General features: G+C 38.0%; 6 protein-coding genes and 3 long non-coding RNA genes across 20 annotated transcripts; 3 read left to right on the top strand and 6 right to left on the bottom strand.

The window, feature by feature from the left end:
• Positions 1 to 471: 471 nt before the first annotated feature.
• LOC116193707 lies at positions 472 to 4,748 on the bottom strand. Its single transcript, XM_031522455.1, has 3 exons — positions 2,150 to 4,748; positions 1,164 to 2,038; positions 472 to 558 (listed from the first exon to the last, which is right to left on the bottom strand). Exons 1-3 carry the CDS (start codon positions 4,746 to 4,748, stop codon positions 472 to 474), a joined length of 3,561 nt encoding a protein of 1,186 aa, XP_031378315.1.
• Positions 4,749 to 46,101: 41,353 nt separating this feature from the next.
• On the top strand, positions 46,102 to 48,434 carry LOC116193524 (protein ELF4-LIKE 3). 2 transcript variants are annotated; one of them, XM_031522254.1, is made up of 2 exons: positions 46,102 to 46,320; positions 47,712 to 48,434. In XM_031522254.1, exon 2 carries the CDS (start codon positions 47,809 to 47,811, stop codon positions 48,163 to 48,165), a length of 357 nt encoding a protein of 118 aa, XP_031378114.1. In that variant the 5' UTR covers positions 46,102 to 46,320; positions 47,712 to 47,808; the 3' UTR covers positions 48,166 to 48,434. The 2 variants fall into 2 exon arrangements, with proteins under 2 accessions (XP_031378114.1, XP_031378115.1); XM_031522255.1 differs by lacking the exon at positions 46,102 to 46,320 and adding an exon at positions 47,021 to 47,146.
• Positions 48,435 to 60,427: 11,993 nt separating this feature from the next.
• On the bottom strand, positions 60,428 to 62,774 carry LOC116194119. The gene is made up of 3 exons (XR_004154350.1): positions 62,470 to 62,774; positions 62,182 to 62,335; positions 60,428 to 60,874 (listed from the first exon to the last, which is right to left on the bottom strand). It is a non-coding gene; the product is annotated as an uncharacterized LOC116194119 (long non-coding RNA).
• An 11,614-nt stretch (positions 62,775 to 74,388) lies between these two features.
• LOC116197566 (40S ribosomal protein S3-3-like) lies at positions 74,389 to 77,031 on the top strand. The gene is made up of 5 exons (XM_031527741.1): positions 74,389 to 74,671; positions 75,169 to 75,340; positions 76,032 to 76,086; positions 76,198 to 76,329; positions 76,618 to 77,031. Exons 1-5 carry the CDS (start codon positions 74,488 to 74,490, stop codon positions 76,789 to 76,791), a joined length of 717 nt encoding a protein of 238 aa, XP_031383601.1. The 5' UTR covers positions 74,389 to 74,487; the 3' UTR covers positions 76,792 to 77,031.
• A 783-nt stretch (positions 77,032 to 77,814) lies between these two features.
• LOC116195069 lies at positions 77,815 to 85,687 on the top strand. Of its 4 annotated transcripts, XR_004154572.1 has the most exons (8): positions 77,815 to 78,495; positions 79,056 to 79,150; positions 79,232 to 79,345; positions 79,614 to 79,702; positions 79,788 to 79,924; positions 80,034 to 80,311; positions 85,233 to 85,369; positions 85,462 to 85,687. It is a non-coding gene; the product is annotated as an uncharacterized LOC116195069 (long non-coding RNA). The 4 variants fall into 4 exon arrangements; XR_004154573.1 differs by having other exon boundaries at positions 79,614 to 79,924; positions 80,253 to 80,311; XR_004154571.1 differs by having other exon boundaries at positions 79,614 to 79,924.
• Positions 85,688 to 97,848: 12,161 nt separating this feature from the next.
• On the bottom strand, positions 97,849 to 99,842 carry LOC116194341 (protein BIG GRAIN 1-like C). The gene has a single exon (XM_031523139.1). It carries the CDS (start codon positions 99,286 to 99,288, stop codon positions 98,101 to 98,103), a length of 1,188 nt encoding a protein of 395 aa, XP_031378999.1. The 5' UTR covers positions 99,289 to 99,842; the 3' UTR covers positions 97,849 to 98,100.
• A 908-nt stretch (positions 99,843 to 100,750) lies between these two features.
• On the bottom strand, positions 100,751 to 102,235 carry LOC116194170. The gene is made up of 2 exons (XR_004154372.1): positions 101,969 to 102,235; positions 100,751 to 101,863 (listed from the first exon to the last, which is right to left on the bottom strand). It is a non-coding gene; the product is annotated as an uncharacterized LOC116194170 (long non-coding RNA).
• A 6,008-nt stretch (positions 102,236 to 108,243) lies between these two features.
• On the bottom strand, positions 108,244 to 117,517 carry LOC116196394 (protein Brevis radix-like 4). 8 transcript variants are annotated; one of them, XR_004154811.1, is made up of 8 exons: positions 116,915 to 117,517; positions 116,507 to 116,795; positions 116,144 to 116,326; positions 115,648 to 116,027; positions 112,588 to 112,723; positions 111,571 to 111,974; positions 110,103 to 110,231; positions 108,244 to 108,496 (listed from the first exon to the last, which is right to left on the bottom strand). XR_004154811.1 is itself a non-coding variant. In XM_031526083.1 (7 exons), the coding sequence occupies exons 3-7, from the start codon at positions 116,267 to 116,269 to the stop codon at positions 110,153 to 110,155; spliced, it is 1,125 nt and encodes a 374-aa protein (XP_031381943.1). In that variant the 5' UTR covers positions 116,270 to 116,326; positions 116,512 to 116,795; positions 116,915 to 117,517; the 3' UTR covers positions 109,731 to 110,152. The 8 variants fall into 8 exon arrangements, 5 of the variants coding, with proteins under 5 accessions (XP_031381943.1, XP_031381939.1, XP_031381944.1 ...); XR_004154809.1 differs by lacking the exon at positions 108,244 to 108,496 and adding an exon at positions 108,772 to 109,361; XR_004154810.1 differs by lacking the exon at positions 108,244 to 108,496 and adding an exon at positions 108,772 to 109,320.
• Positions 117,518 to 126,513: 8,996 nt separating this feature from the next.
• LOC116196847 (NEDD8-activating enzyme E1 catalytic subunit) lies at positions 126,514 to 131,409 on the bottom strand. Its single transcript, XM_031526762.1, has 9 exons — positions 130,819 to 131,409; positions 130,494 to 130,657; positions 129,513 to 129,715; positions 128,595 to 128,827; positions 128,430 to 128,492; positions 128,278 to 128,334; positions 127,814 to 127,935; positions 127,555 to 127,672; positions 126,514 to 127,163 (listed from the first exon to the last, which is right to left on the bottom strand). Exons 1-9 carry the CDS (start codon positions 130,912 to 130,914, stop codon positions 126,873 to 126,875), a joined length of 1,347 nt encoding a protein of 448 aa, XP_031382622.1. The 5' UTR covers positions 130,915 to 131,409; the 3' UTR covers positions 126,514 to 126,872.
• Between the last annotated feature and the right edge of the window lie 12,770 nt (positions 131,410 to 144,179).

The following is a 144,179-nucleotide window of genomic DNA, read 5'->3' as shown; positions in this document are numbered from 1 at the left end:
TGTACTTCTTGAGACGTTCGAAGAGACGCCTCAGATTGACGAGGTGATCCTCTCCCTCCTTGGACTTTGCGATCATGTCGTCGACGTAGACCTCGATCTCCTTATGCATCATGTCGTGGAAGAGCGTAACCATTGCCCGTTGGTAGGTTGCCCCGGCATTTTTGAGCCCGAAGGGCATGACCTTGTAGCAAAACGTGCCCCACATCGTGATGAAAGTCGTTTTGATCTTGTCGTCTTCAGCCATCCGGATTTGGTTATACCCCGAAAAGCCATCCATGAAGGAGAACTGATTGTGGCGCGCGGTGTTGTCGACCAAAACGTCGATGTGAGGCAGAGGGAAGTTGTCTTTAGGACTTGCCTTGTTGAGGTCCCGATAGTCGACGCAAACCCTGACCCTTCCGTCCTTTTTCTCCACGGGCACGATGTTTGCCACCCATTCAGAGTAATTGCAGACTTCTAGGAATCCCGCATTTATCTGCTTGACGACCTCCTCCTTGATGCGGAAGAGAAGGCCGGCTCGCTGCCGCCGTAGGTGTTGCCGTTTGGGCGGGAAGTTCTCTGTATCGAGTGGGAGAGAGTGCTTGACTATCGACGGATCTAAGCCCGGCATGTCGGCGTAGGACCAGGCAAAGACCTCTTGGTACTCCTTCAAGAAATCGATCATCCGAGCTCGTTGTGTTGGATCGAGGCCCGTCCCGATCTTTATCGTGCGAGGTTCCTCTTCAGTGCCTATGTTGATTTCTTCTGTTGGCTCAACTGAGGTGAGTTGACGGTTCTCGAGGCGGTGCAAACTCTCCTCTATCTCAGGCACTCGACCGTCCTCGTCGAGCCCTTCCCCGAAGTATATGGGTTGGGGCTCTTCGAGGAGTTCTTCGGATGGGTTCGAATCGACGCGTCGAAGATTTGGATTCGAGTGGAGCTTGGAAATTTAAACGAGTCGTCTTAGAAATATTTAAAGTGCTGCGAATGAGTAAGAGAGAAGGAAACGAAGGAGACACGAGAATTCAAAAATGCATGTAGGGATTTCATTGAAGGTGGGAACATTGATGCCATAACAAAAACCCCTCTTCCGTCGTGTGGCTTATGACTTTGCCGACACGCGGGAAACATCGTCTACAAAGATAGCCTTACACATCGGCGATTACAGCCGAGTAGCGCGGGACTGAGGTCCAGTTGTTGAGCTCCTCATTCTCCTGCGCGAGGCGGATGTAGACCCCTGAAGGAGTCTCCTCGGTGACGGCGTATATGCCTGGCAGATCGACAAGCGCGTCGTCTAAATCCGAGGAGGGGCCGTCAAGAGTACCTCCGACGATGTGCTGTGATCCTGAAAAGAAGTGGGAGAGTGGCGGAACTGGGGTGCCCCTGTTGATCTTCCCGTAGTACGCTGCGAGACGGTGGAGGCGCTTGCCTCTACGGGCTTCAATAATCTCGTGGCAGGAAAGGCGAAAACCGAGTCCCCTCCTGTTCTTGTACTCTTCGATCTCGATTGGGCGGTTGATCCCTTGCCCACGTGCTCCGAGTCCGGAACCCGGAATGTAATTATGGCGCAGCAAGATCTTCCCCACCATGCGGTCGGCGCGGGACGGACCGGCCTTTCCGTAGCCTCGGATGACGGAGATGGTGTCGAACGAATGGAAGGGGAGGTTCTGATCGTCCCCAATACTGATATAGGGGACAACCGTCTCCTTATAAATCGCATAGTCCTCCTCACCTTTGACCGTGATGAGTCGCTCTTCCACGATGAACTTAAGCTTTTGGTGCAAGGTGGAGGGGACTGCGCCCGCAAAATGGATCCATGGCCTCCCGAGCAGCAAGCTGAAGGCATTGGGGATGTCGAGCACCTGAAAAGTGACATTGAATGAACATGGACCTACCTCGATCAGAAGGTCGATCTCTCCGTTCACCTCTCTCCGCGAGCCATCGAAGGCTCGAACCGCTGTCTTGCTTGGACGAATACGATTCAGATCCACATTCATCTGCTTCAGGGTGGAAACAGGGCATACATTGAGAGCCGAACCATTGTCGATCATGACCCGGCCTACCACGAAGTTATTGCACTTACAGACGATGTGCAACGCCCGCGAGTGTGCGTACCCTTCGGAGGGAAGCTCGTCATCCGAGAATGAAATATTGTTGGAGAATATCGAACCAACGGTTTCTTCAATGAGATCTGGAGCCGTCTCCTTGGGGACCTGTGCCGCCGTCAGGACCTTCAGGAGCGCTTCACGATGTGGCTCCGAACTTAAGAGAAGGGCGAGTAGTGAAATGTGGGCCGGAGACTTGCCCATTTGTTCAACAACCTTATACTCGCTTGCCTTGATGATCTTCATAAAAGCCTCGGCTTCCTCTTCGGTCACCTTCTTTTGTGGGATCGGCGTAGCTTCCGGGGCGATTCCTAATGTCGCAGCAGGCGCCTTTCCTTTGTTCGCGACCTCCGGGTTTTCATACACTCGTCCCGAGCGCGTCACGCCCATGACGCTGAATTGACGCTCGAGGTTCCCGACACTCCCTTCGTAGGTCCACGGAACCTTGCTATCTTGATATGGCTCTCGTGCGGGGACATCTATCACGAATGGGGCGGGCGTGGCATCAAACCCCGCGTACCCTATACCGGTTTCCGCAGGCACATATTCGATTACGAACGGGGCGGATGGCTCCTGCCCGGTCTCGTACTCCCCTATGGCGCAAACACTGATCATGTTAATGCTGGGTCCCGAGCTTGACCCGTGATCGGGGAGAGGATTAACTTGCACGTTCGGAGGTTTGACGGCGTTGAACGTGAGTTGTTTGCCATCAATCATAGCTTGGATCTTCTCCCGCAGCTTCCAACAATCGTCGGTGGTGTGACCGGGTGCGCCCTGATGGTACTCGCAGTGCCGACTCTGATCCTGAATGGTGGGGTCGAAATCGGGGTTAGGCGCTACTGATTTAATCCTATTGCCTGCGAGGAGTTGCCGGTATATGTGGGAGAGCGGGGCCGGAAGGGGTGTGAATTGTCTGCGCCGCGGCGCAGTGCTTTGTTGGTCCTGCGGGGCCGGAGCCCGTTGCACCGGCTGAGGAGTTCTCGAAGCCGGAGGCCTGCTTTGTTGGATCGGAGGGGGAATAGGGACGTAATTGTGCGGGGCCGGCAACGGAAAGGAGGCCGGCGGGGCGGAATAATATACTTGTTGCGCTGGGAGTTGCTGCTGATAATGCACCGGAGGTGGGGCATACGCCTGAGTGGTCGGTGGTGCGGGCGTGTAATTGATGGAATACTGTTGGGGGGCTTGGCGCCCTGAGTTAACAGCATTGACGGACGCGTCTTTTCCTCTCCTGTTTCCCGCGGAGGGTGTCCCAGTAGCAACCTTCTTCGAGGACTCTCCCTCTTTCTTCTCGGCCGGTCCTTCTATCTTGCCGAGCTTAACGCCGATATCAAGCCTCTTCCCGGCGTCGATAAGGTTGGAGAACGAAGACGTGTGAGCCAACAGGTGCAAGTAGTAGGCCCCTTTGAGGGTAGAGTGGAATAATTGGATCTGCTGCGCCTCACTGATCGGGGGGACATGTTTCGCCGCTCTAGCCCTCCACTTTACTGCGTAGGCCTCGAAGCCCTGATCCTCGGCCATCTCCATTGTACTGAGCTCCAACAGGGTCGGGGGCGTTTCTGCACAGTACTTGTACTGGTCGATGAATTTGCCCGAAAGGTCCGTCCATGTAGGGATATCCGCGGCTTTCAGTGACATGTACCAATCAAGAGCCGCTCCCGCCAAACTGTCCTGGAACGTGTGGATGACGAACTCTTCGTAGTCCCAGTACTGCAGCATCTTTCCCCTGTAGTGACGGAGATGGTGACGGGGGTCGGTAGTGCCATGGTACCTTTGGAATTCAGGCACCTTAATCTTCGGGGGTAGCCGCATACCCGGAAAAAGACTCCAATCGCAATCGCCGGCATCGAGGCGAGGACCACCTGATTGTAAGGCTTTGATGTTCTCTTCCATCTTCTTCAATCTCTGCTCCTGCTCAGTCCCCATTTCCGGGAGAAAGTTTGTCGGTGGAGCTATGGGGACAGCCTGGGTTGGCGTGCCCGGTTCAGGGATGGGAATGTTTAGGGGAGGTAGAGTTGGGTAAGAAAGGCTGATGTGGGGTTGTGGAGCTTGGAATGGGACAGGCTCGGCTGTGTGAGTAGGAGCGTGGGGGCTCAGTGCCGGGAAGACCATCGGCGGAGGAGCCGCGTAAACCGGTGCCGGAATCGGTATGGACATCGGCGGCGGTACTAGAGTAGTCGGGTTCGACGGTGGAAGAGGAATGGCTGCCGGGAGAGTCACCGATGACGGAGGGACGTTGGCTGGGAGACCCGCCGGTGCGTGTATCGCAGGCGCTTCAATACCTTCCGGAGCATGGGTCGGCGGGACCCAAGGGTTTGGGTCGACTGTTGGCCCGTACCCCGGAGGCGGAGTAGAGTTCGAGGAGGTGCGGTTTGGAGCTCTGAGTAGGGCCATGAGCTCGGCCATGTCGGCAGCCATCTGATTGACCGTGCCCCTTAATGTGGAGATATCGCCTTCCAGTGCGACGATGCGGGCCGCATCCTCTGTAGAGGTGGACGGTGCTTGGGCTTCCGATGTTGGGACTGGTGGCGGGATTTCTCCCGAGTGTACCGGGGGTGCGCCTGCAGGAGTTAGTGGTGGCAGTGCTTGAGTCATGGACGGTTGATAATAAACCGGCGTCGGTGGAGTGTTCTCCTCGGAGCTAGCAAGCTGATTGTTTTGTGCCATCTTCGATTGCAGACGAGTGAGATAACGGTGTGGCGCCAGTTATGGTTACCTGTATTAACAAGTGTGTAAATATCTACGCAAACGAGTTACGTTCTAAAAATAAAAACGTGTGACATAATAAATAAGGGGATGACGTGCATGAGATGCATGGATTTGAAAACTAATGTTGTCACTCGCATTGATTCAAAAGGTTTCTAAGATACAATGCAATTAAAAACAAGCCCTAAATCGTTCTTCCACCGCGCTCAGGGTGCGAGTGACTGTTGCCGTGGAGAGCACCGATTCAGGTGAGGGCCTGGTGGAGGCGTCTATCCTAAGGGGTGCGTGGACCTCCACGGGCTCTCTTCCTGAACCTCTCCAAGGCGACATTCGCTCGTGCCAGCTCCTGTTCGCGCCTCTGCAGCTCGGCGCGGGCCTGGGCGAGCTCTCTCTGTAATTGTCGTTGATCCACAAGCTGCTCGTCTTTCTCTGTGACTTCCCGACGAAGGTGATCTCTCTCGGCCCTGAGGTTAGCAAGCTCTGCTTGAATGGCCACGTTCGGGGTGAAAGACGCTCCCGTTGGTCCGTTATCTTCAGCTCGTGGAGAGTCGGCGAGATCCTCGTGTGCTGTAGGACCCCACCGATAGAAACGGAGGACATATTCCTCGGTAGCCTGGAAATCCTGTTCTTCAAGGGTTGGATGCTCGGGGAAATACGGACGCTCGATGACCACGGTTCGCCACGCGTCCAAAACCCGTTCGATGTCTCTTTGGCGATCCACGGATGTCTGATCCTCCCGCCAAGTGTGTTCGAATTTAGCCCGTGCCGTGTCCTCGGGGACTGTCTGCAGGCTGCCAAACTGCCTCATCACTCGTGCCGGAAAATATGTGGTGGACCCCGCATGACTCACGAGTGGTACTCCGTTAAAATCAGGGCACCTAAGGGCTGCGGGTCCGGGTGGCATCCACGCGGCTCGCCACTTAAAGCCCCTAGGTGGTATTTCGCGAAAAATCTTGATCCACTCGGAAACCTTGCGTTCTTCCACACGTATCAGAGATAATAACTGCGAAATGATCGACCCCGAGCGACTGAAAAACAGGACTGGCCTCACGAGACCGAAGGGGTTTGCATGACTTTGAAGCCACATTTGTAAGAGGATTGGGGACCCTCTCAACCTACGATCAGCTGTTCGTGTGATGCGGTCGAGGGACCGGATAGTCTCGGCCACTAGGCCTACCTCATACTCGCGGCCTCCGACCACTTGGAGGACGACGCTAGCTAAGGTTGCGTCTATACGATCAGCTGCGCGAGGGAATAAAAGAGTCCCAAAAATCAAAAGTAAAACTGCACGACACAAATTCTTTTGGAAAAGATCCCCTTGGACCACGCGTGATTGTGAATCGATAAAACGGAGTAGTTTCGCAGTTATTATCTCTGTACCGCCGGAATATGCGAGTTCGGCCTGCAGCGAAGACCTTTGCACCCCGAGTAGGCGCGAAACTAGAACTGGTCGAGTAGTTTGGAAATTAGGCTCCATAATTCCGTGAGTGACTGTGGTCCGGCCGATGAGGGTCCTATACTCCTCAATAGTGGGCGCGAGCTCGGTGCCCTGGATGTTGAAGACGGCGTGTGCTGGATCCCAAAACGTTACAGCAGCTCCGAGAAAATTCCAGTCTACCCGACGAGCGGACAACAGAGGTACATCTCCGACGAAGGTGGTGATGTAGTCCTGATCAATTCGGCGCAGACTTATCCATATGCGGTTGATTTCGTCCAGTGGTGGTGTGATCCTGTCGAGGCGCGGAAAGGAGGCCGGGCGCGACATCCCTTACCAAGATGAAAGGAAAATCGACTTAGGACTCATCAATGCGAGTGACACCCTAATTTTGAAAATTATATGATGTATGCATGCGGAAATGTAAATGCCCACGGCTTAATTGAATTACAAGGCGTATGTACATGTCTCTCGAAATTGGAAAAGACTCAAATGGCGCGCAGGCCGACTCAATGGACTGTCGTTGAAGCCGAGTTGGAGGATGGCATGAAGCTCCTGCAGAATGCATGGTTTTAGTGCTACAGGGACCGTGCTACGTAAGGATGGGGGCTCTCGACTCAAGGGTGTTATTTCCTTGAAACCGAGCGGGATTCTTTTCAAGGCCTAAACGGCAGTCGAACTGCGCGCCGTACCCCTACTTCGAACCCCTATCTAACCTATGCTCCTATTACCGGTCGTGGGACGCGACCCCTAGGTACCTAGAAGCTAGTATGATATGCAATGCATGTGCGGGAAATAAAGTGCGTTAAGTGGATAAGCGGGAAATGCGGAAAGCGGTAAATAAACAAGCAAACAAAGCAAGCGGGAACGAGCCCGAACCCTCTAAGTGTCCCCAGTGGAGTCGCCAAGCTGTGCGCACCCGAATTTCATCTCGTCGGGGCATGCGTGCGCGCGCCTATGCAACGCGGCTTGGGAGTGTCCACCTTCCCGGGGACGCGCGACGGACGCACGTGAGAAGGAGTCGCCACTTGCCATTTTACGACTCGAAAGTTGAGGGCCGGCAAGTTACCCGGGTCTAGGGGTACGGGGTACACCTAATATTAAGGCATATGGTCTGCGAAACCTGAGGTTCCGAATTCGGGGGTTCTGTTACATGCGAGCCTATATCTCGCATGCCCTATCGGTACTCTAGCTTGTCTAGGCTTGCCATTTTAATTTAATTACCGCTTAATTAGGTTCCGCTCATCTTACGCGTTTTGACACCGTAAATTCGAAGGAACACTCCGACCGTCCACTCTCCGACCGGGATTCTTACATGAATAAATGTACAACATAAATCCTTACATTGTCCTCTCAAACAAATAAAATACAAATTACAGCAACTGAATCCCGGTCGAATCGCGTTCGGTTATTATTCCACTCGTGCTCACCGTGTGGTTTGAAAAGACCGGAATTGAAATTAAGATGCGCTCAGTGTTAGGGGGGGTAGACCCCGTGATCTACGGTGGGGCGTTGGATCCCCTATGGGTCGCATCCTAAAGGATCGGGCTCGATCCGCATAATAAACAAGTGCAAGAATGTTAACAAGCGGACATAAATAAACAATGGGATCTTGTTATTGCCGAATTTACGTGAATTAACCAATTATTAACCGGGGTATCTTGGCATACAAATCCTACCCTAAAACAAACAAAGTAGGTACAAGGTGTGAATCGATCAAGGAACGCCTCGGGAAGGTATTTCGCATTTGGCATTATTTTATGAGGACCTGACGTACGTGACATCTGTTGTCAAGCCTTGTGTTTGTGGGTTATTTTTAGGGTTGTTCTATGTTGTGACACTACGGTTGTTACAGGTTATTACCAAACATTGATTCCGCCTGTACATCCTAAAACCTAGTGCCTATCCCACTATTACCCATTTTGTCTTAGCCGAGTATACAATTAATTCGGTATTTGTATTTTGAGCTAATCCACCCGAACTAACTACCCGAGACTATGCTAAAATAACAAAAACTCATCGGTCGGATAGGGCGGGCTATGCAGATGAACCTGCGCCTAGATAGGTAGCCCATCCCTACCCTGATACCGCATGTTTCTCTTATTCTAACCCTAGGGGGGTGTCGCTAGGTTGCAAATAGACGATTTTGCCCTCGAGATAAAAATTGTTTTCGGGAAAGAGAGATTACGCGGTGCGGGCCACCTCGGCCTGTGACCGGCGCTAACCGATCCCCTGGACCTTCCAGGGTTGTCAAGAACCCTAAAAGAGCCAAAAGATCGGTTAATCTATCCGAAAGTGATCTAAGAAGAACTTCCACGTCCAGACCTGAGTTTCCTGAAATCAGGTGAGGCCTCGAGTCAAGACGCGCAAGTCCTTCCTAGACATCCATGTCACATCGAACTACGTGTCTCGAGTTTTATAAAATTTGCAAGTTTTGAGAAGGGCACCAACGCATGTTTGCAACCTATCGACGCGTGTTACCGGTTTATTATCAATTCGTACAAAATTATTAGGGCCAAGTGAATTAATTAATCGTGCGAACGTCCAATTACCCCGTTAGTGAAATTATTGATTAAATTAATTAATGTTTTGCCAAATGCTCTAAATATTCGGGTTTCGGACCGTCGAGCCGATCATTGATGGACCGTCCGATGCGAATCCTAGTTCCCGATCGCCTTAGGATTTAAAAATTAATTTTAAGTCGAGTTTGCATAATTAACCCGATTCATGAGAGGTTTCGATTTAAACGATAAAGCATTTTAAGCACAGATCAAGAGCATATCACCACATCAAGCACGGCGAACATACAAATTTATATAACCGGTGCCGCCATGATCATGATAAACACATACAAACATACACGCAAACACGATATCAACGAAATCGATAAAACGGCACCGATTCATGGAAAGCGGAAAATCATGCAAAGCACACACGTTGTCATGCCGTATACATATAATTACAAGAATAAAATATTTAAACATGGCGCACGCGCTGTCGGTCGGTGATCCAAGTAGGAAAGGGCCGGATGTCTTTGGAAAATGTTCAGGACTGATTTGAAAATTCCGAAAAGTTAAGGGACTGATTTGCAAATTCCGAAAAGCTCAGGGACTTATGTGAAAATTCGAAAAGTTCAGGGACTAATGTGAAAATTCCGAAAAATTCAGGGACTGATTTGAAAATTGCAAAAAGTTTAGGGACTGATTTAAAAATTCCGAAAGGTTCAGGACTGATCTGGAGGTTCCGAAAAGTTCAGGGACTGATTTAAAAATTCCGAAAAGTTCAGGGACTGATTCGAAGATATTAAAATGACCGGGACTTGAACCGAAATAATTCAAAATTCAGGGCTGATCTGAAAAAGGCGAAAATGACCCCGGGACTAAATAGAAACAACCTGAAAAGTTCCTTGGAGTGCTTGAAAAATTCGTAAAATTCCAGGACCTAATGGGAAATGGTACAAATGACTGGGACTTGGCTGAAAGGAATTTTAAAATTTGGGACAGATCTAGAAAAATAAAAATGTGTCCTCTGGACTGAAATGAGACAAAATGAAAAGTTCGTAAAATCGAGTTCGCAATAAATCCGATCACTCGCACAGCCCAATAACATTCATTTCGCATCATATTCATCCAAGCAAACATAGATATTCAGAAAATGAGCCCTAAACATGCCACTAAGTAAAGGATTTACCTAGTTCGGGAAGTTGAGGGGTGATTCTGTAAATCAGAAAAGGAAAAGAAAAAAAGTAAAAAATTTAAAATGTTGGACGAGTTGGGCCGGGCTGACTGGGCCGAGCTTCAGTGGGAGTGGACCGGGCCGAGTGGGCGGACGCGAGCTGGACTGGACCGACGCGAGCTGGGCTGGGCCGACGCGAGCTGGGCTGGGCCGTCCGCAGCTGGAGTGGATCGGCGCTGCTGGACCCGGTCTGTGCTGCGGGGCTGGGCGATCTGTTCAACCCGAAAAAAATGTAACGACCCGATTAGCTACACACTGAACACAGAGGAAGAAGAGGGGTAGTTCGGGTGGTTGAGCGTCGGGAGAGCGAGCTGAGGTATGGCGCGAGAGGCGAGGGCGAAGTCGATGAGGGATCCGAAGGTCGCCCGTGAGCTGGGGGTGAGGCGCGGGTCGAGCTGAGGGTTTCGGTCCGGGTTCGAGCTCCGGGTTTCCGAGGGCGTGTGAGTTGAGAGAAATTCCGGAAATCGAACTCTCGAAGAATCCGTGTGATAGCTGGAGTTTTTCGGGAGTTTCAGCTGTGTGGGAAATCCGGGTAAGCTAAGGGAGAACGTGAGCTGTGGGAAAATATTTTTTTTGGGAGAATCGATGAGCTCCGGATTTTTTTCGTTCGAGCTGAGGAGTCGATGTCCGAACGAGCTGAGGGCGAGAATCCGTGAGCTCCAGAGAGTTTTTTTTTCAGCTGCCGGTTTCCTCCCCTTTTTTTCGACCGTGAGCTTCGGTTTTCTTGTCCCGAGAGAGAGAGAGAGAGAGAGAGAGAGATCGCGTGTCAAAAATCGTTGGCGTGTTCGAGAAGTCGCGTGCGCAGAAGAGTTGGCGTGTGCAGAGGAGTCGGCAGGCTCGGGTTCCATCGGCTCGGTTCCGTCCTGGCAGGGAAGGAGAAGAAGAGGAAAAAGAAAAAAGAAATGAAGAAAAGAGGAAGAAGAAGAACATGAAAGGAAATGATGGGAGGGGAGCAGCGGTCAGAAGTCACCGTTGCTTTTTTTTTTTTTTTTTTTTTTTCGAATTTCAAAATCGACGCGCGTACAAAATTTAAAATCTCGTCTTCTTGGTCGGACGTCGGAACAATAATTCGAGACCGCCATTACGCTCCGAAAAATTTGATGATCGATATTATGCAATAAAATTATTTTCAATCTCGAATTTTGTCCCGAATTTCGAAAATTGATGTCGATGTACGCGAAATTCGAAAATGTCCCAAATGGTATTATTATTCTGAAAAATCACAAATTTGGTGCTAGATTAGGAAAATGCGCTATCTCCGAAAAGTCGTGGCTACTAGGGTAATTAATCGGAAATACTTCCTTCACGGGCGGCAAAAACGACAATTTTGCCCCTCTGAAGCCGGTGGACCAAAATTGGGTGCTGACAGTACCAAAGATATTAGCAGATATATGAGAGATAATTGTGGAGAGAATATATCAACAAGATAATATTACCGATTTGGGATATCAATGTGAATCTAGGACAGTTTCGCTCCCGTCAGCTCGAACTCGACAGGTCACAAGAGTAAATCAGCGTAGTCGTTAATGTCATATCATAGGTAATAACTTTTTCGTGTTTTGGCCAAAGTGGTGCCAAGTTTGTCACGCTCTTTGATATGAGGAATCTCATCACTATAGAAAGCGAAGGACCTTCGCGATAGAAGGCAAATGCTAGTATTCCATCTTTGTAGAAAGCGATGGTCATGGTCCTTGACGTAGAGATAAGGAGATCTATCGGTGTAGAAAGCGATAGACCCTTCGTTGTAGAAAGCGAATGCCAAGATCCACCGTTACAGAAAATGATGATCATGGTCCCTAGCATAGATGTGAGGAATCGCTATACTGTAGAAAGTAAGGGGCCTTTTGTTGTAGAAAGTAAAGCCCATCGTATCATCTGTGTAGAAAGCCAGGAATATGGTCCCCAACGAGATATGAAAAAGTGAAGGCCTCTCTTTGCGACGACCCCCTCGCTGTAGAAAGTGAAGGCCTATCGAGATCTTTCGGTGTAGAAAGCGAATGCCCCTTAATCCACCAGTGTAGAAACTAGAGGCCTAGGTCCTCAAAGAGTTGGACGGTTGTAGACACCTAATTTCGGCTCAGGCTCAAGCTCAAACTGAAAAAGTAGTCCCCGAACATATTATCAATCGAAGGACGGAATTAAGAAGGAGAAACTGCAAACGAATAAGCCTTAAAGAACGATTTTGAAGACAGATCATATAAGTTCTTGAGTGCTTTCCTTGCACATTTCATACATTAGGTGTTATTTTTAAAAATATTACAGTCGTCAGTAGCATTTTTTCAGGGCTCATGCACAAGAAATTTTTCTTTTCCAAAAATAGCGTGCAATCCCTGGATATTTTATTTTGAAACCCGATTATCTGTAATTTTCCTCAAAACATTGCACCTCAATTGCTTTTCAATTGATAAAAGCTAAAAATGCCTTTGATTCTCACATCGTATATAATAGAGGAAAGGGCTCGCGACCGAGGAAATGACATCTTCGTGTAACGAAAAATACACATCACGGTCGTGTGAGGGCACAAAATCACCTATATTCATCTCGATGCCTACCACGCTCCGTGCAGGGCTCTTTTCGGCGGACGAACCCCATATTGATTTTCTGGTTTCGAACCCGTAATGTGCAGGACTTTCCTAGGCTTTGATACTATTTCGCCACGAAAAACTAATTGTCCGTGTGAGGGCACAGAATCACCTATACTCACCCCGAGGAAAAATTTGTTTTCTCAAATTTTACGGAAGGAGGCGTAAAAGGGCGATTAATTTTTCGGGTCCAAAATATTTTCTATCAAAATTTCAATCAAATAGTATTTTCCTGCATTTTGCAAAAAATTTTAGATCAAATTATACTGGAAAATATCCAAAATGGCCCGAAACGAAAATTTTAATTTTTCAATCAATAAAGTATTTTCCGTAGTTTTGTAAAAGTTTTAGACTAAATTACATTGGAAAATACACCTGAAACGGATTTTTTTATTTTCCAGGTAAAAAGTATTTTCTGGGATTTTATGAAATTTTCAAATCAAATTACATCGAAAAACACACTCGAAACAAGATTCTTTTTATCTTTTAGTCGTGATCCCATAAAAACACGATTAATTTTTCTGGACCCAAAATATTTTAGATCTGAATTCCAGTGAATGAATATTTTTCGGGATTTTATAAAAAAAAAAATTTGGGCCAAATTATGCCGGAAAATGGATTGAAATTGATTTTTTTAGGCGTCAGTGTCAATTGTGTAATTCTTTGAATAGTGTCGCCGGAGGGGACCGGGGGGTCTATCCGGAAAAGTTGCTGACGTCAGCGTGATGTCCATGTGCTGACATCAGCCACTCGCCCTACTTTCTCATTATTGTTCTGGTGCCCCTAGATTTTATGTTTCTTGCGTTTCGGTCCTTCTCCCTCCCCATAATTTTACTACGTCATGTTTTGGCCCCAAAACTCCTCCCGTGTCTTTATCAACGCCCCTCCATCCGAGACTGCTTTCCAGTTTGTACCTTTCCGCCCCAGAACTCTTTTAAATGTTGCAAAACGCCCCTTCAGCCCTCCACCTCTATAAATAGAGAGCCTCTTGCACTTCAAGTCACCTTTTGGTATTTTCATGAGTTGAAGCTCTTGCCAAAAGAGAGCCCACATTCCCGATTAAGCCCGCAGGATGCTGAGATAGTATGGCGATAATCCAAGGTGTCCTGATTCTTGCCCCGATGCCTGTGCTTCCCGAAACCAAAGAAATCAAAGGTAAAACTCCTCTTGGAGTGGGCTGCCCGGTTCGGGTTCGCGCTCTCTGGCTCAGGTTCAAACTCATTTCCTCTTCCTTTCTTCATTTTCCGCACTTATATACATATATATACTTAAATATCGCATTTTCCATTCCCACGCTTTATATTATTGCATTTACTTTCCCACACTTTCTTTTTTATGTTTCTTCTTGATTCCCCACTCCCATTGAGACCCTCGGTACCAAGACTCGGTAAAGAAAAGAGGTCAGAGTGTCCCGGGATTTTTATTTAGTCAATTACACACTATTTAAATTCATGCTTATATGTATGTATATGATATGTGTATAATGAAATATATACACTCCTCCGCATCCCTGCACGGACCTCTCGATGTCGGAATCCCGACAACTGAACGGAGGGCGGGATGTTTTTAAAATATTCATATACTTATATATAGAGGTTAAGGATACTAGGGATACAAAAGAAATTTTTTTTTGTTAAGATTTGGTATAAAACGTTTGAATAGATAACAATCAGGTGCACTCCGTCATGTCATAGTTAATAGAGAGGTACAAATAGTCTCACTGAGTATCGAGTCTATAATCTATTGATTACTAAATGAGGGCGTGCGCCACTGCGCTATATCCTTTTTGATCAATGTTAGTATTTTTAGGTATGTATAAAGTTCTAAATGTTTAAAAAGTACTAAAATATGGAAATTATTTTAAATGTAATGAACAATGTTTAACTTCATATGTAACACTTTCTTACATTGAATCATTATATTTCATCGTCATAATTTTTCTTAGAAATTTAAATTCCAATTAAGCTTAAATTAGATTAATTACATTGCAGATAAGTAAATATATTTGCTCCTGATGAGTGGACTTTGCCTTACAATGTAAAGGATGTACTAACCCGCTTTAAGAAGCTCTTAGTTGGTATTGACCTCTGAGTAGAAATTATTTCATTATTAAGTTGAGAACATCCCATACCCTTAAAAACGTAAAAAAAAAAAACAGTTAAATTTATGTATATATTGCTATGACTGGCTTGGTACAGATAAATACAGTAAGAACAATCAAGTCAGGTCCAAACCCACGTCACTTGTAATCCAATTGCATCTCGTCCTTCTTCTTTTTTTTCTGGTTTTTTCACTCGCACCTATCAAGTTAACTGGATGCAATGGTAATAATTAAGCAAATGTTGTGTTTAAGAGGAAGAATTTTCCTTTGAAACCAAAAGAAAGTATAAGAATTCCTAATAAATGTCACTCAAGTCCCATCTCGTTCTTATGCAGGAAACCGGGCCTACAAAAGCCCACGAAATTAAACTACTGGGCCTAATTGGACTAGATGGAAGATAAATTCTCTTGACAAACCCGTGGACGCTCGTCTATCGATCCAACCAGCGTTCGGAAAATCTCGCTAGAGCTACAGCCCTGATACAGATATACCAAGTATCCCAAAGGATTACCGAACATCATAAAAGATATCAAGGACTAATGTATGAGACCTGCAGCGGATTGACCAAACCTTGGTGCATCAATTGTGCCAAAAAAGAAAACAAAAAAGCTCGGGGAATGAGACAGTCAATTTTTACACAGTTGAGGGCCAAAAATGTAGTCTTAGGATGCACCAACATATCTATAAAAATATAAAAATTAATTTATATATGTATCATCTTTTTTTAATAGTTAATGCTAACACTGCTGTATTGTGGATGCTAATCTGGTGACCGTGCGTCAAGTACATCGGGGGTATACCTCCAACCGTTCAATTAATTAATTAAATTAGATTGGATGAACCATAAAGTAATCATTGTCATTATGATTATGAAAGCGAAATCATTGCTTGTATTACTTTTATTGTAATTTCTTATTATATTATATATTATAAAACATGGGCAAGAAAAATACATTAGATTCATTTATAGTTGACTAGGACAGACACCGATGAGAAAAGCATTATTCATCGACTTCGCTGTCTTTCTCAAATTGATTAATTTTCCTTATCAATATTTCTCCCATTGTGCCGTATCGAGATCCATTTAGATGAGCGACTTAATTAGCCATTGGGGACCACAGAGCCTGTAATTAATGATTTCCCCCCCCATCTTCCGCGTGCCGGATTGTTATTGGACATATTTGCTTAAAGATGTTAAGACGTCATATCTTTATCTTCGAAAAGCACATGGGAATAATCGATGGATTATCACAATGTTCTATATTTGAAATTCCTTCTTTTTTTTTTTTTGGAAATTTTGGGAGAGCAACCGATGCCTCAATTGCTAGGAGAGCTATCGCCTGAGGGGGAAACAATTGTTGGGAAAGCTGCATCGACTCTATTGCCTCGATCAAGTCCAAAGAGTTTTGCTAGCTGCTGGGAATTCTGGAGACAAGGTTAGTCTAGTCACTGTGAACCTGTTGGACATGATGGAAACCGGACAAGCGTCAGATGAGGCCAAAGTTTAGAAATGAGCCATGATGAGCTCGACCTGAGAGATGAATAAATGGTAACTAGGGTAGAACGAATGAGTGGCAAGGCAGACAACAAATGAGGCACGTTGATCTTGAAGGATTCAATTGCTCTCATGAAATTTTAAAATGTCAATTAAATTTAAAGTAAGACTTTAACTTAAAATGGGTAAATATAATTAATCCTCAGAAATCTTATGAAGATAATTACTCAACCTTTAACGTATTAGGTCGTTTACTCAATTTAATTATTTTATTTTGTGCTATTTTTTCCTGAATTTCATATTATTTTTCCTAGATTATTTTTCTTATTTTTATGAATATTTTTACCTTTTTTTTTAGTTTCTGAATTTTTTTAGTTTTTTCTAAAATTTTCTATTTTTTATTTCCTGAATTTTTCATTTCTGATTTTCAAATTTTATTATTTTATAATTTGTTTGATTTTTTGAACATTTCTAAATTTTTCTGATTTTTTAATATTTTTAAATTTTTTAAAATTTCCCCTAATTTGTAATTTTTAGAATATTTCTTTTAATTTTATATTTGATCAGAATTTTTTAACATTTTATTATGAGATTTTCAGATTTTTCTTTAAATTTTAAGAATTTTTAGATTATTTTGGGAATTCTTTTATGCATTGCATATTACTTTTTAATTTTTAAAGTCATGTCATAACTAAAAATTTAGTTCTCCACATCAGCAAAACAAAAAAAAGAAGGAAAAACTGACAAATGCTATATTTAGGAAGACAATGAAAGTTGATGTATTTTTGTGAGGAAAAAAATAGTTCGTACTAAATTTTGAAAAACAAACGAAATTCGTGATTTTTAACATAATTTAAAATATATTCAATTTATTTACATTTTTTTTATAGTTTTTGGGTTTATATCATATTATTCGAAAGTCCAATAAGTTTCAATAATCCAGTTTGAGTTGGATTGGCCCACTAAGTAATAAAACTTATCCAATAGTAGACTCGAATTTGCCTCAATTTTTTGGTATTTTCACCATTAAAATAATAATATTTATTTATTTACATTTTCTTTTTCTTTTTTTGGGTTTGTATCTTAGTATTTGAAAATCCAATGAATTCCGACTAATTTAGATCGAGTCAGTGTGACCATAAGTGTGTAAACTCTCTAAATTTTGGTACAGGTCTTTTTCATTTTTTGTAATTTTCAAGGCTTTCCAGTAAAGGATTGTGAAAGGACTCTCTTTTAATTGGTCATCAAGTTTCGTTTTGGCAAATCCTGTTATTAAGGAGTGAAAGTGCATTTTTTATAACAATAACCTAGGAGATAAATTAATCAAAAGTAGGAAATCAATTCTACCAAATTTTTGAGTGTCAATATGATTTTCAGAAAATCAGTTGAAATATTGACAGACAAATTCAAAAATAAAATTATAAAAATTTTTGGGATTATAATATGATTGTCACGAAAATTTTATCTTATAATATCGTGCGGCCCGCACCACTGGTGTGTATATATATATAAATATATATATATATATATTTATTTATTTATATATAGGATGTGTTGAGACGAAAAAAAATGTACTACTAGGGGATACAAATCTCTTTCATTGGATTTTTCAATTTTTAATTATGATAGTCTATAATTTATATATTTTGCTCCTTATACAATGGTCCTTCCCATTTTTGTTTTTTGTCTTTTACCTAGTAAATTATCGAAACGTTTCCAATTCGTCCTACACGTGGACTAATCACCTTGTCACACATGTGCCAGGTATAACTAATCTAATTAACAAGGTAATTATCATAATCAAATAACCTGCCCCTGATTTAAGAGTCGGATAAAAAAATAATAGGGTTAAGTGGCTCGAAACAACAATCCGGTTTAGAAGAACGGTTTGATCAATTAAATCGATTCATCTTTCTCCATAATCAACCAACAATGACTTCCGGCAACAATCTTCTCTCAACGATGATATTCAACTCTGGCGATGTATATAGGTGTCATTGTTAATCGTTTTCTAAGCACAAGCTCACGTATGGTCACACCACGCCACGCCATGCCATTTCCTTGTTTTTTATTCCGGTTACAACTTCTATGGAAAGCATAATGTTTTCATCCATATATTCTCCATGACGATGACTACACCTTCAACCAACCACCGTCGACGGCCGTGAGGAATGGAGGTTGCCGAAGGTGTTCTTTTTCTTCATAGTTACAACTCCGATATATTGTTTCCTGAAAATTTGCTTACCTAATTTTTCTCTTGACGAATATAGATATTTTCCATTGAAATATGCATGATCTAAAAGAAAATTATTTTGCAAGTATGTCTTAGTTGGTTCAGGCCGTTTCTTATTTTTACTCAAACCAACATTGTTTATCTCATGGAGTGTCGATCAACATGAAAGTTTTCAGAAACTATTCCTTATAATCAAGGCAATGTTGCAACAACTTCATCCCCACGTCTTGCAAGTACCTTATGCGGGTTACGATATGTGAGCAGGGCCAGAGGCAAATGAATAATAGACTACAAAAATGAAAAATCCTAAAAGAAAAAGAGTTTCTTTTAAGCGACAGATGAAAGTTTTGAATTCCAAGATTTCATATTAAATAGCCTGAACATTCTCCAATTAGCCATTACCATATAATTCGAGGAACATATTCAATCCCCTTAATGTTCACATGATTCTACAGATAAGTTACCTCAGGCATTATCCATTACTGTTGAGGATGTTAATCCCGCATTAGAAAAATGAATGAATATCCATGGGTTTATATGAGACTTGGGTACCGCCTTTTATTAGCTTGAACTTTTAAGTGGATGTGGGCCCAAGTCCGTATAAGTCCTATAGAAATTTAATATGATATCAGAGTCCGGGTTATGCGTATGTGCACCGACGCGCTTGTGCGCACCTACACCACGCCAAGCCCAATACATTCGAGTGCAGCCAAGAGTGTGCCTCGTATTAGTCCCTCTCGCCCGAGCACGGAAGTAGAGCCCTGCTCGATGTCAATTGTTGAGAGTGGATGTTCAAGGGTACGTGACAACGTGTAAGTAGAAATAAACCACATGTTGCACGTGAGGGCGGGTGTTGGAATTATAATCCCACATTGGATTAAGGTTTCAACTATTGATACTGTGTGATTTAAGTTATGTCATAAATTTATTACATTGTTGTAATGGGCAACATAGGACACAAGGTACTCTTTTGTTTGCGGTGCTTGCAACATACTTGCAATGGACAATGTCTCTCCCGTTTCTCAATTTTTGCATACGCTAAAGGCAATGGACAACACTTAGACGATAAAATATTATGATCATTATGCAAAACATATACAATGTTTGCTGGTAGTATGACCAAAACACCGCTTTGATTTGATAATGATAATTTCACTAATGTTACCTAAAGTCCAAGCGATCATCGGCAGTAGTTATTTCTAGTCTAGCTCTCGCAAATAATGATGTTTGCTTAGGTTTATGAAAATGACTTTCTTTTGGCGGGAGAACAATAATGTTAACCCTAGTTAGTTCTGTAATCCACATTGACTTTATTTCTCAAATATAGTGAAAAGATGTGTCCATACTTATACTTTTTATTTGCCCGGGCGATACCCGATCTTAGCTCTAGCCAATATGTATTTTATCATGCTGGTGCTCTTTAATATTCAATTTCTTCATTTTTTAGGTAAAAAAATATTTCCTTTATTGAATAAGTCGTGTTTACTCACTGTTGTATTTTTTTCTTAATTTTACTTATCTTATTCTTGTTCTTTAATTATAGGGATATTGATCCTAGTTAAAAACAAACATTCCTCAATTTTACGAAGTTTTGCTTGTGTTTGGTTTTTGAGTTGTGATTCAACTCAACTTAACTCTATTTTAAGGAATAAGAAAAGACAAAAATAATTATTGTAAGTGTTGACAAATATATGGATGAATGAAAATATATGTATGTATATATGTATATATAGATGTGAAAGTCAATAGAGAATTTATTATTAAAAATTAATTATAAAAATGGTTTTGAAAATGTATGAGTGACTCTAGTGTTAAATTTAGGAAGCTGTTTTCTAAAAAAATGAAAATCAGGATTTTTCCTCGAAAACGACTAAAAAAGAGCCTTCTCCGGCAACCTCCTTCAACGGAGATGGTCGCCATAACCGTGTATCCAATTGAAACCTATAAAATAATTCATGATAAAGACAACTGCCAATGGCTGTCCTTACACTCTTCGCCGTCAATAGACCGCCACAGTCGTCGTGACAACGTTGGATCACATGGATATCATTGATCGTCGTTACCACATTTCACATGGATTTCATTGATCACCGCTACCACATTCACATGGATGTCGAAGTTCCAATAATATTTATTGATGTTTTAAACCAATTAACCATGGAGAATAATTAACTAGAATGATTGTTTTAAACCGATTGAGTTGTAATCATACCAAGTATTAAACCAGGCGTTTTTTAAGAACCTACTTCGAGTTGTAAACCCGCTTAATTGTCGAACGGGTCGGGCTATAATTGTTGGTTGGATCAGTTTACTATGACACGTGGCACCTTCTCCAAGCGACACATCATCAAACCTTAAATTTTCATTAACTATGAATGTGATATGATGAAATGGTAACGTAATTAAAATATCTGGCGTTTAAAAAGCAACTTTTAATATCTTAAAGGGTATATCAGCAAAGCGTTCCATGGGGGGACATTATTTTAAGTCCAACGGTAGAAAAGTCCTCATATATAAAATACTTATACATGAAAACCCTGAGTGGTGTAACTTTCAACTTCTAAAAATAACATTAGCATAATATTTACAATTAATTATTGCAACCTTCAAATTGAGGACATCATGGTAATTTTGCCAAAACAATATCTCGATTTTTTCGGTGTGAATTTTAGTATCCAAAAGACTAATGGTCCTAGGCTAATCCTGTCGATTTGGAACGGCCTTCTAAGAAGTAAAATTCTCCTAATATGAATTTTCTCCATTCACACGACTCGAACTCGAAAATTTATTTAAGCGAAATAAGTATTGAATCACTTGAAATAAACAACATTGGTAAATATCACTGCTTTCTCTTCACCTCTCTCCTCTCTCCTAATTTCCCCGGCACACTCCCTGTTATTCTTTTTCTTTTTCCTTTTTAAACTTGATGGTTTTTCAAACAATATATCTAATTTATTTTTATAAAATACTTCATATGTCTCTTATTGCCTTAGAAAAATGAAGGATTAATGGTTTTACTGCATGAACAATTGAAGGCCAACAATTTATTTCAATGAAAATTAATAGAATTCCTCTCTTTTCCGCTATAAAGAAAGTCCTTGGCAATTAATATATATATATAATATATATATATATTACTAATGAGAAAAAAAAGTTCTCAGTATTAAATCGAGAGTTATTATCCATGTCACTTCTCTAAATCCTATATGTCGAGATCAGTATTTCTTTTTTCTTACAAATTAGGCTCATGTGTCATGGAAGGAATAAGATTTAGAAAAGAGCTATAAAATGCATATGAGATATTCTATTACTTGGAGTTAAATTTAGAATTTCTTGATCTCACATAGAAAGCGCTCACATTACCAAACACCATTTTTCTTGAAGTCAATTTTTTTTATGTTTTATATTTCTTTATTATGCTTTTCTAAAGGAATCACATCCATATGTTTGAGAATTTTGGGAGTACACGAAGCCTTCCAACTTCGTGCAACAACTTATTGATCATTTATTACTAAATTGTCAAGCTGTCGGATATTATAAACTCCTCTGATTGTCCGATAAAGTCGACCCTGAAAATGGGTCCATGACCATGAGGGTGCAGTTTCATGAAATCGACAAGTACCCATTAATAGCTGATAATATCGAGGAGTTGTGATCGATTCTGGCTTGGGCTCCACCATTGCCGCACATGAAGCTGATTAGGCACATGTCTGATACTTATAGGGTACAGACAGTTGTACCAAATTTTTTTTAATATAATATATACATACATATTATATATACATATCTATTAGAACGTATACCTATGTACTAATATTTCCAACCTTACTATTCTCGGCCAAAACGAAGATCCGCTGGCGGAAACGCGGCAGATCAGAAACCGCCCTATAAGTTAACCAAAAAAGAAAGAAAGAAAAACCTATAAGCTTTAGCACTTATTCTTGCTTATTTTCTTGAGCTGAAATAGAATAAAAATCATGATGGGTGATTCAGGAGATCTGGAAAATATTTTTCTTAAATAAGAACTTAGGTTCGAGTTTTGTAAATAAAAAAATACACTATTAGAAGAGTTTTGCTTCTTAAAGAGCCAATCCAGCTCGTATGTGAATCAATCAAGATTTGACCAAACTTATCGATATCAAGTGGCGTATACACCTATAATCGGATAAAAAGAACAAAATCAACTCTTCTAGAAAAATAAAACAAACCGGTTGATATCCGCGCGCTGCGCGATAATACTTCATCCATATACTACGAATATATATATAAATAGAAAAATGCACGCGCCAAGTAGATATGTCAATATAAATAGTAAGTGAGATAAAAGTAAAGTAGATTATGACAAAAAGCAAATACCTACTATAGTGTTATAAACTTACAAATTGTAATACTATAGAGACAAACAGTCTATAAACTAGAGTATGAAAAAAATGGATAGAAAGATTATGCATGCGAATTAAAATGTCATCTATTTATAGGATATTTAGTGTTGAACTTAAAAAAATATCTCGTATCTTGAGGAGTTTATGTAAATTATTGAAAATTTTTTGATTTTTCAATAAAACTCATAATTACATATAGATACATATATGGATAAATATAAAAATTCGTTGAATATAGTACAAATAAAATATAATAGCAATTCATTTAACTGAAAATGAAAGGTCAACTAACATAGAGTTGCGGATTTTTCAATGGAATTTACCCAGCTTTTATATATTATAATTGATTTAATCATATATATATATATATATATTTTAGGCGGATTATGTTACATTATATTACTATTTACCATATAATGCATAAATTTCACATTTCCGACTTACTTCTAGAAAAACCGTTGCTCCATGAGTCAAAATTCACTGAAGCCGTCGCCCATTGTATTACAGCCCATCACTGTAAATGAAAAGGGTAAATTACATAAGAATTTTTCATAGCGGACACTACACGTAGAATCACATTACATAGGGCTCATAGAATCATACAAGTGTCCATTCTTGACCTCAAATTAATATTTTTAAGTATTGATGATTCTCTTTATCTATTATCACTTATACTGAAAAAATAATGAGTGATGTAGGGTTCACTTTTCAAAATACCCTATTAAAATATTTTCTATTAATAATAACCACTAAAATAAGATTACAGTCATATATTTACTAAATTAACTTCTATATTTTCTCTCCACCTCTATTCTATTCTCTTCTCTCTCTCCCTCTCTCCCCGACACCGTGCATATATTTTTCCTTTTGGGTTTTTATATCAAATTTATTTATCAATTAATTTGCAAATCATTAGCATTGGTTGATAATTAACACTGGACGAATATAATATTTTATTTTACTCAAACTTACATGATTAATTTAAATTTATTTATCAGTAATTCAAAGACATGTAAATCCTAAGCGTAGTGCTAATATGGATCTAATCATTGTTTAATCTAATAAAATAATCATCCTTCTCATTGTGTGGCTTTTTTACATTTATTTTAATTATTGATTTCATGTGAAATATATTTTACAAATATTATAGAATGATGATTTGTTACTCACTGATTTTTTATTTTTATAATTTTAATTAATATTTCATCGGATTTACAAATATCTTAGAGTTATTATAGATGACAAAAGTATATATAATAGTAATGGATACTTATTATATATCATTGGTTGGTTGATGATGAAAAATTATGTACAATATGATATTTAAATTTAAGTATTTTTTAGTCATATATAAAACAATGTAAGGGATGAGGGTACATTAATTTCGAAATTGGAGCTCGAGAATAATATGAAGAAAAATAAAACAACATTATCAAAATCTAATTTCCTTAGTTGCATATTTTTAATGCATCTGTGTACACTAATGTTATTTTTCACTTCAACAGTTTGTCATATATTATAGTTTTTCATGAAATTTTCGGTTGAAGAATCTTTTTATTTATCAATATAACTATAAATTTTAACCGAATAATAAGATGAAAAAATCTCAAATATTAATTAATCATAATATTGCTCTGAAACTCTGCGTCGATTAAAATATATTTTATCAATATGTAAGGGGACATACTTTATAACCCAACTAAAAAGGTGCGCCTAGTATCATAACCAACAATAATATAACAAGTTATAGAGCAAATATATATATATATATATATATAAGAAGTTTGGCAGAAAAATAAATAATATGTAAAATAATCTAATAAAAATTGTATATTAGAGCTTTAAAGAGTCATTATATGCCGAGAATGCTCACCTGGGAGGCCCTCATTGCATGAAAATGATCTTCCTAGGAAGAGTTAATAGTAGTAGTAATAATAATAGTAGTAGTAGAATATTATTATTATTATTATTATTTGAAAAACTGGGGAAACAAGTGGTAATTTAATTGGGAACGGGGAAAGTAAGGGATGGTGCAAGTGATGCAAGGAGTGGGGAGGAGGCTTCTGCCGTACTATGTGCATGCATTTAATGAGGGAGTAATATTGGAAAATCTTTGGCGGGGAAAAACTATTTAGAAAATTCAAATTTATTAATCTAGGAGACTTAAAAGGATGACCCCAGAAATGAAAGATTACTCAAGAAGTTTACCTAAAAGCTTCTCGTTAAACGATTCAAGCCATCTCCTTTCAAGAGGTTGAATTAATATATATATTATTTATATACACGTTACAGGATTTTTTTTTCCAACTATAAGAAGGTGATTGGCCTAGTACAAGCCTAACGAAATAAAAATCCTAACAAAAAAATATGACTAATTCCATCACAAAAATTGAACCTGAAACCTCTATATTATTAAGTGAGAACACGTACTATTGCATTATACTCTTTTTTCTCATTAACCACTTTCATATTAATTGCACCGTCTAGCTTACCATTTATTATCACGTGCTTTGCACCAGTTGTGTTCATATATATCTATATCATTTTTATCGTAGTTATTCATATTTTTAAAAATGAATTATCTTAAACAAAATAATAATAATTTTTTCAACTTTTAATTTTAATATAAATAATAATTTTCAGTTGTTTTTCAATAAAAATTATAATAATAATAATTTCTTCAATTAATATGCATCACATTTTAAATTAACTGTTACTATAAATTTATCACATATATTAGTTTTGTAAATAGAATATAAATTTGTATTTTTAAAACATAACATCATAATCTTTATATTTTATATTATTTTTTATCAGTTAATAGCTTTATATTATAAATTTGTTCTTTTATAGGATCATGATATTTATAAAATTCTGTATATCATCAAATTTTTTTGCAGTGTTTATATCATTTGTTGTTTTGTATATATGTTCATTTTTAACACACACATATATATCCTTTCTTATAACAATTATTCCGATTTTTGAAACATGTATTTGCTCTTTAACACAATAAAATATGTTGAAAGTTAATTTGAAGTTTCATTTGATAATCAATTAATAAAACTAGACTAATTTTGAATGGTTCCATAAATATTTTTTAGCTAATGGTCTCAATGTATTATATATTTATGTAATCGATCAATGTATAATATGCATATTTTTATAGATATTCAAATAAAATTGGTTATGTACTTTTTAAATACAAAATTTGATGACATTCTTATTTCAAATATATAATCTTTTTTTTATATTACAATACGTTCACATATTACAATAATTTTACCCTTCTAATAAAATATGCTTGAAATTAATTTGAATTTTCATTAAAATTAGACCAATTTTCAATTGTTCTACAAATATTTTCCCACTAATGGTCTCAACACATTATATATTTATCTAATAATTGTATAATATACATATTTTTATAGATATCCACACAAAACTGGTTATGGCTTTTATAAATATAAAATTTGATAACGATATTTATTTATTTATTTATTTTTATATTACCATAATTTCATATATTACGATAATTTCGCCCTTTAATTATAATTAATTATTAGTATATTTAATTGTCGCTTAATTTTAAATTGGCCTTTCCTAATAAGTCAAGAATAAATTGAGTTTTCATAATGGGGATTGATTTGATTAAATCAATTCTCTTAATTTTTAATATATTATTTAAATAATTTTTCTATTAATGAGAGAGCATTTAGTGTAGTAGGATACAAATTTTTTTTTAGGTAGATCAGTAGGATACAATTTTACTTACGTATATGGATGTAACTTTTTTTTTTCCTTTCTTGGAAATAAGAGCTTTTGGTATTTCTTTTTCAATTGTAAGAAAGACTCATATGCTTAGTATTAGGAGGATCCGCTCCTTACCACTCATCGAAGGATAAGTCGGAACTATAATTAGTATTTTCGCATGCGCCCATCTCACTCCATTCTATTAGCTTGATGGATCGCCCCCATTTGTCTAAAAAAGGGGGAGAAACGAGTGCCTATGTTAGCTTGATGGATTGCCCCGTTTTCCATTTGTCTAAGGGGCCGTTTGAAAGTTGAGAGATTCCCAAAGAAAATCGGCACTTTCTCACTTAAATTGCATCGATTGGCGGGAAAGACAATTTCCTAAATGCCTTCATGGGTTCCCATTGAAATATTAGGGTGTGTTTGTTTTTTGAAAATTTTTTTAACTCAATTCAACTCCATTCCACTTATCTTCAATTCAATATCACAATCATTAATTTTTTTTCATTTTTAAAATTTTTTTAACCATTCAATTCAATTTTTAATATTAAATTATCCCAACTATTCATTACTTTTTTACAATTCAACAATACAATCATTATTTAATCATTACTTTCTCTCAATTATTTATTATTTTTTCACACTTTTTTTTCATAATTCAACAATACAATCATTACAAACAAATTAAAATCAAAATTCAACTAAACTCAACTCTAAATCCAAACGCACTCTTAGTTTGGCGGGTTGGTGGAATGACAATACCATTGTCCTCTTTGATATTTTGAGGTCCCTTTTCTGGGTCCCACAATGACAAAATACAAAAGTGATGCTATACCATCCTAATAATCACCCTAAAAGTTCTCATAATTCAAAATTTCATTCACAATGACATGAGTTTTAATTACATTATATTCAAGGAATATTCAATAGATATGGATGGGATTTGGAATTAGAAAAATATTTAGACACCAATTAGGAGGATTTAACATTTTTGAAATAAAAAAGAGAACCTCATCCATATATACCCTTCTTACATTATCAGCTCTGTTGTTTTCCTTTTCCATTGCACACTTGAAACCCTAAAAACCTATCCAATAATTTTTCCCACTTTCCAAGTCCATTGAGGAGCTTTCGAAACTACGCCCGATATACAAGTTAATGACCTAACATTCTTTCGCCTCAATCACCCGAAGCTAAAATGCCACAATAAAAAAAAGAGAATTTTAAAAGGCGAAAAAATGGGAGACAAATTGAGAAAGATTAAATGATTGTTTCGAATTCGCTCATTGGGAGTCTGGGATTGTGTTGAGAAACTAATATATTACAGAGCAAGATGGTAAGGGGAAAGAAGAAAATGCTGTAGGTGATATATCATAATGTAGAGATCTGGAGATAGAGACGAGAGGAAGAGAATCAGATTGTTTATATTTTGGTTTTGGCTTTGTAAGGTGAAAGGATGCCCAATTTGGGAATTTTATGTGCCTTCAAACAAAACGGGAGACTAGCTTAAGAGGCAGTAGATAAAAGATGAATGTATATCGGGGGAGCAGGTGACTGCGTAATTGTTCAGTCAATTGTATCTTAGGAGCAAGTAATTACACAATAAATCAGTAAACTATTTTCTCAAATATTGGCAATATATATATATATATATATATATATATATATTCTCTCTATTCATTCATTTCCTGTCAAGTTAAATAACATTCATTTCCTATCAAATTATTTTATATTCCAAACACTGGTAATGTTAAATTACCATCTATATTCCTAGTAATTCCATGCACTTATGAAACACAACAATTTCATATTCCATCCTACATTCCCTGCTAAATATTAAACGAGTTAATTTTCCATGCAATCCAAATTTCCCCTATAATCTGACAATCTGCGAACGAAACGCCCCCTAAATTACTGGTAAGCTTCCAAAGCTCCTTCATTCAGCTGGATGAACCTCTGCCTTGCTCAAACGAGTCAAATTACATTATATATATATATATATATAATATTCACATTGTATGGTATTATAGAAACTAATTGATCCCCATACATTGTGCGGTAACCTTTTGTCAATATTTGTATCACAAAAATGGATAATTAACACATATGGAAAAATATATGAATAAATATGGATAGACTAAAGACGTTAAAACTACGTATTCAAACGAATGTACATAATAAGCATATTGTAAATACGAGTCATAATTAGAAATTAGGTCGATGGCAAATAAATGGGTATAACATTCTTATTATGGAAATGATATAATCTATATAGTAAAAAATAATAAATCAATAATATATATAAGTAGGTACATACGAAGAGCGGTGATATCATGTAGAGGTTACAAAATAGAAAAAAATGCAATGATCACTAGAAAGGTGACGTATAAAATGAACTTTGGTGGCTTCTATTTATAGGATATTTAGCACATTGAATTTAAAATTATCACGTATCTAGAGAAATCTTTTCAAAGTATTATTTTATTTTATATTATATATATATACATACAAAGGTGGACAAATATTTGAAATACATTAAATATAACAGAAAAAAATGTATTTAACTAGAATTGAAAATCAATTAATGTGGAGCTGAAGGCTTGTGATTTGGCTTACCTGGCACAACCACACCCCCGCTTGCCAGTTTTTATGTGTCATAATTGATTGTTAGTCATAACATTTCAAGTACAATAGTTCTTAACATTCCATCAGTAATGATTTTCAATAGATTTTTAGCCTTTTCTATCGGAAAAAAGCTAACTAGATTCATCATTAACTGGCAATAAGATTGCAGTATTGACTCTTTGATAGTATCAGACACGCCATTTCTACACTTAGGATAGAAATCTCTGCTAGTGATATGCCCTAGAGTCGGTTTTATGTATTTGGATAATTCTTTTTATGGCAATGAAGTTTATTCTATTATTCATATATTGTCTATGTTTAATAGAATAAAGCCATTAAGATATTTTGAATACTTCATTCATAAATAGATAAGAATATGAGTGACGGAATAATTCGGTAAGAATATATTTACACTGTTCATGATCGGAGGAGGCTTAACAAGACATTATTTCTACGGATAGATCGTCACATCTGTCCGTATTCATGATTGGTCTATAGATACTAATAAAGATAGAGTAGTGAGTCTCATGCTCTCTGACAACAGTTGTCAGGAAAAACATGTGGATGCTTATAGGATAAGTAGTCGAACATGACGTTAAGATAATATTCATACGGTAATTACTAATGTCAATTAATATTATATAGATCGTATTAGTGTATATAGGCCTAAGACTTGAGATGGAACGCTATCTCATCTATAGGTAATTAGAATTTGCTACTGCTAATGTTTTTGTGCTTAGCATGAGTATTTGACAAATAGTTGTTCTAGTTAGATATACTTGGAGGTAGGTGTCCAATCAAGACGAGATTCACTAACTTGAGTAAACAGAAAAAAATGTCATATGGATGAGAGTTTTATTTTGGATCGATAAATTCTCGGCCGTGAAAAATAGACTAAAATAGAAAAGGGTTTTTGTTTAAGTTCTACAGATTTAAAAATGAAAATTAGAGAATCTATATAATCAGCTATATGATTTGGCATTTATAGTAACGTTGGTTAGATATGGAATCTTCTAATGAAAGAACTCAGTGTGTGGTATATACGATCACAAGTTCATCATAATGTTTTAATTAGATATTCGTCACCATTTGAATTGTTATGATATGCTGCTAGCGTTACTCTTGAACTTTGGGAGCCAAGGTCTTTTTGGCAATTATGTTTTTGGTTATGGAAAGAGTTTTTGGTAATGTCAAATGAGTTGATGTTATAATCCCATTGCCATTTGGTGATGAACATAGATAGTCACATATTGAGTGTGTCTAAACAGAGAAAAGAATTAATTCTAATTAAGAAAGTTAATTAAGAATTAATTATCGAACGAGACTTGCAATGTGGTTGCAAAGGCGTACATCCTGAAGCCGAATTTAACATCAATGATAAATCTAATTAAGGAAATACAAGAGTTTTCTTATTTGGAGAATTTCTATAAATAGACTGTCTATTAATGGAAACTTGTGTAGTCAAGGACTAAATTAATTTTTTTTCTTACTCAAAGGATAAGTCATTTTGTTTTTTGTTTTAGAGTTGAGTTTTAGTTTTAATTGTTTTGTAATGATTGTGTTATTGAATTATGAGAAAAAATGTGAAAAAGTAATGAATAGTTGAGATAAATTAATTATTGTGCTGTTGAATTGTGGAAAAAGTAATGAATAGTTGAAAGAAAGTAATGATTATGTTGTTGAATTGTGGAAAAGTAATAAATAGTTGAGATAATTTAGTATTAAAAATTGATTTGAATGGTTAAAAAATTCAAGAAAAAGATAAAAGTCATAATTATGTTATTGAATTGAAGATAAGTGGAGTGGACTGGACTGGAAATTAGTTTGTAAAACCAAACGAACGGTTAATGACTTAAAGTGCAAGGAATAATTTGTGATTTTTTAATTAATGTGAATTAATTAATAATTACAATTAGGTCCCTAGGGTAAATCGATGTATAGATATGATCTTGTGATTAACCCTAAGAGTGCTTTTATCATTAAAACTCAAAAATTAAGAGGAAAAGAGGATAGGGGAGTCAACCGAGAGGTATAGCTCAACCGCCGATTGCCCTAGGCTGATCAGAGGCTTCTCGGCTTCTATTCGATGTTGCAGTGTTCTCCTATACATCCTTGAAGCGGTCATTTCCTTCCGTGACGATTCTATTTGAGTTTGGCGACCTAGATTGGAGCGTACGAGTCGAGAGGAAGCTATACTCGGTGGTGACACGTTCGTGTAGACGAGCTAGAGACCGAATACTTGGACGGTTACTTTGATCGACCGAAACGACTCGAATCCAACAAGGTGAGTTTAAAGGTTGTAACTTTCTCTTGTGGATTCAATCTATAATGTTATCTATTCGTTAAAAGGTGAATTATCATGTCAAGACTTGATCTCGAGGTTCTTGATAGACGAGCATGCAATAAAATTTTGATTTTTACCAATTTTAAAGTTTTCACTACGCATGTGCTCGGTTTTCTAACAATGGTATCGGAGCCAACCTTCTATTTGATTAAATACATGTTTTGTGCCTAGTTTTGGTGGTTGGTTGCGATTTATCAAAGTGTTCGCGAATCGGTATCGAATCGAGCACGAGAAATCGTTTCTCATGGCCGGCCCACAATCACCATACCGGTGATTTCTCTCGGCTGCTGAGTAGCTGTGAGATTGCCTTCATGGATCAAGGATAGCTGCTGCTAGGTGGCTGTTTACTGCTCCCCAGGCTGTTGGAAAATCGATGACTGCTTTAGATAGTCTCGAATGGTTGCCGGTGGTCTCGATTGGTCTTGGCTGGCGATTGGAAGCCAGTTGTTACGGGTTATTGCCGGATGTTACAGGCTAATACGCCCAATTGTGTTGCTCCAGCGGGTGGCTGCTGATTCTCGGGCACAACTGGACTGAGACGGGTGACTCAATGGCTGCTGCACGGAACAAGGCTAGCTGCGGCTGACCGCTGAACTGGGCTGATCTCGACCGCTTCTGGTTGGGTAGTTGCTGCCCAGGGTAGTCTCAAGTGGCTGCTGCTCAACGGCTGAACTGATTGGCTCATCTCGTGCGGCTGTGCTTCTTGGTCGCAAAGTGGTTAAGGTGCACGGTTACCCCGAGTCGGCGATCGTCGCGTAATGGGCAATTTTCGATAATTTTGGAAATTAGATTTTCGAAACAATTGATTACCTAAATTATTTTCGTAAAATTTGATTTTATGGTAATCAGATATATGATATCCTATAATAATGGGATTAGAGATTTGATATTTGATATCAAAAGGATTTTTGGAAGATACACTAAATATATGATATCTTGTACGTTTTTCAAAATTGAAAATTTCATAATATGTGATATTTGGATATTTTGTAAAGAGTTATAAAATTGGCATGAAATTTATTTCATTTTATGTTATTAGATTCATTTTATAAATTTCAAGCATGGTGTGTGATTATGAACTTTAGGAAATTTTTGCTTAATTCCCGTGGCTCTAGGATTAGGCTAATAGTAAGTCCATGATCATGCTTTTATTGATTCCGAGTATATATTTATCCGTGTGATGTGTGAATGCGGATAATGTGCAAAGTGAAATCAAATAGTAATTAGGTAACCTAAAAGAAAATATTTCAAATTAAAATATTAAGTTGGAAATGGCACGAGTTTGTGAACCTCTGTCATGGCTCTCCACCAAAGCCTTCTCCATAGTGTTTTAATTTGTTTCGTTGTCGGTCATGGACACACGGGGGGCACGAGATAGACTAAGTGATCTTTTTGCATGAATGTTAAAACGCGTGATGTTTAGATTGTCAGTTGCTAATAGTAGTAGGTACCTAAGGTAGCTGACATCTAGGATTTGGTGGGTCAAACATAACTATGTACGGTGGACCAATAACGGCATGTACCTGAGGTCCAGGATACTAGGAGTCGAATTGATTGAGCTGTACATAGAGATACACTAAATAAGGAGTTGTTCTCTTGTAGAATGCTTGTTTCCAATAATGGAAAGTACTGAGGGAATTAGTATTTTATGATAATTCAATCACCCGCTGTGAATCTTTCTCAATTAGGATTCCCATTTCCTATTTTAGAAGTGTAAGATTCGAAAAGATAGTGGGATACCATTTTGATTAAAAATACATGATCATTATAATTGATATACATATATTCACTAATTTAATTTTGTTATTTCTACAGTCATTATAAGTATGAAATCAATTAATCTCTTTCTAGTATACCGAATGATAACATGCTCACTGGGCCTAAATTTTCGAACTAGCTCCGTAACCTGAACATTTTCCTAAACATGGAGACTCTAGGATACATCCTAGAGACTCAAGCAGTTGATCCTCCTGGTGAGGATGCTTCAAGTGATCAGCAGAACGCATATCAGTTGTGGTTGGCTGATGACATGAAGGTTCGTTGCTACATGCTTGCTTCTATGAGCAATGAGTTGGTGAAGCAGCATGAGAACATGAAGAACACTCAAGAGATTTTGAAGAATCTCAAGAAGATTTATGGGGAGAATAGTAGGACCGCACGATATGAGATATCAAAGAAATTGTTTTGTGCGGAATGCAAGAAGGGACTGATGTTGGAGCTCATGTGCAGAAAATGGTCAGGATGATTTAGCAGCTTGAGAAACACGAGTTTCATGTGGATTTAGTTCTTCAGTCTCCCTCGGATTCTTTCTCAGAGTTCATTGTGAACTTTCACATGACAAGCTTTCATATTCGCGGTTTGAGTTGCTGAATATGTTGATCACTACCCAGAATGCTATGGCTAACAAGTGGAAGGATAAAGAAGTCATTCTTGTGGCTAATGCCTCTTCTCATAAGATTGGTAAGAAGAAGAAGAAGTCCAATAAAGGTTCTATCCTTCCATCATCAGCAAGGGTCTCCAAGAATAAGGGCAAGGCGAAGGTTACTGCGGATAAGGGAACTTGTTTCCACTGCGGCAAGGATGGATATTGGAAGATGAATTGTCCTCAATAGCTCTCCTCACTAAAGGCGAACAAGGAAAAGAAACCTTCATAAGGTATTTCTATCTCTTGTTATGTTAGTTCAAATGATTAATATAGCTCATCTACTCTAGGTTCTTGATACTGGTGCGAGCTCACATGTTTGTACCTCTATGTAGAACCTAGCAAGCAGTAGGGTCCTCGAAAGGAATGAGGTCTACCTGAAGATCAGCAATAGAGCAAGTGTTGCGGCCAAAGCATCTAGATGGACATGTTTTATTTCTAGATCATGTTTTAGTTTTACCAAACGCCTATCGTAACATAATTTATGTTTCTAGTTTGACTAGGAGTGGATATTTGTTTGATTTCAAACATAATGTTTGCGATATTTATTATGGTAATAAAATTGTTAGCATCAATTATTTGCACGATGAACTTTATTATCTTAGAGCTAGAAATGAGATGCTTCCGAACACGATTAAGATTAGTATCATATTCGAATCTACTCCAAGTCTAAAGCAACTTTGGCACCTTAGACTATGACGTGTTGCAGATGATAAGATAAGTAAGTTGGAGAAGATTAGACTTATAGTTCCATTAGGTTCTGAACCTAATCCGACTTGTGAGTCTTGTATTCAAGGCAAGACATCACGACCCAAAATTTCAGCAGAACTTTCCCTAAATTTCCTCGACATCCATTATCACGTGACTATTCATATAAAACATGCTTTTCATAAACTCTCAAAAATATATGTAACCAATCAAACAAGCTCTAATATATATATACATCTCAAAAGAGTAATTTTTCTCAACCACATCACTAAACCAACTAAACAAAAGTTTCAGGTCGTAATATATTCAAATACGTTCTATATAAAAAGAATACTTATCAAATAACTAGGGTTCCTACCTACTCCTCCGAGCTAATCCCCGATTTCCAAAAAGTTCTCTTGTGCTATTAGTCTAGCTCCCAACTCATCTGAAGAATATATGCAGGGTGTGAGTTGCATTTCAACATTTCAGTGAGCAGAAACTTCCAAAGTGAAATGAACTATTATTAACTAATATATATATATATATATATTAAAATGAACATAGTTAATATTAGAATACCCCAATCCTTCAATTAATTCATTAATACCACATGGTATACATTATCCACAAATACTTACTAACTTAATTCTTAAACAATCAATCATATTTATAACCATATAATCATAGTAAAATTTGCCATTAACTCACCACCACTTGACATTCATACAATGACTATATCCAGTTCTAACAAACAACACGGCCTCTATAGAACAATTTCAGACAACCTCAACAATCAGCACATTTATAGCAATCAGATCAGACAAGCAATATACAGCACAATCAATTAATATAGCCATATGCATTTCCTCGCAACCGTTTTATAACTGATATATTGACCCTGCGCCTCGACTTAAATTTCCATTATTCACTTTACCACTTCTCATAATCAGAGGCCACCCATTATCAAACCTCAAACCTAACTTTCATTTTATATCCTGCCGGTTCAGCGATCTAGGCGTCCATTTTATATCACGCCGGATCAGCAATTTAGGCGTCCATTTTATATCCCGCCGGTTGAGCGGTCTAGGCGTCCATTTTATATCCCGTCGAATCAGCGATCAACCACACCCCCAATCCTATTTTGCTGGGTCTAACAGTCCCATGGCTATAACAATTAAACAATATCAATATACACAAGCACAATCCCAATCCTATTACAATTATCATATTATCATCACATATCTCATATACAATCTGTATACACAATCACATCACATATCTCAAGTCAAAATGAAACACTCTCAAATCCTTTCACACATCATAGTAGAACGATTTTTTAATCTTTAACTATCCCAGTATTTTTCTTAAATAATTTATATAACTATACTACATCATTTCACAAAGGAATAGAGTACTCACCGAACTTTCAATATAATATTTAAGAAAGACGAGCCTTCAGAATGCAAAGTTCCAGTCTTCTCAACTCCTATAAATCATAAGCATGACAAGAAAAACAATTTAGAAAACATACTAATTTTATCAATAGGTATCACATTGCCAAATCACACCCCTACCAAAAAATATCTTCTCCCATAAGAGCTTTGCACAAGATTATATCATAGATCATATCTACAGTCAAATTTTCATAAACCCAAGATATCACAAGCAAGATAATTACGCTTATTAATTTTACAAGAAATATAGTACATATATATTTTGAAACGTGATTAACCACCTTAGCAGACAAAATACATAGCTCATGGACTTCAATTGCTAAATTACTCGATGACAAGTAACCTCAACAATCAAATATGAACATAATTATACTATTACAAAAGGAGAAACATAAAACCTAAATTATTCACACGAGCCCTCAATCACTTAGAGAAACTCGGCTAGGATAATGAATGTATAGTTCACCAATTTAAAGCTCATTACACCTAACCAATGTTAACAAACCTTGCAATCTAAACGAGCCTCCAATTGCAGTATCTCTGTACACCTTCCAAGAAGCTCTCTGTCATGATCAATACTAAATGTGTAACTGTTTCATGAAATCATCTTGTTGCATTATTCCTTGGCATTAATCTTACTAAAATGAAGACTTTAGAACCTTACACACACACAAACTAGAGCATAATCACCTTGATGCGGTCAATAAACTCATGACCCATTGTAAACAATATACTGAAATCATGCTGGTTAATGAAAATCAAAACTAACTCAAGATAAGACCAACAAAAAGACAAACAAATTATCAACTCGAGAACAAATCTAAATATCTAGATGTTATATTCAAACCAAACAAATGGCAGTTTCATGTTCCTTGCAAGCAAAGACAGGGCAGTGGATGCACAACACATAAGAGGGGGAAAAATCCCCAGAATCAGTCCAATTTCCAGCATATCCATCCACCAGTCAAAATCAAGAAAACACAAAGTCAATCTAGAATGCATGCCGGAAACAAAAATTGCGAGGGAAACGATGCTGCGAGGTAGTGGAATAAGCGATTCCAAGAACTCAAATCAGCTCTTTAGGTGATACTAGAGCGAGCTCACCTTGGAGAAAGACGGATTCAAATAGAGAAAAGATAAGGGTCACCGAGAGAGATGGGGCAGAAGACAACGTAAGACCATTACTATCGCCATTACCATCATCGTCCCCACCGACCCAATTGATCAGCTGAACAATTATGGTGATTGGAACGAAACCGCAAAGTGAACTCTCTCCTCTTCAGCTCTCCCTCTCTGTTTAGCTCTCTCACCTCCAATCTCCTCTCTTCCCTAAACTCCATCTCGAGCTCTTTGTTCCTCTCTTTCTCTCGTGTGCTCTATTTCTCGATATTTCGCTCTCCCTCCGTTCTTCGTTTCTTTCCTAGCCAAACCAGAGAAAAAGAAAAAGAAAAAGAAAGAAACAATTGAAATGAATGGGTGGCGGTGGAAGGACTTTGGCCCACGTGGGGTCCATGCCACCACTTCTCTCTTTTTTTTATTTGCTTCAGCAACACACACACACACACACACACACATATATATATAACATATGTATATATATATATATATTTTTGGACAAACAAATTGTTCAGGAAGACCGCATGGGAAGGCAAATTGTACTTGATGAAGAGTCATTAGTACCACAGACCGATCAGGCTCCCATTCCGATTGACATTGATAAACTAATTGAGACACCTACTAAGATTGAGAATGCCGTAGAATCTTGAAGGTCTGATAGGGTAACTCATACTCCCGCGAGATAACTGAATATGTAAGAGTTGTTCGTTCATGGAGATAATGATCATAGGGATGATCCTACCACTTATGAGGAAGCTATATCAAATATAGATTCTTCTAAATGGCTAGAGGCCATGAAGTCCGAGATGGACACCATGAGCAAGAACTAAGTCTGGGATCTTGTAGACCCTCCTAAAGGTATAGCACCTATAGGAAATAAGTGGGTCTTCAAGAGGAAGATTGGTGTTGATGGAAAGGTAGAGACCTATAAAGCTACGGTAGTAGCGAAGGGTTATCGCCAAAGGCAGGGAGTCGACAATGAGGAGACTTTCTCTTCTATAGCTATGTTAAAGTCCATCAGAATATTACTAGTCACAGCTTCGCACTATGATTATGAGGTTTGACAGATGAATGTCAAGACCGCCTTCCGTAATGGATACACTGAAGAAGACATATTCATGGACCATCCCAAGGATTTTAAATCCCAGGATAAGTCCAAAGGTGTGCAAGGTTAGGAGATCCATTTATGGTCTTAAGTAGGTTTCGAGGAGCTAGAATCGACGTTTTGATGAGGTCGTAAAGTCCTTTGATTTCATCGAGAACAAAGATGAGCCATTTGTGTATAAGAAGGCTATGGGGAGCTTGATCGCTTTTCTTATATTATACGTGGATGACATTCTGCTAATAGATAATGATGTGAGTATGCTCACTTCTGTAAAGGTCTGGTTGTCTAAGACTTTCTCCATGAATGATTTGGGAGAAGCGGCCTATATTATAGGTATTCGGATCTATAGAGATAGACCGAAGAGATTGATAGGTCTATCCCAAGCCCTGTATCTAGATAAGGTGTTGAAGAGGTTCAACATGCAAGATTCTAGAAGATGATTGCTCCCTGTGAGACACGGTATTCATCTCTCTAAAGCGATGTCTTCCAAGACTCCTGAGGAGAGTGAAAAGATGGCATAGGTGCCTTATGCTTCGACTATAGGTAGCCTGATGTATGTTATGTTCTGTACAAGGACAGATATCGCGTATGCTATTAGTATGACTAGCAGTTATCAATCCAACCCAGGACCTGATCATTGGACTGTTGTCAAGAACATCCTTAAGTACTTGAGAAGGACTAAGGATATGATTCTAGTATATGAAGGATATGAGTTGAGACTAGATGGGTTTACAGATTCTGATTTTCAATCAGATGTGAATGATAGAAAGTCTATCTCCGGTTAAATATTCACCTGTAATAGTGGTGCAGTTGGCTAAAAGAGTTCTAAGCAAAAGACGACTGCATATTCCACTATAGAGGCTGAGTATATCGCTACAACTGATGCAACGAAGGAGGCAATTGGATTTGGAAGTTTGCGACAGAGCTCGATGTTGTTCCCTTCATATTGTCACCAGTAGAGCTTTACTGTGACAATATTAGAGCGATTGCTCAGGCAAAGGAACCGAGGTCACATCAGAAGTCCAAACATATTGAGAAGAGATATCACATTATCAGGGAGATTATCGAGAGAGGCGATGTAGTCATACATAAATTAGCTACAGCGGACAATGCTGCTGATCCACTCACGAAGGCCATGATAAAACAGCAGTTTGAGAAATATCTTGAAAAGATGAGTCTTAGATACTGTACTGAATGACTCTAATGCAAGTGGGAGATTGTTAATGATATGCCCTAGAGTCGGTTTTATGTATTTAGATAATTCCTTTTATGACAATGAAGTTTATTATATTATTCATATATTGTCTATGTTTATTAGAATAAAGTCCTTGAGATATTTTGAATGCTTTATTCTTAAAAAGTTAAGAATATCAGTGATTGACAAATTCGATAAGAATATTTTTAAACAGATGATTGTAAGATATTTAACAAGACATTATTTCTCTGGTTAGATAGTCACCTCTATCTGTATCCATGATTGGTATATAGATACTAATAAGGATGGAGTAGTGAGTTTTATGTTATCTGACAACTATTATCATGACAGATATATGGATGCTTATAGGATAAGTAGTCGAACGTGACGTTAAAATAATATTCATACGGTAATTTACCAATGTCAATGAATATTATCTAGATCGTATTAGTGCATATAGTCCTTAAACTTAAGATGGAATGCTATCTCATATATAGGTAATTGAAATTTGCGATTGTTAATGTATTTGTGCTTAGCATGAGCATTCGACAAATAGTAGTTATAGTTAGTTATATTTAGAGGTAGGTGTTCGATCAAGACGAGATTCTCTAACATGAGTAAAACAGTGAAAAGGTCCTATGGATGCGAGTTTTATTTTAGATCGAGAAATCCTCGGTCGAGTTAGATAGACTCAAATAGAAAAATGTTTCTATTTAAGTTCTACAAATCTAAGAATGAAATTAGAGAATTCATATGATCAACTATAGGGTTTGGTATTTACCATAGCTCTAGCTAGATCGTGATTAGTGAAGGGACTCAGTGCGTGGTATATACGATCACAAGTTCATCAGAATGTTTTAATTATACATTCGTCACCATTTGAATTGTCATAATATGCTGCTTGGCGTTACTCATGAATTTTGGAAGCCAATGGCATTTTGGGAATTATGCTTTTAGTTACTGAAAGAGTTTATGGTAATATCAAATGAGTTGATGTTATAATCCCATTGCCATTTAGTGATGAATCTAGTTAGTCACACACATTGAGCGTGTCTAAATCGAGAAAAAAATTAATTCTAATTAAGGAAGTTAATTAGGAATTAATTATCGAATGAGGCTTGCAATGTGGTTGCAAGGGCTCTAGTACATCCTAAAGCCGAATTCAACATTAAAGATAAATCTAATTAAGAAAATACGATAGTTTCCTTATTTGGAGAGTGTCTATAAATAGATTGTTTATTAATGGAAACTTGTGTTAAGGACTATATTGATCTTTCTTTCTTACTTGTGGGCAAGTCATTTGATGACTTAAAGTGTAAGGACTAATTTGTGATTTATGAAGTAATTTGGATTAATTAATAATTGCAATTAGGTAGGGTAAATCTATATATAGATATGATCTTGTGATTAACCCTAAGAGCGCTTTTATTGTTAAGACTCGAAAATTGAGAGGAAGAGAGGATAGAGGGGTCGACCGAAAGGTATAGCTCAGCCGCCTACTTCCCTAGGCTGATCAGAGGCTTCTCGGCTTCCATTCGGCGTTTCGGTGTTGTCTTAGACGTCCTTGAAGCGGTCCTTTCATTCTATGGTGATTCCATTCGAGTTTGGTGACCTAGATCTGAGTGTACAGGTCAAGAGGAGGCTATACTCGGTGGTGCCACATTCGCGTGGACGAGGTAGAGACTAGACACTAGGACGATTGCCTTGATCGACCAAAATTACTCGAATCTGACAAGGTAAGTCTAAAGGTTGTAACTTTCTCTTGTGGATTCAATTTATAATGTTATCCATTCATTAGAAGGTGAATTATCATGTCAAGATTTTACCTTAAGGTTTTTGGTAAAATGAGCATGCGATAAAAATTTCATATTTATCGGTTTTAAAGTTTCCGCTGCGCAAGTCCTTGGTTTTCTAACAATCTCAAGATACCGTTTATTTTTATAAGTCATGACCACCCCAAGTAGCGGTGACTATTGTAATATTGTACATATCATGAACTAGTGGTCATACATATCACACACTTAAATTTCTTCAGTTAAAATCCCCATCCAAGTAGGGTTACGGTTTATCTCAAATCTTATCGGCTTATATCACATGATCTTATCTTGGTTTATAAGATTTACACTAGAAATTCTTTTCAATTTAATCCCAAGTATTTTTACCAAGGATTTCATAATCAATAATATTTTTAGAACCATAAGATTCATCCTTATTTACTTAAGGTAATGAATTTCATTTTAAATGATCACCTACCTCCAAACATGACTAATTAGAGTCACTACATGTTGAATATAAAAGCTTACCAAAAGCATATAAGCAATTACAAACTCAAGTCATTCACGCTCAAGATAATCGTATCATTTTATGTCTAAAGATTATATGCAACAATATGAACTTGATGATAATTCTGGCATTAGTAAATTACCATAAGAACCACCAGCAATTTCAACAGAGACCACCATGGCTAATGGCCGCTCTTTCAAGTTTCGGATCTCGATTTTAGGACTGGTGGCGCTATTGTTAGCCTCCACCCAACTGCTCGAGGCCGCCGATGACCTCAAGGGGGTGCGTGGTGGCTGGAGACGACCGTCAACCCTTTTTCTATATCTGGTGACCATGAGGAGTTGGGCTGCGATACCATTCCTGTTTTCTCTTGATCGTTTTTCTTAATTTTTTTTATAATTTTTCTGTGAGGTCGTATTTTATAGAACCTTTTCCATTCTATAGCCAAAATGACAAATTTGATTTCTATGATATCGTTGGGAAACTGTAGGTCTTAGTCCTTAACCTTTACCTCTTTCATGAATTTCATCCAAAACCATTTTTTGGGTAGAATCTCACCCTCAACCTTTCTGTTTATTTCACTCTTGGTCCTTTGATCATTTTTTAATTAAAAATGCTAACGTGACATTCTAACTTGAACATAATTTCCAAAAAATTAAATTAAATTAAATTAAATGAGGAACTTTGACTTATAAGAGATTGGAGGAAGAAGAGACTGGCACTGGGGCCCCTCATAGGCAACCTCCACTACCCTAGCAAGGTCATCGGCAACCTTTGTGATTGTCAGGGACCTTGTAGGGGGAGAGTGGGTTGTCAACGGGCCCCCTTGTCCATTATTCGAAAGATTTCAGTTGGACTGAGATCTCTTAATTAGGGGAAGAGGACGAGGTCATCCTCTCCCCATTCGAGGTCATCGACGAACACAAAGGCCTACGAAGACCTTAGGAAGGGGAAAGAGGGCCGCTAGGCTCCCCTTTAATTTAGGGATCTCAATCCCTCTACCAAGGATCTTAGTTGAATTGAGATCCCTCAATTAAGGGGAGAGGGACGCCAACTAGCAGCCACCTCTCCCAGCATGTTGAGTCGGTGGTGGGCTCATACCCCTCCCCTCCCCTCTCTGCCACTTTCATCAGTTCAACTTCTACTATTTTTTCTTTTTTGTAATTTAATCATAATATTTCTTTTTTAAAAACATTATTTTTTATGAATAAAAAATTTCACAATAGCATTTTTTGGATTAAAAAAAGAATATAGGCAAAAGCAAATCATGTGGAAAAGATTGAAGACGAGGTTTAATTCAAAAAAAGTTATAGGGTAAAATGCATTTGCTTCCCTTGAAACTTGGAGAAATAACACATAATCATATTTGTTTAAAAAATATATACACTTAGTCCCGTTTGACTTTTTTGACCAACCATTAGTTTTTTAAGAAAAAATACATATTCGGGTCATAACTTTTGATTTTTTTCCCTTATGACCATACATTTAATATTTTACCTAATAAGGCCATCTTGTTACATAAATTTTTTGTTTAAGTCCTTTATTACTTTTACAATATGTTCTTTAATTTTAGAAATTAAAAAAATTGAAAAATCAAATAATATTGTAAAAAAGAAAAAGAAGGCGGATGAAGAGGGAGGAGAAATGCCTCCGGCAATGTTGCTTCGATTGGTGCTCACTTATGGCAGCCACCACTATCCAATAACAAGTTGATGCAATTACGCAGTTCGAAAGTAGTGCGTTTGTCTGTGGATAAGATCCTCATTTTACTATACCATTTCGATCCTTGATGGCTCACCTCTAGCCACCACTGTGCAAGACGAGATCTTCGGCATCCTCCTGTGACAACGCTTAGGACAGTAGTGGCCAATGACGCCTTAACTGCCCCATCTCCTCTTTACTTATCCTCTTTGTTCATAATTTTTAGCTTCTTTTTTTTCAAAATAAAAACAATATTTAAAATAAGAATTTTATGTGATGCGGGACTTATTCAGTAAAAAGAATAAATTTATGGTCCTAAAAAAAAGAAATCCAGAAGTTTTGACCTCAATTGGTATTTTTACCAAAAATAATGATTTGGTCAAATAAGTCAAATGGGTCTAAGTGCATATTTTCTCAACAAATGAGTTTTAGTGTCATTTCTCTAAACATCAAGGAAGGTGAGTGCATTTTACTCAAAAGTTTAATATGAAAATAGAAAAAATTATTCATTTAGTCATGTACCTTTATTCACTTTTTTATTTTTGTCATTTTTCTATTTTTTTTTCTATCTTCATCCTGTTAGTTATGTTATTTTTCTGTTTTCGTCTTTCCGTTAACTTTTTTGTCAACTTTGTTATGTTGGATCCTTGTGGATGCAATATAAATGACAAATCACCCATTTTTTGTTTCATCCAAAATTAAATAAGCCAAAAAATTTAAAAAGAAAGACAAAAAATAAAGAATAATTGAAGAATAAGAACTTGAACAACAACGCAATACTACGGCTTCTTCTTCTTCCACCCATAACTCTGCCAAAGAATGAATCCAATTTTAGTATATTTGCCTTCCAGCTCTCCTTTGTTTAATCTTCTAATCATGCCAAAAGGAAGCTCAATTTTTTATTTTCTGAGATCCAACACAAAATATTTGAAAATTTTATAAACTCCAAAGATGAAAGCCCGAATTGATAAAAAAAAAATAACAAAGGAGAAGATATCACTACAAGAGTGGATGAGATGATGAAGACTAGACATGGGCTAGGGCTTTTTATCTAACACAAAATGTTCGAAAAATTTTATAAACTCCAAAGAGAAAGCCCCGAATTTATGAAAAAATAACAAAGGAGAAGATATGACCATAGGTCTGAATGAGATGATGAAGACTGGACATGGGCTAGGGATTTTAGTTTACAATCGGGCAAATCGTCTTGGAACTAATTCATTTATGGGATGAATATGCTAGAAAAGTTTACATTAAAGCTTCAAAGAAATGGCACAAGGCACGAAAAGGAGAGTGGGGAAGCACAATTTGAGATTTGCTTGATTAAATTAGGATTTTTATTAGTTTGATTGATGATTTTATAGGCTGGTTTCAATTAGATTTTCAATAATTTGAATTTTACAAGAGGAAGAAGAGATGTAGCCAATGTTGTTGTTCATTTTCTTCTTTCTTTGTTCATCGTTTCTTTTATTTTGTCCTTTTTAAAATATTTTTGTCTTAACATAAAAATGAGAGATAAACTGTCAAAAGTTAACCGGCTATTTTAGAATCGGTTTCACTTTTAATATTACCAATTGCTTTTTTTTTTTATATGAAAACCATTTGCTCGATCTGGTTCAAGTGGAGCAAATGGAAAATAGCTGATGTGTCACTGATGGAGCATTCATAAGAAGTCAACTCACAAAGTTAATGGAGAAGTTTACGGAAGGACGAAAACAGAAAAGCAACGTAACGCATAGGACAAAAATTAAAAAAAAAAAGAAAATAGAAAAGTATGTTAAAATATAGGACTAAATGAATAGTTTTCCCGTGAAAATAAAAAGAAAATGTAAAGATTGAGTATTAAAAATAAGCTTTGTCCATAATACCGTCCCTAACATCCAAAAACAAACTATTTTTAGGAAAGTGACTTTATTGTAAATTGATTTTTACTAGGAAATCATATAACCAAGCAAATGGACTATAAGGTTTCGTAAAAGTATAGTGATAACCATATCCCCTTACTTTGACGAAGAGTTGCACTAGATCCTTAAATTCACTAGAGAATGAAACTTGTCTAAAATTGTCCGTGAAAACCCATTTCATCAAAAAAATTATACTAGTAATTCACTCAAAAAAAATTTATACTTGTAATTCAAAAAATAATAATAATTATACTAGTAAGCACATGCCACAGACAATCACTCAAGTTCCGCGGTGGAAATTCCTAGTACATCTGGATACCTAAAAGGACATTTCTAAGTTGCCAAGCATACATCTTTTTCCCCCCTAATATTTTACTAATATTGCATGTAAAATATCTCAACTTCGAATATGTTACAGCCGTGCTTCCATGGCTGGCATGTGCTCAACATGGCACAAATAGCGATAATATTAATCATAGTAATTAGTACTAATACTATAATAAAACCAATTAATAATATATATATATATATGTATTATTTGTTATTTCATGGGGAGGAGGTGCAAATAAATAAATAAACAAAACAAGAAGGGGTTGTTGACGTAATTTACTTACAAAAAATATTATGATTGGGCGGAAGTACAAATAAATGAATATAATAATAAAAGACAAATAATAATAATAATAATAATAATAATAATAATAGGTGCATAATTAGATCCGGATAGAGCTAAAATATTTAGACACAGGCGGGTCCGCGCATGACTGTCAAATCTACATTCTCTCTCTCTCTCTAAAACATCACTCTCTCTCTGCCCCCCTTCTCTCTCTCTCTCTCTACAATCTGCTCTGAATCCATAGAAGCTGAAGAAGGAGGAGGGGGAGAAAGGCTCCCTTGGCTCTGAGATTCGATTCGATCGCCGTCCCTCTTACCCAGAATCTCTTTGTCAGTTGGACAACAATGTTCCAGATTTTCAAGGTACGTTCTTTCACTCTGTAGAAATAACAAGAACATAAGGAAAGTAATTTTACTGTCTTCTTTTTGTACAAACACTGCCACACAGAAGACAAATCAAGAATTCATCAACAGTTTAAATTGTTCTGATTAAGCTTTTTGTATACTTATCTGACTGATGGCAATATCAAGATTGCTTTTTTTATTTATTTTTTCACGACAAGGATTTGGACCGATGAATTACATTTTGTTCGTCGAAAGGCGGTGGATTTCGCATCTGGGTCCGAGCTGATTTTTGATTCCTCTGCTTGTTGTGTAAATCCAGAAATTCAAAACATGAAATTTCCGATGATTAAAATGGTGGGTTGGGTTGTCTGTTTCTTTTGTTTAAGTTGGTGTCAGGGAACCCCTCTTTTTTTAGTATTGATTTTTGAATTTTTATTGCCATTTGCTGTTCTGTTTCTGCACCAGTGAAGATCAATAATTGTTTGTTGCCATCTGAAATTTTGACTTTTTTTGGGTTTAGCTGTTTGAGATTCTTCTTCTCTTCTCTGCTGAGAAGAGTTGGCTTTAGGTGGGTATTTTCTGAGTACAATAAAAAAGGTTCCTTTTTATGGAAATGGGATCTGCTTTTCCACATCTCATCATAAATAACCAATAATAATAATAATAATAATAATAATAAATAATAAATAATAATAATCAATGCCCATAATCTGATTATCTGACCTGACGCTGTGACTCCCTGTCCCAGAAAAACACCAACACCACCACCATCAGAACACAACCAACTCTGTTCTGAAGCTCATCTATCCAAGTTCCATGATCTCTTTTAACCCCATCAGAGCTGGTCTCCTGCCCTGTGCTCTTCCCCTCACTTTTTTTCTTTTTTTCCGGGTGATTTTGCAGTTTAATTTAAAAGAAGATCTCAGTATCATGATTATGGGCTGTTGTCCCAAAAAACCCCCATTAGACTTTTCTTGATATTAACTGATAGCAACAATTGCTTAATGATAGTCCTCTCTCATGATGGATTCCTGGGCTTTTACTTTTCGTATCTTTATTTAGTAACCTCTCATATCATAACAGATGCCCATTTTTATTCTACATTTCTCTTTACCTTTATCGCTCATGATGAATTTTTGGTGCTTTCAGATTATGAGGGGCTTGACTTTAAAATTTTCTGCAGTTTTTCATCCTACTTTTTACTCATGAAAACAGAATAATTTGTTTGTAAAAGGAAAAGTATGCGTGTATTGTTTATAGAAATCTTGTGGAGTACACTGGGTCTTCTTCATTTACCCTCATTTTGTTTATCTTTCAACTGGAAGAACCCGATTGAGCTGGATTTATTTTCTCCTTTTCTCTTTCCCGAAAATCGGAAAAATTGAAAAAACTTGGTATGCTTGTTGCAGGCAGGGCTTTGAACGGCGAGGACGAACTAGCTAAATCACCTCTGTCTCTGACCTTGTCTTCCAAACTGAGAGGCAGATCAACGAAAACGAAAAAGCAATGGAGGGAGACACATTCTCCAGTCTCGGGAATGGTGGGGCTGCCCAGATCGACGGGAAGATCTTGCAGACATTCCAGAAGAGCTTCACGCAAGTGCAGCACATCTTGGACCAGAACCGGGTCCTCATCAACGAGATCAATCAGAACCACGAGAGCCGGGTCCCAGACAGCCTCACGAGGAACGTGGGCCTCATCAGGGAGCTCAACAACAACATCAGGAAGGTCGTGGACCTCTACTCGGACCTCTCCAGCAACTTCACCAAGTCCATGGAAGCCTCCTCCTCCGAGGGCGACTCTAACAATAATAATAAGCCAGATAACAAAACGGGTGGACACAAGAGGATTAGACCGGCATAGAGTATCTTTTGGGAGCCAAGAGAGACGACATTAAGATGATGAGATGAAATGCAGAATTTCTTTAGCAATTCATCTGTATATCATCATTGGGTTTGGATATACCTCAGAAGGAGAGTAATTGTGTCTAGATAAATTTTCCTTTTTCCTCTCGTCGGTTTTTCGAATGTGTAGTGTAACTCTTCGTAGCTTATGTGGATCTAATTGAAATTAATGATCAGATGTGGATCTAATTGGAAATAATGATCAATCATAATATCTATGTATCCCGACCTATTCTGCTTTCTTTGTTGTTAATTGGCGACCCCTGGTATTTCCCAAATTATCCGGCAACTAATAAAACAAGTCCATGAAATAAAATCACGTATCCGTCCACCAAACTGTTATATTTCTGTCTAGCATGGGATGTGTAATATGTAACGAGAAAAGATCGTTTCAGGCAAAGGCAGAGGGGGAATCCGGGAAGCAGAGCCATTGGCTTTCTCAGACAAATGAAAAGGTTGATCCGAGCAGCAGATCTAAGAGCTGCTAGCAGGGCATCAGTGGGTTGGAGCACAAAGGGATTAAATGCAGCGGCATCGCTCTTGAGTTGGGATGATGAAATCTGAATCTAATTCTCACAAATGGAACTACTGCCCTTCCCCTATCGGTCGCTTTCAAGGTCTATGAGCCTGGTTTGTAATCAGAAAAATATGAAGAAAAAAAAAAAGAGAAGCAGCAGCAGTGAGTTGGAGGTGGAGGGTGCTGTTGAAAGTCTTATGGCAGTGAGACTTGAGATCATACCATACTTTCCTCAGAAAAAGAAGTCTGATATTCTTTTGTTTGTTGGTATAATGAGAAGGCCACTTTTTCTAAGGATTCTTTTATTTTTTTATTTTTTTATTTTTTTGTGTGTGGGGAAAACGAACAGAGCACCAAATGAGATGAAAGCAGAAGATGCTCCGAAAGTACTGCTGGGGGGGAAGAAAGCAGCTTTTTGATGATCTTTTCCGGCACCACTCCCCAAACCCCATCACATTCCACCACAAAGACCAGAATCTTAGACAGACTCGCTCCAACATGACACCAATTTTCCTTTTTAATACTTTTGTTGCTTCGAATTTTACTTTTAAAAATGTTATGGATAGTCGCGAGGAATAAATACGTGCGGTTTGTCAATTGTTCGTGCGATGACACACTTACTATAAGTGTAATGACAAAGATTGCAGTTGGTCGTGGTATAGCTTTCATAACGATCTATCAAGAGCTAGAAAATGAGTAAGTAATCGGCCGAGGAGGAAGCAAGCGGACAAGCAAGATAAAGCTAATAACATTAAAGGTAGGCTATCTGTGGCTTCGTTTGAGTGAAATAATTGACCACTAGTCCAATGGAAAAAGATCCCAAGATCATGCACTCCGTAATAATTTGCTATTGACATCAAGGTGGGGATAAGATCCTAAGCCTTATGGTTTAGGATTACTCCAACTGTAAAGACATGATTTTTGATAAATTTATGAGTAACAACTTTCAAGGTAACATATACGTGTATACTGATTCTATTTATAACTTGTTTAGATAAGGTTCCATCTATCTTATTAATTTATTTCAATTTGGTTTGCGGGGCCACTTATTCTTACACATAAAAGAGGATATGTGAGGTAGTGCCAAGCTGAACAGAGACTAGAGAGGACAGCCACAGATGCTCTTTGGATGATGTTGCAGAGGTAAAACATATAATTGGTTTTGTACAATCTGGAAGAGACAGAGAAAAAGATCCAAGAAATAGCGAAAGTTAAATAAAGGAGTACGCGACAGTTCATAATAAGAATCGAACTCGGGACCTTATGATTCCGAATTGGCTATTTATATTACTATACCAAGCTCCTTTCCTTCCTCCCAAGATATGTATGCATATGATATGAGGCAAATTCAAACATGGCTCCTTGTTGGGATGACACACTTAATACTTTAGTTTAATTTCTTAATAATCTAGTTTGAGATGTAGTATTTTTGTCATTTCTCATGGACTATACCGTATACTAAGCACTTGCACTAAAATGCTAAAAATCTCAACTGAAAATAAAACTAATGAAAACATGTACTACTCACGAGTAAAAAAAAAGCTATCTAATTATTTATTAAAAGTATCAAATGTATTATCTTCACAAGATGTCATGTTGGCAGATATTGAAGGTAAATGTGCTTATTAAGACACCTACAGTCTAACAAACGCCACCAGAAATTTCACTAAAAAATCTCCAAGTGCGCCAAGAAAGCAGCCATCTTCGGGAATTCCGCAGTGGGTGGTCATCCTCCAATAGAATCAGAGAACTCAATTTATCATGGGCCCACCAACATAATTCAAAGTACTCACAGCATGTCTCTTCTTAATTGGAATAAATCAAACAAGTGCCAAGTAGAAGAATCCCTAGTAGCCAATTCAGACCGATCGACTTCGTATGGGTTCCAACCATTAATTTGAGTTCCTTCGTGGGAATGTTTCTTGAAATATTGCATTTATATATTGCGAAAGAGAGAGAGTATACGTATAATTATCTATGGTGGCCTAAAGGGCGACTTCACCGATATTAAATATATTGACCATATAAAAATGACTAAATTAGTATGACCAACTTAGTTATATAAAAACTAATCTATATATTTATTATAGGTATTTAAAATAGGCTCCTCGAGCGTGTGCGATGAGGAGCTTCCGTTTGTGTGATGTGAGTCTGCTACGTAGGAGCAATTCCTCACTCGTGGTTGAACGTTTTTTTTATTCATTTTTAATTTAATAACCCATCGAAAGTAATTAATAAAAAAATAAAGGATATGAGAGACGAGCATAAGTTTATTGTATTGTAGTGGTACAAATATGATTAATTGTGTCAATTGTCTTGTGTTCGAAACTTTCCATAAAATTTTTTTTTTTAATTATGTTTTTATTCCATATTTCATTTTTGAAAAAAAAACATTTTTAATGTGAACTTAATACCATTAATTTTATCTACGTGGTAATTTATCAATGGTTGCAAATTAAAATAAATTAAAAAGTAAAAGAAAAATGAGAAATTAAAATAAAATAAATTAATTAAACCTTAAAAAAATAACGCCGAGAGGTTGGATGGTCGCCGAGAGGGTGACCGGATTAGGGGCTCCCCTTCTAGGCCCTTGAAAAGTGACATATATATCATATGTCCAATATGTTAATGGATATGGAACTTTAAAGATAAGAGTTGCAAATAAATAACTCCTATTGCTACAAAATGTATAAATTGACCTATTTTTATATGGATAAGCGAAATATGTATTATTCATATAACTATTCATATGGGAAGTTGTATTAAATTTAGCATTATACCCCGTATATTATTTCTGAATAAATTTCTACGAAAAATAAATAAAATCATCTATACAAATATATTACAAATAAATTTAAAAGTTTATATTAAAAAAGAGTAATATATAACAATAACAAATATATACTCTCTATCGATGTTACATCTACTAATATATAATACTACATATAAGCCATAAAAAATAATAAGTCATAGAAACAAAAAGATTTTATTTATTTATTTACGAAAAATTGACAAAAAAAATCACAGGCTGCACGGCCCTCGAGTCTAATAATATATAATACCTAGAGAAGTTAACCATATTACGACATGCGTCATTTTAGGTCTACTAGACTGCACCATCCGTCACTCACGTGTCGCCTATGCGTCCATATTTTCACATGTGTCATCCATGTGTTTCGCCAAGTGTCAGCTACCATGTGTTGTTAAGTGTCGATCAAAACTCCTTAATTACATAAAATAATTGCTCTTTTTAAATAATCCATATATATTTAAAGTAGACTCCCGCTAACGAGTGCCATCCATTCGTTCCACGGGAGCTTACGGTTGGCATTTCCCTCAGCTCGTTAACAGGAGTCTACTTTAAATATAAATAACGGATTATTTAAAAAGAGCAATTATTTTATGTAATTAAGGAGTTTCGATCGAGACTTGGCAGCACATGATAGTTGTACTTGTCGAAACACATGGATGACACATGTGGAAATATGGACAAATAGGTGACACGTGAGTGACACATAGTGCAGTCTAGTGAACCTAAAATAACACATGTCATAACCTGATTGACTTCTTCGGGCATTATATACATAGATATATTTTATGTATAGATTTCCATGTGAATAGTCAAACAACCCTAAATAAAGAATAGAAAACAAATGGAATAACGATTGGATCAATTAATCATACATGCTTTTTTTTCGAGGCATGATTGACCCCGGGCTATTTTCCTAGAATTTCGATCATGAGGAGATCGGGTGAGTCATATATGTTGCTTCTTGCTTAATTATTGATACGCTATTTTCAATCCGCCTTGAAATTTCTCGACTCTTATCTATTTAATGACATCCAGAGTTGATGTGCAATAGTTAGTGCAAAGTATGAATTTACAGAAAAACAAGTTACACGTTCCAATTCCAATAGATTTTCTAAAACCAAATTTACAAAATATTAATTGAAAAGTAAAAATGCAAGGCCGCATCCAATGCGCAGGCTAACGGACTAATTTGGTAGAATAGCAATAGAAAATCCAAGAATCCACTTGAATCTCTAAATTATAAACTGATATATTTTTTAAAAAAACCAACAGTTGTCGCCCTTTTAGATGGATGGTTATACAAAACCTAAAATTTAATTCAAGCATTTTTCATAAGAAGAATCTTGATCCTATGATTCAAAGTACTTGGGCACAGACTTTGTGATCTCACAATCAAATTAAATATACCGACTCCATACGACCGCAGCACAACTCAACCATGGCCCTAGCTGTCCAATGGATATTATCATTAGGTCCACTGCCACGTTTTCAACATTAATACATATTCCTTTCTATTTGTGGACTCCATTTATATGCACTGAATATAGTATTTTAATCCAATATTCATCTGTGTGTATAGATGTTAGGGATTTGTCAAAGTAGAGGCCAACAGAGGGAAGAGGTAAACGAGAGGATATACATAGAAGTTAATTGAGTTCCATCAGAAAAGAAAAGAACTTTTCGGGACCCATGTCGTCGTGTTGTTGGGTGTCACGGCTTCTACTCGTCTGTCGGTTTCTAATCATCTTTCAGTGCATCACCTAAACCAACGTCAAATATTAGATCTGCACCGTCTTGTAATACAACCTAATTAACTGCATGCATAGGTTTAAAAAACTTTTTCTTTTCTTTTTTTTTCATCCATATTATTTGATATTGAGATGCCCAATGACTCCCGCCTAATCTAAATTCAAGTATGACGGGTCCATTAAGTCAACCAGCTTGTCTGAATAGCGAGTTAATGATGATTATGGAGTGATAAATTATAGAGGATTATAATACACATTTGTATTATGATACTTCATAATCTATCCCTCCATAACCTTCTCTAACCCGCAATCCAAACTAGCGGTAAGGCGAACATGTCCACCTACCCGACCCAAAACTAGGTTGATAGGAAAATTGGTTAGGCTGATGATGGGGTGTCTCACTTCATACAACCACGTATAGGAGTTGGATAGGGAGTTTGATTTGATCCTCCAGCGTCACTTAAGATAAACTAAAAAAACATTAAAGTGAAAAGGCAACATTAAAGTATATATAAGTGGAAAAGTCAAAAGTTGTTGTGATATAACTTGGGATGTAAGACCCTTTTTTTTTTGTTTAATGTTTTGTTTTTTTATATAACTTAAGAGCCTTTTTTTAATTTTAAATCGCATCAAATGATTAAATAAGTTTATAAGTACATAGATGGTGAGAATAAATTTGTATAATTTTATTATTATTGCTCGTCAAATCACCATGAGCAGCGATCATTTAAGATCTTCACTCTTGATTCAGGGATGAGGCCAATATAAGTTCAATCATTGAACACCCCAAAATTAGTATTTCATCCCACAAGATTGAGTTAACTTTTCATTTCCACAAACAGATTGTATATTTACAAAGGGTAAAAAGTAGTTTACCCCTGACTTTTAGGGAAGACAATGTTTTACCACCTAATCTTAAATTTACACGTTGTCCCACGACCTCTGTATCCAATGTTACAACCGAAATCCGTCATGCCATGCATGTGACATTTATAAGGGGACAAAACTTTATTTTACAGACTAAAATAATAATAATAACAAATTAAATTTTTTTAACAAAGTATTGCACTTAGGTGTATTTAAATTTTAAGATGAGGGAAATTTTTTTTTTTTTGGTGAAAGGATAGATTTATTATTCAAGGAAGCATATTTACAGATAGGTAGTTGCCGATAGATTCGGCTATTACAGATGGAAGGGAGTCCATGTCCCAAAAGCCAATCACACCTGATCTAGCAGCCGCATTTACCGATTCTATTAGCTAAGATAACACCGGACCTTTGGACAATGAAAGCAGCGCGGCTGATTTATTGATGCCAACAGATGAAGACAGTCTGAACCGATTCCAAAAAGCGCAAATGGAGGTTTTCGATTGCCGGTATTAGCGAATCAGTGTATAGGGCTTGAACTGGTGCGCCCACATTCCGAATAAAAGAGTGAAGATCATCAATAATCATCCACTCTTTTATTCATTCACGGGGTGCCTCTTCCTTCTTGCTCATGATTTGCTTTGGAATCAAATCACATCACATCACATAGAAGCTCAATCCCAATCGATTCTCTGCAAAAAATTTCGTTTCTTTTCCATATTCATATGTCGAAGAGTCGATCTCTACTTTGCAGACCTCTATGTTTTCTTCGAATACTAATTGGCTTATGAGATAAAAATATGTTCTCAGTAAACGGACGATCTCTTTTATGTGCATCCAATTCCAAACCCCCAAGGAATTGGCTTGGATTGACGACCTTGTTTGTTTTCGGTGCAGAATGAACGAATTCATAGCCATAGGGGTGTGTGTATGTTATGTGATTAATTACTACCTGGCGTGTGTTTGTGTTTAGTAGGAGGAGGAGCAGGATGGCTGCTATGATGACGTAATTTTCGTTCAAATTAACAGAAAATTTGACGCATTGCTAAAATTGTTATCAAATCGAAAATTTGTAAAATTTTGGATTAAGGAAAAAATTCATGCTAAAATTATTAAAATGTGGAAAGTTTGTACTTTTTTTTATTAATCCTAATAAGTAATGAAAACTTATGTATCTCTTGTCCATCTCTTTGTCCCTGATGAATGATTAATGTTAGCTTGACCTTGCTCGAACTATCATAAACACATGGCCTGCAGAACCAGAAAGAAAAACAAGAGATGTGTGAGCAGATCGAGTACATCTACTTTGTACTTTCTATACCTTGAGTTTAAGTTCTTATTTTTTTTTTTTGGTGCACCCGGTAGTTGAAAGTTTCTAACACAGACCACCAATAAATGATTCTAATAATTAATAACAATTAACTCGATCTTCTTTTAGAAAGAAACTTTATATTCCACGAGATCATCATATATTACCAATTGACTTATTGTGACATTAAGACAATGTAAACATATTTAACTTCCCATTTAGGTGAACTCAGGAAACTTCTCACACAATTGGCCCATGCCATAATGTAAATAATCTTTTTCTCTTCTTTGGTAAGGTTAAGATTAGTTCTGAACTCACTATCCTAACTACAAGTGCTTCCCAAGTTAAAAATTCTTGACCATAGGTAAAATTAACAATTAACGGTATAGTTTATCAATTACGTCACATCTCGTGATTACTATATATAAAATTATTAATCCGTTTGATATCGAATTGGTCATGATCCCCTATCTCCAAGATATATGGATTCCTAAGCTATCCATGTGCATTTGCCACATCAGAAGGAAAATCCAGATGTCGTGCAAGAATGTGGGACGATTTGTCTTGGCTATGTCATAATGTCTTTCTTGTATCCTATCCAAATGCCTGAAAGGCCGGCAAGGATGAAGTGGTCCACGTACCTCGCAAGCCAAGACAAAACTGAACATGTTACAACATCACATGTGAAGTGGGAATCTGCTTTTAGTCTCTCTCTCCTCACCCGATTTCAGGTTAAATACATGACAAGATAATTACGAAGATGCACCTCAGCAGTAAATAATTTTTTTCAATAAAAGAGTATAATGTAGTAGTGTATGTTCTTATTGTCATCCAAAGAGTTAGATATTCGGTTTTTGTGGGTGGACTATCCATATTTATTTATCGGTTGTTAGGATTTCTATATCAAAATACAAGTTTAATGAGACTCTCTTATAATCGAAAAATAAGATTTATGAAGACGGATTTTATCTTCAATGAGAATTCAAAACCCAATGAAAGCATTTTCTGGTGGAGAGTGAGTCGATAGTGAAAAAAATTAGTCTCGGTCAATAAATTGTAGATATTTAGAAAAAGAATTCACAATAGATCATATATATATATATATATATAACATTATACATTCAATAAATTGAAAGTTGTAATTCTATGAAAAAGTTCTCATAAATGATAAAAAGAAGAGCAAAAGTGTTCTCCACTGGATATTAAAATTTATTAATTATTATTAACTAAAAAGTTAATATGAATCCATGGCTCTATATATAAAGTAGCAACGTGCCCCTCTTTTAAAAAAATTCACAATTTCTTATTACTTCTAAATTACCTTTTCTCTACTTTGTCATTTTTTAAAAATTCAATTAACATATGAAATATTGTGTGAGACTTAATGAACATCTTAATATTGCGGTGTGAGCTTAATCAAAACTGAAGTGACCTAGATATGATATTTATTGTCATATTTCTTGGATTAAGGACCTATTCTATAATGTTCACTTATCATATCATGCCTCCTGATTATCCGAAGGACGGCTATGATGGAATTTTTCACCTAGCATGTTTATTCTTGATTGCAATTATGAGATTCAAAAACAAGTGGACATGTTTTGACATATACTGAACTAGTTACGTGAATAATTATCTAACATCCCCAACAACCAATATGTTCTTGAATTCGGTCAAATCAGCAATAATTGGATTAAACTTTCAACTCTAAGTATTGGTTGAATGGCGTGTTTCAACCTGCCATATAATGCGTGGGCAATGTCCTCTAGTACATCTGGAAATCTTTTACCAGACGAATGATCAATTTTTTTGTGCTAATCAAATTTGTTTTGAGAGATAGACTCTTTTTTTTTTTGTTAAAGGAAGATTTATGAGCTTAGTAAACGAAAATGAAAAAGTAAGATATACTAGAAGCCCTAAATACAAGAATTTAACCCAAATCACTTCCTCTTCGTTCCTAGACGATATTGTGTGACACAGTACTACTCCTTCCTTATGAGAGTAAGATAATTATCGATACACATCCTAAATCTAGAATTAAGAAGTTTGATTATTTTCTTTGATAGGTAGAAGTTTTAATTTTATTCATTTCACAGCAATGAAATTTTTCTTTGGGGCTATATTTTCCCCTTCCTCTCTCCTGCTAGATATAAAACTCTCTTAAAATTGAAAAAAAAAATATACAGTGGTAATAATTATGTGATAAATTTTCTTAATGCCGTCGGCTGACCAATCCTTTGAATCAATGGGAACAGCTCATCATCGTAAGCCCATGCTTCCCGTATATAGTACTTAATGAAATGCGCGCGCGCGCATATATATATATATATATATATATATATGAAGTACTAACAAAATTATGCTAATTTTCGATAAAAAGTCTTCAATCATTGGAGATATGTATCCCCACCATTTCCAGAAGCAGCCGCTTATATCAAATTCCTTAAATAAAACGAGAAAAATCATCTATTGAGGAAAAAGACAAAACCCAATTCTTATAGCTCTGGGAAACAAGCCAAGATGATGATAATGTTGGAACTTCAAGAATATGGGAGTACGTAGAGGAAAAGAAAGTGCAAAATAAAATGTAGAAAATATTTTGCAAATTATGTACATAATGTTTTGGGGTATTGTCCGATAAGTTGCAGTTGTTTCACAACTTTTATTTTAGAAGTAAGGTAACTTTTAAAATTTTAATTTTAAAGATAAAATTAATATACAAACTTACGGCGTTATTTCTTAGGGTTAAATAGGGGAAGTGTTGCATTGGCATTAGACGCCAGTGAGAAACAATAATTCTTTGATGATCCTAACTTACTATATGACATAAGAAAATACCAATTAGATTCCACAAATAGGGAAATGAGTGCTAATTAGTTTAGTAATTAATTGTGTAATTTACATAATTAGCGATATTAATGGTTCTTCCTATTGAGTGATAAACCTTTTATATTAGATGGTTATCACATCTCAGAATCTCACCTGGCCACTATATTATTGTGAGGTAAGTCTACTTAGAATTTTCTCGCAAGTGATGTACAGAATAAATATCCAAAATGAAAGTCTCCTTTTAGTGTAGTATAGATAGATTGGAGCAAAATTACGGCAAAAATTTTGAGTTTTCACTGTCTCGTATTTAGCTCAACTTTTAATTTATCTCGTAAAGATACCGAGGTTTTCTAATTTGTCTCATATATAGCCCAACATGAGTGGCCCCTCTTATGTGGAGATAAATGTGGTCGACATAGATATACAACTCTGTTAACCTCCACATGAGCAAACAAACAGAAAACGTGACAAACAACTCATGACATGTTATATTTGAGATAAAAATTGAAAGTTTGGGTATTTTTATGAGATAAATTGAAAATTTAGCTAAATCGGATGTGTTTGGTTCAATTTCATCAAATAAGTGCTTAAAAGTTAGTTACAAATTAGTTATAAGAGAAAATGAAACGGAGAAAGAGGGGGAATGAGGAATGAGAGTTTAAGCTACTTAATCATTAAATTAAAAAATCATTTAATGAGTTAAGTCAGTATATTTGACTTAATGGAATAAGTCATTTTTCACTTATTGATGCCTTTAGCTCCTCAAAAATATCTCATCATTCTTATCAATTCTCCCTTCTTTTTATACACTTATTCTATTAACTAATTAAATGCTTAATTTTTAAATACTTATTTTATCAAACGTCACCTAAATTAAAAGTGAACAACGAATATTTTTAGTATATAAATTGAGAACTCCCTATCCCTTTATTTCATTTTGATGTTTCATCTAGTATACTTAATAACTTCCAATATTACTAAAATTAAATTTATAACTTATCCAAAGAAACAAATTTATAATTCTATCTAAATTTGTGAAGTATTATTAGTTAAGTCTCTTCTTCAGTAATATTAAGTTTCTATATATATTCCAGCGCAGGTCAATTTCTAGTATTAATGATTTTCAGTCCATCCCTTTCATTACTTGCATTTGCGGCAATTAGGTAGGAATCTGGAAAGGGACCTTTTCTAAGCCATTAAAATAATGGAATGGTCATTGGCATCTTCATCATTAGTTTGGGCCCAGCCAATTTTTCGGATGTTATTTATTTTATATAATAATATTATTCCCAAAGTCCCATGCTTTTGAAAATTGCCCAATTATGACTAAATAACAATACGATGATAATGATGGTGATAACATTTTATAATCCATGTTCAGTAAACATCCACTTAGATCAATAGCCCCATAAGAAAAGTACGTACTTAATTAACTAAGGGCCCGTCAACACGTTTCAATCTACTTTATTCAGGCAATTATGTAATTAGCATAAGGCAAGTGGTTGTGCGATCCCTATCGCTCCTTCAGTACGAGATTTCCATTTATCTTTCCCATTACATATATCTAAAAGTCTTTAATATGATATCATGGTAGGAGTAAGGACGGATCCAAGATTTCAACCAAGAAACATGAGATCCTTAAGGGGACGAATAAAATGATAATTTTTTTTGAATTAGAAAGAATTTAATCAAATATTAAATAATAATAAATATGAAATTCAGTCTTATAACATCAAAAAATTAGAGAGGGCGACGACCCACTTTAGCTCTCCTCGATCCATCCCGAGTACGAGATAGATAAACTAAGTGATCTGTTTGTGCCACTTACCAAATTTCGAAGAATTTTTCCTCTCTCCGTTATTTTGTTTGATTTGAAAATTTTGTTGAGGTTATATCCCAAGAGAAAGTCTCGTCTGTCTCATGGACATCCATGACCTTAGATGCATGTAGTCCCTTTTCATTTTTGAGTTTCTAAAAAAATCAATGTGACTCTCGAAAGTTCTAAAGGGATGGTACCTCAAGTTCATTACGTGCAATTCAATTGAGAATTTTGTTCTAGACATTCTTGAGACCACTGTCACGTTGGAACGCGGGATTAGTTCCGGTCTAGGCCATTAAAAATACAGCACAAATAAGAGATGGTGGTATCACATACATAAATGTATGTTAGAATCACTTCATTTGACAAAGAGAAACACTAAGTAAGTTACATGTATCCATAAAAAAAAATGAAAAGCATTTATTAATATTTTATGTATGCTCTTGAAATTAAGCATTGATTCATATATGAATCTATATATATATATACTCTTTGTATTGGGTCCGTACATCAAGTAGCTAAGCTGGGCTTGTATGCAAGGTCTTTCTGCCTGTCCGAAACTTTGTGGGTCGATGGGCCCTAGTCCATACACCTGTCCAAAGTTTCTTTGATGGGCTCCGGCCCCATGTGCCCTCCACCGTATCCATTCCTCGCATTTCCGTTGCATGGATCAGTGGCGTTGATGTTACACTTATAGAAAGATAATTTATTCCTGCCTAAGGTTAGGATTTTTGCTCTGCCTGCTGCACGTACATTTGAAGGATGGCCTAGCAAGGGAGGAAAAAATAATAATAAATAAAGAAAAAGAAAAACTTCAAGAAATGTGGACGTTATAAAGATGGGCTCCTTGGCCTGCCCCACCTTTGGGCTAACAAATGATCGGGCCTCCATTATTTCATGCACAGCACAACCTAAAGGACATCTAAAGCCCATCTATTGCGACCCTTACTTGATTAAGGTTATCATAAGGGTAAAAGGGACGGGAGGTACAAAACCCTTTACGAATGTAACACTATGGTATAATTTTTTTTTTTATAATAATTTGATACAAAACGTTTTAAAATATTGCAATCAACTATATTCCGTCAATAGTCCACTAATGTCGCCAGTTGTTACTAACGTGACATCCGACGTGTCTTATGAGCATCTACCGTGGGAAATAATACTACAAAAAATATGCATTTTAAATTTTAATTAATTATAAAATTAAATAAATATCAAAGAAAATAAAAACTAATCTCTCATCTCTCTCCTATCTCTCTCTCCTCTCTCTTTCTCTTCTATCTCTCCTTATTCTATCTCTCTCCTATCTCTCTTTTTTTTTAAAGAAGACATCACTGCTAGGGATGTACGGGTCCGAATACCCTGTTTTTTTTTTCACCATATTTGGACCATATCCTGTGAAGGGCGGGTTCTAAGATTTTGGAACCGGACCATATCTTGTTGAATTATGGAACCGGAATATGTATTATATCACAAGTTTCGAGTATCTTATTGGGCCCTGTAAATTTTTTGTCTCGCTAAATAAAATCGAAAACGTCTCATTTATAATCAGTAATAACGCAAAACAGAATGTTGACATAGATTTAGATTGTTTTTAAAATAGTGACTATATTTTTTTAAGATATAATTATTTGAATATAACTATATATATATAATCCAAAAAATGATTATCGGGGTATCGATTTCGGATACCTTATATGTAAGAATCGGAACTGAAACCCGTTTTCACCGGTTCCGTATTTTAATATCCGGACCCTATCATATTTTCAATACTAACAATGCGGGTCCAAGTAAAGTATAAAGGAAAAACTGATATGTTGCCTTGATTTTTCTTTGTCTCGAACCCCATACCCCTATAATAATGGTAGAGTAAGGGGTGGCCCCAAAGCGGAATTGACCGGTGGTGGTTGGTCGAAGCTCCCTACCCTAACGAATAGATTACGATCGGTTCCGAATATACCCAACATTCATGCACACCCCTAATCACTACTATGCGAAACCGCGATTCTTAGAACAACAAAAGCAGACAAGTAGATTTTACTGCAAAGGGAACAAAATCATGATCGCTTACTTCTTTAATCAAATTGATCCATATGTCCTTTCGCTTGGCTTCCACGTTCTCTGATTAGAAGGTGACAGCTGTTCCCAACAAGCTTGACTTGCGAATGTATTGTTGAGATGCTCGGGTTGTGAATAGCCGTTGTTCCCTCAATTGCCGGTGAGAGCTGAAAATCCAAACACCCAAGTCATTGAGAGCTTAGTACTTCTCTAAAGGGAGCAGCTAGGAATTAAAACCCCACCAATGGAGCTGGAAAAAAAAATCCCAATTTCAAGCCAGAGAGGGCAAGAGACAACAAACCCTAGAAATCAAGACAGCCTGGAGATGACCACCTTGTTAGAACACGACTAACTAATCAGAACCCAGCGAGCTCAAAACTCGCCAGTTAGCAGTCGAGGGGCGGGGTCGCGCGGCGAGGCCGCCCCCACCCCGATCCAATCAAGATAATTTAAAAATAAAAAATACAGACGGAAGAGTGAGAAGAAGAAGGGGGAGAGAGAGGGCTCGAGTCTGGGGAGCAAAGAGGCTAAGGCTGCGACGAAGGCTTTGGTGAGGCAATCCGACCAAAGTTGCCAATTAAGAGGCTCTGGTGGGCAGAGGACAGCATATATTTTTTATTGTCCGCATTCAATGTCCTTATAACAAGTCGGATGCCATGTCAGCGAGAGATGACGAAGTCAATGAGTAATTGATAGAATGTAGTTGATTCCAACATTTTGTAACGTTTTGTACTCAATTGTTACATAAAAATGTTTTGTACCACCCAAACTTTTTACCCATTATCATAACCAAATTGGGATTATATCTCTCTAATCTTGGAGCAACGCCACATCCTCTCGGGACAGGAATTTAGTATAATGTCACGTGCCTTTAACCTAAAAATAGTCTTGGGTTAGATTCTTACTGGTAAGACTTTTCTATCATTCTATTTCCCTCTCTCATCAGGTATTAGACCATGGCGTCTTTTGTCTATACTAAATATAAAATTGCGAAACTTGTTAATTATTTCTTAATAATTATTATTATTTTCCGATGTACACCAATTACAATATAACTTCCATTATAGTAATATAGTTTGTTCACTTTGGGGTGCTTTCATCACTTTGAGGCATGCTTGGGACCTCGGATATAGGAGGATAATGTTAAAGGTTAATTCAAAGAGGGTATGTGGTTGTTTTTAAGTCCAAGGAAAGTTGTGCTCCATAAATGGCGCCCCTAGTCAAAGCTATTGGAGATTTAATTAGGTGGGATTGATCTATCAAAATTTAGCACACTTTCAAGGAAGATAACACTTATGCAGACTAGATGGCTCATTTGACGACTCATCTACCACTTGGTTTGAACTTCTTCTTTAGCCTGCCAACCGGTATAACTACTCTACTCTTTGGCGACACTGTTGGGTCTCTTATCCCTCTTTTGCTTGATGTAGTTTTTTCTTTGTTTTGTTGTTATCCTCTTTCCGAGCCTCAGCTTTGATTAATCTACTAAAAAAAAGAGAGCGGCATTATATAAATATCCATACTATTATACAAAGGTATAAATGAGAGTAGTTGGTCTCACTTTCACTTGTCAAAATGCCCATATAACTAACTATTCAATTAATAAGGACGATTAAATTATGCTTAAAAAACTAAATTTTAAACATAACTACCCACATTACCCTCCCTATTCCTCTCCATTCTCGCCTCTTACTCTATGTGTTTTCTTTCTAAGATACCGATTCAGACTATTGTGTTTCTGTATTTCTTTCTTTGAAACCACGATACCGTTATTGTCTAAATAAGTTTCATAATATATTTGTTAAGGACTTTCATATCTTATCGTATATTTTTTTATTCCTGAAATTAAAATATAATTACAAAAATTAAAAATTTTAATTATTAAAAAGAGAAGTCGGGAGTATTCTCGCGGGTGGCGATCAGCAAGGTCGCGTCCATAGACAGACTTGTGCACAAATTAATTGGTACATGTCTTCTATTTGCATTTTCTCAAACCAATCAATTATGGGGACTTTGTCAATTTTAGCGAATTTCTCTAAGTCTAGCTTTTGCATAAAACACAATATGCTCTTCTATTTCCACCCGACTTCTCTTCTATCTATTTTTTTTTCTAACATTCGAATAAAATCGAAAGCGAATAGATTGAGAAAACACTTGAATTAACGTGCTATCTCGAGAAGTTCCAAAGTGAAGGCTAGCAAAATCAGTTTCAATGTTGAACTATGGAAAGTAATTCACAATTACAAATTTCAATCAATTTATTTCCAAGAACAATATTACTTCTTATAATAAGTGTTTAGGAGAATGTAAACAATGGAATTGATGGCTTTAGACAAAAAAGCTAGTTGTCTTGGCCAAACTTCGTTGCTGCTTATGGACTTCGTTATTACCCTCGGCAGACTTGGACGATACTGATGCATCAGCAGAAGCTGTAACTTCATTACTTTTCCTGGCAGTGGCGACCTTCCCGTTATCCGACACAATCCCCAAACCATACAAATGTAAATAAAACATATATATATATATATATATATATATATAAAGTCATTAACAACTTCTTTGACCACAAAAGATAGCAAAAGAAAGATCCAAAGATATTACCTAGAGCAATTGCAAGATCAACTGAGCTTGCAGACCGAAGTGATAGAGAACACTTGCGGCTACATTTGGGCTCTTTAACAAACAAAAATTTTCATTGTTGCTTTTTTGAGCTAGAGTGAGTCCAATTTACCAAACGTGGCCTATTCGTTCATCTTTTGCGAGAGATTGAGCTCAAAAGCACTATGCAAGTAGGAGCACAGGTCAATGGATTTATACCGCATGTGATGTAGAGGTAAACCAAAGGATTTATGGCCTAGCATTTCACAAAGATTGGCCACTTTGCATGGTCAAATTGGTCAAGGAGGCAATTTCACGGGTAACATGACGAGAAGAATCGGATTAACAGAAAATAATGAAGCAGCTAACGATCCACTTGATAGGTCATTTAGCAAAAATTTTCTACAGTAGACTAATGGTGCTGCTGACGATAAGGAAAATGTCATTGATGTGGCGATGAATCTAAATGACTTGTCAAATGAGGAAAACATAATGGATAGATCTCTCATATTTGGAGATGCCAAATAAGGCTCGATATCTTCTTCTTCGTGTTCCAAAATCTATGAGAGCAGAATATTATCCATGTCTTTAAAGCAGAATACGGGTAAACTATAATTAATAGTAGTGAGACCATCATTCTTGTTTATACATGATTGTAATTTTCAATGAAATAGAGGCCGATACATTATTCTAATTTATCTAAGACAAAACTAAGACTTGGTTTCTGAGTGTCTGTTGATGTAAAAGTACTGAAGTATAGAATTTGAAAAATTAGTACTGATTTTAAAATAAGTTAAATTATTTGAAATGTAACAATTTAAAACTTTTGAAATTAAAAGTAAATACATAAAATGGAAAATAAGCGAAAAGTTTTCATAAGCATTTGTTAACCTGATGGAAAAATCACATTTCTAACCATAAAAAATTAACCAAGCCATGCTTTTAGAAGAATTCACTAAACATTGTTTCTACTAAAAAAATTAGTAAATAGATGGCGTCTCAGAGTTCTCTCTCCGGGATTTGGTGGGACGACGGAAGAGGAGAAGGATCTGCTTGATCGAAGTGTCAAACGTGCAAAGAAACTGCATATGAAGGGAAGCTTTGTAGAAATGGAGACTGAGCAGGCCGAGAAGCCTGAGGAAACTACTGCTAGTCCTGCGATAGGGGCAGGTCCTCGGATTGCACAATACAGTGAGGTGTTGTTGGGGAATTCAACGGCTCTATCAGTGGAATCAAGTGATGTGTTTTTTAGTAAATGGGAGGAGGACCTAGTGATGATCGATTTCTCCAACGACATCTGGCCCAAGATCCTCACAACAGAGGAGGAAATATTTGTGTGGAGCTCCAATTGGAAGGGATGCCTGGTACTAAAGCTCCTAGGGAAGAGAGTGTCTTTCACGATCCTGAAGCAACGACTTAGCCAGTTATGGAGCTCCAGTAGGTCATACTCCATTACGAATCTCCCTAACGACCATTATCTCGCCCGGTTCTCCTCGGTAAAGGACAGGGAATAGGCCCTTACCGGAGGTCCTTGGGTGATACAGGACCACTATCTCACCATATGTGAGTGGACACCGGACTTTGATCCATGGGCATCCGAAGTTGAGCGGACAACGATCTGGGTTCGCATCCTCCCGCTTCCCTTGCAGTACCATTGCAGAACCATGCTCCGAAGGATTGGCACTACATTGGGACGACCATTAGGAGTCGATAAGCACACACAGATTGTAACAAGGGGCGTTCGCGAGAATTTGTGCTGAAATCGACTTGACCAAGCCTCTAAAGCCGGAATTTGAACTAGGGGGTAGGGTCTATTAGGTGGAGTACGAAGGGCTACACTTAATTTGTTTTGATTGCGGCCGATTCGGGCATCGGAAGGAAGAATATTGTATTGGTAAGGAGCCGGTGGTGGTGGAAGGCTAGGTGGGGGTGGTGTCTTCGGAGGAAAAAGTTAAGCAGGTTAAGAGGTCAGGGAAGAGCTGGCTCCGACCGGTGGCGAGATTTTCGGTCCCTGGATGCAGGTCCGTATTAAACTCTGAAATTTGCGCCCGCAGCCAGCTGTTCGTGGAGATAATGGAGGAAAGAAAGACGTTATGGGTGCTCAAAAAGGAAGGAGCGAATTTGCGTTTGCAATTCTCGAGGAGATCGAGGTAGAGATCATCTTGGAAGAAGTTATGCTTGTAGGCAGTAGAATTCAAGCCGTTAAAGTAGGGTAAGCTGGTGGGCTAGCTGTGGTATTTCAAGCTCAAGCCCAGAAGGAATTAGGGGAGAGTTCAAGGGCCTGCTCCAAGCCCCGACCTAAATCTTCGGCCATGCCAATTTGGGTTATGGATAGTAGTTTAGCTGAAAAGCCCACTGGGGACCAGACCCTCAAAGGCCCAAGCATATCCAAGGCGATGAAGGCCCTTGTGCCTGAGTCAATCACGATCTTGAAGAGGCCAGATACTGCCCCAACTAGGACATCGGTCACCCAATTGAATTTCCTACCTCGTCAGCAAGAGAGGAAACAAAGGTCCTACAGATCCAGGTCCTGACCTCGACACGGGTCGAAGTGGCGCCCACTATCCCGGGAGGTGTAACCCATGAGGATAAAGGACCACCTGAAGTTGTGCTGGCGTCACTTGTCAAGGAGACTGATAATTTCGAGCTCTCCAACATGGAGACCTCATCTGAGGTCAGCATGACTCTACCAGACAATGGGGGTGATGACATGCAATGTGAGTGCAAGATTCCCGATTATGCAGTAAATTCGGTCCTCGGTCAACAGGATATTTCCTCCTCATCTACTTAATTGGTTTATCAATGAAGTTATTCTCGTGGAATTGTCGTGGTGCCGGAAGCATTAACTTTCTAGGATCGTTGAGATATTACTTACGTCTGCATAGTCCGGATATTGTTGCCATTGTTGAACCTCGTATTAGTAATGCGCGAGCTGATAAGGTTTGCAGGAAGTTTCGGGAGTTTGAGGTTGTCCGGGTGGAGGCTGAAGGATTCTCGGGTGGTGTCTGGGTGTTTTGGAGACTAGATTGTATCAGACTCACTATTCTACAACGACACAAGCAAGCTATCCATGTACGGGTAGAGGAGGGGAGCTGCTCATGGCTCTTCACCGCGGTTTACGGCAGCCCCAATGCCATAATTCGGGAGGATCTATAAGGGTTTCTTTGCTCGGTAGCCCTAACGGGGTGATGATGCGTGGCTACTTATGAGGGATTTCAATGCGATTACCTTGGAGGTTGTAAAGTCTGGCGAAGAACCCTTCAATCTAAACGAGGCCTCTAAATTCAATGAAGTGCTCCATCGGTATGGCTTGTTGGACATGGGTAGTACGGGGCCTTCATTCACATAGAGGGGGCCGATCTATTGGGGATGCGAGAGGATCTTATGTCGCTTGGACCGAACTGTGTGCAATGTCCAATAGCGGGTGCTTTTCCCGAATGCTTTCGGTGAGAGTCTTGCCGTTGACGAAGTCGTACCACCATCTCTTGCTTACATGCTGCCAGAGTCGCCAGTCTCCGTCACCTCATCGATGGCCATTTCGCTACATGGCAGCGTAACACATGCACCAAGATTTCTCGAACCTCTTGCATGCGGTGTGGTCACCTCGGAAAGTTCTTGGTGAAAAACTTAATGAGTTTCAATTTCAAGTGCAAGAATGGAATAATAATACCTTTGGGAACATTCACTTCCGTAAGACCAGGGCCCTATCGAGATTGGGGGGCATTCAAAGGGCTTTGCAATTAGGACCAAATCCTTTCCTCAATTAGTTGGAGAAGAAGATCATGAGTGAGTTAGAGGAAATTCAGGTGCAGGAGGAATTGTTATGGTATAAAAAATCAAGGAGTACTTGGATTACAGCCGGTGATCGCAATACTAAGTATTTTCACGATCGAGCGGTTATTAGGAGGAAGAGATTGAAAGTAGAAGTGCTGCAAGGAGAGGATGGGACGTGGGTGGATGATGACGCCCGACTTCGCGAGATCGCGGTGAATCACTTTCGGGCTTTGTACACTGCTGGTACCATACCAGTCAAATTCCAAACAAATAATTGATTTCCAGTGCTACTCGATGGGGGGACAGTTGGCTTACCGCAGCTGCCACGACAGAGGAGATTCGTCGGGCTCTTTTCAATATGTCTCCGCTCCGAGCTCCGGGGCCCGATGGGTTCCAGGCCATCTTCTATCAAAAGAATTGAGAGATTGTGCATTCCTCGTTGGTTGAATACGCTAAGGAAGTCTTTGAAGAAGGGAAGTTAGTGGCCGAGATAAACTCTACCTTACTTGTCCTTATTCCGAAAGTTTTGCTCACGGAGACGATCCATCAGTTTCGCCCGATTAGCTTGTGCAATGTCTCGTACAAGCTAATCACGAAAATAGTGGCAAATCGGCTTTGGCCCCACATGTGGGGTCTCATCTCCCCGTATCAGTTGAGTTTTGTCTCGGGACGACACATTCAGGACAACGTGATCATTGCTTAGGAATTAATGCACTCAATGCAGAAGATGAAGCGGCATAAAGGTTTCATGGCCATCAAGATCGATTTGGAGAAGGCATATGATCGTGTGAATTGGGATTTCCTCTCGAGTACACTATCATTAGCCGGGATTCCATTACGACTGAAACAGATCATTATGGATTGTGTGTTGACCCCGTCTATGCAGGTGTTGTGGAACGACGAGCTCACTGAATCATTCATTTCAAGGAGGGGTTATCCGGCATGGTTGTCCTTTGTCACCTTACTTGTTCGTCCTATGCATCGAACGACTCGCTCTCTTAATCTTTGATTTGGTCGGGCGGGACGGTGGAAATCGATTAGCAATGGGGCTCGAGGCCTACCTATTTCCCATATAATGTTCGACGATGATCTCCTTCTATTTGCGAAGGCCTCGGTAGATCAGATTGAGGAGGTGATGCGTGTTCTAGAGACATTTTGTCAAGGTTCAGGGCAAAATGTGAGCATGGCGAAATCCATAATCCACTTTTTCTAGCAATGTCCATGGAAACATTTGGGATTGCATTTGTGAAATCAGTTCACTCACACAGACAGAGGACTTGGGGAAGTATTTAAGGATCCCAATTGTCCATGGTTGGGTGCAGAGGACGCTCTTCCACAACATGCTGGACCGAGTGAGGAATCGTCTTAATGGGTAGTCAGCTTCTTCTCTTAAGATGGCGGGCAGAGCTACCTTAGTCCAATCGGTTCTACAGTTCATCCTTATGTACCAAATGCAGGTTGTAAATCTTCCCTGTAGCATCTGTTTAGAGCTCGAGAGACTGTGTCGAAATTTTCTCTATGGCTACTCGAAGAACTAGAGACGGCTTCATATGGTCTGGTGGGATGCGGTCACTCGTCCGAGAGAGGAAACGGGACTGCGACTTCGATGCATGAGCGAGTTTAATTGCGCTCTGCTCAGAAAGATCGAGTGGGGAGTTGTCACTTGTCCCTCGAAGCTATGGGTGCAACTGTTGACTCACAAGTACCCAAATCAAATGGGATCTGATATGTCCTTATTAGCAAAGCCGGGAGATTCGTGGCTATGGAGATGTATTACCTCCTCTTGGAACAGGGTCAAACGAGGCTCAGGTTAACAAGTTCAATCGGGGTGTCGTGCTCGATTTTGGAATGATCAGTGGGTGCCGGGAAGCGGCCTTTTGGCTGACTATGTTGTGATCTCGTTGTCCGACGAGGAGGTGCAGGTCCCAATTCATAGCTATGTCACCGAATCGACGAGATGGGATTGGGAGCAGATTGCTCCCCGGCTGAACAATTCATCGCTGTTACGCATTGCTAGTGTGGTGGCCCCAGCCTCGGGGGCCTATGGAGACAAAGTTTCATTTTGGCGATTGGCACCATCTGGGAACTATACGGTAGCATCGGCATACAAACTATTAACTGAGGGCTCGGGGACTGACTACTTCTCCAAGCTATGGAAGAATATTTGGAGATGGGAGGGTCCGCAGCGTATCCGGTAATTCCTTTGGCGCGCAACCAAGGAAATATTGCTCACGAATGAAGCTCGTTACCGAAGGAGCTTGTGTGACACCCTTAGCTGCCCCCATTGCGAGAGTGGGGCTGAATCTACCTTACATGTCCTGCGGGATTGTGCTTTGGCAAAGCAAGTTTGGTCGAGATTTGTCCCGATCGATGCTCAACCGGATTTCTTCACTATGGACCTATTGGATTGGCTTTGGCAAAATTTATCCTACCCGCATCATCAACACTGGTCGACTACCTTTGCTACAAGTTGCCGGCTGCTGTGGACGTGGAGGAACAAGGAGTTATCCGAGTTGGATTTTAGCCGTCCCACCTCGGCATGTCGGACCATCTTGCAGATCGCTCAGTCTTTCCGGGAAGGCTGGGCATTGGTGGAAAAGGTGATAGGTACTACCTCCAAACGCTAGGTCGACATTAGTTGGATTCAGCTCCTTGAGGACTTCTTCAAGCTTAACACGGACGGCTATTCAAGAGGCAATCCCGGGGCAGCTGGAGCTGGTGGCCTCATTCGCGATGTAGATGGCAGTTGGATCGTGAGATTTGCCCAAAATGTTGGCATCGCTATGGTCGCCGTGGCGGAGCTTTGGGGGGGGGGGTACTCACGGGGTTGGAGTTGGCTTGAAACGTGGGATGTCGAAGGTTAATTCTTGAAGTGGACTCATTAGCGGTCATGCGGATCATTTCAAGGGATGGTCCTGTTGTTCCTTGGCTACAGACTCTTCGAGGTCGGATTCTTGACCTTTGTCGTTAAGATTGGGAGGTCCAGATGCAACACACATATCGGGAGGGTAACTCTTGTGCGGACAAGCTCGCAAATATGGCTGTGGAGTACTCGCTCGACATGCATATTATTCACTCAGTTCCTAATGGGGTGTTTCAACTACTGTTAGGCGACATTGTAGGGGCCACCATGCCCCTCCTTATTCATGTTTCATTGTAATTTGGGCTTTACCCCCGATTTTACCGAAAAAAAGAGTAAATAAACACTTAGTCAACGCTCCCAAACAAAGCCTAAACATTCACTTTGTTAGGCAACAAACTATAATTCTTTATAGAATGGTGTTAACGTAAAATTGGCTATGTTTGGTTTTGGAGTTTAATTCCATTTACTTTACTCCATTAACTCCACTTATCTTCAATTCAACAACACAATTATTACTTTTTCCTTTTTCTTCAATTGTTTTATATTAACTACTATCCAATTCAATTTTTAATACTAAATTCTCTTAATTATTCATTACTTTTTTTTTCACAATTTAACACCACAATCATTACTTTCTCTCAACTATTCATTATTTTTTTTTACATTTTTCCCATAATTCAACAATACAATCATTACATTTTTTATTTTTCCCCCACCTTATTATTACAACTCAAATAAATAAATAAATAAATATATATATATATATACACATAGTTTGAATGAAGTTGAGTTAAACTCAACTCCATTTCCAAACAACCTCGAAGTCTTTTCCCATTTTGTATACCAATTTTGTTAGGCAATTAAATATAATTCTTTATAGAAGGGTGTTAATGTAAAATTGTAGTCTTTTCCCATTAATTTTTTTATACCAAACACTACGATATTACATTACCGTTAATATTCCTAGTAATTCAATAAACTTTCTAAATGCAACAGTTTCATATTTCGACCTATCTTCTAGGGTATTCTAATAAATGGGTTAAACTTAACATTCATAATAATTTAACAATCTTTAAACCAAACGCCCCTTAGCTAGCGTTTGGTATGTAAGAATTTATGTGGATTCCAAAAAACGTTAATTTAAATTATTTGGGTCTTACATGATTCTCATATTTGGTTGGGCCATGGCAATTCACATTTCCACTTGAATGGTAATGTAGATTAACATCATAGATGGGAATGTGGCATCACTAGTAATTTAATTGCTATGAATCCATTAAACGCCTCTTTAGGGTTCCCGCATTGAACCTATCCCGTAGGGATGTAAATGGTTTAGGTCGGCTCGAATTTTGCAATTTTAGGTCAGTTTGGGTCACAGAAAAACCCGCCCAAAAGAACTAAATATATTAGAAACTCGACCACTAGTAGTTTAGTTTTTCCAGTTGGGTTCTCAGGCTATCAAAAAATGAAAAATATAAATCTTGAATAACATTTTTAATATTCGAGTCCCATCAAGTTTCTTTGCAAAACCCCATAACTGGGGGTGTAAACGACCTAAGCCGAGCTCGAATATACAAGGTTCAAGCTTGGACTCGTCAAACTTTTCCTACGCTCAAATTTGGGCTTGAGCTTGATCGAGCCCAAAAGCCCGAGCTTGGACTATGCTCATCAAACGAATCAAAGGCTCAAGCTCGACTCATGTGAGGCTCGGCCAATGGGCCAAGTTCAGCAAAAAAGTCGGGCTTGGGCTCGGGTTTAAGCTTGAGTTTGGGCTCATTTAGGCATACAAAAACAAAATACTATAAACTAAATTATAAAACAACAATTATGCTAATTATAATTCAAAAATACCAATTACAACTTGATAATACTCAAATTCAAATTACATGGAGTTGGATTGCGTTTTCCAGAGGAGAAAGGGTATGACAAACCTTAGCTTAGTAAATGGTGGAGTGGAATAAAACAGTCGTGTGTGTTACTATCGATATCGATTTTGTAATTGGGGTTTCATTTTTTTATTTTCCTAATAATAATAATAATAAAAGCTCATGTAGGCTCGTGAGCTTCTCCAGCCGAATACTATTAAACTCGGCTCGACTCTTTTAACAAGCGAGCTCGAGCCCAAGTTGCGCTCGAGCCTAACAAGACCTAAGCTTTCGTCGAGTTGAGCTCGAACTGTTCGCGAATAGTCTCGTTTCATTTACACCCATACCTATAACCGAATTAATGTATAAAATTTCGGGTCGATTCATGCTGGGTTAGATCTGCTCCAATTTCACCTTACCACCCATACCGATTACTAACCCCCCTCACAGTTCGTCAGACGTACAAATGTCCCAAGTAGGGTGTAAATGAGACGAGACTATTCGCGAACAATTCGGACTCAGCTCGATGAAAGCTTGAGTTCGACTCGCTCTTAGTAAGCTCGAGCTCGCCAGTTAAATAAGTCGAGTTAAGCTAAATAGTATGTGGCTCGCGAACCTTGCAAACCTAAACGAGCTTTTATTTATTATTATTATTATTACTACATCAAGTTATAATTGGTATTTTTGAATTATATATTTTACATGATATTTTTGTTTTATAATTTATTTATAGTTTTTTTTAAATCTAAACGAGCCCAAACTCGAGCCTAAGTCCAAGCCAAGTCCGTGCTCGACTTTTCTACTGAATTTGGCCCATTGGCCAAGTCTTGCACAAGTCTTTGATTTGTCTGACGAATCGATCTTAAATTTCAGCTTTCAAACTCGATCAACCTCAAGTTCAAGCTTGAGTCTAGAAAAAATTTGACGAGTCCAAACATGAACCTAGGCTCGGCTCGGTTCGGCTTGGTTTGTTTATATCCCCGAGCATATCTCCATATTCTCTCCCCTGCTTGAGTTTGCAGCTGACGTGGCAACGCAGGCCCACTGATTTCTCCCACCACTCAAGCCGTCCGATCACTTACGATCATTTCCAAATCACCTCATATAAAATCATCCCCTTCACCCACCAAAACCCTAGGATGGTCATCACAGCTAGGGTTTGAAGAGAGTGTCTCCTCCCGCCACCGCCGCTCTTCCCTCTCATATCCCTAAACACACCATGGCGACCGCTGGTCAGATCAGCAAGAAGAAGAAGTTCGTAGCCGATGGAGTCTTCTACGCTGAGCTCAATGAGGTGCTGACCAGAGAGCTCGCGGAGGATGGCTACTCCGGCGTCGAGGTCAGGGTCACTCCCATGCGCACCGAGATCATCATCCGAGCCACCCGCACCCAAAACGTTCTCGGTAGGTTTTCAACAATTTCCCATAATGTGTGCTGATCATTAGCTTGGCTCTGCTTTCACTTTCGATTTGGAGACGAACAAGAGTGTCAGTGTGCTTCGGCCTTCATAGGAATGCTGCTATAGCGGTGATTTGCAAGTGAAATGATGGGAAAGATGGGATTTTGTAGATTATTGCTTGTGCTTGTATCTTGTATACAGGCGGTAATCTGTATTAGAGTTGATTCGACAAGCAGAGTAATGATGTTCGAAAAAACTTATGCTTGATTGTAGATGTTTCAGGTGGCATTGTGTTGCATATGATCTTCACTGCAAACGGGGAGTAACGTTCGGATCTTGAAAAATTTGTAGTTCTACTCTTTCGGATAGAAATTCGGGAAAAGTAACACTTTGATTTGTTAAATAAACGGAACCGAGGGTGTGTCAAGTGAGTATTCCATGCAATCAGAGTGCCCAAGAAACATTTTTCTTGTTTCTGATTGATCGTGTATTGGATTTCAGGAGAGAAGGGAAGGAGGATTAGGGAGCTCACCTCTGTCGTGCAGAAGAGATTTAAGTTCCCTGAGAATGGTGTGGAGCTGTACGCAGAGAAGGTCAACAACAGGGGCCTTTGTGCCATTGCTCAGGCCGAGTCCCTTCGCTACAAGTTGCTTGGTGGCCTTGCTGTTCGCAGGTGGGGATCAGTTGACTTTTATTTGATGAACTTTCTTTCTGTTTACATTTACAGTAAGTTGAACTTAACGTCGAACTTAAATGCCTGATACAATGCTTTTGTTTCTACAAACATCCGAAGAAGTCTTATCACGGTTTAGAAATTTCTGGTGTCACCAATAAAGCAGAGTCGTCATTTGCTTGTTCCAGTGTGCTCTTCAAAGCAATATGGCCATTTACTCTGTCATTTCTATACCAGAGGATGAAAAAAATAGATTGTAATTCATGTGATCTTCGTCATGAGATCTATTTTCTTGCTGTAACCTTAAGACAGAATCATCCTGGGAAAAATTTCCAGTGTCCATGTTTGTTTCTGTTTCAATTGTATACTTGAAGATTTTGATGCTCTGGGTGCTTCATGCATCAATTGCTTCTGTGCAGTGAAGCGGATTGCATATGTCATCTACAAAGCAAATAGGTCATCTCAATACCTGGTTTGTGTCGGAAGATGACTAAATTGATAATGCCTCTCTAAGCCAGTTTGTGAATAGAAGTAATCCATGTGTTCACTTTAATGCTTAGTGTTGCCACATTCATCATAATCATCTTCCACATATCTTTTAGGATCTTCTAGAAATGATTAATTCCCCTTTTGCTTTGACTTGAAATCTTGAATTAATTGTGTCCTGATTAATTGGTCTCCCTTTTTTTAGGGCATGCTATGGTGTGCTGAGGTTTGTTATGGAAAGCGGTGCTAAGGGATGTGAGGTTTGTTAGTTTATAATACATATTATCTCAATGTTTCTCCTGGTACCTCTTCTTTGCTGGCATAAAGGGAGCTAGGAATCTGATTGCACAAATTTTCAAATATTTGTGCAGGTTATTGTTAGTGGGAAGCTGAGGGCTCAACGTGCCAAGTCCATGAAGTTCAAGGATGGCTACATGATCTCTTCCGGTCAGCCTGTCAATGAGTACATTGACTCAGCAGTTAGGCATGTTCTCTTGAGACAGGTACTCTCCGTTTTAAATCTCAAAAACTCACATTCTTCCTATATTTTGTTTGTGGAAGACTTGAACTGTCAGTGAATGTTTGTCTTCTTTCACCATAAATCATATGTTAATGGGTGCACTTCAGAAGATTTATTTCTGGATAGAATGTATTGTGTTGGTTTTCCTGAGAAAAGAGTTGAACAAAAGAGCGACAGGATAACACAGAGGAAACATGCTCTGAACCACAGAGGTGTAGTGTGCCTTTTTCTAGGATTATTATTGAGTCTCATAATACCTTTTTCTCAATAGGGAGTACTTGGGATCAAGGTCAAGATCATGCTCGACTGGGACCCCAAGGGCAAGCAGGGCCCCAAAACACCACTGCCTGATCTTGTCACAATCCATACTCCGAAGGAAGAGGAGGAATACGTGCGGCCAATACTCACAACAGCTGATATTGATGTCCCAGTTCCTGTTGCCTGAAGATTCCCAACTTTTGGGACGTGACCTCTGCAGGGACATCCCCCCGCAGTTTTAGAGATTTTTCAGTTTGATGGTTTTGCCAGTGTTGCACATGGAAGTCTTTTCAATTAGGATCATCTCATAATTTAATTTAATTTTCCCAGTTTTGGCTTTACTTTTGGTATTCTGTTAAGAACTTTTGAAATGTCATTATTTGAGAGGTACCTTTTCCTGCAGATTCTCAATGAGTCCTCGGCAATATTTTCAAGAGATTGATTCGTGAATTTAGCAAAGTCAGTATATCTTGATTGCAGTCGTTACATCTTCATTGTGAAACGGAGTTGAGGTAGCCGTGAATCTACCTGGGGTAGCTTCCAGATCGACCTTGATGACGAGGATGAGCCTGTTATGGTAATGAGTTTGAACTGGATGTGTTAAACTGGACTTGGTCTTCAGAAGTAGTCCGACTACCTAGAGAATGAATTATAGCCGATAATATAAATTATGGTCTTGGACCATATATGAATAAGCTTTCTTAAAGTTATATATTAACCTCGGATGAAAAGCTATGAGCTCGATTCGCATGAGTTACACGCACCGGTCCCGAGTTGTTACTAATGGACCCTCCTTACTCGTACATCTAGCTAATTGACTTCTTGAGAAGCTGCTGTCCTGTCCTATCCAGAAGGAGTTCTCGTGACTAGATCGCTACCATTATGGGGAAGGGAAAGAATTAAAGAGGAAGTGTTAAGGTGACCAGATCGATATCATTATGGGGAAGGGGAATTAAAAAGGAAGTGTCAAGGCGAATAAAGGAAGAATGGCACTGAAAATTCCATTGATGATCAAACTACTGTTAAGGGGACAAAAAATTCCGTTGATGATAATCAAACCCACGATTTCTTGCTCCAAGTTGAGTGTGAGTGTTCCTTATTATTATTTTTTCATTTTGAATTTTTTGGTTTTAATAATTCAAAATCTTCATTTTTAATCCCATCCACGTAACTGCTTGCTCATTCTACATTTTGTGGTAATGCTTCGAGAGTCATGGGCGCTTCCAGCAGCCATCCCAAATGGGCAAAATCTTCACCTGCACTCCTCCCTCCCTACACGTTTCTGCAATTACGAATCACAATCGTCCCCGTCATCCCCCGATCTTACGCGAACAGCCCTTTTCTTCTCTCCCCCTCAATCTGTTCTAATCTGCTTGGGTTAATATGGTGAGGAATGGTAACCGGGTCGGTAGAATCGACTGCAAATTATTATTTTTCCTTCTGCATGTGTATAAAGTGAATGTGGCCTCCCTCACCCTTACCTTTCTGTTTCCAAACATTATCTGGGGTCCTCATCTACTGTGATGGACTGAACTGATCACATATATATCGTATTTCCTTTTGTCGGCCCGCAGAGCACCCCACTAGATTATGTGAATCGTGGCCCGGTTTAATCCATTGTAATTAGACCATGTATTAATGATCACAACCTCTAATGCAGTTAGCCACAGTATCAGAAAAGAAGCATTAAAATGGTGTACGATGTAACATTGTCTTCTGCATCTGCTGCCGCCTCTGCCTCCGACGAAATGTCCCCTCCAATCGCTGAATTGTTAGCAGAGGAGACGAGCAACGCGACCAACTACCACGAGAGCAGTGATCTGCTTCAGAACCTTGAGTGGTTCGAGGAGCAGCTTGGTGCCGATCTCAAGTGGTCCTTTGCCATTAACAGGTACCTGGCTTTCTCGATATTTTTCCCTTTCGAGCCGTTCTTTTTCTTTGTTAAATAAAAAAAGAGAGATGCTATTTGGTTTTGACTCGAGGAGTAGTCAGTGGATGGTGATTGACAGAGTCCACAGCAGCTATTATGCCTCGCTTGGGTTGGCAGTTGAAAAGGATGACACTGATTTTTGTCCTCATGTACTTGCTTTAAATAGATCGACGTAGAGACATGACAGCAGATAGAATGTACATATATACGACAATGTTGTTGCTCTTCCCATTTCGAAAATGTTCCTCGTGTGCTTCATGATACAAATTGTACTTGATGATGTTGAGAGACAATTTATTCTTTTTTCGAAGAGTCCTGCATCACTGCACAAGCCAATACCATGACATAGTCATTTTGGATACAAAGCGCTTCGGAAAGGTAATCGCATCATCTTATCATTAACACATGTTCTTGACGGTAAATTTTCTATTAAGTAATATAAAAATTTAGGTTCATGCAAAACCCCTAGTCTGGGGACGCACTGATCCTAATGATTCTATACATTCATGCATTGATTGCAGGTTCAGCTTATTGACGGGAAGTTGCAGAGCGCCACAGTAAATGAGTACATTTATCACGAGTGCTTAGTCCACCCTGCTCTTCTGCTGCATGACAAGTACATACCGACTCTAGCCTTGTTCGTTGATATTGTTTCTATCATGAAGCATTGATTCATAATCTTTCATGATCCTGTCAGGATGGTTTCAGCCCCAAGCCCGTGTTTATAATAGGAGGCGGTGAGGAGTCCACTGTAAGAGAGGCGCTCAAGCACAAAACCATCGAGAAAGTCATCATGTGTGACATCGATAAGGTAATCTAGTATACATCCATTATCTAAAGAGATTTCTTTAAGCAGATATATTTAGACTAGGGCCAACCACAACATATGTGTCCAAAAAATGATCTATTTCCAACGTGAACAAATGGTCGGATTATTGATAGGGTAAAAGGAAAGAGCATGTCCGAGTTAAAATCTTTCGTATTCAAGGGAAAGTTCTTCTGTAGATTATGCAAAACTAAGTCATTTTAGCTTACAAAATTTAGCTGAAAGGGGTAGCTTACCAAATTACTCAATGCAGGATGTGGTGGATTTGTGCAAACGGCATTTAATGGAAAATCAGGGATCCTTCAGTAATCCAAAGCTTCATGTTATGACCAACGATGCAAAGTCGGTAACATGTCCCTGAAACCATTGGTTGGACTTATATCTTCGTCTCAATAACAAATCTAAAAAAATGGTAAAATTTTTGGAGGGCTGAGCTGTAAATGAGGTATAGGAGACCTTGCAGACCCAGTTGAAAGAGGGCCCTGCAATGACCTTCACACTAAGTCAATCTATAAGAAGGTCATTAAGTCAAGGCTCACCATCAATGGCATCTTCGTTACTCAAGTAAGTTCTCTAATGAGTTACTTTGGAGCTGCCCTTTTCAGTTTAATAGTTCGGGTATGAACTCAAGATAAGGCTTTGCTCTTTGATCTTTCATATCTGCAAATCACAGGCTGGCCACGCTGGAGTTCTAAGCCATAAGAAGATGTTCTCATCAATATACAATATAATGTCTTCAAGCATAAGTCACTTCATTGTTCGCTCAGAACCAAACAATCTAAACAAAATACAAGGGAATAATATATTGTGGCATCCTTTCCCCTTACCTTGAGATCTAGATTGACGGGTTTTCCAAATCAGCTAATGAGACCTAAATGATTTTGATTTGCAGATGTCATTGCATACACTGCTCATGTGCCATCTCATGCTGACTCCTGTGGATGGGTCGTGGTAAGAGAGCATCATAATGAGCATTGTGCCATATCTGTTCATGGATAACAAGAAAAACTTCCCGTTTTCCACTCTTCTTCATAAGGCAAAACCGATTTGCGGAAAAGCATTCGGATTTCGTCTTGTGACACAAAATGTGTTGGATTGCACTTCGAGACACGATTCAGGATCTATATAGATCATGCATTTCGAATAGAATGTGTCGTTCTTTTTGCTATTTCAACAGTATTGCAGCAAACTCTCTGAATTTCAGCAAACTTCACTCACTCGTGTTTTAGATTTGAGAAAACAGACTGAGAATTGGAGCTGAATGGATCATTTTATTAATCATCAAAATGCAAAATAAATACAAGTGACTTCTAACTGAATTATTAAGTGCAAAGGCACGTTACTGATAACCTACTTGCCCATAAAGTAAAGTACCTGACTTCCTAAAATGTAGCCACAACGGCTAGTTGGCCCTAAAGACTAGGACCTCAGTAAACTGATCAAAAAACATCACTAAGACATCAGTAAAAGTAACAGTAACAGCTCACAATTCACTAACATTCTCCTCTTGAATTATGAGCTGCACACACACCTAACTTATCTCTAAGAGCTTCAAACCGACCAACATGAAATGACTTAGTGAATATATCTACAAGTTGGTTGTCTGAACTGCAGTGTACCGGCTTCACTTCACTTGATCTCTGCACTTCCCCAAGAAGTAATACTTAACTTTGAAATGCTTTGTTCTATCGTGAAAGACTGGATTCTGTGAAATAGCCAGAGTAGCTTGGTTGTCTACAAACACCTCTATGTTGTTCTCTTGCTGCAATTGAAGATCATTCATCACTTTCTTTAGCCATATTACTTGATTCACAGCTGCAGTTGTCGCAATGAATTCAACTTCTAAAGTTGATTGAGCAACTAACTCTTGTTTCTTTGAACACCACGAAAAGCATTCTGGTCCAAATGTGAAGCAATAACCAAAAGTGCTTCTCATATCATCCACTGATCCAGCCCAATCACTGTAAGAATATCCCAACAACTTAAACTCTTTGACTCTACAAAACTTAATCCCATAAGAAAGAGTGTCATTCAAATAGCTCAACACCCTCTTAGCAACTACCATATGCTCTTACTAGCACAATTTAGAAACGTAGACAACACATTTACAGGAAACATGATGTCTAGTCTAGTTGTAGTGAGATACATTAAGCAGCCGATCAAACTTCTGCAGAGTCCTTCAACTATAAGACCTGCACCATCATTCTTCTACAACTTCTCTTTCTTAACCATCGCTGTACTTACACTTTTGCACTCCTCCATACTAAATCTCTTCAAAATTTCCTTCAAGTACTTCCTTTGACATATGAAGATCTCATTCTGAGCTTGTTTGATCTCCATACCAAGGAAATATGACATCTCACCCAAATCAGTCATTTCGAACTTCTTCATCAGATTCTGCTTGAAAGTGGTGATCTGTGCCTCATTACTTCCTGTCACCAACAAATCATCCACATAGAGAGACACAACAACTAAGTCCGAATTCAACTTTTTAACATACAAAGTGGACTCACTCAGGCTCTCCTCAAAGCCAAGATTCAACAGATACCCGTCCATTTTGTTGTATCAAGCTCTAGGAGCTTGCTTTAAGCCATATAGAGCCTTCTTCAGCACTTATACTTTCTCTTCATGATCTGGTACAATAAATCCCTTTGGTTGCTCAACATAAATTTTTTCCTACAACTCACCATTTAGAAATGTAGATTTAACATTTAGTTGATACACCTTCCAACCCTTTTGAGCTACTAAAGCAGGGATTAGTCTAATAGTTTCAAGCCTTACTATAGGTGCAAATGTTTTAGAGAAATCTACTCCCCAAACCTAAGCAGAGCCTTTTACCACTAACCTGGCCTTAAGCTTATTAACCGAGCCATCATGATTGAGTTTAGTCCTGAAGACCCATTTTAGCCCAATGATCTTCCTATTTGTAGGCTTATCTACTAACTCTTAAGTCTGGTTCTTCTTTATTATGGCCAATTCTTCCTTCATAGTATTCACCCATCTTTGATCACATTTAGCTTTCTCATAACCTGCAGGCTCCAAAACTGCCATATTGCACCTATGATATATATCGATCAGAGATCTCGTACCTCTAATTGGAACATCATCCACCAGCTCATTAGGTTTCATTGAGATCTCCTCATGCTTGCTTTGTGGCGCATCTGGCCAGTCCCTTTGCTCATCTCCCAAAAACTGAACATTCCTACTTGTAATCACTTTCCCGGTTTGTGGTTGATAGATCCTGTAGGCTTTAGACACCAAGCTGTAGCCGACAAAGACAAGTTCAGCTTTCTCTCCTAGCTTGTTCCTCTTGGCCTATCAAACATGAGAGAAACACATACAGCGAAACACCTTCAAATTTTATAGAGTAAGCTTGACACCAAACCAGGCTTCAAGGGGTGTCTTTTTCTCTAAAGCCCTTGTAGGTAATTTGTTCAGCCGGAAAACTACTGTATTTGATGCTTCTATCCAAAATTTATTTGGGAAATTCTTCTCATGCAACAGACACCTGGTCATCTCCATAATGGTTATGTTCTTTCTTTCACTAACTCCATTTTGTTGTGGAGTATATGGGACAGTAAGCTGATGCTCGATTCCAGCTTCCTCACATAAAGAGTTGAACCTATGTGAGGTATATTCTATTCCATTATCAGATCTAATGACCTGAATCTTGCAGCCACTTTGGTTCTCAATCCATGTCTTAAACCTCAGAAACACCTCAGTAACTTCTAACTTCTGCTTCATAAAATATATCCAACACATTCTGGTATAGTCATTACTGAAAATGATGAAGTACCTGTTGCCATTTAGTGAATAAGTTGCTTGTAGACCACAAAGATCCATGTGAATCAGCTACAACTTCTCCTTAGCTCGCCAAGCGGATTTTTTGAAAGGAAGTCTGGTTTGCTTACCCAGCAGACAAGCCTTACAACTCATGAGTTGTTCCTCCAAGTTAGGTAACCTATTTGCCATCTCATTTTTCTGCATAAACTGCACTCTTTTTTTTTATGGAAGTGCCCCAACTTCTTGTGCCATACCTCTGAATCACTGGCTTGGCACCTGAATGCAACCTGCTCCTTCTCGAGAGGGTTCAGAGAAATACTCTTATGCTACATTCTTATCTTGAACATCTCCTGACCTCTGGAATCAAAGATCAGGCAACTCCCTTATTCAAATATCACCTTAAATCTCTTTTCTACCAACTGACCCATACTGAGCAGGTTTAGATTTATCTCAGGCACATACATCACATCAGAAGTCAGCTTAACTCCAACACAACTCTTCATGGCTACAGTTCCTTTTCCTTCTACAGTTAAATATTCCCCATTCCCAATTCTCACCTTCGATTTCATTGACTTATCAAGACTCCTAAACAACTTCTCATCACTAGTCATGTGGTTTGTACAACTACTATCAACATGCCAACCATCACAAGGAGTACTTGAAGTGAAACAAGAAGCGACAAATAACTGATCTAGCTCTTGCTGGACTGCAACATGTGCTTCATCTGGCTGCTGATCTCCCTTCTTTTTGTAGAACTTCTTTATGTGCCCAAGCTTATTACATTTTCTGCACCTTACATCTGGCCTCCTCCAGCACCTAAAATGAGGATGATTCAGCTTACCACAGTGCTTGCCAGAAGAGTATTTTCCTCCTTTGTTGCATGCACTGCCTTCTACTGATGTAACTTTTAAGTTGCTGTCGTTTCCCTTCTTTCCTTTCCACTTCTTCTCTTTCCCTCCAGGATTTTGTTGCACTTTAGCCTTTAAAGCCCCTTCAACACTTCCTTCCAGCCTCATTGATCTTTTATACTCAGGTGCTTGTAGAGCACTAATCAATTCTCCCAGCTTGATCTGAGACAAGTCCTTGGTTCTCCAAAGAGGCAATGGTTGCCTCATACCTCTCAGGCACTGAAACAAGTATTTTTTGTCCCAACCTATTGTCAGAAAGGTCAGTACTAAGTATTCTTGCCTTGTTTGCAATATTTATCAACTTGGTTGAATACTCTGTGATTGTCTCAGATTCTTTCATCTGCAGTCTCTCAAAATCCCTAACTAGATTCAACCCTTCATACATCTCCTTGATACTCGACTTTGAGGAAGTCCTAGAGTTCCATGGTCGATAGATAAGCCATGACTCTGTTGAAAATGGTTGGTGAGACAGTAGCATGCAAGCAGGCATTGGCCTTGGCTTTCTTGGTCGTTCTCTCCTTGTGATGCTGATTTGATTCAGGGTTGGATTGTCAGGCAATGGAGCCACCTTATAGACTTCTTTTACATCTTCCCAGTAATCACAGCCCTCCAAGAGGCTTGCATTCTTGCTGCCCAAGCTTGATAATTTTTCCCATCAAATACTGGTGGAGCTAGTGCAGAGAAGCTACTCGATCCTGCTTCCATGTTTTCTCAGCTTCTTATGAATAAAATCACACATCTCAATCACTCTCACAAGACACTCTCACAGCCCCGTAAGATTAAGTAGGCTCTGATACCAATGTTGTTCTTTTTGCTATTTTAATAGTATTGCAGCAGACTCTCTGTATTGCAACAAACTTCACTAGCGTGTATTGTGCTCAAGAATTCAGTTGGAAGTCACTTGTATTTTTTTTTGCATTTTGATGACTAATAAAATGATCCATTCAGCTCCACTTCTCAGTCTATTCTCTAAAATCTAAAACACGAGCGAGTGAAGTTTGCTGCAATACAGAGAGTTTGCTGCAATACTGTTGAAATAGCAAAAAGAACAACAAAATGTCTTCTCTCCGGTTCTGGAGCAAAGAGGCTAGTTTTTTAGGAACATTTGACCCAACAGTTAAAACTATTTCGAGCCAATAGATTTTCCACGACAAGAACATCTCATGTGAGTCATATGTCAGGGATCAGACCGGCCACTTAATTTGTACGTCAACATGATCACCAAGAGGATTGAGGGAAGAATTGAAGAAGAGTTGCGGTACCTCAACAGCCCTTTCATCATTACATCGACTACACTAAATAAGACTTTGTACAATAAGTAAGTTGCCACATTTTATTAAATGGACTCGTTTACTTTCGGTTTAGTTAGTCAACAATAATGCGAAGATTAACACCCACCCTTTTGTCTAGGCTGTTGACAGAAACCAAGGTTTTCACGGAAGAGAACCTGATGTTTGCTCATGGACAAGGAACTGCTGACAGATCGCATGGTTCTGTCTGGGGTTGTCTTTGATGCATGGGAATGCGAAAACAACTGAATAAGTCAGGTAGTTTCAAAAACCTTCTGATAGATATGTACATGCATCAATCAAATGGAACATTTTGCTGAAAGACCCTCACTATTTATAAGAGGCTTCCGTATATCCATAATTCAGCTTGGCAATCTTCGCCATATGTGATTCTCCCATGAGCTCAAACACGTTTCAATCAGATTCCGAACGAGAGAATATAAGTAAGGGCATATGTGTTTTCTGCAAAAAATTTGACATGGGACTGCAAGTGATCAGGCCCATATATCAATCCAAATGCTCGAGCTTTTGGACGACATTGGCCCAACCACTTGTGGTAATAGAAATTTTATGTTTAGGGTTAAACATAGTTTTAACCACTTGTAGGTTGGGGTCCAATCTATATATAAATTACCACTGGTCTTCCCTACCCAAACGGTACCCTACCAACCATCAGTGCACCACACTCAATCCTTTTCCTTTTCACCTTTGGCCAGTTACTTATGTTTGGTCTTCTTATCCCTTATGTGCCCTTCTTCCTATCTTCTGTGAGCCTCCTTTCCACACTATTTTAAACCGCTCGATGCTTGGAATTCTCAATTGCTCAAACTATTACTGTTAGGGACTTCGACAATTCACTTTTCTCTGAACTTTAACGGTCATGGTTGTTAAATTCACAAATTGATTCGTAGACTTGTACGAATTTAAGAATCTACAGGGTTGAACCGACAAATTCGAATTAAATTCAGAACTGATGGTAAGTTCGGTAGATTCTCAAATTAATTCGTTGAATTCAGTAGATTGGCAAGTCAATCGAATCTACCGTAAAGAGCTTGCTTAAAGGGAAAAAAATTGGAGAAAATTGTGTAGTGCAGTGGCTAACACCCTTACCTAGTAACCTAGAGGTTCTGGGTTCAATTATCATCGGTGGTATTACCCGTGCCCCTTTATTTAGATTTCCTTTCCATTTCTTGTACTACGCCATGAGCCTCTTATTGTAATCGAAAAAAAAAGGGAAAAAATTGAAAAACTTGGACCGACCCACGAAAATTGAGATCGTAAGGCCTATAAATTCTTCATTAAAAATGTCAACATTCTTTTTTCTTTTCTTTCCTTAAAACCCTAGAAATTATCACGTCATGATTATTAAATTGGACTTTTTGGTTTTACATGAAAAAGTTTAGTTGTTTATAGGGTTAACTACCTAAAAAACCTACTAATATGGGTTGGTTCAAGCAATTCGACACTTATTCCCTTAAGTAAAATCACGGTTTTGAGTCTTGTAAATAGAGAACATCAATGTTGGAAGAGGTTTATCTCCTTAAGTGGCCAACCTGACTCGAACTGAATTAATCGAGACCTATTGGACTTTTGGATAACATGGTAAAAAAAAAAAAAGAATTACCTAAAACAATCCAAAGTTTTCACATTTCATCAATTTTAGTATCAATCACGATCTCCGCTTCCATCAGCCGCTAATTATTCCACCACGGAATACTATGCGGCTGAAGCAAACGTTTGGAAGCCGAACTATGCAGCTAACGCAAACATTTACAAGCCGAATTATTCGTCTTATAGCATTTTGTGTTGGAATAATGCTTTACTGCCGGCTTTTGGTCCTTATGTTTACGTAAGAGATTATGAAGCCGCGGAGGAAATATGACCTCCGTCCATCACGTTTTATGACCACTCATCTTGGGACAACTCGGCTCCATCAGATTTCTATCACTCTGAGATCCATGATTTTCAAGAGTTGATACCCACTGCACATGATTCACTGCGACAAATTTCATTTCTATCTACCAACGATTATTTTGACACTGTGGGATACCATGATACTGACAATTATCCTGACTCAAAAGTGTCGGTTTGTTATGATTCAACGGTGTCGCAACCTTAGGGGGCGGATGCCGGAACATTCCATGAGCCGATATCAACAAATTCTGAGGTGAGTCAAATCGCTGAGCAAACTCGACAACAAGTTGAGTTCCTCTATTCTATGATAGAAACTGTAAAGCACACTTCCCAGCTCTTTAACATAATGCTTGAACAAACGGCAAACCGCTGCGAGATTGCACTTGCCGTACAGTTGAGATCAACATCAATTGTGCCATTGGTAACCTCTTCGATCACGACCTCGTTGTCCGAAGAGATTAATCTGTGTCGCAGTGAAAATGATCAAAGAGACCATTATCGCCCTCCGCCCTTGCGTGATAAAATTTTATCATGTCAGAAAAGACTGCGGAAATCCATCAAAGAAGTACCACCATGGTGAACCGAGCGAGCCACAGTTCAGTTACTTGCGAGACTAAGGATCAAAGGCATTTCATCTACTGGAGGAGATAGTCTCGATTTTCAATCGCGATGGAGGCAAGCAACTAGTTTGTCTTCATCCTCCTTTACGCGATAATTTTTTTTCATGTTCAGTAACTTGGTAAAACTCGAGGGACAGCCATGCGAACAAGAGGCTGAGGTCGCTAATCTTGCTGTTTTACTCACTTCATCGCAATCTATTCTAGTTGCAGAAGAGAAGACAACCCGAAAGAATCGTGTAAAGTCCAAAGATATCAACCATCGGTGCCAACAGGCTCAGTTTCACCGATTGAAACTATGCCTGTAAAGCGGATGTTTAAAAAAAGTTCATTTTCCATGCTCGAGAGGCACCACCTTACTAGAAAATTTCAAAATGCCATGGAAAAAGACCAATAAAAGTACTTTTGCTACTGAAGGCCCCCCAGATCTTGGAAGAGCGCCAGCAGGTTCTCCTCGACACGGCAAAGATCATTAGCAACATATTGAATCTTGGGTGAGAAAGCATAAATCGCAACAAAAAAAAAAAGAAAGTAATATGCAAGTTATTATTTTGGTTGGTCATGATTCCCCTACTTATCCCCATATCAATTATCGGCCGAGACAAAATCACGACTGAGAATTTCTTTTGTCGCAATATATATTGCTTTTGTGACGTGCCTCCGGTGATAATTCCGCTGAGGAAAAAAGTACCTAAACCACCATGGAAAGTTTCATGTTATTGGATCTAAAGGGTCATGAACCTTTTGCTCGCGGGGAGCTAGTCCCGAGGAGCGTGGGCAAATTCCAAGCAAGATTTACTCAGGCTAAGGGGTCAATTTGAATGCTGTAGAAATATATCGCGGATGTGCGGAATAAAGAAGCTGCATCTAAACCTAGTTGGACGTGGGGGATATCCATTACTACCACTAAAACGGGTGAAAATGTGCTCATTTTCGCTAAAGCCTAGTTGGCGTGCATCATTCTTTTGGATCACAATTTTTCAAATCACAAAATCATTTGTTAGCCGCTTTAAGGTAAGTTCGCCGCATCTATTGGAAACTCGTACAAGTGATGTAACAAATAAGCGGCTAACGCATGTATTATAACATTTGTGCTATGATTGCCGAGAATCTATTTATAAACGACAACAATAAGTTCAGATCTGCATAATCAGAAATGTCAGGCCAATGCCATGGCCGATTTATCATAAGCATGTGGAGAGAAAATCATCGCAATGAGAAGGTGTTTTCATTCTTCTTTTCCTTGCAAAATAAAAGCCTATGGCACCACAAATAATACTAAAAGTGTTCGAAGTATTTTTTTTGTGTGACCAAATAATGTGGGATCTCTCGCTATTAACTTTGGCCTTTGTTGTGCTTTGACATGAGAAAATTCTTCTTTCAAAAGCAAGATCAGAGACCTCGATTGAAACTTGAATCTAAAATCGACAAAGTGAATTGAGTTGGGCATTTTAATTCATGTGTACTTGAAATTTTCTAAAGTCATTTGAGGTACACACACAGGAACAATCGTTGATACCATATTTCTGAAAATTATCAAAATTATATATGTTTGATATATAACTCGGAAATATAGTTATGGGCCGACTTCGGGTCTCGGTTGAAGAAGGTGCTAATATTGCAAGCACATTCAATTTTATTGTCTTGGATCCATTTGAGAAGCCCTTGAATACTAGTCCATGGATCGGCCCATAATAAAAAGCCGATTATTCAAGATCAATGACAGGCCATTCTCATTTCATAGGGTGAAAACTTGAGGAATTAAAAAGCTTGGGCTAGAAGTGAAAAAGTAGAAAGTGCAGGGGTTGAATTGAAAGTTGATCAAATGGCAATTTAAGCTCATAGACGGTGAAATGAATTGGCAGAAGGCTCAGCTTAGAGGAACTAGAAGACAAGGAGGCGGCAAACACATTGAAGGATTTCCATCAAGAAAAGTTATTGAAAGGTAACAGCCCATGCTGTGGAGACACACATAGACTTACACACACAACTCTCTTATCACACAAGCAATGCTTATTTTATCCTTTTTATGTCTTGTACTCTTCCTTTCGATTAATAAAGTTGGTTGACCCAAATTCGAGTTGGTGAAAATCCTTTTGTTTGTATTAAGGCATTTGAGCCCTAAGGAGTTCCCCGCTTCTACGGTCGTCTCAATTGTCAAATTGTTAGGCGCCCTCTCTTCTCAATTCTAAAACCCAAAGGGGTTGTTGAGTTGTTCCATTCGAAGACCGTACGCTCTGTGACGCGCCTTTTGAAGCACCAACCTGTTGGTCGAGGAATTAATTCAACATTGTTATAAAAGAAGAAAGAGTCATTTTATCTACCTCTTAACTTCCATTTTTACCCATGAAATTTACGTTATAATTTTTTTTTTCGATGTGAACCCTATTATCTGGAAGTCCAATTGAGTCACAACTAATCCAGCCAAGTCAGTCGGCCTACTTATCGGTAAAACTCTCCAAACGTAAATTTTCTAAATTTATGTTATAATTTTTAATTACCATTAAATTAAAGAAAATATTATAATTTCCACAAAATAGCCACCCATATGCCCCTCTTCTCTCTCTTTCACTCTCCTCCCTAAATCAAATGAACCGTGGCTTTTTATTTATAAATTTTTTTAAATCATTTTATTGTTACTTTTTAAGATGAAAGATCCTATGGATATAATTGAAAGTCAAGGGAATAGGAAATGAACGGGCATAATAACTCGTACTGACTAGATTAATATCGAAAGCCTGCAAAGGAATGGATTTCTTAAACATTTATTTTCAAATCATACATGTGGTATGCGCGGGTGACCTTCTAATATATATAATTATTATTATTATTATTATTATTAATCTTTTAAATCTAATAGTAATACCCTTGATAATAATGGGAGAATTTGAGTCAAATAGTCAATCATATCCATCATGATTTTCAATTTATTGATCGAAAGATTTATGGCAACCAAATGGCCTGCCTTGATCCCAACTTCCAACGCTGGTATTGGACAAGATAAAGGCTTCTTAATTTTTATTTGATGCAATAAAGGTTACTAGTTTAACTTAAAATTCGTCGTTTAAAAGAGGGCAGCACCAAATAATTTTGGCCCAACTTTAGATAACAAAATTAAAATCTAAACAAGAGGAGTGACCCTACGGGGGGGCCCACAACGTGTAGTCCACTAAGAGCACATCAAATCCAAGAATGTTTGAAGGATAGCAAAATCTTGAAACACGTGTGGTGGAGACCCCACCCCCAAGTGAGCATACATGAAAGTCCCATTCAAACTTTTCTTCATCTCACTACTTTTCCATATACTACTATTCTTAGGGTCGGCAAAACGAAGCCCCTAAGTAGTTTCATTAGTATTGTGGTTAGTTGAACTATTAGTACGGTAACGGTAATTGCAAATCGCTATAGCCTACCGATATCATTTGATAAACGTAAGTTTAACTTTTAGATGATGCAGATGGATTGATATTTCATTTACGGAAATGAAGCCGATGACGATTCCAAAGGAAGAAATAGATGGAAGGCAATAATATTCTTCAATTTTAACTAAGCCTTTTGGTGGGGGTGGTTCTTCAGCATCATTTTCTTCCCTTTATTGATCTTCTTTTGAGAGAAGTGCAATTGAGAGTTGGGCGTTTGAAGTCAACCTTGGGTGGCCCCTTCAACAGAATCTTGCATCATCCATGGACTACATAGAGAATATATACGGTAGATAAGAAATATAACCCCCTTTTATAAAAAAAAAATTCCCAATTTTATATGTAATTTTAGCTAGTTTCCACCACTGTTTATGCAAAAGTTAGTTTGGACTTCAGATTTTTGCCATCATGTCTGATTCTGCTACTGTTTTTTGACTTCTCAGAAGAAAATTGAATCTCTCTGTCCCTACCTGTCTACGGCATCCTATACGAGTGTACATATGATAGTATTTTTAGGATATGGTTTGGATATGACTTCCAATAATAATGGACGTAATGTGAAATAGCCAGTGGAAAAATGATTAGAGCAAAGCAAACAGCCCTCTCTAAATGTGACTATATATATTAGATAGACTAGATCTATTCTATCTAATGTGTGTACATATATATATATACATATCTGTATGTATATGATATGCATAGCCGCCCGATCCTTGTAAGATTTGCTCTAATTTTTGAGCGAATCATTTATAACTGCAGCACCGTGGATAATATATGCTCATTGTGTAAGGCGGTTGTAAACATGAGAAATAGATGTAGCTATTTCGTAGGAAAATGTCGGGCAAAAATGTAGGTATATACTTAGATAAAATCTCGCGAAAAAAAAATGACAAACTCGATAAAATATATGAGATATTTTATAATTTTTTATGATTTCAAGGAAATTTGAATAAATATTGTTTGAGAAAGGGTCTTTAATATAGTGACAATCACATTTAACTCAGAAGTAAGATATATTCTTACAACGATCCTCGTCATTGAGGTTTCTGCACCTCTTTCTTTTCCACTCTCCTATCTGTCCGACGTGCTTCATTCAGTTATAAAAACTTTTAAAAGAAAAGAGCGGTTCTTTGGCTATGTTATCTACATATATTAATGCAATATTGCACTGAGCCTTTGAGTGTAAAGTCTCCTTTGGTAGATCTCTCTTGCTTCCATCTGCATGAGTTTGACTTAAACCAGTCCCTTAAGTCAAAGAAAATACAATTCCAATACAAGATTACTTAGTATATTCATGAGATGCAAACTTCATTCAAACTATGTTCTCTCCCAAAAGGGGATTAAAAAGAAAAGAAAAACCAAACTTCAATTTGTCGATCAATTATCTTCAGATATTTTCAGATTAGGAAATAGTTGCACATAGGATAAAATTTAAAACCATTCCCAGCCAATTTTGGGATAAGGAAAAAGGGAGAGAACCAATTTAATTTACAGGTTAAAAGGTTAAAAAAATGTATATATTTTATGTACAAGGAAAGAGTAATAATTTATTTTGCAAAGTAGAGTCGTGGCCATGGGCTAAGAAGGCAAAGCCAGTGAAAAAAGCAAAACCCCCTTTCTTACTTACTTTCGCATGGTGAGAAAATTTCTTGTCTACTTTTTCCCCCTCTTCCCTTTTCCATCTTTGTCCGTACATCAAACGGTGAATTTTCAATGCTTCCACTTTGGTAGGTCGTATATTCTGTTTAACTCCTTTTTTAAAAAAAAATTTATTTTGAGCAAAAAAGTAATGAACTTTACCTATTTTTCTTTGTCGAATATAGCCAAAATTCTAATGTTTCGTAAAACATTGCATATAGTTTGCAATGTATTTGATCTAGGACCATCAGGTTAAAAGGCTGAGGCCAATTCTGAAAGTGTGTCTATTCATACCTTAAGGAGAGGACTTGACCACGCGGCCTTTCCATGTTAATCGAGACATCTCTTCTTCTAAGATCGACATGCAAAGCATTGATCAATTAAAGGAGCTGGTCTATCCTTTGCTCCCAACCAAGCCATCGATGACATTATTTAGACCCGAAGGGATAGGAGGGTGAAGGAGGTTGGGATTAACTAGAATTTAGTTTTAGAACCATGTAATATTTTGGTGGTATATGACTTATTGTTTCGTGTAAATAAGCGCCATGGGTTTAGACTTAGCAGCTAAGAGGAGCAATATGTGTTATGTCGTGTTTAAACGGGTCGTGTCTAAAATGGTTTGTGTCTGAAAGCTCTAAATTTGAATACAGCACGTTTAATAAACGTGTCAAGATTTTCAAACACAAACACGACACGTTTAATTACGGGTTGACACGGACATGACACGTCTAATCCATTTAACTAAGCGTGTCTAAATGTGTATGTATACTTATGTACACGATATGACATTATTACCTTTAGGTATATATTATACTCACATGATATGACACTATTAATTTTAATTACATATTACTACACAATTGACATGATAAAAATATCATAAACGGATTATTTATACAAACAAATTTAGATTATTTTAGTGTACTTTCTTCTATAAGGTGATGCAATATGTGAAAATTTATTAACACAATAACACATAATATAAACTTGTCTAACCGTGCTTAAACGGATTACTAAGGGTTGATATGTTTAGACACAAAACACATCTAGCCTTAACCCAAACCCACTTAACTCCATGTCGTGTCAAATACTGTCGGTCCTATTAGCAGCCCATGCGGTTACCCATGAAGAAAATCAAATATAAGATAGAGACACTAGAAATATCGGAGCGTGGTGGCCATAAGCCAAACCACAAGAGTTCTTATTCTCATTGACTCAACGAAATACATGAAATAACTTGCCTAATTATATGCTCGATGAAGTAATTAAACTAGGATATAAATGATTTTTGAATATCAACATAATATCAAATCGGATGTTGAAAATCCTTGAAATATCAACTAACCTAATAGATCAAATTCATGAATATTATATTTCCTAACTAACCATAATAATATCTCTAATACTCTCCCTCAAGATAAGCATGCAACATAGCTATTGCTTATCTTGTGAATAAACTCCAACATTTGATCAAATTTGACAATGGCAGTGACTCCTTGACATGAGGATGATGAGTATGAATTGATATGGGTCTTTTCCCATCACAAATAATCGACTTGGGCATCTGGGCTTGAGGTCAATTGACTTGAAGCATCTTGCCTCCATATGTCAAATAAACGGCTCGAGCTTTTTGGCTTCAAAGGACTAAAGAGATTGACTCGAGCCTTGTTGGCTTTAGAGGTCCGGTGTTGTCATCTCGTCGTCCCATCATCAATAGGTCCCATCACCCTGCTCGATATCATGAAGAAAATCAAATATAAGAGAGAGACGTTAGAGATATCGGAGCGTGGTGGCCATAAGCCAAACCACGAGAGTTCTTATTCTCATTGACTCAAACAAATACATTAAATAACTCACCTATTTATATGCTCGATGAAGTAATGAAACTAGGATGTAAATGATATTCAAATATCAACATAATATCAAATCAGATGTTGAAAATCCTTGAAATATCAACTAACCTAATAGATCCATAATATCTTATTCTAGAATATTCTATTTCCTAACTAACCATAATAATATCTCTAATAACCCAAAGATATATAATTTCATCGCTTTCCAGTCCAATTCTCCCTAGGATTGAAAAGTTCAAACAAATATAAACATTCAGAGTATGCACTTGTGCACTGACTGAAAGCACCTATACGCTCGATAGTGGATTCCCTATTATCGTACCTGAAGAGTGGAGAGGGATAAAACTGCCAACTTGTGACACTCTTTCCCATCAAATTCGCAAACGTAGATAAAATGAGATTTGGACAAGAGCACTAGGAGTACACAGCTACAGTATTGCAGCACGTATCAGCCCATGTACATTGAAAGCAACCATGCTCAAATAGCGGATTACCTATTGTCACACTTGGGAGGGACGAAAATGGCAACCCGTGACATAAGCATTTAATGGCAAAATTGACATTTCAATAATAAATGCTTTTCATGATGAAGGGGATTTGGTTTAGTGGCATAAGTCGCCACTTGAAATTATGAGGTCTCGATAGTGGGATTTTTGTATCTCTTTATTTAGTTTTATTATTTATATTCTTGAAATAGACCATAGGTCTTTTTTGAAACTGAAAAAAAAAACCTTTTCATGTATGTATATATATATACATGCATGGGACAATTCCACAGTAGACCACAAAATTTCTTTGTTCATCTCAAGTCTAGTGCATCCTTTCAGAAATATTTGGAAATGCCTATGGTTTCATCTTCATTTTAATTCTAGTGTATTGTCAATTTTCATCCAAAATTGATGAAAAACTCGACGTGACACATATACACATTCCAAATTAATATCATATATATTTATGAAAAAAAAAAATTAAAAGAGAGAGTGCCACTTAACTCCAGCCCTTGAAGGGGAAGGGTGCTTGCCAGGAGTGGTGGCTTCTCTGCTAGCAACCACCCTCGGGAATGAGTCACCGGTTACTTCGGGTTTGCCAAAAACCACACCACCGTGTGATTTTAGTAGCTGTGGCCTCGCTTGCGGCACCCCTTGCGATGAGGTCATCGGCGAACCTAGAAGTTGCCAAAGACCTCATTCCCGGGTGCAGTGGCTGTTGGTGTGTCATAACAGAATCGTTAGAGCATGTGAAAAAGAAAATGTGAATGAGAATTGTTCATTTGACGATGACTTCATTTGCGGAAGTGGTGGCCATGACGTATCATAAGAGAATCATTAGAGCGCGTGAAAAAAAAATGCTTATGGGAATTTTTCGTAATCTAATCAAAGGTCATCCGGTATCTACATGCATCAATTAACAAGATACCATCATTATTAGCCAAGAGGAGCAAAAAAGATTAAAAGCATCATAGATAAGAAAAGGTAATGCCGTCAAATTCGAAGGCTTACTCATATATGAAAGTTATTGCTTGCTTTCTCCTTGAGTCATTTTCAATTACTATTATTTCTTCTTGCAAGCAGAAAGTATATTGCAACTCAAGGAGAACTAAGCGTTAATTTCGCAGCACTTATAATTTCACGAGAGGATAATAATATGACAACTCCTTTTAAACACATCTCGTTCAAGGGTACCGATGCTTCTTGTAAGTTTGAAAAAGGACATTGAGCCTCTCTCATGCAAGGGGCGATTTGCATTTTGAAACCTTACAAGAAGTGTCAATGTCTATCATAAAATTCTTGGGGATGTCAGATATCCATTAAACAGGAAGTATCGCTATTCTATTTTAAAAGTAGGGAATGTAATATTTTCTTTTCTATTGAAATTCACCTTATAAAATATGTAGAATACATATTGAAATTCACTATTAGATAGTTCTTCATGAGGAATTATAATCTTCTTGCTCGAACTTATGTTCTCTCATTACGGAAGTAGGAGTTGCTTCCCATTCAACGAACATTTTATTGGTACCGTATTTGTTAATTAGTTGACCTACGAGCGTATTACATTTTTGTTTCAAATTTAGGAAAATTTTATCATACAACTTAAGTATGGTTCCTCAGGTGCTACTAACTGTTAGATTGCAATTTGCATGGTTTTGTTTCCCTACTAACCAAGGGGTCTGATCCAATTGTGATTAGGTTTCAGATACCGTACTTGAGCGGTACAATTGTAGATCCCTTAAATCTGTTATACAACAGGTCTTCCGGTTAAGGATTTATTTATTTATTCATTTATTTATTTTTGCTGAAATTTCCAGTTAAGGATTTAAAATATGAGTTCGTGTGGTGAATGGTGAAATATATGTTATCCTTTTTTTTTTTTTTTTGCTAACCCAGGGTGTCCGGCCTTCGCCCGACTAATCCCCGAGGCTCCGTGAACCCCCGGCGACGCACGGAGCGGGTAATCACGCCAAAGGCGCGAAATATATGTTATCCTTAACTAGAACTAGAATAGCCTAAGGCTTCGAAGTTTCAGTTTGAGGAATCTTCAACTATATATCTAAGGTAGTATAACACCTATATTTTCTAGTATATTCCAATATCTTTGGTAGCAATGTGAGCATAGCGGGACATCTAGACATTTTGCCCGTTGAGTATGATCGAGATGTTTACATATTTGTTTTGAGATGTTGAGACTACACAGTTGGACGCTATTGTGTTGGGGATATTTATGTGGAAGTACCCCGAAAACCTTCGATGATGTGAATTCTGAAAATGAAATCACGAGTCGTTGATACACCATACATAATCTCAAATTGTTAATTGAACGTTGCTCATGTTTGTTCAACCAAACACGTATGATCCAGATTCACTAGTTGAAGATTCAATATATGATCAGTGAGCTCCATCCAATGTTTTTCTTTGCCTCATTTTTCAGACAAACAACTTGAAATGCCATCATCTGAAGGAAGAAGACAGACTTTTTTTTTCCCTTTTGAGATTACGAGTATTCTCAATTTATTAGTTAAGACTAATCATGTTCGAGTATCGGGGACACATTACTTTGGACAAAGGAATAAGAATGAAATTGAGGGAAGCCATTAAAATGGAAGCATAATTACAGGGAAAATTACATTGTGAATGAATTATGTTTCTCGCTGCGACATATTTCGATGGCCTTAATTGACAACCAAACCCCATTGTTTTTTTTTTTTTTGATAACTCACCAAACCCCATTGTTATATTAGCAATAAACCCTAAAAACCAAGGATCAAATTCCCAAAAAGAAAAAAAGAAAAAAGAAAAAAAATGACTGGAGAAATAGTCTACTAGAGCTTCATGCCACTGGCGATGGCCTGGTTCATCTTCAAGCAAGTGGTCTCATACACAGGCAGCTCTTCCCTGTACCTCCCGATCCCGATCAAGTGGTCCAGCTCGAAAAGATCAGAGCTTGCGCAGCTCTCCACGTCGTCGTCTTCATCGTCGTACTCTTCAAATCGAGCCCTGAAACCTCTGTCTCTGGTGGCAGAGGAATACGAGTTCTTCTTGACCACATCCTGAAACCTTCTACTCCTGCTATCGGACAATGGGACTATCAATGTCGGGTCTTCCTCGTAGACGGGTTTGTGGCCACAAGGCCTCGCATCCTCGCCCACGATCACGCTCACCGGGTAGAATCTGACCGACCTCTTCGTCTTGTTTCTTCCGGGAAAAGACGAAGAGGAAGAAGAAGAATAGTTGGGGGTTTGGGATTTTGTCATACAAGACCTTCTCGAGAAAGAGGAGGCAGAGGAGCAAGCGGACTTGGATTTCCTCTCGAAGCTCACGTCCTCGACCGCCCCAACGTAGCACATCTTCGCCTTCTTCACGTTCCCGGAGCTGAATATCGAGTTGAGGAAGCTCGAGATCCTGCCCCCGGGCGAAATGGGCTGCTTCAGGTTCTTGAGCTCGCCGTAGATTTTCAGCGCCCGGAGCTTCGTCTTCTTAAACCCGCCGGCAACGCCATTGTTACCGTCGCCATCGTCGCAATGGAGAACCTTCTTGTTCGGGGCGTCCAGATTCCTCGGCTCAAAGAAGGGATCGGCTTGCTTGGGCCTCGATTTGGAGGACTTGCAGGACCTCCGGGAGAACTCTGCCTCGGAGGAGGAGGAGAATGTTGCTCCGGAGCTGGAGTCAGAGGAGCTCGAGATCGAGGCAGAGTTGAGGCTGACATTACAATGCAGGGTGCTCTGCTTCTCCATCCACTCCTCGATCAAAATGGCTCGTCGGAGGGTGGACGAAGGAGAAGAATGCGAAGAAAACGAAGGAGAGGGCCTAGGCCTCCCCTGTTTATCACCGGCAATTTCGCAACTGCTCTGTTTCTTGACCCTGGGGGCACCCGCATAGAACCCGGAGTCCTTGTCTTCCGGCGGGCTCGGCTCATCGATGGAGCGGTAGATCGCGTCGAGGAGGGAGGAAGAGAAAGACGGGGTCTTCCTCCTCTGGGGAATTGTGGGTGGTCTCTCCCTCTTGTACATGTTTTTCCCTTTCGTTAGCACTGAACACAACAACAACAACAACGAGAACAAGAAGAAGGAGGAAGCTTGTGGCTTGGTATTGTGCAAGGGATGATGACAAGAGGAAGAACAGAGGTTTATAAGGAAGGAGAAGACACCAGACAGAAAGACACACAGACAAACGGACAGACGGACACAGAGAAAGAGAGTATAGTTTAAGGAGGAAAGGGATTAAGGAAAGAATTAAAAGGGGAGGGAGGAGGCTGAGAAGGGCTTTAAGTGGTCTGCTGGGAGAACGTCAAAAGCTGCAAAATGCACATTAAGTGAGAGCAAGTAGATCACGTGAATTGTGGAAAGAACAATATTACATAAAAAGGAAGAAAAGCCCCAACCCAACAAGCTCCATTGGCTATGGCAGCAACAGAGAGAGAGAGAGAGAGAGAGAGAGACCTCTGCAATTATTTATGTTAAGAGGAGAAAGAGAGAGAGAGTATGAAGGAGGGAATTGATGCTCTGTTCTGTTGTGCTGCCTAAAGTTGGAAAGAGACTGGAGACTCCCGTGCGTGCGGGTTATAGCCTTTTTCTTCCTTTCTTCCTTTTTCTTACTTTTATGAAATTCCCATACACCTTTTTCACGTAATTGGTCTTAAGAGTATTTGTTAAGGCTAAGTGGTTACCGACTATCCACATATGTTGCTGAAATTAGCGGTTCACGTAACCTACGTTTGGTTCGCTAGAATTGAATAGACATGAAATAAAATAGACAGAGAATATAATAGAAATTCATGTTAAAATCTAATAAGATTTTATAGGATAAATATATAACTTTAATGATAATTTTTATAATTAATAAAAAAATAAACATTTTAAATAATTTAAAAGTAACTAATTTTTAAAAATTATTTATTTTAATTAAATTACTGAAAATTGTGCTTATTAATAAAATTAATTATTTTAATAGTTTAATAAGCATAATTATCTAAAGAATTAATAAAAAATTTCTTAATAAAAACATATTCTCTTATAATAAAAATTACCGTACATTATAATTTAATCACTAATTAAATAATTAACAAAGAATAGTCATTTAATAAAAATATTTCAATTAGTAAATAAAATTATGAAAATTATTTTTAAAAATATTATGAAAAAACCTGCAACGAAACTAAAATTAACCCTACTTAAAATAACTTTACATAAAATTTATTTTATGCCATAATGATAAATAACTTTACTTAAAAAACCTCCACATAAAACCTACTTTATACCATAATGAAAAATAACCATCTATCCACAACCTTCACAAAAAATAAAAACATGTTACACCAAAATGAAAATTAATCTTGCTTAGAACAACCTCCGCAAAAACATATGTTACACCAAAATAATCAATACCCTGCTTTACAAGAAAAATATCATGTACAGTCAAATCACATATTATTAGGCCTTTTAAATAATAATTATTAACTTTATTAAAAATTACTTTTTTTAGCTCATAATTAGCTTTGCCCTTTATTAATCTTAATGAACTGGAAGCATCTGCTTTACAAGAGTTTAACAAAGAAAAAACCTCATGGGCTCAAGGCTCATCAAAACACGAAGACCTTAAACCCAATTTAAACCAACTACCAATACAACCATTGTTACAGAATAAGATAAAAATCAAACTCCCCAAGCTTCCAGTTGCCTCTTATGGTGTTCTGTTTGTACCTGCAGTATCACTTGCAGAGCCCTCATCAATCTGCCTTGTACTGTCCGTCTAATAACATTCCAAATTCCTTCTATTGTGGGCACAACCTCCAAGTGAATGAAATCATTCCTAACATTCTAGATGCAATACACATAGTCCTACAAGGCAATTCTAAGGATAATTACAAAAGTACTCTTCCTCTTGAATTTAACAATAGCCCATTCAACTTCAAATCTTAGTCCTACAAGGCAATTCTCTATGTTGTCCAGCTGCATTCAACACCCTCTCCCACACTCTATTAGTGAAAGGAAGGGTAAAAAATATGTGATCCCTCGTCTCCTTCTCGAACTTGCAGAAAACACAAGATTCATCAATGCAATGGAATCATTAAGCCATTTTGTCCTTAGTTGCGAGCTTGTTATGAATAGCAAGCCAAACTATAAAGGAATGCCTTGACACGCATGGGTGAAACCAGACTAACTTGTACAACAGAAAACACACATATCAATAAGCAAACACCATTTCCAGCACTGAGACAGTAGGAAACAACACTTTCAGCATTAAGGCAGTAGGAAACAACACTTTCAGCGCTGAGGCAGTATGAACAAACACACATATCAATCAGCAAACACATATCACTATGCCTTCAAGGCAGAGGAAAAGGGAAATTTGTTTCCCCAAATCGCTCCCTTAGAATAATCAAAACCAGAGAATATGCCTTCAACACAACCTAATTCCTGTTGTTCCATCTCTCCAGCTCAAAGAGCAACAAATGAAACAGCACCGGACACTTGATAGCCTAACACCTATCATCCAAGCATAATCTAGCATAGCTTTCACGGAGGCGAAAATGACGTGCTCAGAGGGGGCAGAGTTCTCAGCGTTTCCGTGGATGATTTACTTCTTCTGCAAAAAGAAACCTCGCCAATCACTCGGAATGGGTAGAATTACCAACGATCAATCAATCAATGGACCAAGAATGGGTGGAATCGAAGGAGAGTTCAACCCTACCTGCACCGATTATGTTCTAGTCCGCGAGCTATCTCTTTCTGGTCCCTAATTGCTCCAACAGTGGAGCTGATTTCTATCGAGGGAGGCTTCGGCTTTCCGGTTGTTGATTTCTGTCGAGGGAGGAAGCAAAACCGAATGAGGGAGGAATCGAAGAAGCCTCTGTCGATCGCGTTTGCTCTACTAGGGTATCTTCCAAATTGTTTACTTGAGCTGCATATATGACTGTATCACGGGCTGACATTTTGGTCATTCTCCAAGTGCGACAATAGAATTCTCTATATGTATAGTAATAAAAGATGATATGCAATCTCATATTTTCATCTACACTTGTTGTATACTAGGCATGTATCAACACCTTGTATTTTCCTTTGACAGTCATGTACAATGTCTATATAATTGATTATACTTACCTCGCCTCATTAGTGATGATTCGGCCATACGTGCCATATTTTCATGGTATCAAAGTCATAACCAGGTAACTCCCAATTAGCTTGCTTCTACTTATCCCTCTAACTCGTTTATCTTCTTCTTCCTCGGTTTCAATGGCTGACAGCTCTTCCTCCCTCACGGTTTTTCCCTCTTCTTCTACTACTCTTCATTCACCCTTTCTAACCATACATGTCAAGCTTAATGGCATAAATATCTTTATTGGAAAGAAGTAATGACTCCTCTGCTTACTCCATATGGATTGCTCGATTATGTTAAAGGCAAAGTTACAGCACCGAGCAAGACTACAAATGGAGCAGATGGAAAAATCACATTAAACTCAGACTATCTCAATTGGCAGTCAGGAGATAATTTTGCTCTTACCTTCATATTGTTTGCAATCACGGAAGAGATTGGTGTAACCATCCTCAATATTCAGTCCATGAGCGCCCACACGAGCTTCTAACTTTGAGCCCGTCACAAGTGTTATCAGCACCGGTCTTGGTGGGAGGAATCCGTGACGACTCTTTTTGATGAGGAGCATAGCAGAAAGAATGGGGACGCTTCATGGAAAAGTGCTTTCCAAGCTTGAGCATCGGGAGCCATTGGTCTTTGTTTAGCAAGGAAGTTCATCGTGGTATCTCTCCAAGACAATTAGAACGGTTGATAGTCTGCATATAGATACATTGAACAACACTGAGCAAAGGCATCATGGTACAAGGAGCCTAATGTGTCCCTATGTCCTTCTCCGTCAAGGTGGTTTTGTAGCTAGCATTGAGTTGCTGAAAGACTGACACCAGGGGGATGTGGTGTGGGGGTAAAGACGATGTCGAAACATGAAAGGAGATTGCGTAGACAAACCTACAACGAGGATATTTGCGGATGGGGTGAGACAGAATGTCTAGACTTGACATTTTAGTCTATTCCCAAGTGTGACAACATATTTCTTTATTTGCGTATGGATCGTTTTCATTGTACTAGGCTTATATTGGTCTATTACAAGCGCCCACTCTAGATGTTGTTGTCCTTATCTTGAAATATTTGTATTAGATTGTTAATTCTGAGGATGAATGGAACTACGAAGCTTCAATATTCGGAACCCTTAGTGCCTGCACTGCCAAACTCTAAGGCCGTGACAATAGCAAGAGAGATTATTCTTTCTTTTTTTTTTTGGGCCAACTATCGTTATTGAAATTCAGCAAAATATATATATATATATATCGTTATTGAATGTTTTAAGAGCTCTATTTTCAATAAGGCTGTATGACAAAAAATAGTTGAATTTTCAGTCATAGCTGAGAATTATTCATTGCCTATGTGCCTATGCTGTAATAATCACTTCTGAGAAAATGCAATGGGACAAGACTACATGCATTAGAATTATCACGTCTCATTTCTCAAGGCAAATTTATTAATATGTAATTTTCATACCTAAACTTACATTGTAAGCTCACGAATTTAAAAATCAAATTTCTGGAGTTTTACAGAATCTATATGAATTCTCGAATTTGATAATCTTGATTCTACGAAAGGATGATTTTAAATCTTCTTCGGAGAAAGGAAAAAAAATAGAATGTTATGAAAGCTACATCAGTTATACATAACACTTGAAACACCCATTTTATAATTCCACCAATTTCGTAAGTCGTTGAGGCATAAAATATGGAAGGTCAAATGAAATATCAAAAGTACGAATTCTCATCGTAACCGTAGCCCTACAATGACATATACCTTTTTTTTAATATGAAAATGACCGAAATTGGCCGTCATCGCATTCGCCTTTTTTTTCCCCAAATTTCGAGGCCCAGAGACAGAAATGCATTTCTTTATTACAATATATTGACTTATAAGTGGCTCAGGTTGCAGATTAATTCATCAACATGTTAAGAAATTGAAATAATTGTGGAGAAATTCCCGTGCAAGAGAGCATTTGTTTTCTGTTAAAAAGAGAAACTTCTAATTATGAAATATAAATTCCTCTAAAAAGAAAAAAAGGAGGATATAATAGTTTAAAAATATTTCTATAATTTTGTATAAATATATTTGATTGTGTTTATCATTTTGGTGCATCAAGATTACTAACCAAGCAGTAGGATACTAGATATATATATATATATATATATATTTGGAATTTTTACCTAAAATGGTCTATGGTTTATCCATTTTATCAAATATATTCTATGCGTTTTTTGTCAAATATATCTCATTGTTTACTTTTTGCATCAAATCTATCCCGACGTTATCTTTTCCGTCAACATCTAATGGCCGTGCTGACGTGGCACGTGGAGGAATAGTGAGTCACACTTGCCACATGAGCGCCACATCAGCACGGCTGTTAGATGTCGACAGAAAATATAATACCGAGATAGATTTAATGCAAAAAATAAACCATGAGATAGATTTGACAAAAAAAACATAGGATAGATTTGATAAAACGGGTAAACCATTGGTCATTTTAGGTAAATTTCCCTATATATTTAGTACTTAGGGAGAATATCATCTTCTTTTTCTTCTCATTCATTAAACAAGAATTTGAAGTTTTTTCAAGTAATATTATGAGTAAGTGGAGTTGTGGAGTAAAAAAGAAAAAAGGAAGGGGTCTTAGTGGCACAGGTTCAGAACTAAGAAGTCCTGGATTCAATCTTCACCCGTGGGATTTATGAGAACACTCATTTTGCTTTAATTTCTATCTTATATAGTAAACAGGTGTCGCTTTGCAGGTTACTAATCCCTTATGAATGACTACTTGGCTAAGGAGCCGGTGTACCTTCTTGAGATATTCTGGCGAAGATTCTGAATGGGACGGCCTTCGTTCCTTCGCATTGTCGAGGGCATCTCAAACTATGATCCATATTTCCAGCAGAGGTTCGATACGGTAGGCAATACAGGCTTATCCCTACTAAAAAAATGCACAGCTGCCATGCGTATGCTGTTGTATGAGGTAGCAACTGATGTTGTTGATAACTATGTCTGGATAGAGGAGGCCACCGCAATTGAATGCTTGGAAAAGTTCGTCTCCAACGTCGGCGCAGTTTTCGGGGAGTAATACTTGCGAAGGCCTAAAGCAGACGATGTCCAACGCTCGCTACGAATAAGGGAGGCTCGCAGCTTCCCTGCTATTGAATGGACATCATTGACTGCATGCACTGGCAATGAAAAAATTGCCCGAAAGCTTAGTACAGTATGTTAAAGAGTGGTTATCATGGTGATCCAAGTTTAATACTTGAAGCAGTGGCGGGACCTGAACTCTAGATATGGCATGCATTTTTGGAGTAGCCAGGTCAAACAACGACATCAACATTGTAGACAGGTCACTGGTGTTTGATGATGTGCTACAAGGTCGCACTCCTCAGGTAAATTTCACTATCAATGGCAACAATTATAACATTGGATATTATTTAACAGACGATATATATCATCAATGGACAACATTTGTCAAAACAATCTCACGACCACAACAGAGAAGAGACAGTTGTTTGCCAATTATCAAGAAGGAGCACGTAAAGACGTGGACTGTGCATTTGGAGTGTTGCATTCTCGCTTTGCAATTATACACGGCCTTGCTCGATCGTGGTTCTCGGAGAAGCTTGGAGTGATCATGAGAGCTTTCATCATAATGCATAATACTATTGTTGAGGATGAGAGAGAACTATAATGTGAACTTCGATTCGTGCTCTTCTTACGATGAGCACTCAATAGCTTACCAACACCACAACTCGAAGAGCAAAATTTTGCTTCTATGAGGAAAATGTCTGGAATCATATCAAGCTTCCGAATAGAGAAAAACATTGATTATTACAAATGGACTTGGTGGAACATATATGGCAATTTCATCATACTTGCTCCGGATATAATTTTTTAAAATTGTCATTCGCCATGTAATATTTTTTAATAGGTGAAACGTCATGTATTGTTTTTTTTTGTAATGAACTTTAATTAATTTACATATTTTTTAAATATTCATTTAAATATTTTTTATTTATTTTATTTTTTAATTATGTTTAATTAATTCAATTAATGAAAACTATTAAGAATATATATTAATTATATATAATAGTAGTTATATTCATTTAATTAATATAATATGTATGTGGGCTCGAATTAGAGAGACTTGCATTGGAGTTAGATGTCTTTCTTTTCTTGAAGTTTGTCTTAGTCTGACGTAGTGCTTATTTGGCAGTATAGGGTCCAATTAATAGACAAGGGGGAGAGGCATGCATTGGAGATGGTCTTAAGCTAGCCAGTCTGTCCAATCAACGCGATTGTGTCTTAAAGTGTACTTGATAGCCCAAATAAGTAGAAAATCTAATTTCAGCACTTCATACAACTTAGCTTATTTGATAAGCACAAAAATAAAAGCGATTTAAGTTAATAAATTTAAATAAAAAAACTTAAAAATGATTTAGTAAAAAAACTACTTATTTTCAATTTTTTTGGTCGATTCACTCGGCCGGTGGCTTTTTCTTAAATATCTGAAGCGGTGCCCCTCAAAATTTTAGAAATTGCAAATTAGTGCCATTTACTTCTTGCAAGGAAAAAAGGCTAGAGAGAGGGGAGCACAAGTAGCATGGAGGGGATGGTGGAGGCCCCAATTCCGGCCACCATCGCCGCAAATGAGGTCGTTGAGACCTCCTTTGTGACTGTGGACTTGTGGTGGCTGGGATAAGGGCCTGCACTATCTCCAATCTTCCCATTGTCTCTCTTTGTTCTTTGGGGATGAATCTAAATGGGTTTAGAATTCAATGAGTTTGTTTTAGATATAAGGACGAACAATTTCAATAAGCAAACAAAGCAAAAGAATTTGCTTATTATTATTATTATTATTATTATTATTAGCTTCACAGCTAAATAACGCATATATTATAATATTAATTTATATTATTATTATCTACTTCATGATTAAGTAATGTATATATTTACATTAATTTATTTGTAGTTTTTAAAATATCAATGATTTTTTTTTCCTGGGGTCAATTCAATGAGAATTACATTGTTAGGCCATTGAAGTTTGTAATCAATTGAGCCAGTCGGAGGACCGTTGCCAATTGAGGATCAATTTATGTTTTCCGCCCACGCAGGGGACCAACTGGGGCTTAGTCCTTCAAAGTATAGCTCTTTTAATTTCGTCTGCTGCGTGGTCCATAACTAATGACGGCTCACTTTGTACCGGATTGCGGTAACACCTATGGATTTACCGATACTACATAATCAGAACCTCGTGCTGACGATTCATCAAATTCTGATTACAGGAAATCGTCTCATTTATAATTCAATCTCAAGTTTCAGCCCACCATGCTTTAAAACTAATACGTTATTTGCTTTACATTGTATATACACCACTACGTACAGTTCTTGAGCATTTTGAATTCCAAACTTATCTCTGACTCTGGATCTATCCTTCTATGTGTCGTACAATTAATGCTATGGAACCACACACCAAATTAAGATTGTCAGAAACGAATGGTTAACGGTGACTCCGGCATCAGCACGATATAAAGACCGGGTATGAGATACCTTTTATTTCTGCCATTAGAAGGACTTCTTACCTGTTCATTATCTGTCAATATGCTGGAGAAGGACATTCCAATTTAAAGTTCAAGGCTGCAAGAGTTAGGGCCTGGTTAAGGAAAAGGTGAACAATGGTAGAGTAATTTTAATTAAATTTTGTTCTGCCCTCCCTAGCTGCAACTGTTTTTTTCCCTTCCATTCCCCTATAAAAATATATTACCACAACAGTGCCGCGTCAAGAACTCGAACCGCTATGAGAGCTTTACCCCCTAATAGGCCTACCCAGCTCGTCTGAATTAGTCAGGACTCAATTGGGTTTCCGAATACCAAAGTTCACATCAAAAAAAAAAAATTCCTATTAATGAACTTACGGGGCAAGCGCCCTTTTCCTTCATTTACTATCCCTAACATCTACCTTTTAAATTCGAGATGTCAAGTGCTTGCTGCCTCATCGCCAACCACCTCTTTCTATTTCGAGTTTACCTTCAAGGTCTGTTGTCTTCAGCAATTTTCGCCACAGATCCGAGTTAATGACAAGTGACGGCCCAAGTGAAAGAAGGATATGGGCCACTAGGAATCCCATATCAGCAATGACTGCATAGCACACATCTTTATTCGTCAGTAATTAAAACATTAATGCTAGTTTTGGTTCAATGTAATGGAATTAGTCATCAATGGAAATGCAATGAGTAGGTAATAGAAATTAGTATGTAATAAAATTATATTTACATATAAGCTTATTTATTTGGTTGGTTGTAATAGTGAATTTGAAAATTATAATTTTGAAATTTGATGTAAAGGAATAGATAGAGATGATTAAAACAAAAGTATGAAATTACCCTTCCTATACAAAGAATAAAATATCCCTATCCTACAAATATGAAAATGTATTAAACATAAAACACGATTACAATATCATAAAAATTCAGCCAAAATATAATTATTAAAAAATATTTTATTTATAAAAAAATTAAAAAAAAATAGAGGACAAAGCCTTTTCGTCTTCCTCCATGGTTCACTGGAGCTTGGACCGGTGGCCACCTTGAGCCATCCAAGGTTCGGACGAGGCTTGCAAACCCGGCCATGGTGTTCTCGAGCCTTGGACTGGGCGAACCTAGGGCTTGGGGGAACTGAGTTGCTAGGGACAAAGAAGCTCGCAACCCACATGGCCGAGTTTGCGGACCTCGCTCGAGCCCAGCCATGGTGTTCCCAAGCCTTGGGTGGCTCGGAAGCTTAGGGCTCGGCAGAGGGCTCATCTCACGGATCTTTCCCAGGCTGGATCTGTGCTAGTGAGATCGAATCTGATCACGATGTGGCCGAGTGGGGCTTCATCGGTTCAAGAGTAATCATGAGAGGTAGGTTATGTTGTCGGAAGAGGATGCTCCGCGGAGGTTGGCAGCGGCCACGGCGAGGCAAAGCTGGTGGCAGAGGGATGACAGAGGAGGTGGTGACTAAGGGGCTGATTTCAAAAAATATGATGAATGGATAAGGGTATATTGGTCATTTAGATTCTATCACATATGTGTAATAGCAATTACATAAAGAAGTTGGGAGAATGACATTTACATGTCTATTACTCATAGGACCTCTTATCTGTAATCCGAATTCCAATTGCAGACACAACCAAACAAAGTAATCGGTATTACATGCGTAATAGATACGTAATGTAATTGCTATTACATCGAACCAAACGCACCCTAAGATAGATTTTCAATTGATTGCAGATATCGACAGGCCTTTGAACCTGCAGTAGTTCATGTTGCCTACCCAATATTCCAAAGAGAAAATGTTATGAACCATAAATTCAAAAGACTGAGAGTGCCCGTGATTTCACCAAAAAATAATTTTATAGACGAAAACGAGAGAAAATGGCATAGGACTTCTGAATTTTCGAGCCCAATGTGTCTGAAAGCTTAACAAGAAGCAGCAAATGGACAAGGATACGTAAGACACGTTATAATTTTTCCCCCCTATATACCATGCCTCTGGAGGTGCGAGAGATACCTCCCTGATTTCCAAAAATATACATAAGGAGAGATATTTTGTAGAGTGCTTGATATATATATATATATATATATATATAATATTGCAGACATTAATCAAAAAAGAAAAATAAATAAATTCAGAGGAAATGAAAATTGTAGGAAAAATTTTAGAGGGATCGATCATAGCCTTCAAAAAACCCGAGAAGGAAACCGACCCGTATTCCTTCGGCAGAGAGCGTCGCATTCGGTTCGGCTCGGTTTGTTCTCACAAGTATTGTTCGTGTATTCGGGCTCGGTTTTCCTCCCACCATAATCGCGCGTGCATCTCTCCAAATCTTTCTCGACTGCATCCCAAAAACCACGAAAAAGAATCAGCTGAGACTGCTACGCTAGCAATTAAATTCTACCAAAAAAAAATCTACAAAGAACCCTAAACTACTCACAAATATGCAAGATTTATGATAAATACTTAATAAATAATCCTACTTCACCATTTAACATGAGAAATTACCGATCAAATTGCAACAAAATATGGTATTAACTGATGAGTGTAAATCACTCAAGCAATTGCCATAGATATTCATAATTCTTCAAATCGTTTTATTTATTTAAGATTTTGTCAATATTTATATAAACCGGATCTCACGGGACAATATCAACTTTAGGAAGTGGTTGTCTCCAAATATAGTACTATAAGATGGCTCATGGTATATTATGGTGTCCCATATATGTATCATAATTATGTTTGCAATTTTGAGATGGCTTCTCACGTACACTTATTCCTTTGCCTAGTAAAGACCCACCACCAATAACCTTAATTGGTATGTGGGTATCTCGGATCCTTTGTCCCCTTCTTTGTCCCCCATCCCCTCTACAATGATTCTCCTAGCAATTCATCACGTGAACCATCCCTACTGTACCACAACAAAGTATATGTAGGTGGGTCCTTCCTCGGATTTCAAGTAGTAGGTCCCACGTATATAATGGAGACACTGTCATCCCAGAATTGGCCCCTAAATTATTGGGCGCCATTGGATGCCCCCTTTGTACACTTGCTTACAAACATTAATGTTCAATCAAAGCACTGAGGAAGGTCGCAAATTCGCCACAAATGTCCCGATCCTTTTTCGAGAATGCCCTCAATCTCGGTACACCCATCATAACCCGACAAGCTCAAGCTCCCCCCAGGCCCAATTACCCTCATTCGATTTTTTGGATCGAATATGAATCCAACCACTTGTGCGCTCAGTCAAAATCTTACAGATCCTATCTCACATAGGTCAACTGACGAACGAACCAGACTCGGCTCGTCAAACCCCCTTTCAGACCTTGTTAGGTAAGGGCTAGAGGTTGGCCTAGGGCCGAGCTCCTGCCGTGGTTCATGGGGCAAATTAGCCTAAAAGACATAAGTTTACGAGTGAATTTTCTCTATCCCATTGTTCGGGGCTAATAGGGTCATCGTGCTCGGACGTATTTTAATGGGTCGTCCTCTTCCTTGGAGGAGGAACCATTGGACAAGATCCATGGGCCGGCTTTTGGGTATGCATGATGCACCCTTCGTTTTACACTTCTATATGGGCCTTAACGGGCCTATCTATGATTTTACCAAATTCATTGTCCAGTGTGTTTCTCAGTCCAAGAAAGACAATCAAACAGAGATTTGCTTGAAGTGTAAAAGCTTACCTGAACCTGACTCTTCTGAGCTCTCTTTTGCCACCAGGCAGTGCCCTGATGGTAATATACACCCCAGGTTGATCCTGTTCGACCCACTCGGTCTCCAGATCGCTGGCGTTGCTGATGGAGAGCTCTCCCGAGCGATCGGCATCCCTCGATGAGCTGCTTCTCATAGAGGCATCTATTGAGGATGTCTCCGTCTTGGCCCCACTTATGCTAGACAGCTTTGGGGTCGAGTTCACACCTGTAGAGTCCCGGTACTGGCGGGGCTGACCTGGCGGGTGGTCCAGCGAGTCTGAGGATGAGTAGCCCATTGCCATCCCGTTTGCCGGACGATGCAGGTTCCAAGGCAAACGCTCCCGAGTAAGAGGTGGGGTCACAGGACTATCATGTACAGATTCAAGTTTTGAGCTCTGCAAGTAATAGTGAATATAGTCATAACATGAAGATTCTGAGAGTTTTCACTTCGAGTTATACTAGTATAATTCTCCATTTAATTTTGCAAAATGAAACACATGAAATGAAAAAGGTAGATTTTATGACACATTCAATATCTCAACAAAAACGACGATATTGCAGTATTACTGCACTTCTACTCATTCCTATCTGCATATGATTCTCATCACGTTTGTAAGCACTTCCACATAATTTTTGCAAAATTTCATAGCACTCAACACAGCAGAAAATGTTGTATTATATGCACGGAGTAATTGAACATTTGCACTGAAACACAGAAGACTTCTGCGAAATAACTGACTTCAGAGCAAAACTACTCACAAATCAGGAATTGAAGTACCACAGAGCTAATTAGAATACCACAAGCATGCTTGCGTGCTATGAGGAAGCAAAAACTACAGCCGACATATTATTTCGCAGCTAGTTTTTACGTAGATCAATTTATAGTGTATTTTGAACAAGGCTTCCTGACAATGGAATGTGATCATGCCATTATCTTTTCACTCAGTTGGTGGCAAAATAATAAATAGTAAATATGGTCGTGCCTGTAAGAGCAAAGTTGCGCCATACCTCATCCTCAGATCTTGGTGGCGTTGGAAGGGGGAAGGCTTGGCGATTGAGCCTTTGGACATTGTAAAGTTCCATGACCTTGTCATAGTTCTCCGTCCACCATCTTTGAGCTTGAAATTTGTTGAACATGTCTCGACTGGCAAAGTAAAATAAAACACAACTCAGAAAACCTAAACGGAGAGTGGTACATTTATGTCGATCATGTTAAAACAAGAAAGAAAAAGACGTGCCAACATCACTCTCCTAGCAGATACATGATTGCCCGAAACAATTGAACGTATATTTCTACCGGGTTTGCAGACTATTGCTTTGATCAACTGATTAACAAATTGATATCAAACAGTTAAATCATCTTTCCTTCGGTGAGGATATCAACAATAATTCCGACATCCTCTTTAAGAAATGTGGTCAAAGATAAAAATAAAAAATAAAAAATAAAAAATAAAAAAATAAAAACAAGTGGATCACCTTTATTAATCTCGTTCATTGCTAATATCTTAAAAGCTCACTAAAGAAGACAGTCTCGCCTTGCAATATGACATGACATCCATATTTCAAGCCCAAAAGGCGGGTGGGTCCAAACCCAAATTATATTATATATATATCTGGGCCTAATCCTAATTATTGGCTTTGCTTCGACGGGCAAAAGTCAACCAGATGCTCTGAGGAGGCATCATTGCATTCAGACAAAATTAATCTAAGGAAATAGAGAGCTCTCTACAGGACGCTAATAAATTAGCTGCTCCGCATGCCTTGGTCGGTGAGCTTCAAACCAAATGATTATGTCAAAGAGCATGATTTCCTTATGAAACTTCTTTCGGTTAAAAGCTCACCAAACTGTTAATCCCACTCCCGCTCCCTTTTTGACAAAGGCCACCGCAAAAGAAAAAAAAAAAAGGATCCAAGACCCCTTTGCGGGTCCGTGTTTTTGCAGTTTATAACTACAAATATTTCGGGTCACAGTCCCTTGGCAGAGAAGAAAGAAAGCGAAAAGGTACATTCTGCCAGGGCCTAACATTGGCATATACTTGAGGATGGACTTTTTTCTGTTGTCTTGTATATGGTTTATAAGAGTGGGGCGATGACTGAGGTTTGTATTCCTTAGTTCATCACACTTCAGTGACATGGTGACAAGGAAATGGACATAAGAAGACAAAGCCAGCGGAGAATCAGGCGTGAGGTGAATATATGAAAAGACAGGGGCTGAGGAGCTTCTCCGACACGATGACAATAGACAAAGCTCTCAATGGAGAAAAAAGAAAGAAAAAGCTTTACCCAACACAATCAACAGACCTTGTCCCCACCCACCACCAAAGAAGCCACCATTAGCTCCCCTTTTTGGACTTCTCTCCTCTGAATCGCTTTTCATTAAGGCGTGAATATTACTAATGTGTAGGACCCTCACCCCCCCCCCCCCCCCAAGTTCTTTACCTGGCAAAAGAGGTCCCTTTGGCAGCCTTTTCATACTGCTGTTGTTTTAAATTTTGGGTTTCAATTTAACCTACCAAATCATGAGGAGGACAATACAATCACAGCCATTTTTCTATTCCATTTTATAAAATGTTGATGCAGCAAGCAATACAATACAACAAAGGATCATGTCACAAGCCATATCCTACCAAGAAATATGCAACAAGCGGGGCATGGTCTTGTGACCGGATTGACCCAAATTGTTTTAGGTCCGGATTTTCTTCCGGGGTCCCACGGGAGCCCCATTTACTAAGGGGGGGTGCTAGCTATAGCTCAATTTTATGAATCCATGGAATGATTTTATTTTGGATTCTCTCTAGAGGCAGGACCGACTAGTCCGTATGATAGAGATGACCAGGACGGATAATCATGCCGCTATTCTCAAAAAATTTGCTTTGCAAAAAAAGTTTAAGCCCAACATAGATGCCTTTGATTCAAGTAAAAGGCTAAAGGCCAACTTATTTTGCCCCATCTTGCATTCCACTTTTATTTCTGGTCAAAACACAAACCTCAATCTAATGTCTACATGACATGACATGACATGAGAATAGTGTCAGTGCGACTCTAGCATTGTCATATGGTAATGTTCCTATATATGCCATCCTCCACTAGAGGGCACTTTAAACATCGGGATGGAAAGAGAAAGGGACAAAAAAAATTAAAAACAGGGGTTAAAACTATAGCCAAACTCCACATGAAAGAATTTATTATATTTGCATAAATATTCAATACAAATCTTAAGACACCTTTTAATACCCAACTACCGACTTGCACTATCCTCTGCCAACAGGGACCCATTCATCATTAAGAATTTTATTGGTGAATTTATCATCAATAGAAACACATCGTATAGCTACTTTTTCTTTTTCTTTTTCTTTTTTATATTAAAGATAATGAATTTGGCCTTAAGCTAGCCCTTATGTATAAGAGGTGTCCGCTAAATACAATATAATTTCTTTCTCAATTCATGAAGAACAGTTCAATATCGAGAATTTTATCAGTCCATAGTATTTTCTTTGCGTATTTACCGTAGGTTCACTCGGTCGTCTTACTGCATGTTTGAAGCACGGGTTATGGAGGGTAAATGAGGGGTTGGTTGTAAAGGGTTACAATACAAATTTGCATTATAAGCCTCCATAATCCACTCCTTAATCCTCCATAATCCGTGACTGCTAACCATTGTTGTGGTACATGGACTGTGATAACAGTCTGACACAGTATTACTACAATAAGTCGACATTATCCTATCCATCTTGTCCACGTCAAATTGACATTCGACTGAAGCTCTATGCGATCATATCATGTTGACACTTGACAGCCTCTAAAATATCTTCACCTATATTTTTTTTTGTCTTTAGATTACAAACGAAATCGATAAATCCAATATAACGAAATAAAAAAAATAAATAAAGAGGTATGAAAAATTTCGCTTAACAGTGACAGACAAAATCCAATCCAAAAAACATCCTTGAATATGTGTAGAATTTAAAAAAACGAAAAATACTTTGCCAGCAAATGCACATATTGAATTTTTGAATGACGAGAGATTTGAGAAAATCAATCAATGAAAGGGGGGCGGGGGGGCCGCACCTGAAACGGATGCGTTTGAGGTCGTTACCGCCACGTGGCAGGGAGACGAAGGTGATGAGGACGCCGGGCTCCACCTGGGCGACCCACTCCTTGGGTTCGCTCTCCTCGACGAAGATGATCGGGTCGGGTCGCCGCCCGCTCAGAGACTTGGGCGTGGCCTCCCCGCTCGATATCCCCTTCAGCCTCGCCTCCATTTCCTTACCCCACGTCCTGGGGGTCGCCGAGCTCGAGCTCCCCTGCCGCCTGTACGACCACCGGAACCTGTCGGAGTCCGCGTCCGATTCGCCTGGGCTCTTCAGCCTGCCAGGCGGCGCCGACCCTGTGCACGGGTTGCAGTGCCGGTACGCCCCGGAGGCCTTCAGCGCCATGTCCTTGAGCTGCTGGAAGCAAGTAACGGAAAACAAAAAATAATCACACAACCGATCGACGCGATCGTGAAATCGACCTCGGAAACGGAAATTGATCAGAATTCCACACCGAAAGTTTTGAACTCAACCTGAGAAGTGAGAGATTTGACGGCCTGGTTCTTAGAAGCGGCCGCGGCGGCGGAGGAATCGGCGGTCTCGTGTTGACTCATGGACTCGTCGCCGGGTTGCTTCGAGCGAGCTATGCAGGTCAGCATCTTTTATCTAATCTTCTTCTCGGCCTGGAACTCTCAAAACTCCCAAATCCGGCCCCTCTGCAATCACCAAAAAAAGCCGAACAGATTATGAACATTCACACTCTCGGCTCGCCGGAGATCACCGATCGAGTTGCGGGAATTTCCGGCAAATTTTAACTTCGATTCATCCATGCATTACGAAATTGGAGCTCGCATCGCAAAACTCTCACTACGGTGGAAGACAGAACAGAGCCTTGCCTTGCCTTGTCTTGCCTTGCCTTTGGTTCAGAGCTTCTTTCTCCTTCCTGCGACTCGACTCGGCGTTGCGGCTCGAAATCACGAGGCAGTTAAGTTTCAGGAGCGGGATTAGAAGAAGAGCTTCTTGGAGGGTTAAAGGAAAGAGAAGAATCTGTTCTGAGGATGGATTGGTTCGACGGTTGGAGCAGAGGTTTGCTTTAATGCACGGATGACGAGACGAACTTGAGGGGGAGAGGCAGAGAGAGAGAGCACTTTAAGTACCGCCTGGAGTCAGTCCAGCAGAGATTCTCTGCAACAAACAGTAAATTTAGGGACGAAGAAGAAGAAGAACATTGCTTGGACATGGAAAGAACATAAAGAAACAGAATTGAGCCGAGAGAGAGAAGGGATGGAGAGTGGAAGGATTACAGTGGCAGAGAGCGGAGCAGAGGGAAAGGAGAGAGCTTGATGGAGAAGAAGAAGATGGAAGACGCAGCAGCAGTCGCACTCGCTCGCATTGCGGATGGAATTGAAGGGAATGGAGGAGGGCTGGGTTGAGCACACAGACAGAGGCAGAGCTCCTCTCTCTCTCTCTCTCTCTCTCTCTCTCTCTCTCTCTCTCTCTGTCTCAATTGTATTGCTTGCTCCCGAATCGTTATGATTGTGAAGTTTCTATGTCCCGATTACTTTTTGTTCAGGCATAAGAGAGAGACGCAGAGAGAGAGAGAAGCTTCTTTTGTTACCGGTTACCGGATCATCACCGGATCCCTCCCCTGCACGGCCGGGGACTGGAAAAAATTCCACTGCGATTCTTTTGCCCCCCTCAAACCGCAAGTGTGGCATGATCGAAAGTAATATTAATGAAATTATGAAACTTTAATCTCAACGTATAACTGATCTATAGTAAGCAAGTAAAATCGGCGAAGGTAGGAGAACTTGCAAATTTCGTCATCATGGTGCGAGCACGGAGCCCTCTCTATCTACATGGGCGGGGTGTATGAGGAGAGGCAGGATGTTTGTGATGATAGGTGTACGGGGATGAGAGAGACGAGTAGAGTAGAGCGGATACTTATGATCTAATAGGATTTTAAAAAAAAATGTCCCTATCAATTCATATATCTCAAAGCTGATCATTGAGATTGACGCACTGTTAGTACTCTGTACTTGACTGGAATGGGGGAAAGAGTGTCTTTATAATACTTACGCGATCCATTCATCTGATTGCTGGTTGCGGGATGCTCAGCCGCAGATTTAAAGCGGTCGTTCCCACTTCATAATGTGGTCATGCTTTGGCTGGCTTCGATGGTGAACATAAGAGCCCTATTCCCGGTTTGGAGGCTCCTCCTCTTGTGTCGCAATTTCCTAGATGCTACGTGGGTTGTTTTCCCTTGTCATACGGTAACGAACTCATGTTAGTCTCTTAATAGATGTCTGGTCCAATGAGTAAATTGGCAATTTCGTCCATGACTTACACAAATTGCATCATCTGAGTCCCTGAAAAAAATATTACATTAAATTCGCCCCTGATCACATCGAATTCGTCCCTGGTAACATCAAGTTCGTCCCTGGTCACATCGAATTCGTACCTAGGCATATCGAATTCGTCTCTAGTAACATCAAGTTCATTCCTATTTACATCAAATTCGTCCCTAGTCACATCAATTTGGTCCTCCGTCACATCAGTTTGGTCATTGGTAACATCAAATCCATCCCTCCGTCAAATCTATCGTTAACACTAGACGGAAAATATCGTATTCATCAATATCGTCATTCTATGTAACTGTTCAATTTATTGCCAAATTTGAAATTGCCTTAATTTATTCTTTTTTTTTTGTCTCATCTTTTATCACTCCCTCTCGTCTCTAGTTCAAAACTCCCGCTCTCTCTCTCTGCTCTCTCTCTACTTTATATATATATCTCTCTCTCTCATAACACCCTCCAAGCGCGAGCTAAGCGACGTTGTTTCCTCTTGGAGAAAGATCAATTTCGCTCTCTCTGAGCTCTCTATCTGTTTCGTCTTGATCATGGATGGAGACTTTAGATTCGTCCGCGAGCCAAGGTATGTCTCTGGCGAACTGTGACAAGCTATTGTTTTAAGCAAAAAGATGACATTTTTGTTGATGATCGGAACATGCATTACAGTTTGGTTACTGTTTACGCTTTCGAATTTTCTGAGTTAAGACATTGCTTTGGCTAACAAAACAAAAAGGGGGGTTTTCTAAGTTTTGATTTTCTATGGTCTTTGGCAGTGAAAGCACGTTTAGGACAGTCGATGTGGTTATGCATCATGGGGGAAAATTTTGTGATATGAAGGTGGTGTTGTGGAAGTGAAGAATGACAAAGACATAATAAGTTCACTGCTACAGGGGTTTTAGACATGCTTGGCAACACATATAAGACCAAACTCAATGCCTGCTTCTATAAAAATCCAATCTTTAGTGATTTGGATATTGGACTTGAACTTCTAGCTAGTGATAATGATGCAAGATTGTTGTTTAATATACTTGCAGAAGTTAATGAGCCTTGTAAAGAGGTTCACTTGTACTTTGAGAACAATGTAGTAGATGTTCTTGAAGAAATTTCTTTAGGGCATGTTTAGTTCGCAGGATTTCATCAGGAACGGAATACGTATTCCGCACGGAATACACAATCCGACGTTTGGTTCGCAGGTCATGCGGAATACCTATTCCGGAAAGGGCCCATAATCCAGCTTTCACCCAGATTGAGGAAGCCTCAGGTGAAGATCCGGATTAGTTAAGGGGGATCCGGAATTGATGCTGAAAATACTAAAATGCCCTTAGCATTGTTCATTAATTTCAAAACGTGCCATCGTTCTATCTCTGCAAATCTGACCCATACGACTCCTCAGCGAAGAACTCCAGCAGCTCCTCTGTCGAAGAACTCCACTCCGACAACGACCCCTCCATTGAAGCTCGGTGCCTCAACTCCTCGACGACGCCATTCCACTCGGCAACTCCACTCCATGAGTCGAAGGTCGCTCATCACTCACTTCCCCGCTTGAAGCAGCTGATCTCCCGCGCTCCGCCGAGGTAATGTGCTCGGTTTCTACCCCTCGAATCCATTATAATTTAGGCTTCTCCCGCTGCTTATCAAGTCCAAGCTTTCAATTTTTATTCTAGGGTAGTCGATTATCAAGTTAGGGTTTTCAATTTCAAGTTCAGGAAAGTGATTTTCAAGTTAGGGTTTTCGAATTTCCAGTAGGTTTTGATTCGGTTTTGCCGTTTTAGGTTGTCTTGAAGGCATAGCTTCAGTTTTGAGTCTTATGAGGGGCAAATTTGGGGAAAAAAATTTCGGTGTTCATCTACCCCGAATACCCGCTGATTCAACTGGGGAAAATTTTCGGTTTTCATCTCCAAATCTAAACACAGCAATGTGTTGTTGCTGACTTAAGTTCTTGATAGGTTTCATTAGGAGAAATGGTAGTAACTGATTGATCTGAACTTAAATGAGAAACATGCTTCTGCACAATTTTACCGTAAAATTAGGGAGCTGGATTCTCTGGGGAAAGAAAGAATTAGTTCGCTAATTAAACTGATTCAACTAGGGATGTGTTTGCTGATTAAACTGAGGTGTTTGCTGATTAGGTTCTACTATTTGAGGAAAGGATCTTTATTTGCAAGCTGAAGTATTTAAAAGATAAAGAATCTTCAGAGGATTTACTGATTAAGGAAAAGGCCCTTCAATGTAGCATGGATGGACCGATTAAAAATGTTTTCTTAGTGTTCTGATGTCATGAGAAATTGTTGTCGATGAGTATCTATAACAAGAAAAGGTATGATCCAGTTTAACAAAAATTCTGAGCAGTAATCTCCTTAGACTACATTTCTATCGTTTTGATAGCTATTGCAGCTTCTTGCCATTTGTAGTTATATCCAGAATGCTTACTATAACACCATGTAGCTTGGAAGACCATGTTGATGGACTTCCTTAGGACTTGCAAACAGTGTGTTATAATCTCTTTTGAGGATTTTTCTCGTGTAGCAGTTAAGCTTATTCACTTTGAATAGGAAACAGAGGAGATGGTTGCCGATGTCCTTGGAGTGGAAGTGTTCAGGCAAACCATCGCTGGCAACATTCTCATGGGAAGCTACTGTGCTTTCTCCAACAGAGGTGGCCTAGTAAAGTCGACGATATCACTTTGGACGATATCACTTTGCGGGTCCGACACCACAGACACGGAGTTGTTCGTTATCGAGAGCGTCTTCAAGGACCAGCTTTTTTCACTATTGTTGATGAGATGAGGAAGTCGTTCATTGACAGCTATGTGTGAAATCAAGTCCCGAAGTTTTGGCTGTTAGCATCAATGATAATAGCTTTTTTTTATTTGTTTAAATTATGTTTAATTATGTATGGAGTTGTACCGCAGAAGTTGTTGATTATCAAAACTATTGGACTTAACTACGACCGATGCAATTTCTTTTGGTTAAGACAGCAGAAAAGTTCATTTTAAACCGAGTATTACGTGAATAATAAATTAATCGTCTATAAAGTGAGGCCTGCAAGTTGGAGGACGATATGTAAACTGGTGTTTCGACATTCTAATAATGGATATGTAAACTATGTTTATATTTTTTTATTATAAAATAGATAATTATGCTTATTACATTATTAAAATAATTAATTTTATTAAAAAACACAATTTTTAGTAATTTAATTTAATTTTTTAATTTTTTAATTTTTAGAATTACCTTTCTTTATATTTTTAAAAATTTTATTTTTTATTAATTACAGAAATTGTCATTAAAGTTATCTATTTATCTTATAAAACCCATTATATTTATATGAAGGGCATTTCTGTCTTTTTTATTTTATTTCTGTTCTTTCTATTCCTTATTCAACCCAACCAAACATCAGAATTATAATTCTATTCCCTGTTTATTCCCTCCAACCAAACACAAAAATTTTATCAGAATTTCCATTCTATTCCCTGTCTATTCTAATCCCAGTCTATTCTAATCTCAGTCTATTCTATTCCCCGTCTATTCTAATCCTGCGAACCAAACGTGCCCTTAGATGAGGTTCGAGAGCTTGAGAGAAAGAGAATGCAAGAGGAAAGTCATCAGGGAGAGGAAGCTGATCAGGGAGAGGTAGGTGATTAGGAATAAGATGATGATCGGGAAGAGGATGATGATCAGGGACAGAAAGATGATCAGGGACAGGAAGATGATCAGGAAGAAGAACGTGATCAAGAAGAGGAAAGTGATCAGGAAAAGGAAGGTGATCAGGAAGATGACACCACAAATGACAGCAGCTACAAGCTGGGACCATATAACAATAATTTAGAGGAGTTTGATGATGGACGAGTTGATTTAGGTGGAGGCGAATGAGTACAAGGAGGTGAAGGAGAAGTGCAAGGAAGTGAAGAAAGCACGCAGTCTGGGAAGAGAATGAAGAGAAAGTGTAAGGAGAAATCAAGCTATTATACCTCAAAATCCATTAAGAAAATAGGATATAAAAGCAAAGGAAGGTTCAAAGACAAGACAACTGCTGAGAGGGAGCACATGTTTGCAGGTACTTTTAGCTTTGCACAGGAGATGGAAGGAAGCATTACAGATGAAATATACAGAGGTCCTGCTACATTCTCATCTGCTGCTGCTGGTGCATCCACATCTGATGCCAACCTTGAAGAAGAGCAGGTATGTGAGGGCTATGAAACAAATGAGATAAAGTCAATCCATGATGAAGATTCAGACAATGAGCATATCGGGTATCCATGTTTCAATCCAGAAGATGAAAGCAGTTGTTGTTATCACTAAGTTAATGGAGTTTGAGAGTTTGGAGCAGTTCAAGAATGTTGTGAGAGATTTGAATATCTCAATTGGGAGGGAAGTTGATTTTGTGAAAAATGATAATGAGAGGGTCAGAGCTTTATATGTTGAGAGGGATGTGGGTAGTAAGGGCCGGGGATGTCCTTGGGCCATACTATGCTCAGAAAACAAGGCAAGTAAAGTTTTCCAAGTGAAGACTTTCCATTCTAAGCACACATGTACTAGAAAGATGACAAACAAGCTTGCAACAAAGGAGTGGATAGCCCCTAAGTTGGTCCCACTTGTCAAGAATCAGCTAGACGTAACTGGACAAGTAGCATATGACTACATGATCCACAGGTATAAAGTAAAGATCAATGATGCCATAGTATCTATGGCTCTGAAATTGGCTCATGAAATCTGTGAAGACCAAGAGAAGGAGCAATATGCAAAGTTGCGTAATTATGCTAATGAGCTATTGAAGATAATTGGATCAACTATTGGCTTGCAATGTATACCATATACTCATGAGTTTTACAGAATGTATATCTGTTTAGAAACTTGCAAAAGGGGTTTTTTGACTGGGTGTAGACCCCTGATTGGCTTGGATGGCTGCTTCCTCAAGGGATATTATGATGAACAATTACTATCTGCTGTGAGTCAAAATGGGAACAACTATTTTTATGTGATAGCATACGACATTGTGAATGTGGAGAACAGGAAAACTGGATTTAGTTTCTTAAAAACCTAGTGAATAATTTTAGGGATCTAGTGGAGAAGGGGTTCACTTTTATTTCTGATAGACAAAAGGTAACCAATCTTGTCCTTCACATGGAAATGTAATAACATCCTTTAGGTTCTCCTACTGATAACTTATTTGCATTAATTCATTCATTTCTGATGCAGGGATTGGATAGTGCTTTGGAGTTAGTTTGTCATGGTGCAGGACATAGATATTGTTGCAGACATATCTTTGCTAACTTTATCAAGAAATTTAGCAACACCCTAGAGTATGAAAGAGCATTCTAGGCATGTACTAAGGCAACAACACAATGCCATTTTGCTGAAGCAATGATGGTGTTTGACAGGCTGAATAAGGATGCTGCAAAATGGCTGAATGACATCCCTGTAGATAAGTGGAGCAGGTCAGCCTTTGACACTGTATGCAAGAATCAAGCAGTCACATCCAATATGTGTGAGCAGTTTAATGGGGCAATCCTCAAATATAGGGGCAAGCCCATAATTACGATGCTTGAAGGGATAAGGATGTATATCACTAGCAAAAGGGTGAACACACAGGCATTGATTGCCAAGAGCCAATGACCCCTCTGTAAATAAGTCAAAATGAAGCTTGATAAACTGCATCAAAAGATAATCTATTGGACTCCTCACTAGTCAGGGGATCTCAATAGAGTAAAGTTTGAGGTAACTTGTCCTCCCCATTCAAAGTGTGCTGTTAACTTGAAAGAGATGACATATTCATGCAGATCTTGGGAGTTGTTTAGCATTCCATGCGAGCATGCCCTTGCTTATATCAACCTAATAGTGAAAAAACTGAACAATTTGTCCACTGTTGGCTAACCAAGGAGACCAATGACAAGATATACTCTAACTACATCAACCCTGCAGCTGGTGAGGGATTTTGGGAGAAAACTGGTTTTGACCCTACCCAACCTCCCATTGTGAAGAGAAAACCAGGGAAACCAAAAACCAAGAGAAAGAAGGCGCCATAAGAAGACTCTAATCCTCACAAGATGAAGAGGAAGCTTGGCCCTCCTAGGTGCTCCAAATGCAAACAGGTTGGACATAAGAAGACCAGTTGCAAGGCTAACTTAAGTGATAGGGACACAGCTGCTGCAACTAACGAAACAAGGCCATTTGATGTGCCAGTTTATGGTGCAAATAAGGAAACCAGAGCATCTCAGGTGCCAAGTAGGGGGGGCTCAGCTGCTGCAGGTGATGGTGTAAATGATGCGCCAACTGCTGCTCAGGATGGACATTTTGGTCCTATCCCATCTCAACCTGAACTTCAATCAGTACAACCCTTACAGACTGACCATCACACCACACATGTAAAATTTTAGTTTTGTTTTTTAATAATTTCAGTATGACATTATTGAATTAATTAACTTTGTCATCCTAATATCATTTTGCTTGATGTATAGGGTCCTTGGCAGCACTTTTCCTTTGCAGATGATCTTGCCAACATGCAGGTCACTCCTCCAGGTGGAATTGCATTCAGACCACCGCCTATGAGACCTAGCATGATGCCCCATCCAAGAGCTCCTATTACAAAGGAAACCATTCAATGTGTCAGTGCCGGAACTGCCCAAAGGTTTGCAACCTTGATGAACACATGAGCACCAAGGCCTCCTCAATGATGACAGTTGTCTTTTCTTACTCAGCTGATCTTGCTTTAGAACATACTCAGATGCATTTTGGATTATGAAGACTGTGAATATTGGAATGTAATTAGGTTGGGGCATAGATAGTTTTTTGCTGTGTTTTTAGCTGGATTGTACATGTTGAGTTATGCTGAAGGCAGTACGCGTGCTGAATTGTACATGTTGGGTTTTTTGTTGAATTGTTATATGTTAAAGTTGATGTATTTTGTAACTGGGGTGACTCGGAACCTCTAACTGTAATGAATTTTATATTAAATTAATATTAATTGTCGCTAATTGGTTTAGTTGCTTTATTCATTTTGAAATTTTATCATTATGTTCTCACACTAGTGCACAACAGATTTTGAGCCTATATTACAGCAAATATGTTACAGAGTGCTCAATCTGTTTCATTAAGGGTAGAAGACTATATTGATGTAACTGATAAGAACTCTGTTGATGATAATTGGAAACCAAAGTTGTATAAAAAGATGAAAAAAAAGCCTAAATTACAAATACAGACATAAGGACCTTTTTGATACACATTAATCTAGGCCTCTCACGGAGTTATAACGGCAAGGGACCGTGGAATGGATTTGATGTTACCGAGGACCAAACTGATGCGACACATTTTTTCCAGTGACCCAGATGATGCAATTTGCGTAAGTCGGGAATGAAATTGCCAGTTTACTCCTGGTGCAATTGTTCCCACAAACCAGAAGGGGGGGGGGGGGGGGGGGGGGGGGGGGGGGGGGGGGGGGGGGGAATGGACAAATACATAAATCAAGAGGATGATATAGTTAGCATAGGGCTCGGGCCCTGAGTAAGCGGGCCTTTAGGCCCATTCTCCTATATCCACCATAGAGAAAGCCCCAGTGAAGCCCAACTCACCGAGTGGGGGAGACCAGAAGCATAAAATGAAACCTTTGGCTCCATTGAATTATACGAACCCTTTGAAATTTAAGAGAAGCAACAAGTTGCTACTGCTGCTCTAAATGTATATTCTGATTTTAAAATTTTAAAATTTTAAAAAAATAAATCAAAGACTAAGAGAGAAGCCCTCTTGGTTTGAATAAGAGCAGTTGAACTTGAAGAAGCGTTTCTCCCACTCTCAGTCCAATTTTACAACCGAGAAACTTATGATTTTCTCTTTAAGAATCGTTGAAATTTGAATTATCTTCGGTAAATAAAATATTGTGAATGAGAGTACCACATTGTTCATAAATGAAATCCTGTCAGGTTACTTTCAATTGATAATGGTAATATCAACCGACCTTTGCTTCGGTATCAAACAGTAATGTTTCTTCACTTGAATCATCATTCAGTATTCAAAATTCATTATCAGTTGGTAATGCTTCGAGAGAGATTGAGTTTGCCTGCACAACACGACCAGTGCAGATTTGCCAAAGCAAATGCACATCTTGTATTCACTTGGGGCGGAAGAGTGGCTGACAGTGGCCCTAAGAGGCTTTAACTCATGCAGAGGAATAGATAAGCCAATAGGTTTAACCTTGCATTAGATAATGCAATGGATGAACAAGCAGCAAATGCTTGGTGGAATAACCACCGGAGATAAAAGATACTCGTAGTATGTTTCATTAACTTTATTTTTATCTCACTTCAACAATAGAATTATTACATAAAAAAAATTCTTCAAATTCTCTCTCATATTTTTTTTATTTATTATTTAAATTAATTTTTTTATACTAAATTATCTAAACTATTCAATACTTTTTCCAATTCGACAACAAAATCATAACTTTTTTATCTTCTTTTTTAAATTCTCTTATATACTTTCCTAACTACTTTTATTTTCATCTCCTCAAATCAAATAAATTAAATTAAATCAAATTTAATTTCTTTACCAAACGCTATGTTAGGATCTTAATTAGACAATTCATTATAATTTAGAAGAACAAATCCAGGGGCTCGTGTTTTGAGGGCAATATTGTGCCGCCAGAGTTTCATACTGGGCTCTAGCTTGTGAGCAGAGGCTAATAACGGCATTAATCTGATTTAAGAAGCACCTAGCCTCTAACTGGAAAGAATTTAGCCCATAGAGATCATCGACTCAAGCCAAAATCATAATACGTGTATAAATTGTCGTCAAATCACCCTCCCTCGCCTCTTCTGCCCTCAACATCTAATCTACTTAGAGAAGCAAAAGAGGACAAACTCAATCACTCGATCAGCGGCTCTGACTGTACTGGCTTGACCGATAGCAAACTCAGAATGTCATGCTCCACCAGCCATGTCCATGTCCGTGACACCATCAGGCACTCCCTTGAAAGCAACCCGCAACTTCCTCATGCTTGAGGCTTTCTTGTTATCCATGCTAGATAGACCAGCCACATGGACGACATCTCTTGACACTTTACCCATAAGATCAAAGAGCGGCAGGCTTAGGTTCGATCGAGTCATCTCCTCAAGCACTGGTGGTGCCTGCATGTATAAATTTTTCCCCCTGTGCGTAACACTTGCCTTTGATAGAAGCAGTCTCGGGTGTTCCTCAAGCATGTCAATGAACTACATATCCATAGAAAAATGAAAGGGAAGTAATGAGTACAGAGCATCAGAAATTTCTGTTCAGAAGAAAGTACAAGGTGGAACGTCACTAGTTAATACTATATGGCACTTGGTGGTTTTGTTTCGTCAATCCAGAGAAGCACAAAGCCAAGGTATAACATGGGTTGGGCTACAGTTTAGAAGCTGTTTTTCCGGTTACAGATTATAACCCGACCTCAGTTTTCGAAAATTATAAGGAAGGAAATACCAACATATTTTCAACATAAGAAATGTTCTGCAAAGCAGAACAGGCAAGGGTTGTGTGCTCCTTAAATTGGGCGTAATTTTTATCTCAACAAATAATAAATTCTAAGTAGAACCAGAAAACAGGTAAATAAGAATGCACAAGAACCTTTCGTAGGGTAACTGCGGTATCTAACTCAATTAGGACCCCAGGACCACAAACAAGACAATCTTTATTCCTCACGAATTCGGTGGCTTTGATATGAAGACCTTCCACGCCATTATACCTGAAATTTTTGAATGGACACATCACAGCAGATCTTGCAGTCATGGATAGAGAGATAGCCTAAGATAAGTTACAAGCAAAACAAAGCCCAAGAAAAAGGAACTCAAAAATGCAATCATCAATAGAAGAGAAGAAGGCGCACGTTAAGTAGTTGGATAAAGTTTTGCTGCATCCTGATGCAATCTTCAAAGTTTCAAGAGCACATGCAGCGGAAATGATTGCATTGGTTGAAGCAATAGCTGGTATAATATTCTTCACAACACCCTGCAAATAAAGATTGATATCAAATTAGCCATTAGATAATGACATAGTCAAAATTCAAATTACAATATGAAGAGGTAGGGCTATTCATATAACGTATTTACTTCTTGTTAAGGCCACAAGTTGTTTTGTTGAAAGAAATAATTAGAAGGTCATACTGATGACTGATCTTCAATTTTCATCACAAAAAAATCAAACTGCTCTGAAAATGACCCATGCTTCTCAAGTGTGCATGGAAGTCTTTTACACAAAATAACAATAGCAAAGGAGAAACTGAACCACTTGTCTGAGGATGGAAAAAATTGGTTAGATTTAGAACTATCAATACCTCATGCTAATGATTACCTGAGTGAGGGAATATGTTACTCCTGGAATACCGAAAAGCTCGGCTCTTTTCACAGCCTGTTGGAACAAGATTAAAATCAGCATGAAGACCCAGCACTACTTGTTTCCTAGATACATACTGATAAAATCCCAGGCTGAAAATAGAAATTAACCTCTTTATAGACCCATTGCATATGTTCTGGGTCATCAGGATCAAATGCCTTTCCACTATGAACCTACAATCAGAAATGAACAAGAATCATAACCAAAGCACTCTGTCAATGATTCCAATCAAAGATCATTGCCACGACTGGAAAGAGTGTAAATGGAATTTTTACCTCATCCCATTTTATAAGATGTGCATATTCTATACAATGAGCTGCAGTTCTAGGGGTTTCGGCGAGAGTACAGAGAGGAAACTTCACTTGAGGAGGAAACAGCCAAATAGTACATTCGAAGCACGGTGTAATGCCAGGTAAAATAACCCTTGCATGGCCTTTGAAACCTTCGGTTCCACCATCCACCATGGGTTTTATTGTTTCTTCTCTCGGGGTGTCATCAACATTGTATTCTACATACGTGTGAAGGATGAGAAATGTCAAACACCAGTATAATGAGCAGCTAAAAGGCTTATCCTCACATAATGATGGCAGGACGCTGAAAGTCCATTAGTTAATCATTCTGCTTCCATCTAATCCTTCCAAACTAATAGAGTAGACATTTCCATATACAGCCGGATCTAAGAAGATTTAAGTATCAGTCAAACTCTTGAGAACTGGGGACAATTTTCCAGCTTTTCTTTCTTTCAAAAAACAAAATAAAGGTAAAAATGAGTGAGAATGCAGTTCACGTGCTTCAGTATAGAGTTTCTTTTGTTTTTATTCCTGCAGAAAAACAAGACATGGAAAGTTTCCATTGATTTCCTTAATTAAATAGAGCCTAAGATTTGCAGGCTTCCATGGAAATTATTAATGCTACTATTTATTCAGTAAGAAATGACACCATTTGGCATGCTCCAAGTCCACACAATAATGATCAGAAATTTTTAATAACTAATGGACTTTCAGCGTCCTGCCATCATTATGTGAGGATCAAAAGCCTTTTGAAGCAATTTGAAGATTATCGACATCAAAACTTTGTAATATAAGTAAAAGATGGGAAGCAAAAGTTCCTTTTGGCAATAAATATATGTGTGTGTGTGTGTGTGTATACTGAAAATATTGGATTATTCAGATCATATGGACCAGAATTTGCACCTAGAAAACTACATGCAACAGCATTTATGTAGCTTCGTGCCTCAATGGAGTCAAGACCCAAGACAATAATATTGAAGTCGTTATAGAAGTCGAGCTCTTTGTCCTCGATCCTGCAAAAGTGTGGCACAATGTTCACACCATTCACTCTCTCCATGACACGCTTAGCTGCGACCTCCGCTTTTGGTTTCCCAACATCTTCGAGCCTATAAAAGTGACAATTCATCAATAGGAAATCAACCAAGGCAAATTAAATGATGAACAAACACAGAAAAGGCAGGAATTATATCATAGAATATGGAGAGATATTGGACCATGAATGACCCTGGACTGCATAGCGAGTATCAAATATCAAATATGCCCATGAACTGAAGTAAGAGCAGTCTGAGTATCAAAGAGTTAGTGGGATGTGAATAGAAAATGCTTTTAAATGCAGCTATTCATTCAGTAGGCCATCTTCTAGCTTACCCAAGTTAGACAAGGGATACCAATACAAATCATCAACATGTAAAGTTCAATATCACCACATTCAATTCACCATTTAACCAAAATTAGATTGATTTAGTCTTAAGCCATGCCTTCTGAATAGCTAGCAATGGAATTTCTTATAAGATAAACAGATTATTCTCCCCTACCAGTTATAGCAGATGTAGGAACCTGTCGAAAAAAATATTTATGATTGCACAATGGCATCGATACATCTCCTCTCATCTCATTTACTAACATCATTCAAACAAGGCTTTCCCTTGCCCTTATAAGATAATAGTTACATTTTGCCCCCACAAATGAGGATGGATGTTTTCTCTTACACTCACCAATATGATTCATGGTTATACTTATGCCGGAAACAGATACGACCAACTGAGTTTATAACTGATAAAAAAACTGAAACTCGGTTCAAGTGAGTATCTGATATGAGGATCAAATATCTGGAAAAAGTGGAACCGAACAGCTCCGCACTGTATTGCAAGAGTTCTCTGATACCTGAAGAGAAACTGGCGATTGAGATTCGTGACCTCGATACGGTCCATATCGATAACATCCAAGTTCTTGAAACCCGACAAAGCCAGGTCCTTGAGCAATTCACACCCCAACCCACCTGCCCCCACCACCAGAACTCTCGCATAATCGCGAAGATCGTCTCTCAACTGCCCAAAGACGGTAGACAAAAAGTTTTAACTACAAGGCTACAGAAAGAAAAAGGATTCAAGGGTAGGCTTAGACTTAGAAGCAACACTAAAAATAAAATAAAATAAAATGCTATAAAAATTTGAGGAAGAGATATGGATGGCAACTGGGAGGGAGGTACCTCTGGGCCGGGTTCGAAGCTGGGGCCGACGAGGTTGCCGGGTCGGAGGAGGAGCTTATCGAGGTCTCTCGATCTGCTGGTCGCGGAGTCCGCCATTGCCGGAACAAGCTGGAAAAGCGAAACCGAACCGAACCCTTCCCGAGCAAAAGGGGGGCAAAGCCCTGCCTGCTTCTTGTTAAAGTGTTAATATAATCTTAATACTTTGCTTCAGAAGATGGTAAGTGGTTCGGGCATGGGGCAGCGCGGGGCCATTGGAGCAGTGAGCTGAGGGCAGTGGGGAAGCTCTGCAGCTTCAATCTCACGCTGGCTCGCTGCGATGTTCCCACGGACAGATGAATGAAGGAGATGATGAACCGATTGCCTCTCTCTTTTTTGCAAGCCCAGGCCCAATTTTTGCAGAATTTGCAGGCCGAGGCCCAAATTTGGAGGTCGTTGCGGGGCCGTCGAGCGAGGAAGAGGAGTTCGAGGCCGAGCTTAATGACGCGGCGGTCGGAGGTGGCGCCGACGGGCGCTTTCGGAGGGCGGTAAGGTCGGGTGGAGGAGAGGAGGACCAGCAGCTACAGAGCTCTGGAAGAGGTTGCGATGAGGAGTGGGGAAGAAAGGAGAAAGGAGGCACTGCTGTGTTTGATTTTAAAAAAACTTTTAACTCTGCCCTATCATTTTGATTCCAGCACACAATTATCACTTTTTCTTTTTTTTCGATTTATTTAATTATTCAATTTAATTTTTAATATTAAATTATCTTAAATATTTATTATTTTTTTCATAATTAACACAATCATTATTTAATAATTACTTTCTATCAACTATTTATTACTTAATCATATTTTTTATCATAATTCAACAATATAATCATTACAAACCAATTAAAATCAAAATTCAACTCAATTCAACTCAACTCTAAATCCAAATATATTCTATAGCCTGTTTGGTTTATGAGTTGGATTTCAAAGATTTCAACTCGATCCTACTATTTCCACAATCGACAAAATCAACACCCCATTTTTCGACCGTTTGTCTGACTGGCGAGCCCCCTTGTCTTCCTCCTCGTCCTTTCCATTCTTCCTTTAGCTTTGACGGTTAACTGAGAGTGAACCGGGCCCCCCTTCATCCTTTTGCTTCTCTTCGCCAAATCTATCCGCTTCTCCTTGCTGAATCTCTCCGCTTCTCTTCATGAATCCTTGTCTTCCTCCCCGTCTTCTCCATTCTTCTTTCAGCTTTGAAAGTTAGCTGAGAGTGAACCCGACTCCTTCCATCCTTCTGCTCCTCTTTGCCGAATCTTTCTGCTTTTCTCGCGTTCCGCAGTCCACAGATCTTTACCCCGTGACAAGATTCGCGTTGTTCAACATCCAAGGCAACACAGAAGCAGGGACCCCTCACTTGTATTAAGAAGTAGAGTCCTCAGTTGCTTTTGTTGGCTGGCCGAGGCGTTTCCCCATCCCAGCCCCTACCAGTCCTTACTCTTCTTAAGAGCAGCCGATTTTCATTTCCCACTTCCATATCTAAGTCAAGAGGTAACTTCTCCATCCAATTTCATGTTGCTCCATCGAATTACATGTCGAATATGCCAATTAGGGTTAAGAGCCGTGCTTCTCTGTACTGTTCATGTTGCAAAAAATTCGGATTACTCGTGGAATTGGATGTTGTTGTGCTTCTCTGTGGATGTGCTTTGTGAAAATTTGCTTCTAATTCGCCATTCAACTTGTTTGTGGTTGCGCTCCCATGCTTGTAATCTCCAACAACAAGCACTAGTATCGTGTCTCCCATGTTTCTCTGATGCTTTTCCATGGATGCGCCAGTAGCTTCTCTGCTTGCAATGTCCAACGAACATGCACTAGTAGGTTCTGCATATGCTTTTCTAATGTATTTCCATGGATGCACCAGTAGCTTTTCTGCTTGTAATCTCCAACCAACATGTACTAGTAGGTTCCGTCAATGTTTCTTTGATGCATTTCCGTGGATGTTCTTATAAGCTTCCACTTGTGTTAACATATGTGAATATGGTCGGGATGCCATAACCAACACCATAAAGGCAAGTGTTGATGTTTGGGACAAGTTTATGAAAGTACACTGGCGATTTTCTGATAGTTGTGACTCTTTTGTATGTGGCTCCTTTGAACCCAACTAGTTCTTACTGAGCAATTTCACGTGTTTGGAACCTACAAAAGCACAACAACTTCAAGACTTTCAGGTCCAACGGGAGCAAGCATTATCCATAGTTGGTATAATTGTTTGGATCATGAACAACAATAAGTGCCCTATGTATTTCATCCGCCGACCCACCGAAGAGCCTTGGAACTTATGAATGAATGGAAGAGGAGTTCCTAGCAGCACAGACAAGCGTGGGAAAGAACCAATTGATCCGAAAGAGGGCTTCGGCAATAGTGATGACCCGGTTCATGAGGTTTAAGACCCTGTCGTTTCAATATCCCGTCGTCATGTGCGCAAAAAAGAGTTTCCTCGACTACATTGCAGTTGCAGGAGTACATCGACCTGTTCAAGGCTAGTCTGCACAGGAAGAAGAAGGAGTCTACCCCTCGGGAATCCAAGAGAAGCAAATCTGTGTTAAGCCTAGAAAAACTAGTGAAGAATAGTATCGAGGATGCCATGGTTGTGCTGAATGACATAAAGGCCACCATTTACCTAGACGAGTATATCACTGACAGTGCTTGTCTTGCTGATGAGACAACGCCGCATCTCTTCACGTGCTATCCTGATGGTGCTAGGAAGGAATGGCTACACGTCGCCTTGTTTGCCCTTAAACGGGCATGGTGCATCTACTCCTATGTTTGTTTTGTTCGTTATTGTTATTTTGTTATGACATCGACCAAACCCTCGGGAATCCAAGAGAAGCAAATCTGTGTTAAGCCCAGAAAAACTAGTGAAGAATAGTATCGAGGATGCCATGGTTGTGCTGAATGACATAAAGGCCACCATTTACCTAGACGAGTATATCACTGACAGTGCTTGTCTTGCTGATGAGACAACGCCGCATCTCTTCACGTGCTATCCTGATGGTGCTAGGAAGGAATGGCTACACGTCGCCTTGTTTGCCCTTAAACGGGCATGGTGCATCTACTCCTATGTTTGTTTTGTTCGTTATTGTTATTTTGTTATGACATCGACCAAACCCCTATTTTATGTTTGTTGTGTGTGAACCTGCTTTGCTTGGATTGGTTTCATTTTAACTATGCAATTATATATCTTATATCTCTTTATGGCTTTTTTTGCTATTGCATTTGTTTTATATTTGAAACCATCTTCCCTTCGACATATTATGTCAACTTTTGATAATCTCCCATGTTGTTTATCGGTATAATTTGTAATGCTCAAGGGAACACACAATGCCAAGGCATGGGAGTTCTTCATGAAATGATAATAAATCAAGTGACGAAGAAGACTACGGCAGAGATCATTGATTCCTCCTTGTGGCGATGCACATTGCAGTGACCGAAGAGCAGGTCTGACGGACCATTCCATGTAGAAACTCACGTCTACAAGGCAAAGAGTTCACTGTTTAAGTCCTTGGGAATAACACCAGGTGTTTCGAGAGTTTCAGGATTGACCCTCACATATTTCATAATCTCTGCAATGCGCTAAGAACACAATGTGGTATTAGTAATAATAGGAATAGTATCACCGTGGAGGAGATGGTCGGAATGTTCTTACTCGTACTTGCCCACAGTACTTGATTTCCCATGGTTGTCGAACGCTTTCAATATTCTAAGGAGACGGTCTCACAGGCTTTCAGAATAATACTTCAATGAATTCATGCGTTGGCACCAACATACATAAGATAGAATAACGTTGATGTGCAGCTTGAAATTCGATGCCAAAAGTGATACCCATTCTTTAAGGTATGTGTCTTACAAAAGAAGAGATAAACTTCAATTAATTTTTAGTTTATACTGTATTTATGGAATTACTACTGCAGGATTGCATCGACGCTATCGATGGAAACAATGTGGCTACTTGTGTATCGAAAGAGAAAAAAGTCGCTTATTGCGATCGAAATAGCGAAATTACACAAAATGTACTCGTTATTTGTTCGCATCATATGATCTTCCCATATGTCATGACCGGATGAGAGGGTTCGGTACATGACTCGAGAATTCTTTCCGATGTCGCAAAGATTGGAATTATTCCCCACTCCACATGATGGTAAGTTCTTCTTGTTCATATCGCATGTTTCATGTCAATCTCTTTTGTATTTCGATAAATACATGTAAATACATATATATATTGGTTATATATGTGTGCTTGCAGAACAATATTATGTAGTCGATACGGGGTTCCCCAATATTCCAGGTTATTTGGTTCCCTACAAAGGGGAATGGTATCACTGAAGTGATTTTAATGACGACGATTCTCCAATGATGAAGAAAGAGTGGTTCAATCAGCGCTACGCACCCGTTCATAATGTTATTGAACGGTGTTTTAAGATTTTGAAGAACAGATTTGAAATATTGAGATTAATGACAAATTTCACACTGTATTGACAATGTCAAATTGCTCTTGCGTGCTTTATATTGCACAATTTTATTCGGATTAATAATTACCACGATAAGTTATTCGAAGTGTATGGTAATGCGTGGCAAGATTACAATGAATTTTGAAGTCCTTCTCATCAACCTAGAATCCGGATTGAGGAAGATATGACAAGCACAGAAATGGATGAAGTACGAAACCGTATTGCAAATCAAATATGGCAAGTGGAAACAAGAAGACACCAATAAATTTGGCTTTTTATTTGTATTTGGAATTTATGTGCGCGTACTTATATTTTCATGTTGTACTGCTAATTAATAAAGTAAGGCAAATGCAATGAATGTAATTCTCCCAATTTATGCAAAAAATTTCCGTCTCGATATATTCCTCTAAGGATTGTTCCTGTAGATGAACAATTTTTCTTTCTTAACACGCGAATGAGGGAATGGAGTAGATGTTATATTAAAATGAGGTTGTATGTGGGATATTATATGGGGCCCACTATTTTGACTTGTAATAGTATTATTTGCATTGTAGCGATTTGAGTTAAAATTGAGTTGAAATTTTAGAATTAAACTATAAAACCAAAGGGAACATTAAATACTTTTATTTTTAAAAAGAAAGTATTTATTAGAGAAAACCTGAACAATTAAAATTTATATATAATATTTTCAAAAAAATATAATAGCAAATTACCGATTTCATAAATTTATGGTCATATAAAAAAGGGGTAATTACACTGGTGGTCCAAAAAATTTCACTAATGTATCAAGTTGGTCCAAAAAGTTTTTTTTTTGCTACTTGATGGTACAAAATATTTCAAAATTGTAACATGATAGTACAAACCGTTATCTCGCCATTGACGTCGTCATCTCGCCATTAACATGGGTGGACTTTAAGTTAATTAAAGAAATATTTTGTACCATTATGTTATATCTGTAAAACATTTTAGACCATTAAGTGATAATTTCAAAAGAGTTTGAACCATCATGTAACGTTCCACCAACTCTTAAAAACATATCAGAGCCACGTGTCGGCCACGTTTCGGCCACGTCAGCTTCGCTTGACGGTGTCAATGGTGAGATAACGGTTTGTACTATCATGTTACACTTTTGAAACATTTTGTACTATCAAGTAGCAAAAAAAAAATTTGGATCAACTTGATACATTAGTAAAACTTTTTGGACCACCAGTGTAATTACCCTTATAAAAAAATAAACATTTAACATTTGAAAGATTCCTTCAAAATAAGTGTGCATAATACCTCAAAATGTGGCTAATTTTGCAATCCATTAATATTAAATAAACGTATTATACTTATTACAAAAGAAAAGTAGATGCAAAATTGTTAATTTACTATTTAAAATTAGCCTAATTTTATTAAAAGTATTATTTAAACCTACAATTAATTATTGAAACATCTCACTGTTACTCTTAGTAAGAAAATTTGTATTTCACAAATATATTTGAATGATATAAGAAATAAATATAGATATATGAAAATAGAATCATGCAAAATTTAACTACGTTTTGCAATAATTTTTTATTAATAAATGCAACAATTACACTTGAAAATTTTCTAATATGACAAATGGTTCTAATAAACAAATATTACAATAAATATTACAACAATTTATACTCGACAATAATTGGTTAAGCATATACATAGATTGTCACAACCCACAAATTATAAAAATTTATGAGTATATTAAAAAAATTAAAGTATGAAATAAGGGTTTTGAATCTATATCTAGATCTATATCGATCTATCTATCTATCTATATATATAATAAAGGTCACTTAGTACCATTAAATGTGCTTAAGTTAATTCACTTGAAAAAGTCTTAATTTTCAAAATGAAAATATTATTTAATAATTATATATATGAACATCAATTTGAGTGCAAAAATACAATTAAATATAGCATTACAAGTGACTAAATCTGATGGCGGTAAGGAGAGAAGAGAGGACCAAGCCCCCAAAACAACGAGCGAACGACCCGAAGAACCTTAGGAATCCACCTAAGTTATTCGAAGTCAGAGAAGAACAACTCAAAGAATGAGTTACTCTAAAATATAAATTGATTACTTCAAAGATGACTTGCCCATATCCTTACAAGATCATCCTATTTATAGAACAAGGACACAAGGACTTTTTATCTTCCCAAGACACTCCATTAACTCTAATTCTATCTTCTCGGATTTTCTGGACACGACTCACGAAAATGACAATAACTTTTCCTAGACAATTCCAAATTACGAACAGTTTGATTCATTGGAAACTAGACTTCTAGGGCTTTCCAATGACATCTTATTTGAACCTATTTAATGCAGAAATGACTCAGAAAACTAAGCACGAAATGACTCTTCTGTTTCAGTCCAACAGTCTTTAATTGTATTCTAGAACCATCATATGGTCTTCTCGTTTTCTCCATCAAAATCCTTTATTAATTAAAAGAAAATTAAAAATAAAGAATGATGATTACAAATATTTAAGAAGAAATAAATAAATGAGAATCATTATATATAGTAAAATTGACAACATTGTGCTATAAATACTATCAAAACATGCACCATCTATACTTAAATTTTTTTATAAGACAACAATGGATCAAATAAAAAATAAAAATATATATTAGAACAATTTATACTAAAAATAGTTAATTAAGCATTTGAATTATGAGAACACACTAATTATATGAATTTACGAGCCTATCAAAAAGCAAGATTTAACGGTGAAATAAAGATAGTGAATGTTTAGTATTATTAAAAAAATGTACAAAACGAAATTTGCCTACTTGAACAGGATTTTTTTATATATATATATTTGTAATACAGTGATAGTTAAATAAATATGCAGTATATTTTAAATAAAATAATAAGTTACCTATGCATGAAATTTCCAATTAAATCATCAATATAGACTCTAACTTTGAGAAATAAGGATCTGCATAAAAAGTGAAAAAAGTAATCACATAAAACAAATATTATATTTTTAAAAAGAAATTAAATATTCAATGCACTTTAAAACATAGAAATACAAGCAAGTTGTCACTAAACTACATAAAATGAGTCTAATACTTTAGTCCCTGTTAAATATTCTAAAATCGTGAATAATCAATATTAAAAACAAATTCGTGCAATGCGCGGGTTAGACAAGTGCTATACATAAAGTACAATGGAATTTATACATTTATTATGCATTAAATTTTTTAATCTAATATGTATAATTAATTTTTATAGAATTATAGATGATTATTTTAAATCTATATTTTCTAATAAAATCATAATACGAGAAATTTTGAAAACTTTCCATCCGCATTGATATTTAACATCGACTATTTTTTATATGAATTCTTTGTTTTTTTTGCTTGATATGTGAATACATATTTATATTTATGTATATACATACTTATTTATATATGTATGTATGTATGTTCACGTATTTGTGAGTCTATTCAACCATTGTTAATAGCTTTTAATTGTTAGTAAACATACAAAGTATGAATTAATTCAAATAAAAATGTTTTAATACAAATTTTTACAAATTTAAGTAAAATATATCAAATTACATACTTTGCGTAGGCAAAACACTAGTGTCTTACCAACTAAGTTAATGAAGATTATTAATTGCAGTATAGTGTGCAAAGGGAGAGCTCGACTCGAACCTTGAGGGAGCCGAGGCAGCACCCAAGGTGATCTGGGTCTGAAAAGATGGTTCGGGTGACTTCTAGAACATCTCGGAGGTTGTCCATAGTATTGAGGCCGGCAACAGAAGGTGTGTCATTGTGTCCATCGAACCTGGAGTTTAAGATTGACCAAAGCAAAACCTTTATTAGCCTACATGGATTCCCCAGTTCATGCCCATGATCTCGCTCGACGCATTATGTGGCACAATTCGGCACCGTGGACAACCACCTTGATTGTGGAATCTGACTACGTTGTCGTTGCCAATATCATTGTCGTGGTATGTCTGCACGATATTCCTCCAAATTATAGGTCCATACGTCTCAATGAATGAAATTGCATGACTTGTGATATCATGCATTAACTAATTAGTTACGTTTTAGTGGTTAATTAATTTATAGAACATGTCGCCATGGCCAACTAGGACGAACTCGAGAGAGCAAGCAGTTGCAGTGAAGATCCCGGGCAACAAATCAGCATTATGCAACTGCCAGTTCGAGGGACTACCGTATGTGACAACCGTGCTTGCTCAAGGACTACTGCATCGAGGGAACTGTCGACTATATCTTCGGCTGGGACTGTGTTGATTGGTCATTAGCCGCTAACATAGAAAGAAAGTGTGTTTTTTTTGTACTACAGCTGAATATTCCATTGCATTTAGAGGGAATCCCTACGAATTATTGCCTATTTAAAAGGAAAAAAACCAAGTGTTAATTTTTAACAGATATTTTATAAATTTTTCCTAAGATAATTTGCGATATCTTTGAAGATATTGATATTCAGAATGACTCATCTAATTAGTAAATTAGTCACTTGTATTAATTAAGCTCAGTAAATTAGTTTTTTGTCAGACTTATTTTTATTTTATTTATGAGATTGAGTTCATATAGTTATATATTATAAAATTTTTCCTTTATAGGATCACTTGCTGTGAAAATTCTATTTATGGCCAATTAAAAAATTTTGTGGTTTCTATATCCTTTGCATTGTATATGTCCGTTTTAGTACATTTGTATAACATTTCTTATAAAATTATTCTAATTTTTCGAAAATTTATTTACTTCTTAACAATAAAATATTTTTGATGATCAATTTCAAAATAATCAATTATTAAAATGAGACTAATTTTGAATGATTTAATAAATATATAACTCATATCTCTCAGTTAGTCTATAATTATATATATATATTTATCATATGTATATCAGAGAGATCTATTGTATATATACACAAACTCGTTTATATATTTTTTAAATATAAAATTCATGATCTAATTATTTCAAAAATTTAAATTTTATATTATCATAATTTGATGTATTATAATATTTTTAATCTTATGATATAAATTAGATTAATAGTTATATCCTTTAAAAGATTATTTTAATTTTTTTTCCTTTAATGACGGATCATTTATTATAATAGGAGTCAATTTTACGTATACAACATATATATGTATGTCTGGATATATGGATGGATGGATGTATATATGAACATTAAATGTAGCATTAAAAGTAACTAAATCCCTTAATAATTACTAGAAAATTAAAAGCAAAGAATGATAATTAAAATGGTTTAACGAGAATTAGATAAATGGGAATAATTATATATAGTAAAATTGTCACTGTTTTGTCGTAAATACTATCAAAAAATGCACCGACTATACTTAATTTTTTTGAAAACAAAAGATCAAACAAAAATGTGAAAATATGTATTAGAATAATTTAGGGTAAATAACAAAAAAATACAAACTTTTCACATTTTAACAATTCTAGCACGAACTTTTTTCCTTAACCTAAAAATGTACAAACTTTCGATTTGATAACAATTCTAGCACAACGTTAAAGTTTTCCTTAATTTGAAAGGACTCGAGGCCACAAAGGGCGACGACAAACCTAATAGGGTGGAGGCGACCGCAATCGGGGGTGATGGGCGGGGTCGTGGCTCCACTTGTCCGAACGGGAGAATCACCAATTTGAGGGTTCTACCGAATTCGGGGGGTGGGGTCCTCGTTTCCAGCCATCCCCCCTCCCCCTCGGATTGGGATCTGTGGCGCCCTTCCCCCCCGATTAGGTTGTTGGCACCCTTTATATCCTTGATTCCATCTAAATTAATGGAAAATTTGACGCCGTGCTAGAATTATTTTCAAATCAAAAGTTTATACATTTATAGGTTAAGGAAAAAAGTTCGTGCTAAAATTATTAAAATGTGAAAATTTTGTACTTTTTTTGTTATTAATCCAATAATTTATTAAAATATAATTAATTAAGCATATATGTAAATTAAAAGAACACGCTAAGCATACAAATTTATGAGCATATTAGAAGCAAAATTTAGCGTGTGACATGATGATTTTGAATAATATTATCTAAAAAAATGTACAAAACGAAGTTTGTACATCCATATCTTTGTACTATATTGATGGATCAGTAAATATGCAACGTCCATTAATTAAAATAATTAGTTATCTATACATATGATTTCCAAAAACATCAATATAAGGCACTAATTTTGTGAACTAGGATCACATCAAAATTTTAAAAGATTAGCGGTCTAACAAATTATTATTTCATATAAAGAAATTAAATGGTTTGATTTCTTTCCTTTACGAAAGAGAGGAAATAAAAAAAAATTGCCCCGACTCTGCTCCACTAAACAAAGTCGGAGATATGTACCACTACCAATTGGAAAACTCACGTGAGTAGAGCCCTGCAATTTTTTTTTTCTATAATGTTTTTGCATTCAAAGATGCATCATTATCTCACAAGTCACAGGTCCATCCGTTCAAACCAGCGCATATTGTTGAAGAAAGATGAGGGAGAGAGATGGGTATTTTCAAGTTGGCTGCTTCAGCTATGTACTATATAACGTAGGACGATATATCCTTTCCGGCGGCTGGAGATGGTGCAAGCTTCTTTACTCGTCGGGGGAGAAGGCGTGGGCTAGACGAGATCGACGCTGGATTGGAGGAGATCGACGCCCTAATTTCAATAGTTCATATGCTTTCTTTCTCTCTCTCTCTCTTTTTTTCAGGTTATTATTTTAGGAAGACAAATTTATCCTTTTATTTTGATATGTGAGTGGCATGTGCTCTTTTTTTGCCGGAATTTTGATCAAAAATTGGTTGAGCTTATTTTCCGGTAAGGTTGGGAGGTGTTCTACAAAAATTTGAAGGTCAAGAGGTAAACCCAAACTCTCATCGTAAATCAGGGGCAAAGTGCATTTTACTCTATTATCTATATATTTCTTAATTTACGATGCAAGTTTAAACTAAATTCTGCAACTGCCACCCAACAGTATATATCACCACGATGATATAGATGGGATGTATTCTCTCCATTGCTGAGAGGCATGTATTCTCCCTTATCCTGTGGGATTGGTTCAAAACTTCACATGAAATTCGATTACAGACTTGTTGCTTATCGATTAAAATTTTTAAGAGTCTTATTTCGGATCATACTTTCAGAAAGAATAAGAAGACAATAGAAATAGGAACCCTCACGCATAAGAAAGATGGATAGATTATCCCCATAGTCGATATTCCATTATCCTTTAAAACTTTTCCCTCTCAGCCTATTAAAAGGGGAAGAAAAGTAAATTAAAGAGGGAAAAGAAAGGATCGTTGTTTTCATTTTTTGTTACTGCTTTAAAAAATATAATTATAAACAAATTATCAACATGAATTAGTTCAAGCGGTTCGACACTTATTCCCTTAAGTAAGGTCTCGGGTTCGTGTCTTATAAATAAAGAAAATCTATGCTGTGAGAGTTTTACTTCTTTAGAGGGCCGACTTGGCTCGAATTGGAATAATTGGGGCCATTCGATTTCAGAATATCACGATACACCCAAAATAATTATAAACAAATTATACTTTCTTGTATTCATTTTTGTAGAACAGTCATAATTTTCTTATGTCGATCGGTTTGGTCTGTGGTATAGCTTAATGTATTGAACTTAATCGTACGTATTAGGTACGGGGTAAAGAAATCTGAAAACGAAGTTATTAGCAATGTGGAATTATTTGAAACAATTCTAGTTTAGTTAACCACGGTGAGATGTAAGTTTGATCAGTATGTTTTTTTTTCTTTTTGGGGTAGATTCACTTGAATATTTTTGTTTTATCATTTTTTTCTTAAGTACAATTAATCAAGTAGTGCTGTTGAAAAATGAAGTTCGTTATAATCAAAAGAAATGGTCATACATACCATACAATTAAGTAAATTACTAAAAATTTATGTAAAAATAGTTTTTACTAAAACATTATGTGAACTCCCTCGAAATATGTGTAAATTATTTTAATGTTTGTATATTTTATTTCAAAATTTTGTAATTTACTGAAGAAACCTCACGTTAGTTTAATAATTTTGTTTTTTATTTAATTGTGTATCTTAGTGCTGGTGTAGAGATCTACAATTAGGTAATTTGAGTTATTCATTTTTCAAATCGACTAATGATAATGTTACTACAATCCTAACCGCTAAAACATGTCCCGATAGCAAATTGAACTCTTAGTGGTTGGTTTTACTTATACCAATGGTTTAAAATTTATTGAAAACACTTCGTGGATAGAGTAAGTTAAAACTCGAATCAGATTAGTTCAGTCAACAAATTGAGAACATCTTGTAACCTAACAAAAAAAATTGCTATTATAATTTTTTCAACTCATTTATTTATTTTTAATTCACAATATAAGTTTAAAGTAATACTGCAACTTCCACACAGGTACATATTGCCATAGTGATATGGCATGTATTCTCTCTCATTGCGTGCTTCTTTTACAACTTCATATGAATAGAAATTTGATTACATATAGAAGGAAATTTTCTATGGCCAAACTAAACTACCTCTATTGTGTCTTGTTTCGAATCTTAAAAACAAAGAGAATAAGAAGATAATAGATAAAGGAACTCCTTAAACAGCACCTTTAGTTGTTCCTTTGGTTCGAGCAGTGCGAAATCTCTCTTATAAGAATTGAAAAGTTCACGTTGTCCAAACTTTTAGGAAAAGAAGTTTCCGTATAGATTGACTTACGGGAAAGTCTTTAGACCTCTTGTGGCATTTTCACATTTTTCACTTTCCATCGAAGGACATTAATACTAGTGATATCTTCGACATTTTCATGCCTCGATCTTGTATAATTTAATTTCTTCTTGCGTTTCGATTCCAATTACACCGAAAGAAAGAAAAAAG

This window comes from Punica granatum, chromosome 2, assembly GCF_007655135.1.
Source record: "Punica granatum isolate Tunisia-2019 chromosome 2, ASM765513v2, whole genome shotgun sequence".
Taxonomy (NCBI): Eukaryota; Viridiplantae; Streptophyta; class Magnoliopsida; order Myrtales; family Lythraceae; genus Punica; species Punica granatum.
The sequence above is the reverse complement of the archived record's forward strand: the minus strand, read 5'-3'. Positions and strand labels throughout refer to the sequence as shown.

Coding starts and splice junctions, on each gene's coding strand:
- LOC116194341 (XM_031523139.1), bottom strand. CDS start 99,288: ATGTACAAGAGGGAGAGACCACCCACAATTCCCCAGAGGAGGAAGACC.
- LOC116193707 (XM_031522455.1), bottom strand. CDS start 4,748: ATGGCACAAAACAATCAGCTTGCTAGCTCCGAGGAGAACACTCCACCG. Junction 2,039..2,149: donor TCTCATTGAAGAAACCGTTG/GTTCGATATTCT, acceptor ACTTCGTGGTAG/GCCGGGTCATGATCGACAAT. Junction 559..1,163: donor AGCTCAACAACTGGACCTCA/GTCCCGCGCTAC, acceptor CACTCGATACAG/AGAACTTCCCGCCCAAACGG.
- LOC116196847 (XM_031526762.1), bottom strand. CDS start 130,914: ATGGCGGACTCCGCGACCAGCAGATCGAGAGACCTCGATAAGCTCCTC. Junction 130,658..130,818: donor GCTTCGAACCCGGCCCAGAG/GTACCTCCCTCC, acceptor GTCTTTGGGCAG/TTGAGAGACGATCTTCGCGA. Junction 129,716..130,493: donor AATCGCCAGTTTCTCTTCAG/GTATCAGAGAAC, acceptor TCACTTTTATAG/GCTCGAAGATGTTGGGAAAC.
- LOC116193524 (XM_031522254.1), top strand. CDS start 47,809: ATGGAGGGAGACACATTCTCCAGTCTCGGGAATGGTGGGGCTGCCCAG.
- LOC116196394 (XM_031526082.1), bottom strand. CDS start 116,269: ATGCTGACCTGCATAGCTCGCTCGAAGCAACCCGGCGACGAGTCCATG. Junction 116,028..116,143: donor TCAAATCTCTCACTTCTCAG/GTTGAGTTCAAA, acceptor ACTTGCTTCCAG/CAGCTCAAGGACATGGCGCT. Junction 111,975..112,587: donor CACCAAGATCTGAGGATGAG/GTATGGCGCAAC, acceptor TATTACTTGCAG/AGCTCAAAACTTGAATCTGT.
- LOC116197566 (XM_031527741.1), top strand. CDS start 74,488: ATGGCGACCGCTGGTCAGATCAGCAAGAAGAAGAAGTTCGTAGCCGAT. Junction 75,341..76,031: donor GGTGGCCTTGCTGTTCGCAG/GTGGGGATCAGT, acceptor CCCTTTTTTTAG/GGCATGCTATGGTGTGCTGA. Junction 76,087..76,197: donor GCGGTGCTAAGGGATGTGAG/GTTTGTTAGTTT, acceptor ATATTTGTGCAG/GTTATTGTTAGTGGGAAGCT.